The sequence below is a fragment of the Ursus arctos genome, unplaced genomic scaffold (genome assembly GCF_023065955.2).
Source record: "Ursus arctos isolate Adak ecotype North America unplaced genomic scaffold, UrsArc2.0 scaffold_7, whole genome shotgun sequence".
Taxonomy (NCBI): domain Eukaryota; kingdom Metazoa; phylum Chordata; class Mammalia; order Carnivora; family Ursidae; genus Ursus; species Ursus arctos.
Window position 1 is genome coordinate 65,250,418 of NW_026623089.1, and position 144,179 is coordinate 65,394,596.

Below are 144,179 nucleotides of genomic sequence, written 5' to 3' on the forward strand. Positions count from 1 at the left end.
CCTGTGGCCCCAAAGCTCCTACCGGGGCGAGATTAGTATAGATATTGCCTTCCAAGCAGCTTTGGCGTTATCTTTGCCAAGGAAGGGGTGGCTCAAGTGTGCTTGGAGTCTGACCTTATGGCTTGAAGGTAAAACAGAGCATGCTGGTATAACCACAATAAATGAAGTGAAGAAAGGAGCCCTGGCTTCCATTCTCAGCTGTAATTACATTGGAAACAATAGAGAGTTTTTATAATGAGCCTGTGTCATTTCTGGACCTTGTGATACTTAGGCCTGGCGAGAAACCTGTTGGTCAGGAAAAGCAACTCTGCTACTAATAGTTTATTGGATCGAACTCCTTTGTCCCCAAATTCCAGTTCTCTCACCTGAACTGAGCACCCCTCTTGAAATGTTTTATGGTGAATCCACTTAACAATCTAAGGGTCATCTAGGCAGAGGGGGCCCTAAATAATTTATTTCTCTAACAAACATTTACTTAGCACTTGCTAAGTTCCATATCTCGCCTAAGCACTTTACATGCACTAGTTCCTTAAGCCTCAATAGAGAACTATTGGGGGAGGAGGCTGAAAAGATGGTGGAGTAGAAGGACCCTAAGCTTGCCTCGTCCCACAGATACAACTAGATAACACTCACGTCAGAATAAATAACCTGAAAAATGACCTGAAGACTGGCAGAACAAACTCCACAGCTAAAGGTAGAGAAGAGACCACATCAAAGAACGTAGGAGGGGCAAAGACACAGTTTGGAAGTGAAACAGACCATGGCCATCTGCAGCAGGAGAGAGCTGGGGTTTCAGAAAAGGGCAAGAAACAGACTATCACACTGGGGAGCCTACACGGGTTAGACAAATCCCCATAACATTCAGCTTTGAAAGCAGGAGGGGATGAATTTCCTGAGTTCTTATGACCAGCTGGGCTTAAAGCCTGGAATTTTAAAATCCAGTGTGCTTGGCTCTGGGAGAGCTCAGAGGGTGTTAGGAAGATGAGTTCCCACCTTAAAGAGACAGCAGACAGCCAGTGGAGATATAGCCTGGAAGCAGCAGTTTGAAAAATGCCAGAGATAGATGGAAAGGAGCATTATTTACTCATCTCAGAGCATGACCTGGAGAGGCAGAGATCATGGGGAGACCCCTTCAGGAACAAAGGAGCCAGCATGCACCATTTTCCTTCCCCACCCCTCAGCATAAACACACAGCCCACCAGCAGGAACCAGCACCATGCCAAAACTCACTAAATAACTTGCTTATACCAAGCCCTGCTCCCTGTGCTTCCATGGATCCGCCCTTTCCAGTCATGCTTACCTCAGTCCCTGCGCTGCAGGGCCCCTCCCTCAGAAGACCAGCCTTGTGTCTCCTGACCCATGCCTTCTGTGGAGCCTCAGTTTTGGCAGCAGTGGCAGCAGTCTCATTTCATAAGCAGACCAGCACACACCTTGTTAAAAAGTGCCCCACCCAGCCGGGGACCAAACACTCCTACAACAGGCAAAAAGAACCTTGGCAGACAATTGTACTATAGGAAAGAGAGGCCAGGCCCCAGCAGAAAGGCACACACCACACACATAAGAGACACTCCCTGAAGTGCTAGGCCCTAGGGAACAGGGGACACCACCCTGAGGACACTACAGTACCTCTTCTTCGTAAGGCTATTACCTTCAAGACCAAGAGACATGGCTGACTTTCCTAACACACAGAAACAGATGCAGAGAGTTAGACAAAATGAGGAGACAGAGGAATGCATCCCAAATGAAAGAACAGGACCAAATCATAGCAAGAGACCTAAGTGAAACAGACATAGGTAATATGCCTGATAGAAAATTTAAGGAAATGATTATAAAGATACTTACTGGACTTGAGAAAAGACTGGAGGATATCAGTGAAACCCTTAGCAAAAGATACAAAAGAACCGATCAGAGATGAAAAACACAATAAAATGAAATTTAAAATACACTTGATGGAATAAATAGCAGACTAGAAGAGGAAGGGGAATGAATTAATGACCTGAAAGACAGGGTAATGGAAAGTAACCAAGCTGAGCAATGAGAGGGGAAAAAATTATGCAAGCTGAGAATAGTCTTAAGGACTTCCACTGAAGTTATGCTCCATCAAGCATAATAACATTCGCATTATAGGAACCCCAAAAGAAGGAGACAAAAGGGAGCAGAAAATACTTGAAGAAATAATAGCTGAAAACTTCCCTAATCTGGGGAAAGAAACAGCTATCCCGATCAGGAGGCACAGAGATTCCCCAACAAAATCAACCCAAGGAAGTATACAGCAAGACACACAGTAATTAAGATGGCAAAAAGTAGTGATAAAGAAAAAAATTTAAAAACAGCAAGCAAGAGAAAAAAGACAGTTACATAGAAAGGAAACCCCATAAGGCCATCAGCAGATTTTCAGCAGAAACTTTGCAGGCCAGAAGGAAGTAGCATGATATATTCAAAGTGCTGAAAGGGAAAAATCTGTAGCTAAAAATACTGTATCTAGTAAGGCTACCATTCAGAATAGAAGGAGAAATAAAGAGTTTCTCAGATACACAAAAACTAAAGGAGTTCATGACCGCTAAACCAGCCCTACAAGAAATATTAAAATGGGGGCTCTTTGACTAGAAAGGAAAGACCATAAGGAAGGGTATGAAAAGTAAAATGCACAAAAGCAATAAAAATAAATATTTCTGAGAAACCAGTCAAGGTATTCATAAAATAAAAGGATATAAAATATGACGGCATATATGTCAAAGATGGGGGGTGAAGAGTAAAGAATGGGCTCAAACTTAAGCCACCATCAACTTAATACAGACTGCTATATGCAGAAGATGTTATATACAAATCTAATTGCAACCACAATCAAAAACCAGTCATAGATACGCAAAGAATAAAGAGAAAGGAATCTAAGTATATCACTAAAGAAAGCTAGCAAACCATGAAAGAAAGCAAGAGAACAAAGGATCAGAGAAAAACTACAAAAAAAACTATAAAGCAAGTCTTAAAAATGGCAAAAAACAACAACAACAAACAAACACCCACAAAACATATCTATCGATAATTACTTTGAATGTAAGTAACTGAATGCTCCAATCAAAAGACACAGGGTGACAGAATGGATTAAAAAAAAAAAAAAAAAACAAGACCCATCTATATGCTGCTTACAAGAGACTCATTTCAGACACCTGCAGATTGAAGGTGAGAAGAGAGAAACATGCAAATGGATGTCAAAAGAAAGCCAGGGTAACAATGCTTATATCAGACTAAATAGACTTTAAAACAAAGAAGGGTACTATATAATAATAAAGGGGACGACCCAACAAGAAGATATAACAATTGTAAATGTTTATGCACCCAATACGGGAGTACCCAAACACACAAAACAGTTAATAACAAACTTAAAGGAACTATTCAATTGTAATATAATAATAGTAGGGGACTTTAGCACGCCACTTCCACCCATGGACAGTTCTAAACAGAAAATCATCAAGGAACAATGGCTTCGAGTGACACATTGTACCAGATGGATTTAATAGATACAGTCAAAACAGTCCATCCTAAAACAGCAGAGTATATATTCTTTTCAAGTATACATGGAACATTCTCCAGAATAGATCACATATTAGACAATAAAACAAGTCTCAACAAATTCAAAAAGAATGAAGTCAAATTATGCATCTTTTCTGACCACAATGCTATCAAAGTAGAAATCAACTACAAGAAAAATACTGAAAAGACCACAAATACGTGGAGGTTAAATAATATACTACTAAGCAATGAATGGGTCGGCCAAGAAACCAAAGAAGAAATAAAAAATTACATGGAGATGAATGAAAATACAATGGTCCAAAATCTTTGGAATACAGCAAAAGCAGTTCTGAGAGAGAAGTTTATAGCAATACAGGCCTGCCTCAAGAAGCAAGAAAAAAATCTCAAATAAACAACCTACTCTTACATCTAAAGGCACTAGGAAAAAAAAAAAAGAAAAACAAGCCCAAAACCAGCAGAAGGAAGGCAATAATAAAGAGTAGAGCAGAAATAAGTGATGTAGAAACTTAAAAAAACATAGAACAGGTCAATGAAACCAGGAGCTAGTCCTCTGAAAAGATCAACAAAATTGATCAACCTCTAGCCAGACTCATCAAAAAAGAGAGAGGCAGAGGACCCAAATAAACGAAATCACAAATGAAAGAGGAGAAGTTAACAACCAACACCACAGAAACACAAACGATTGTAAGAGAACGTTACGAAAAAGTACATGCCCACAAATTGGACAACCTAGAAGAAATGGATAAATTCCTAGAAACATATAAGCTACCAAAATCAAAGCACAAAGAAATAGAAAATTTGCACAGACTGACTGCCAGCAAATAAATTGAACGAGTAATCAAAGAACTCCCAACAAACCGGATACTACCTCTCTACACTCTCTGTATATTATCTTATTAGACCTTCACAGCAGAACTGCGAGGGAGCACGATTATCCCCACTGAAGCAGATTAAGTAAATTGCACCGGATGCACTCTGTTAGTGGATGGTGGGATCAAGATTAAAATTGAAGTCTTTATGATTCCCAAACTCTCTGATTTCTGTACTACCCCAAACTGGCTCTATAAGATTTTCTTGAGTACCGTCTTCATGCTCTTTTACTGCTCCATGCTGCCACGTGAGAGTATAGACAGGTAGAAAGCTGTCTTTTCTCCAGTTTTGTAGCCACGGATGTAGCTCTTCTCTCAAATGCTGTAGGTGGGAGCATAAGTTAGCACAACCTTTTTGGAGAGCAACTTGGCAACGTCTATCCAAATTTTAAATATGTATATTTTTGACCCAGCGATTATACTAGAATTCCAGGAATTTCTTCTACAGTTAAAATTTCAAAAGTGTACAATGGTATCTTTGCTTAAAAAATATTTCAGTATTTTCTTTAATAGCAAAAGAACTGGGAAAAAACAAAAGTCTAAGAGGAAGAGACTGTTAAAATAAATATTGGAACATTATAGCAAAATACCCTGCATCTGTTGAAAACAACATGAGTTATCTCTCTATGCCAACAGGAAAAATGTCTGACTTATATGGATAAGTGGAGACAAAACAATAATATATACGGATTAATTCTCATTTGTGAAAGAAAAGCATACATATGTATATATGTGTGTGTGTATATATTATATATAATATATATATTATAATTATATTATGTATAAATTATTGGAAAGGTTTCCCAACAAAGTGTTGTAAGTGGGCAATTTCAGAAGAGCCTTTTATTTAATAACATTTGACTATTAACTTAATTTTTACAATAAGTACAAATTATTTATATAAATCAAATTTTTGAAAATACACTGCTACAGCTCTGTACTTGAATGCAATGCCCCGATTAAACCTGATCTCTGAAAATGTCTTACGGTTCCAATGTGAAAAATAGGTTGTATTAAATTCACTCCGTTGGCTGCTAACTGTAACAGTAGCTCTTGGTCAGGCTGGATATTGCTGCGAAGGACAGGCTTTGGTGGATCAACACAGCCTCGGATCAGCCACGGAAGAGCTCGCCCGACTGTCCTCCGGATCAGCTACGCCTGGCTCGTATTTGCTCCTTGGGCATTTTGAGGACAGCCCCAGGGCTGCCAAAAGCACTTTGAACTTGACATTAAAAGGAACGCTAAAACCTATATCCGTTTCAGAACCGCCAAAACCTCTGCCAGGCCCTCCAGAGTGATAACTCCATGAAAGAGGAAGTGGTGGCATTAGGGAGGTGGCAACAAGATGAGCAGGAACTGTCTACTGCAGGCGGTGAGAAAACTGGCGTGGAGGGGGTATACATACGCTATGTGTATAGCCCCACACTAGGATGTTTAAATACAGTATTGAAGAATTATAGACGGGTTAGTGGGGCCCAATTTTGGAGGGATGTGAAAACAAGCCAGGCAAGTGGAACCCGCTCCTGATACTGAACAGAGCGATGTGATGAAAGTGGCTTATTCTGGGTGTGGTGTGCAGAATGGATGGGGGGTGGGGAGAGGAGCCTGAAAGAAGCTATTGGTTTTGAAAACGAGACACTGACCCCAGAGTTGAAAAGGTTTTGACTCTGGTCTCATCATGATCAGCTGTGTCCTCCCCCACCAAGGTCCCAGTTAGCCCTTACTCTTGTCGGGGTCTCATCACTTCACATCAGACGGCTGTACCACTTCCCCACTCTCTACCCTTGATATCAAAACATCTTCCTCATCACATTCCAATGCTCTCAGATTAATTATGGCTTTAATCTTGAAAAGAACGTTCCAAGGATCATCATCCCTGAATTAAACTGCAGCTTCTTATCTGGGTGTAGAGGGGATACCAGGGCAGGGTCAAAATGGCATTAACCACCACTGTGCGTTTGGGCAGCCTCGGGTCTGGCCCATCTTAGAGGAACGAGGAAGTGAGTAGCCTGAGTTGGAGCTGACGATGGGTGCCTCTGGGTCCGCTCAGGGAATTTTGACTACCTCTTAACTTTTTCAGTGTTGAACTGGATCCAGCAGACATCTGCCATGACAGCAAAGTTCAATGAGCTGAAAGATAAGGAAAGCAGGAATCCGAAGAACAATTGTGAGTGGTGACACAAGGGCTGGGCTGGGTATGGGGCCCAGAAGGGAGGTTGAGAAGAACAGAAGAGAAACCTCTTGGGACAACCTCCAAGAAGAGAAAGGCAGACACACGGGCTGCGTAAGGACCAGCAGGTCCAGAGCCCAGGGGTGCTGGTTTCCCTGCAAGTGCCCAGGTCCCCACACCCCAGACCTCCCCAGTCAGGAACTCTGGCAGATAAACTCTGCACGAGACAGTACTTCAGCTACACGATAAGAAAGTGAGACCTTTCAAATGTCCCAGTTTGCACACTAATAATTTATCTTCATATGTCACAGAGGAGGGCATTTCTCAGCCCTGCTCTGGGGCTCCACCATAAACACCATTTCTAGCTCTGCCAGGGCCCTTGGGTTCAGTGACTCACTGGGCAGACTTAGGACTCCGCACAGTCGTCCTCGTGGCTGTGATCTGTTACAGCAAAAGGACACAAGCACAAGCATCAAAGGGGAAAAGCTTGTGGGGCAAAGTCCAGAGGAAACCAGGCGCAAGCTTCCAAGGGTCCGTTCCCAGGAGACACACAGGATTCACTCCCCCGTGTGAAATGCTGCCAACCACAGGAGCTCATGAGACACTCATTGCTTAGGGTTTCGCTATCGGGGGCTGATCATGTAAGCAGCCTCTAGCTGGCAAGTACCCCTATTCCAGACACCCAGAAGGAAAGCAAGTGTTTAGCATAGACCATGGTGTTTGTACAAACAGCCTAGGTACAGTGAGCCACCGGCGAGTTCTGGGAATGGTGGGACGCTCCTAAAATCCAAGTTCCAGAGACCCAAGGAAAGCAGTTGAGGGCTGCCATGTGAACCTTGCTGCACACTAGCCAAAACAATTAGGCAAGAGGAAGAAATTACAGCTAAAAAAAGCAACATAGGAATAACAAAATTACTATCATTTTCAGACAATATGATTGTTTACATGGAAAGAATAAGAAAATCAACAAAAATATTATCAAAATAAAAACTGTACTAAGAACAAGTGGTTTATAACCCATCCCAGTTTCATTCTGCAGAAGGCCCAGCAGGGGAAGCAGAAAGTAGTATAACTTTGAATCAAGTTAGAAGATTTCATTATTATACAGGCCTGGGCATTCTCATTACCTAGCTGAGTTGGAGTTTGACAATCAAAAGTCACCCAAGGACCTTTGATTCTCTAAGAAAAACTAGAGAAGCCAAGGGGCTTGTGCATGGGCATTGGCAGAAGTGAACTGCACAAGGCCAAAGAGGCCATGTCTCAGCCACAGCCTCACCTGCACCATCCTCCCGACACCTGTGAAGAGCTCTAGGCTTCATGTGGTTGTGTGTTCCTGAATATTTGCAAAGAGGAGCTATCTTAACTGAGATCCAGCAGGACCGCCGTCTCTTTTCACTCTGGCTTGGAGCAGGTGCCCTTCACGGCCAGCCATGGGATTGGCAGTAAGATATTCCTGGGAGCCAGCCCACAGCAGGACACTAACAGCAACTGGTTATATGCAGAAGTGACTGCAAACCACTAAACCCTAACTGAATGAGTCCCCAGCTCTCGTCAGGGTCCCCAAAATACACTTTTCAAGCCTCGCAACATGAGTAAACAATGTTTAAAGGGGTCTAAAATGTATTTTCAAATACAGGAAGAGAACCCAGACAACCCAACAAAATGCAAAATGTTTCTTAAAAGCTTATTAAAGCTTACGGGGCGCCTGGGTGGCTCAGTCGTTAAGCGTCTGCCTTTGGCTCAGGGCGTGATCCTGGCGTTCTGAGATCAAGCCCCACATCAGGCTCCTCCGCTGGGAGCCTGCTTCTTCCTCTCCCACTCCCCCTGCTTGTGTTCCCTCTCGCTGGCTGTCTCTATCTCTGTCAAATAAATAAATAAAACCTTTAAAAAAATAAAATAAAATAAAAGCTTATTAAAGCTTAAATATGCCATTATAACTGCCACTGAAAGATGTTTTGAAATGTAAGTACAGATTTCCTTTCTGGATATATATGAAAGGGGCTTTCTTTTCTCACCTTTAAATTTATCTGTTTAAAAACTGAGAGAAAATTCATATGTAAGTTCTATTAAAATATGAAACAAAAGTGACAAATAGAAGCAAAGAAACAAATAGAAATTGTTCTGATATCAAGAAGAAAATTGTAACCAAAAGAAATTTCAGACCATGCCAAAAGCAATAATTCATTAAATAGCAGAAAATAGATTTCTAGTTGAAGTAATGAATTATGATGAATAGACTTGTATTGTCTGATAATTCAATCAGTTAAGAGAAGTGAATCCTATAATTCATCAGGAAAACTAATTTTTTTGCTGATTCGACAGAAAAAAAAAGCATCAGCATAACATAAAATTCCTAAGAAACCAGTACCACTGGAAGGACCTCCATGACAAATTAGTTAATGAGTTCTGTCAAAGTAAAGAATACTTAACATCAGTCACTAGCATAAGAAAACTTGAACTGACCAGTAATAGACAAAGAATTTATCCCATGGGGGCGCCTGGGTGGCACAGCGGTTAATCGTCTGCCTTCGGCTCAGGGCGTGATCCCGGCATTACGGGATCGAGTCCCACATCAGGCTCTTCCGCTATGAGCCTGCTTCTTCCTCTCCCACTCCCCCTGCTTGTGTTTCCTCTCTCGCTGGCTGTCTTTCTCTGTCAAATAAATAAAATCTTTAAAAAAAAAAAAAAAGAATTTATCCCATGAAAAAATATTAAAGGGAAGAAGGGGAAAGCTAATTTCTAATGATTAAAACTGCCACTCAGTGTCTCTTAAAAACTATAAGAATGCAGTAATAATAATATGAAATTATTAACTCAATATTCTTCAACATACACTAACCACAGCCAGTTAGAATATGTATTAAAGAAAAGAGTAATTTACAATAGAAAAAAGAAAAAACTACTTAGAAATAAAGTCAATAAGAACCAATATGTAGGACACATTAAAAGTATCCTGAGCAAATAAAAAGGCTCCTCATACTCTTGGATTGGGAAATAACGCAATGTCATTTCTCCCTAACTTACTATATAAATAAATAGCCTATAAAGAGACAATCCAAATAAAACACCACCAAGATTATTTAACTAGATAACCTGATCCTAAAGATTATATATAGAAATAAGCAAGCAAAGCAGTCAGGACATTTCTAAAAAAGAAGGGTAATAATGGGATAGCCCAGGCAAATACTGACATATTATGATTAATAACTGCAATAGTGTGGTACTGATGAAAAGTAGACAGGCAGATAAATGAGACAGAACTTAAAGTCCATAAATAAACCCAAGCGCAAATAAAAATCTAGTGTATGGAAAGGACAGCCCATCAAATCAGTGCAGAAAATATGATGTTGGAGCAACTGGATAACCACCTATGGGGAAAATGAAGTTGAATTCATACTTCACATCTTACACCAGGGTAAATGTAGTATGGATTTAAATTTTTAATGTAAAAATTCAATCATGGAAGAGTTAGAAGACTCCACGGACTAATTTTTTAAATCATCTCGGCATAAAGAACACCTTTTTAACTACAAAACAAAATAAAAGCCATTAAAGAAAAGATTGATCCATTGAACTACATATGAAGGTTTCAGGGTCTGCATGGCAATACGTTCTGCAACTCACATCACTAACAAAGAGCTCATCTAGAAATAGGTCCTTTTCAATAAAAACATAACCCAATAGAAAAGACTAAGAGATATAGGTAGAGGTGGGGAGGGGCCGGGGAATGCCTCCAAAATGCAAATGGATTTTAAACATGAAAAGATGTTCAAATCCACTTATTACAAGAAGAATGCAAGTTAAAATTTCAATGGGACACCATTGTTTTCCATTTAGAAAATTGCAAATGTCAGGGGCGCCTGGGTAGCTCAGTTGGTTAAGCATCTGCTTTCTGCTCAGGTCATGATCTCCGGGTCCTGGGGTCCAGCCGGGCATTGGGCTCCCTGCTCAGCCGGGAATCAGCTTCTCTCTCTCTCTCTCCTTCTGCCCCTCCTCCCTGCTAGTTCTCTCTCTCTCTCTCAAATAAATATATAAAATCTTTTCAAAAATTGCACTTGTCAAAAAAATTGATGACATATTATGGCAGCAAGTGTGTGGAAAAAGGGGTACTTACAGATGATTGGTGGCCATGTCAACTGGTCCCTCAATGGAAGGAAATCGAGCCGTACGCATCAAAACTACCAAAGTTCATATGTTTGACTCAACAATTCTACCTTTGGGAATTTAACCTGCATTATACTCGTATGTGTATTATAACGGGAACTTTGAAAACAACCTAAAGGATCATCAGTAGGGAATCATGAACTAAATCACGGTCATATACGCAACGAGATACTACGCAGTCACAGAAGGAGTGAGGAACTTTCTTATGGACCGATGGAGCACGATCTCCTGGACATATTTTTAGATCGGTAAAAGAAACAAAGTACAAAATAATATCAAAGTGTACTAGAATTTGTTTTAGAAATGAAGAAAAATCTATTCCTTAATATAGAGAGACTATCTCTGGAAAGAGGAACAAGAAATGTTGGGAGAGCTGGTGAGGCAGGAATGGCAGAGGTCCTATTCATGCATTCTTCATCTCTCTTATTCTTCAACTCTGTGAGCGTATTACCTACTCAGTAAATAAATGTTAAATAAAAGTTAAGTAATTAAGAAACAAGCACGACTCCTCCTGGAGAGAAGAGGGAGGTAGTTGAGACCTTACCTACACAGAGAAGCAAGGGACAGCTTGGAGGTGATGGAACTAGAGAAACTAGTGGCAGGTATCACTCACGTAGCCAAAGAGAGGGACCACCATGGGACAAAAGAGGGGAAGGGTCCACCTGTTCTGCAACCCCTGATGATTCCAAAGGCCACTGATAAGAGCTTGAGACAAAAGGTTTGAGGTTTTTTTATAATTATTACTATTGGGACATAAAGTCTGGTATTTATCTGTCAGACCTGATGGGACCTGCAGAAAAATGGTACTTGGTACTGATACTCGAGAACTCCCTTTTCATCCCCCATCATCTGGCGTCAAATTTTTTCAGCAGTGTTATTTCCCATTCACTTGCTCCCTTCATGAAGGCTTTATCACAGATCGGAGCTAGCCTTTCCACTCTGCTGGGTCCTCAGGAGAACTAGCCCTAGACTGAGCTTCAGGGCAGAAAATGGGGCTGCACCCATGTTCTCTGTGGTACCTCACATACTGCCTGGCACACACGTGTTATACCTAAAATGTTCAGTGAACAAGAAAGTAATAACTTCAAACACATTTCATGTTTCACTCTCCCGCCTTGAACTTGCCTTGCCCTTCATCTGTGTTCTTTATACCCATGCCCTCATTCCCAGCTGCCTTCGCCCACACACATCACTTACCAGCGGTTCTGTCATCGCGATGTAGGCAGCACCAGCATCCTCATCACCTCCGCCACTTTTTACGGAGCCCTCCGTTGGTGTCAGTGATCTTACCACTGGGTTCCTGGGAGGACTGAATGACTCTGAGACTATCTCTAGCGACAGCACGTCCGCTGTGTTAGCAAAGAGACACAGGGAAGAGCAGGGATCCAGTCGACATGGGACCACCACTGGCTTAGGGTGGGTGACTTCATCCTAAACCAGCCCCAGCTCCTGCCTCAACAGGATTAGGTCAGAATTTTGTCTGCACGTTGCAGGCACAACTAGCCAGGGAGAGGCTCTGCCGAGGCACACCTGTCCTTCCACTCAGTAGGTTGTAAGTACATCTTCCTGGAGGAGGAAGTGTTGCTTAAAGTGTCAGCTGCTGGCTGCTGGAATCAGAACCATCTGGGGTGCTTCTGGAAAATGGAGAGTCTCAGGCTGACCCCAAACCTGCTGGAGCAGAGGTCTGTGGGTGGAATCCCTGAATCTCTACCTTAAACACCCCCCAAGGAATTCTAAGGTAGACAGCTAGGAAACACCCCAAAATACATGGATCTAAGAACTCCATACCTTCTGCTTTTTTATTTTGTGACTTTTTTGATGTGAAATAACTTCAAACTTTAGAGAAGTAATTCAGGAACAGTACAAAGAGCTACCTTATACCCTTTATTCAGCAACTACTCACATTCTGCTACATTTCCACTCTCTCTCTCTCTGTGTATGTATACATATGTGTATATATATAATTATTTTCTGAACAACGTGAAAGGAAGGTGCAGAGACAATATTCCCTTTTATCCCTACGTATTTCAGCATTTTTATCCTAAGAACAAAGATATTATCTTACATAACAACAGTATAATTCTCAAATTCTGGACATTTAAATTATCTATTCTACAGTTTATGTACCAACTTCTTCAATTGTCCGACGATGTCCTTTACAGCCATTCTCCCTGACCCAGGTTCCAGCCTAGCTACACGTGGCGTTGAGACCCCTCGTCCCTGTACCCTGGAACTTTCCCCAGACTCTCTCCGCTCTCCTCACGGGGACCCCCGCCTTTGGGTCTGTCTGCTGTCTGTCCTCTCGCGTGCAGGGCCCCTGCACCTCTGCGGGCAGATGGACGCACAGAAGAGGACAGCCGGGGGACGACGAGGCCCTGCCCCTCGGGACATCCGGCAGTGGCGGTCACGGCTGCGCTCCCCGGTCGCTTATCCGGGCTCCAGGTGGCCGAGGGTGGGGACTCGCGGAGCACGCGGACCCGAGCGCCGGGAGACAGCGGGGGCAGCCGCGCGGCTCAGCTCACTTACACCACGCACTTCCACGGGAGTGGGGCTCCCCCAAGGGAGCCGGCCAATTTCCTTCTCACGAATAATTCAGCCTCCCAGCCTCCAGCTCACGATTTGGAGGAAAGGCCATTTTCAGCGCAGCTTGAAACAGCTGACGTTGCTCACCGCGCCTCCCCCACCCCCTCCCGCCCGCACCCCTGCTCTGCATCCCGGCCCCGCCTGCGACGCTCTCCCTCTTTCCACTTTGCCCTCCCACCCCTGCCATTACTGTTTTTCTCATCTTCCTACATCAAGACCAAAGCATTTGGATTCGCTTCTTAAAAATGCTTTCCCTGAACTTTGAGTGGGGCTTACAGATGGGGAGGGTCCGCGGACTTGGAGCCAGGATCAAGTTCCAGCTGCTAGTTACCGTGCCTGACGTTTCCTCCACACTGGAGTGCAAGCACGACCTGGCAAAGTATCAGATAATGCAGCACCCCTCAGGAAGCCTCTAAAGGGGGGGGGGGCACCTCGCAGGGGATCACATATGCCTGTAGGCAGAGTTCTAGGAAGCCAAGGAAACTCAGGCTTCAGCCACAACCTGGGAAGGGTTAACACAGTTGTGTTTCTGGAAAGTTCTGCAAAGTAAGATTATTTGTATTTTTTTCTTGAAAAAGGCCACTGGAATTTTATAAGCTACCACCCTATGAAACTGTGTATATGCAATAGATAGATATAAATAGGTACGGGGTTGCATAGATAGGATATATAAGGAGTATACTCCAATGAGTTATTTTAAGGAGAATCAAAATTTAAATTAAAACTATTTACATTTAGGTTTATTTTTAAACTGAGGGGTAAGGAACTATTGAGCTGATGGAAACATGACTATTAAAAAATTGCCTTGGGGGGCACCTGGGTGGCTCAGTCTTTATCCGTCTGCCTTAGGCTCAGGTCGTGATCCCAGGGTCCTGGGATCGAGCCCCATATCGGGCACCTCTTTGGGAGCCGGCTTCTTCCTCTCCCACTTCCCCTGCTTGTGTTCCCTCTCTCGCTGGCTGTCTCTCTCTCTCTCTGTCAAATAAATAAATAAAATCTTAAAAAAAAATAAAAATAACTTGCCTTGGAAAAGAAAGAAAAAAAAAAACAAAAAAACAAAAAAACCTCACCCTGAATTTTTTGAGCGAAACTGCAGACCAAAAAAAAAATTCCTAGACTTTTCTTTTTGTTTTGTTTTGTTTTGTTGCAACATTACTGGATTCTTCCTGGTTTTCTAATCCAAAAATCACTTCTCTGGCTTTCTCTTTACCAGAGAGTATAAACCCATACAGTCAATGTGGTACAGAAATCTGCAGCCTTTTGCTGAAGGAGAAGACAGAGCCTGGTGTCTGGCTGAAAAATACTGTATACACAGAGAATGCCTCTTATCCTTTTTTGGATGTTCCAATCATGAAATAAATGCTATTGAAGTCAACTGTTTTCCTACCTAAAATCATGTTCATTTTGTCCTTTTTTTCCGATATGGAGCCTCATTCTAGAAAATAAAGGCCATTTTTCATCTTGCTAGTTATTCCATTTCAAATATTCTCTTACTAAATAAATAATCAAGTGTTAATAAAGGTGTTTTCCAACATTTCTGTAAGAATTCAAAGAAAAACTTTGTTAATCACCATATCTTTTCTCAGAAGTGTCCATGGGATGTAACAAGATATTCTCATTGCTCCTCTGTCTACACAGAGCTTGTGTCTGCTAGGCCAGGTAGTGAAACCAGCGAGGTGGTAGGAACCCAGGCAAGAAAAGACTCTAAGAGGTTACACAGAAAGGACTCCCCATCCTGGGGAACACTTAGAGCCATGCTGTGCGTCTCCAGAATCTCAAAGCTTGACATAACCCCAAGCCATATAGGGCCTTTCCAGACGAGAACTGAATCGGTTATTCCTGTACAAACACACACTCTTGGCGTTCCAGGGCCAATGATCTGTGAGGTGACAAGAAGACATTCGGGTGACTTCTGAGAAAGTTATCACTTACTCTGCTTCTACAGAAAGGGCTAAAACCTGAGGTACCAAAGGCAGCTATCATTGAGCCAAGCACAATGCTAAGTGCTCCTTATACATTCTGCCACTTCACCCCCAAAAATAAAATCCTGGAGGATTATTATTTAAAAAAAGCATTTTTAACAGAACAGAACAAGTGTTGGTGAGGACATGGAGAGACTGGAACACTTATGCACTTCTGATAGGAATGTAAAATGGTGCGGTCGCTGTGGAAAACAGTATCAAGATTTCTCAAAAAATTAAAAATAGAATTACCATATGACCTAAGAATTCCACTCCTGGGTGCACACCCAAATGAACTGAAAGCAGGGCTTAAACAGATATTTGTACCCTCGTGTTCACTGCAGCATGATTCACTCTAACCAAAAGGTGGAAACAACCTAAGTGTCCACTGATGGCAGAATGGACAAGCAAAACACGTACGGACATGGCATATTGTTAGGCCTTGAACGGAAGGAAATTCTGACACAGGCTACAAACATGGATGAACCTTGAGGGCACTATACTAAGCGAAACAAGTCAGTCACAAAAACACAAATACTGTAAAATTCCACTCGTAGGAGGTACCCAGAGCGGTCAAATCCACAGAGACAGAAAGTAGAACAGTAGTTTCCAGGGCCTGGGTGGGGAGGAGGAATGGCGAGTCGTTGTTTAATGGGGAGAAGGTGTCAGTTTTGCAAGATGAAAAGAGTTCTGGAGATGGATGGTGGTGATATGAATGGATTTGTCAGTCCTCTTGAAAATAATTAGTATGGTAAATTTTATGTATATTTCCCACAATAACAATGAAATCCCACAGGTGAAGTGCTCTAATTTTGCTGATATAACAACTGAAGCACAGAGACCAACTGCAAGGAAGAGGCGGAACCAGGGTGCTCTGTGGGCAGATAGACTGCAAGGTCTGGGACTTAGACACCAGCATCCACCACTGGCCATCGCCTGCTGACCATCGACCACCGGCCATCTACTCCCTGCCATCTACCAGAGACCATCTACTGGTGGGGGGAAAAAAGCCAGAAAACCAGAAGTAAAAATAGTAAAAACATCCACCCTTGCTCTGGGCATCCAGGGATCCCAAGTGGCTAAAAGAGTTGGCATGGCTTTCCCCCTGTAGCTAATTACAATCAGAGACTAACCCTCCATCCCAAACCAGTTGTAAAGTGGCCACAAATTAGTAGCTGTCTTGCTCTATAACATGAAATGGAACTTGAACCCAGAACTTACAAGACCAGAGGAAATTCTAAGGATTCCCTGATTTCCCAGACTTCAGCGCCATCCCTGTGCCAACAGACAGCTGCCATCCCCGTCACTCCCAACGTGGCCCTTCCACCCAGCGCATCTGTGCCAGGCCCCTCGAGAGTCATGAAAGGTGTCACGGGAGCAAACAACCAAAGGAGACAGAATGGTCCCAAAGCAACAGAAACACGATCTTTTCATCCCGGGTGAAACAGAGTCAACCCCAGGCTATCTGCAACTTGGTCATTTTCATAAGGTCACTGGGCACTTGATGACTTCTATTTACCTGGACTGAGCGACAGTCCACACACACCTTGGCGGTGTCAGGGGTTGAGATCCCTGAGCTACCCGCACCCTCACAACAGCCGTGCTTCTGTCTCTCCACGTTCTGGATACGAGCTCCACCGCTCTCGCTTCTGAAGGAGGAAGGGGCTGGGGAGCCACATGTCTGTCAAGATGACCCCCTACTCAGGGTCACAGCACAAAGACAGCTAGTTTAAACCGTGGTCTTTAAAATCAAATGAAAGAGAGAAGCAGTCAAGCAGTGAACGCCGAAAAGTAAACATTACGAAACCTTCAAAACCAGAAGCCCAGAGGCGCATTTTCTTTGGGGATAGGCCCGCTATTTGTTCTTCTTTTCAAGGGTGTAATGTTTATTTAACTGGAAAAGACAGCTTGACTTAATTGAGTGTGTGTGTGTGTGTGTGTGTGTGTGTGCACGCGCGCACACATGGGAGGGAGGAAGAAAGAGGAGCTTCCATAGCTAGGCAGATTTCTCTGCTCTCTGTGGCAGAAACAGGCCACACTCGAAGGTCAATGACTGAACATGGGCCTGATCTGGGTTTCAAGAAAAAAGAAGGAAGGGTAGATATAACCATTGTTAAGTGCCTACTCTGACTGGGCAGATCTCGACCAAACATTTAGGCTTTAAACACTTCATGCAACAACCCACAGTAAGTAGCACATTTTATTGTAGCCCAGTACACACACACACACGCACACACACACATTTACACACATATATTTCATAAGAACAATGCTTGCCCTCACTACATGGGAGGAACTCTGATGTTCTCTATCCCATCTTTTATGTTGAATTTTTAATGGCGGTCGAACATACCATAACAAAGCGCACAATCTCAAACATAGAGCTTGACGGATTTTGGGGGGCTCCTAATTTTTTTTTTTTACAAATAGGTTTATAGAGATACAACTTACATACCACAAAATTCACCCAATTCAGGTGTATGGCTTGACAGTTCTTAGTCTATCTCCAGAGTTGTACAGACATAGCCATCATCTAGTTTTGGCACTTTTAGCATTTTCATCAGCCCAGAGAAAAATCAATATCTATTCTATTTTGTTTATTTATTTTTTTAACGCTAGTCACAGCCCATCAAATTTATTTCACCGGAGGGTCACAACGGCAGATGAAAAAACACGGGTCAGAGGTTTTACTAAAATCTCTCACTTACTCGTCACAAGAGTCCTGAAAGACAGGCTCGGCTCTGCCCACGCAGCTGGAGGAGCAAGAGGCAAAGTGTCACAGTGACCCCAAGCTTATAGCCCTCAGAAGCGATCGAGGCTGGTCAGGAGAGCAAGCCAGCCCCACACAGAACCCCCCATTGTGGGGAGATGCCGAGCTTGGTGACTCATTGCACAAAACACATCACAATCAGAACTGTTGCCAGACAAACTGAATTCGAACCTCATTAATGCAGAACTCAGCATTGACATTCATAACCTGGGTGGAGCCGGGGTGACATGTACCCTAGCGGGATTGAGCAGATGAGTTTGAGAAGCAAGCTAATAACGTAAGAAAACCTTCAGGGATATTGCTGCCTCAGACTCTTTCGACATGGAGCGTGTTTCAGAGGCTGCAAACCATAAAAACTGTGTATCTTTTTTTATAGCATTAAACTGTTATCAGTAAAACTGAGAGCAATTTCCATCAGACATACATCAAAAAAATTCTACAGAATAATTGTTATACAGAATGTTGCGATTAAAAGCAGATGAAAGTTTCCATCTTCTCTCTTAGCCCAACTCCTCAACCAGGGGGAGGAGGTGGGGGGGGTATGTAGATGTCTGTGTGTTTGTATGCATGCGTGTGTATGCACATTTGCGTGTATGTGGAGTGTTTGTGAATATGTGTGTGCTTGTGTGTGTGAATATGTGTGTGTTGGGGGAAGGGAGGGCTCAGTTCTCACCTCCACCCTAAATGATCTAGAGGCCGTGAATGGGAAGCAACAGGCAGACATTCCAGCCCAACGTGCCACGAATTATGTGGCTCCAGATGCCACATATGCGCTTGATGGCTGCAGGACGGGCTCAGTCAAACACTGAAGGAAAAGAAAACCCAGGGGGCCCGGGTTCTGGGTCTCGGACAAACTGAGTCATCCTGAGGTGACTGGATCCTTGAGGGATTGAGGCTGAGGGCTGGGGGGGCAAAAGCAGGATTCAGGGACTGGAGAAGGTGCTGGCAAGCCTTCCGCTGTACACACCAGTGCAGTCGAATAAGCATAGCTTATTTACCGACCGGCTGGTGTGATGGGTAGTGAAAGAGTGAAGGTCACTGGGGAAGGAAAGCATATAAAAATTTCACCTTCCTGTCTAGCCCCAGCCTCTTTCTAGACACCTGTAAGTGACTAAACCAGGCTCCCCCCCTTCAAGATCCCAGTTTCCTGTTCCATAAGTAGAGTTTATTCATCCATTCAACAAGCATTTCTTGAGCACCTTGTAAGTGCCACCAATTGGGATAGAGAGCACGGAGCTGTTTCATTTTTCCCTAGAAATTCTGCTGGTCTGAAGTCGAGGACGGTGTCTAAGATATTCAAGTATAAACATCACCAGTGTGGATACTGGGGAAGAACCTTGTTCAGTCAATGCCAAAAAGCTATGCATGGAGCCTGCAAACCCTACCCCAACCTGAACACATCCGCACCTTGAGCTTGGATAAGCTCGCCTGTGCTCCACCTCCCCACAGAACGCAGGGTCCCCAGAGAACACAGGGTCCCCACAGAACGCAGGGTCCCCACAGAACGCAGGGTCCCCACAGCACACAGGGCCCCCACAGAACGCAGAGTCCCCACAGCACGCAGGGTCCCCACAGCACACAGGGCCCCCACAGAATGCAGGGTCCCCACAGCACGCAGCATCCCCAGAGAACGCAGGGCCCCCACAGAACGCAGGGTCCCCACAGCACGCAGGGTCCCCACAGCACACAGGGTCCCCAGATAACGCAGGGTCCCCACAGCACGCAGGGCCCCCACAGAACACAGGGCCCCCACAGAACGCAGGGTCCCCAGAGAAGACCAGAAGCGTGATGAGAGCAAAGCCGTGGCGGCAGCCTCTGACCGGAGCGGGGCTGAGCGACTCACCAGCGTTCAGTTTGGCTTTATCACACACTTGTGCTAGGATGGGCTTGACATCTGTTTCATGACCTGCTCCGTAGCAAGAGAGTTCCTGCTGCAAAATGCAGGGCAGGGTTAAAGAGCACAGCCTGATCCCATAAAACAGAACAGAGCTGGCCTTGGTAGGTTTGGGCCTCCCCTCCCCTGGAACACGGGACACTGACACTGACAAGCAGTACAGGGCAGGGGCGGGGGGACCCCGAGTCCTCAGTCCCCTCAGATCCAGGTGCCTGCGCTGCCAGATCTCCCTGGGATATGGGTTCCTTTGAACTTTTCAAAGGTATGGAAGAAAGCCTGGCTTTTTATGAGCTCTGCCGCAGGCGGAGGAAATGGCTGTGTGCAGAGATGGAAGCCAATTAGAGGCGAAGGTCCGCAAGCTGCTCTCCGGCAGAACTTGCTGCAGCCCGTCTCCGGGCCCCGCGGCCAGGGCTCCAGTGTCCTGCTCCTGAGGGCTGAGGGGTACATGGGGGGGCTCCTGGACGTAGGCAGGGGGCCATTCCAAACTGCCTTCCTCTGGACTGAGTCCACCTTTGACCCCTCGCACGCTGAATTCTGGAAGACAGTGGCTTGGCCCGGATCCTCCATTCATTAGGTGTTGTGAGAAATGCCTGAGTAAAGCCAACGTCAATTCTGCCGGTGGGAGGAAATGGCAGTTCTTTTTTTCTCATCTTCCCTGGTGCCCCTAGGGCCACAGAGCTCTCCCGCAGAGATATTCTGCCTCAGATGAATGCCTTACGGGCCACATCCCACAAAGTGGCTGACCCCACCTGGGACTAAGGGGTTTGCAGGGACACAGGACTTTCAGGGTTAAGTCATTCTCCCCACAGGGCTTTTACCCCTCCACTAGGAGACCCAGAGTTTCAAATGCAAACAAAGGAAACCTGTCCCTGAGGACAGAGCGCATGGAGACCAGCCTTCTAGTTGCAGAACACGCCCCAGCCTCATCTGAGATTCAGAAGACAGGATGCATGGAGACTTCCACATGGGCCCCAAATCAAACCACCTGGGTCAACCCAGATCTGAAGGGCTCCCCAAGCCAAGCTGAGCCTGGACGCTTAGAAGCCTGACCTCCTCTGACCCAGCTGGGGCTGTGCCCCTCACTGCTACCACCACCACCACCAGGCCCCCAGTCCCTAGAGCAGCCCTGCTCACACCTACCCAGGCACCCAAGTGTGGGGAGGATGGATGCCCCCCACGGTGATGTTCACAGGGCACTGCCAGTTCTGTGCATTGGGCCATAAAGAAAGATCTTCTGGGGCTTTATTTTTGCTGACATCCCATCTCCTTGGCAGGGTGGATGGAGTAAGGGTGGGTATGCTGAGAGGCTTGTTGTTCATTTTGCTTTCCAAGTGACTGAGACCCAACGAGGTTTGTAGAATGCACCTAAAAAGTGAAGGGAAGTAGGACAGGGTGTATTTACACTGGCCTCCTTCAGAACCCTCTGCTCGTTCATCCCCTCCCCCCTCGACTCTGGCCCTGGGGGGTCGAGCAGGAGGCTCCGGCACCATGGCCCCAGGCACAGGGAGTGAAGAGCTACGGCAGAAGGTGGAGCTGAAGGCAGAGATCGAGGAGGCGGTGGGGCAAGGAGGAAGAAAAGATCCTGCGAATGGGCGGGGGAGGGCTTCAGAATTGCCTCAGCGTTCACCAAGTGACGATACCTAACATCCCCCTAAATGCCTCCATGGCTAAGATCTCTGTTAGCCACACGGCGACTCTTCCAGCAGCCCCACAAGGTCAGGTTGGGTTCTCCATGTCTACATGGCAAGAAACCGTGACTAAGGGAGGTTAAGCCGCTTGCACAAGGTAACATAGCTAAGAAACCTCATCACCGGTGTGCCCGACTGCAAAGCTCTAAGCAGCTATAATATACAGCTTTCTATCTCGCACGCTCCTATTTGCAGAAGTGCACAGCGCACCTCCACGCCAAGGACGGTTTCTATCTTCCCAACGCCAAGATCCACGGGTCCTGTTCTTAGGACTCAGGAGAAGCCCTTGCGGGCCACAAAGCCCCGCCTGGGGCTCGGAAACGGCCGCGGAGCTCCCCCTGCTGGCCCCTCCGAGAGCACACACGGGACGTTGGGATGGCAACGGGAGCCCAGCAAGGACGCTTCACAAAGAAACGAGACCGCGGCGGCCATGCTGGAGGCCGCTTGGAGTCTGTCCTTCCGGAGCCCAGGGGGGGAGGGGGGGGAGCAATGCACAACGGCCGTTCCCAGAGGAGGAAGGAGAGAGTTGTCCCTAAAATGCAAATGATCTTTCAGCTCGAGAAATCTCGAAGGCGGGTAGCTTGTAGTCACATGGCCTGAATTCAAAATACAAAGAAAACACAAAAAAAGGAAGCTGATGCTTGACTAAAAGTAAAAACAATACGAAAAGCCATACAGAGACATACAGCAAATGTTAACGTGCTTGAGCCCTTCCTGCATGCCGAGCACTGTTCTAAGAGCTTCACGGGTATGATCTCATTTACTCTTAACAGCCGTATTGAGATAATATTATTTTCATTAATTAATTTGTTAACCAATTTTTATTATTTTGTTCATTTTTATTAATTATTTTTATCAGCTGTGGAAAATGGGGCACAGAGATGTAAAGTCATTTGTACGAGGTCACACAGCCAGAAAGCAGCAGAGCCAGGGTAGATACATAAAGCAAAAGACATGCTTAAGGAACAAAGAATTCTGCCCTCCTGTGTGTGTGCAATAATAGTATTTCCAGGTACTCCTCTGTCTAGTGCTCCTTCTTCTTATATCCCTGGTAACTAGCAAACAAACAAACAACAAAGCATTTGTGAGTCCCAACGTTAAGGTGGTTCACGTCTGGCCACAGGAAAGAGGGAGCCCCACACTCTTCCCTCCTGGAGGCGGACATTCTGCCCCTGCACCGTGAAAACATTCCCGTACTCCCTGAGCTGAGCAGCCGGCAGAGACAAAGAGGGCAAGCTGGGGAAGCCGAGGCTCGGCCAACTGCCTTACAGTAAATTACTTCTCGTGGTTTGTTAGAGGAATTTGGCATTCCAGGGGAGAGAAGCAAGCAAACTGGCCGAGGTGCAGAGAGACATGAGTCTTAGTCCTCAGTTCTTAGGAGACGCTTACAGGTCATACTTCCCACTCTGCTTTCCGCTACTAGATGACGGAGATGATGAGATGACCTTGTGCCTACTCGCTTAACAGGAGAAGGGAGCGAGTTGGGGGTGGGGGGGTGACGTTGATTACAGCTCACCTTGTGCGACTCTTGGTTCTCTCATTATATATAAAGCCTGCTGGAGCACAGAACTGAAGAGACTAAAGAGAAATAACGGGGCACCTGGTGTCAATGGCTGGGTGTTCTTGCTTTACAAAGGGGCGCTAGAGACACCCGGAGCGCCAGAGCTCCACCCGAGCTAGAGGGAGGAGTTGATGGACTGGTGTGGAAGGGGGAGGATGGCCGCGGGGAATAAGTTCAGACCTTAAAACTGAAAACATCCTGGGGATCTTGGCAGGGTTTTAGCAACTCCATCTGCCTTTAGATGAAGGACTTACAGCTGACCTTCCGACAGTGTCCCCCAGCCTTGTGCAAGGACAGAGCTAAGCTTTTGGCAGCACGCTGGAGCACAGATGTGCCAGGGACGTTCTGTTAACAAAGCACAAAGGGTAGGAGGAAGGAACAAACCATTCTTGTTCAGAGAGAGCTCCATTGTGTTTATCCAACAGGACAGAAGACTCCCTCCTCACCACTACTGTCAAAGGCAGATCCCTCCCAAGACCAGAATCGGAGTTCCACCCCTGGAGCAGGGATCCTGAGGTTTCACGTCAGGGAGCAAAGCCGGCGGCAGCTCCAGCAAAAACCCAAGTGCTCCGATCTCGCAGCTAGGCGGAGGGCAGGCCAATATCCCACCCACTCAAGAATCACTTCTTTCCACTTGTCTGAGCAGAGTGGGAAGGAGGGCCTCCGGAAACCAGCTGGAAGGGAGTTGGCTGGGGCTCCACTGTCACTGATTTATGAAGGCCTTTCAGGGCCAGAATGACACCATCCACCCTCAACCTACCTCCTGCTAATTTGTATTCTCAGAGCTTTAAATCACGGTGACAGCCCTGCAGGCACTTTGACCAGTCGAGGGCTTCCGGGGCCCTGCGGGCTGGCACGCTGTTCCCTGCCCCCATAGCGGGCCTTGCACTGCTCGCTACACCCCAACCTGCTCCAAACCACACTCCCAGCTCCTGCTGCTCTCCAGCTCTCTGCTCACTCGGATAATCAGCAGAGCAGTGACTTTCTTTTCACTGAGAAGCTCCTTCAACTGAAAAAAATTACCAAAGTTAAAAAAAAAAAAAGTATTGACATTATGACTCATCCTGACCTGGTATTATCGCTAAGCTTCAAAGCAAACACCTGCTACCATCAACAAAATAAATGCTGAGTTACTAAGGTACCTAAGTTCGTTTTCTAAACAGATTTCACCACACCACGGAAATCTTGCTAGGTTAAAGGAGTTTTCCAATTGCCCAAAGCATCTGAGTGCTCATAATTTCCACCCCACTTTTAGAGGCTAGACCAAACCTTTGAAGTCTACTGCCTCTTGAAAAAAAAATTAATAATAATAATAATAATAAAAACCACAGCACGCTACAAAGCCTTATTATTTTTGAGGGCACCACACTAGCTTGCTCTACCATATGGTAGCCAAGGTCAAAGGCACAAGAAACAAAGCAGGTAGAAGCAGAAAGTAGGCAGGAAATGAAAACCAGGCTAGCTAGAAACTGGAGAAAGGCTTTGGGAAGCAATATGACAAGGAAAAGAGAAAGTCGAGGATGATTTTGTCTCTGAGATCGGCGCTGCATTCTACCGCTGAAGGTAAGGTAAGCCATTCATTCAGTGGTCAGACAGCCAGTAAGCATTTATTATGCTCCCACTCCATGCCTGTCATTGTGTTGGAATTGGAAGTCATCTCTGAGTTTATCCAGGCTCTTCCAGAGAAAGAAATCCACCCTTATAAAGCTGAATCACGCAGATTGCCTCTGTGCCCTTTCCTGGACAGCTTCTTAGGGACAGACGGACTCTGTTTCTGGCACGTGGCGGCCCGGGATAGACTGCCATCTGCTGAGTCACCTCAAGGGCAAAACTCAGGAGCCTGTGATCTTGGCTGGCTCACCCTCCTACTTGCTCTTCGTCCAGTGGGCTTTCACATCACTGTTCTCCCCCATACTCCAAACAGGAAGTGAGGGTTGTGATTTACTTCAAAGGATGGGGGTGGGGGAGGGTGCCTAAGACTGCCAGAAAGTGAAGGTGTAAAACACATTGTGCGAGGAGCAGTATTATAAATATTGCGGCGCTTGGTTGCCCCCAGCGGAGTTCGACTTTGAGTTTTGTTCTAATATGATCAAAGCAGTAGTAGGGGGAGGGCACATGGCAAAAAAAAAAAAAAAGGAGGGGTCTGATTAGGAGTATTTGAATGTGTATTCTAGCTGGGGTAAAACACATGGGAATCATTGACAAGCCCAAAGTTCTAGCAAGTCTGTGAACTAGTGGAATTAGTGAGACACATCATACCAAGAATAATGAAATGACCAGCTGCAGGTGACATGGGAACTTCCGACAAAGCAGAGGTCTGAGTGAGCAGGAGCAGGCTTGGCCTTCTCACTGCGGGGACTGTGCCAACTTTGGGGAGGAAAAGCAATGGGAAAAATCACCACAGTCCGTAGACCCTGTGAGCCAAGACATGAAGGAGCAGGACTAACAGGTTTCTGAGGACAATAGGACTAACCCCGTAGACAGGAAAGTTCACTTAAGAGAGAGATGGCAGATCAGGTCAGATAAAGTTATCAATAATATAGGTATATTAGAGATCCATGAGGCGAAATCAAGATACTGGAATAACTATTTTACAGAGATTAATCTGATATCAAAATATAGAAAGGATAGGAGCATAGAAAGAAGAAAGGCAGAGAAAGGTTCTAGGAAGCCCCTAATGTCACCCGGACCCAAAGTTCTGAGGATCTGGAGACAGGAAGGAGCTGGTAATGCAAGAGACACTTGACATCAGAGGAGGCAAGATTCAGTGTCTGGGTGACTGTAGAAGACAGGAGGAGAAGTAAACATGATGTAGAGATTTGGAGCCTCTGTATTTCCAACTGACATCATAGGAGTTTCCATCAAAGCTCCCCTAGCTGCCACTATTGTTGGCACCCAAATTCTGCCTTCAAATCAGAGCCCGATCTTACAAGTGGACTGAACTCTGAGGCAGAGTTTGGGGGCCACTGGGTGTCTCTGGTGGCTGTTCTCATTGGAATAATTGTCAAGTGTTCTAACGGAGACAAAAAATAAATAGGACTTAAAGTAGACATTGATTTCTCTCTCCTGTTAGAGTTCGCACGTGTGAGAGCCCAAAACTTATATGGCAGCCTCATGAGTCTAAGACAAGGAAGGTTCTTCCCTTCCAGTCACTCTATTATCCTTATAGTGTTGTCCTTGCTGGTGTTCTCCCAGCTGGCTTGCTCCACTTCCTCCATGGTCTACGCAACAGGTTGGACGAAGGGGTAGAAGGAAATCATACTCCTTTCCCTTTAAGGATATGACCTAGAAGTTGCACAGCCCTTTAGCCAGAACTTAGAGTGTCCACACCCAGGCACAAATGAAATCTAAATGAAAATGAAATGAAAATCTAAAAGAAATGGAGTCTTGATCCTGGAGAACTCAGGTGAAAATCCTATTAATGTAAAAGAAAAAATGAATGGATATTGGGAAATTTGCCTACAGTTACTCTTATGGAAGTATTTCACCTAAAGCAATAAATCACACCTTGTTTGAGCAGTGTGGAAAGAATGGCCCAAGAAAACGATGGTACCATTAACAGAAACAAGAGGAATGAGGAGAAAAACCAGCAAGGGAAGTAAGATGATTAATTCATTTTGGAAAGTTTAATGAACACCCCAAGAAGCATTGGCTTGGGGCCACCGAGAGACCTGGCACTGTAGCTCGGGGAGAGGACAGGGTTAGAAACCTAGGTGACAGCCATGACGGCAGAGACCAGGAATGCCTTCCAAAGAGACTGAGAGGATGTGCCTTATTCGGGACTATTCAGTGGGCTTCAATCACAGTACTGGATGTTCCTAGACAGCCTTCAAAAAGAAACTCTAGTCCTACTCTCCACTCAGATTCCTTGTTCCAAATGGCACTGCGCTTAACCTTGGGAAGAAAAAGTGTTCCTTTTTTTCTATTGAGTCTGTATTTGAACGCTTGATGGACGACTCCTCCTTATTAAACAAGCCAGGACCTTCTTGATGCCAGTGCCTCTTAGCCTGTGTGTGCACATTGGTGGGAGAGAGGGAGCAAAGACAAGAAGGGAAGTGTTGAGAATTTCCAAGACACCTACTGTAAACACAACCCGCCTTTTTTTCTAGTCGTCATTAGCATTTCTAAGCATCCTGAATTTTTCATCCTCTGTTGTTTAGCCATCCATTTTTAAAGTGTTTGCATCAATAAGCAGGATCAGGGGTCAAGTGGACTGGGTGCCAGCACCTTCCTGGTGGCAGAGAAGGATCTCTGGTCAGCGGGCATGAAGGTGGCTCCGGAATATAAAGTGGGTCCCCTCTTCCAAGCTACTTGGCAAAATTCTAACTAAACTGGGGAGCCAGCAGTCCAACCATCTAGAAGATAGATGTAAATGTCAAGGGCTGAAGGAATGTGCACAACACGTGGCAAAAGAGAGAGAAAGAGTGAGAGAGACAATTCCAACCGACAAATCTGTGGCCGTCTCTCAAAATCACAACTGCAAGATCACCATTTTGTCTGATGACATTCTGAGCATCAAAAGCTCAAGTTTTACATTGATTTATATTATATTTCTGTCCTGGAGCAAGATCAAGCATGTCATATAGGGTGTTTAGATTCATCTGGGGTGCAGGGCAAGCCAATAGTAAAATGAAGTCAAGGCAGTGCTTAAATGGTTTGGGTTTCTTGCCAGCCAGCTAGGGATAGGTAGCAGATAAGCAAGGCAATGCCCATTTTTAATAGCTTTGTGAACTAATGAGGCAAAAAGACTAAAGAGGCACCTGATGTCTTTGCCTCCAGCACAGAAGGAAACTAATATTTACTGAGTGCGTATTACATGTTAGACACTTTACATATGCTGTCTCATTTATCATCCCAACAATCCGAAGAGGTGGATTTTGTTATTCCTACCCCACAGGCCGGACACCCAAAGCTCTGAGAGGTTAAGTAACTTGCCCAAGGGCACACAGCTAATAAGTTGTATGGCCAGGATATGAGCCCAAGTCAGTCTTTATTTATAGATAGTACATAAAAGGGAGCAAATTAATCATAAAGGGAATACACCAGATTTCTTTTATTAGAAAGTGTTGCGTAAAATCTTGAAAGTAAGGTGTTTCTACAAAATGCAATGTCAATAGATTAGAGAGATTAAAAGATCAATATTTAAACTAAATGCAAATGGACTACGTAAGAATACAAATTGTATGTGGTACCACATTCGCTTATTAAAAGAAACATGAAGGCTTCCAGAATAACTTAAGATTAGAAGTCTGAAAATATCAAAGGTCAGTGAAATTTTAAAGCACCTGGAACCCTCATCCACTGCTTGGTTGGAGTATAATTGGGGATTTTTTTGGAAACCGTTTAATATCATCAACTAAAGCGAAGCGTACGCCTGTGCTCAGACCCACAACTTCGCTCCTAGGTAAATACCCACGACAGAATACGTGCGTGTGCCCTCCAAATACCCGAGCATTTCTAGCTCGTGTATTTGCTATAGCCAACAACTGGAAATAACCCAAATGTCTGTTCATAACAGATGGATATTTCCTGGTTTTAAGGCCTTCCATGGGTCCCTGTTGTCTTACTGATCCAATCTCATTCGCCATTCCTATTAATTTAAAAGCTCACAGTTCCAAACAGGCAAGGAAACCTCACTGCACTGGGTCCCCACCGGGTGAGATAGGAAACCGTATGAACATGTTGGTGTTTCCGGACCCAAGGGCGGCCTGGGTCAGAGAATGAGGGAATGAGGACAAGACTTGGGAGACAGAATTAATTACCCTGGGAAGGTTTGTGTGTGTTTACGTTTCAAAGGGTAATAAAAGCTGGATCCATTCATTCTGTTCCAAACGGCTCTAACAATCCAGACCGCCACTGCTGCGATTTAAAGAAGAAAGAAGTCAATTCACAAAAGGGCTCGTAAACATGTAAGAATGTACAAGCTCGCCAACACTCAAAAAAAGAAAGAAAAATGCAACCAAACCCACTACCATGTTTTATCAATTTAGCAAAGAGCCTTTAAATTTTTTAATATCAAGTGTTGGAAAGGTAGAGGTAAGTTTTCTCACAAGCTGGGGACAGAAGGTACTTTGAGAATAAGTTATTAAATGTCTTAACTCACACACACCCTTTGTCCCCTTTTAGAATTATCTAAAGGAAGAAACAGTGGGTGTGTGATAATCACAACCCTAAGGGCCTCATCACAGGGTGATTTTTGATAGAAATGCCTAATAGTCCAATAGTAGAAAGTTGGTTAAATACATTATGGTATATCCACCCATTTTGAAAGGCTGTAGGAAAATATTTAATGACACGAAAACTGTTCACATTATTAAATGAAGAACAAACTATAAATGTTATAAGTATAACATTTAGCAAATGTTATACAACTTATAGCAAAGTATAAGAGTATATATGTATATACACATTTATAGAAAAACACTTGAAGTCTGTCTACCAAATCGATGATAATATGAAATATTTAAATTTCCTTTCTTCTGCTTATCTTTATATTCTAAGTTTTCTAAAATGAATTCTCATTACTGCTAGATTAAGAAAAACAATAAACATTATTATATTTAGTCATCTAAAGGAGTCAGCTGGGAACTAAATGCAGCCTAGCGGTTCCCGGGCAGGACCACTGTCTCACCTACAGCTGCCCCCACCCACTGCCCCAGGGCCAAGAGCCAACCCTTCCTCCTCCTGCCCACTGGGCTTCTCAAGTCCTGAAACCCAAGGGTGGAAGGCGGCAAGAAGGGAAAGAGCTTCCAATTCTCCTGGGGGCTGGGGGGCGTGATCCCACCAATATCTGCTGATCCCCCAATGCTCTCTCAACATACTGGTCGGGTTTCACAGTATTAGCAGGTCAGTTCACTATGGGTTTCACAGTTGTAAGTAAGCTGGCATCCACCTTACCACAATACATGACATTGTTTCTACAAGAGTACATTCCAGGTTCCAAACAACTGACTTATTAGCAACTTTAGGCTCCTAACATACCTGAAAATAATTTACTGCTTTCAGTGACCCGGCATTGTTCAATCACAGCCAGAAATGAGGATGCCTCCAAGAACAGCTGCTCTGAAAGATCTTGTGGCCAATGGCTGCTTCTTGCTATGGCCCTCAGCAGGACCCTGTGATAGAAACCCAGAGCCTATAAAGAAGATCCATGGCTGCATTACAACCGAGTCAATGAGTGTTCACTGACCCTTCAGCCCTCTGAGACTAGCAGACATACCGGCCCACTTACTCTGCCCTAACTACCTCCTTGTCAGAGACACTCATGCAACAATGAAACCACGTGACCCCATTGGGGCTGTTGTCTCAGGAGGCTCTGTGCATCGACTAGCAAAGCCATCCTAAAGTCAGCACCATAACTAGGAGCAGAGGGAACCTAGTTTGAGCTAAACTATGATATCGACTGCCACTTATTCTTGCAGAGTTGCAGTATTTACCTCCAATTACTGCATCTCTGAAACCACACTTCCACCTCTCGCAAGTGGCTCTTGCACGACCACTCACCCACATAAAAACAAAGAAGTTTTTCTTTTCTCCCCAAAGGAGGTAAATATGGAAATGAGGTGGACAGTAGTGTGAAAGTGAAAAGGATAGGCGACAAGAGGTCTGTGCAATGGTCTCTGCCCACTGCAAGTGTTTGGCATGACCTTGTAAAGCGGTCACTTAGATTTTATTTTTCCCAGGAACTGTCAGTTGACTGGTCAGTTCTTAGGATCTTAATTTCCTTAATTGCCTGATCATGAATAAGCCTATACTCACCTATTATCATACTAAGAAAACTCCATTTTCTCAATAGAGGGAATGGAAGGGAGTTATTATTTAGCGCCTGAAGAAGGAATTCCTGAAGCCTCCTTTAAGTGTTAACATGTCTCCTACACCTGGTTTAGAATGGCTTTTTGAGATGACAGCCCAGGTTAAATCAGGGCCCTCAAACAGTCCTCTAGACTAGGGGACCAGCAAACTATGATCCAAGGGCCTTTTTATAAATAAAGTTTTATTGAAACACAAACACCCTCACTTGTTATCTATTGTCTATAGTTGTTTTTGTGCTACAAAGACAGAGTTGAGTAGTTGCAATAGAGGCCATGTGGCCTGCAAAGTCTAAAATAGTTACTATCTGGCCCTTTGCAGAAAAAGTTTGCCCACCCCTGGTCTAGATAGTAGAGAGGAGCTGGAGCCCATCCCGTTGCCCAGACATAGCCCCCAGTAGATACATGAATACCCACATCATGAAAGCTGTCCACTGCTTTTCAAAGAGAGGGGCAGAAAGATTGGGGGGTAGGGAGTTTAGGGGAGAAACTAGGGAGAGAGAGGTAAAGACAATTTAAGACCTACAAAAAAGAGAAGACATCTCAAAAATATATAAATTCATAAGAATATACAATTAAATGTACAAAATTTTGATCCCGATGTAAAGCTTTAGCTAGTGTCTAAGTCAGAGTACATCTGTTATAGCCAGCAGGCAAAATAAAAATTATAATAAGAATATAAACCACCTTGGATTTCTGGAGTGACTTTCTTCTAGCAAGTTCAAAGCACTTCCTTTTCATCTTTCATCTGGCTTCATAACATTTGTGAGAATTGCTGTTAGCCTCACTTAACAGATGAGGAAATAGATTAAGCTGGAACAAAACTGGATTTAAGGTCTCTTAACTTCAGATGACCATGTAACTTCTTGTCCAATAAGCCTTTTTGTGAGTGAGTGGGGGTGTGATTAATAATGACATTCAGACAACAGGTGTGAACCAGAACTGTCCTAGACACGCATTAATTCTCACTTTATTTTTTAATTTTTATTTATTTATTTTTGTGAGAGAGAGGGAGAGTGTGCACAGGTACACAAGCAGGGGGTAGGGGCAGAGGGAGAAGCTGACTCCCTGCTGAGCAGGGAGGCCTATATGGGGCTCAGTCCCAGGACCCTGGGATCATGACCCAAGCTGAAGGCAAATCCTTAACCAACTGAGCCACCCAGCCACCCTACTTCTCACTTTAAGAACTGTATTCTAGAGAGAAACTGGTTTCTCTTGGTCAGTCACATTACTGAAAACAAAGATAAAGAGAGAAATGTTTCTCTTGGTTTCAGCTCAGGCTGTGATCTCAGGGTTATGAGATCGAGTCCCGCGTCAAGCTCCACACTCAGCACAGAATCTACTTGAGATCCTCCCTCCTGCTCCCTCTACCCCCCACCCCACTTGTGCTCTCTCGCTATAAGATAAATAAATAAATCTTTAAAAATAATAATAATAAAACAAAGAGGTATAGCTAATAAGCCAAGAGCAGAGATAAAGAGAACTCTAAGAAGTACTGAATTAATTCAAAAGAAGGCAAAAAAAAAAAAAAAAAAAAAAAAAGGAAAGAAGAAATAAAGGATAGATGGAACAAATAGGTAAAAATTCAAGACAATAAGTTGAATACGACTGCATCAGGAATTACATTAAAGAAGTGGTCTAAACACTCCAATTAAAAGGCAAAGACTGTCAGGTAGATTTTTTTAACAAAGCAAGTCATAATCTATACTGTCTACCAAAAAAAAACCACTTTAAATATAAAGGTATAAATAGGTTAAATATAAAAGTAAAATCCTGGGGAAATACATGGTATATAGACAGCACAAATTTTAAAAGCTCGAGAGGTCCTGTCTAGAGCAGATGGAATAGACTTCAGGACAAAGAATATTATCAGGAATAAATATGAATGTGAGAGGGGAGGGGGAGGAAGAATTGGAAAAAGATGGTCAAAAGAAACAAAATTCCAGTTATAAGACACATAAGCCTTAGGGATATAATGTACACCATGGTAACCATAGTTAACCCTGCTCTATGATATAAAGGAAAGTTGTTAAGAGAGTATATCCTGAAAGTACTGGTACCTGAAAGTATCACAAGGAGACAGTTTTTTCCTTTCTTGTTATTGTATCTATATGAGATGATGAATGTTAACTAAACCTGTCATAGTAATCATTTTATAATATATGTACATTAAACAATCATGCTATATGCCTTAAATGTATACAGTGATGTATGTCAATTATTTCTCAGTAAAACTGGAAAAAAAAAGAAGATAAATGTTACATTATTTTAAGTACGTCAGTTCTTCAAGAAGATATAACAAGGCCAAATATGTGTGCCTCTAATAACAGAGCTTCAAAACACAGAAAGCAAAAGCTGATAGAAAGGAAAAATAAACAAATGCAAAATTATAGTGGGAGATTCCAACATTTTTCTCTTAGTAATTGATAGAACAAGGCGATAGAAAATCAGCAGAGATATAGATTTCAACACTGTCAAACAGCTTGCCCTAACTGACACAGAACACTCTACCTAAAAATAGCAGAACACACATTCTTTTCAAGTGCACATGGGACACTGACCAAGATAGACAACATTCTGGCCTATAAAACAAATCTCAATAAATTTAAAAGGATTGAATTCATACAAAGCATATTTTTCTGACCGCAATAGAATCAAACTAAAAATCAACAGAGAAAAAAATTGATAATAGTCAATGTTGTCTAGAGTGTAGAAAAATAGCATTCTCATACATTGCTAACAAGAGTAGAAATTAGCATAACCCTTCTGAACATTAATTTGGCCCCATGTTCCAAGAACCCACAGTGTGCATCCTTTTAATCCACCTGTTCTATTTTTAGGAATTATGCTAAGGAAATAACCACAGATGTGGATAAAGACCTAACTACCAGAAGGTCCAACACAGTAGTACTGTTAACAGCAAAAAAATGTGTGTAGAGGAGGGACGAGATATCTTAAATGTCCAAGAATAGTAGATTAAATAAATTTTGATTTTGATGTAGGCATATCGTAGACTATGTAGTAATTTAAAATATTTTTATAGAAAAATACTAGCATGGGAAAATGTCCACCATAAAATATTAAAAAGAGAAAAAAGTAAGTAGAGGGGCACCTGAGTGGCTCAGTCAGTTAAGCATCTACCTTGGCTCGGGTCCTGATCTCAGGGTACTGGGACTGAGCCCCAGGGCTCCCCGCTCAGCAGGGAGTCTGCCTTCCCTCTCCCACTCGTGCATGTGCATGCTTGCATGCATTCTGTCTCTCTCTTCTCTCAAATAAATAAAAATCTTAAAATTTTTTTCAAATAAAAAAAGAAAAATGTAAGTAATTATGAAACAATACATAATATCCCAATTGTGTGTGTGTGCGTGTGTGTGTGTTTCTGTATGTAAAAAACTAAAGGACGTGCATCATAATGTTAACCTCGGTTATCTCTGATCACAGAATAATTGACAATTATAACTTTCTTCTTTGTGCTTTTTTTTTTAAGATTTTATTTATTTATTTGACAGAGAGAAAGACAGCCAGCGAGAGAGGGAACACAAGCAGGGGAGTGGGAGAGGAAGAAGCAGGCTCTCAGCGTAGGAGCCTGATGTGGGGCTCGATCCTGGAACGCCGGGATCACGCCCTGAGCTGAAGGCAGACGCTTAACGACTGCACCACCCAGGCGCCCCCTGCGCTTCTTTCTAAAATCCAAATTCTCTGGAACTAATATGTATTGCTTTCAGAATCAGGAAAATGAGTTTTATATAAGAAACATTTTCTATTACACCAGTTTGCAATACACAACTTGTTTAAACTGAAGTCTACTGCTACATTACGCGGAAATGCAGAGGTTTTGTTTCTTTTTTGTTTGACTTAAACAAGTAATTGTCCCAAAATCTGCTAATAATAACATCTGGGGTAGAAGTGGGTAGGACGTTAGAGAGGGGAAAAAGAGAAGAGAGGTGCCAACAGTGCAAAGTGGGGGGGTGGGGGAGGTGTTTGAATGCCAGTTAAAGCCACTGAGCAAAGACACACACACACACACACACACACACACACACACACACGCATGGGGGGGATGGGGGATGGGGGAGGCAGGAGACAGAGAGATGGAGACAAAGAGACAGAGAGAGAAGCAGAGAGAACAAAAAGAGCACTTTGGTGAGCAGGTCTGAGTAAGCCCTTCCTCTTATGTGTTCATACCTCCCTCCAGCAGAATTACCTTGTGGCATTGTGGGACTAGCCGGGCCCTGCCTCAGACATTCACCACACTTAACACTATCAGCAGAGTCTCTCCTTTCAGTTAAAGAAGTACGTTCTAGGGGCGCCTGGGTGGCACAGCGGTTAATCGTCTGCCTTCGGCTCAGGGCGTGATCCTGGCATTACGGGATCAAGTCCCACATCAGGCTCTTCCGCTATGAGGCTGCTTCTTCTTCTCCCACTCCCCCTGCTTGTGTTCCCTCTCTCGCTGGCTGTCTCTCTCTGTCGAATAAATAAATAAAATCTTTAAAAAAAAAAAAAGTACTTTCTAGATGGAGGATTCTCTTTGTCCCTTTTAAAAATGGGAAGCACGCTTGGACCAGTGAGTTGATGAGCCCTCTGTACTTCAATGCAAATTAATTACATCAACATATTTGGGTGTTCTGTAGAAAAGCACTAAATTATGAAAAAAAAGGGGGGATATCAGGATTCCTGGGCCTGAGAGAATCTATAGGAAGCTTACAATTCCCCTAGAAGTAGTTAACTTATGAGAAAGCTAGCTTAGAGGTATGAGGATTAGCCGATTTATGAGAAAAGGGGCAAACGGGAGAGACATGGCCAGGAGGATGGAGACTCTGACAGGGCTGTGGTAGCTTGCAAATATTTCCACAAAATCTTTGAGACTCCTCCTTTCAAAAGGTGGGGCTTAATCACCCACCTCTTGGGTGTGGGCAGGATGTAGTTACTTGCTTCCAAAGAACAGAATCAGGCAAAAGTGGCGGTGCAGGATTTCAGAGAGCAGGTGTCCTTCCTGCCCCCTCCCCTCTGTCTTTCTCTTTCCCTCTTCCTCATACTGCACCTGCTCACTCACTCTGTCCGCTTGCTCTGACAACACCAGCTGCCATGTCCTAAGGACGCTCAAGCAGTCCTCCGAGAGGCCCATGTGGCGAGTCAACAGCCATGTGGATGAGACTTTTTGGAAGCAGTTCTCCCACCCAGTCGAGCCTTCAGATGACTGCAGCCCTGGCCAACAAGCAGACCTTGTGGGAGAACGTGAGCCAGAACCACCCCATAGGCCAGATTCCCAACCCTTGGAAACTATGTGAGATCATATTTGTTGTTTCAAACTGCTACATTCTGGGGTAAATTTTTGCACAGCTGGATAACTAAATACGAGTGAAGGAAGAGAAAAAACATGAAGACTGCGTAGGGACAGATCTATATGCTTTTAGCTTAATTTCAGACTCACTTCCTCCCGCAATCTCCCACACACACACACCCTGCAACATCTTTGCCTGTGCTTAGGGCAGAGGCTGAAGGGAAAAAGAAATACAGTGATCTGATACGGGGAGGCTTGGGGAATGTGTCTCATAATACAACCGCTAGCCCCACCTGTTGGAAATATGAGCCAGGGTCCTAACAGTTAAAGCTGGGGGAGGGGTCTTTTATTTATTCAACAAATGTGTCCTGAGCACATGGTACCTGGCATTGTGCTATCTACTGGAGACACAGGAAGGAGGAATATAGACACAGGGCCTGCCTTCGTGGTATTTACAGAATAGCATGTGAAAATTCCAGTCTCCTCCCGTGTCTAGTCCCAAATGTACAACGACCCAAAGATGAGATAATGTTACAGATTTCAGGACAGAAGTCTCAACTGCCAGTGCTGCTTGGTTCAAATAGCAGTAGAAAGGCAAGCATGTTTTATTTTCTAGGTCAGAAGTCAATCACAGTGTCTTTTTGGAGACAGAGACACTTCTAAGGACTTAGTAGGAGAAAACTCACAGAAAAACCCAGCATCCAGCCTGCTGGTTACCTCTCTTCCCACCACAGCATCCAAAGCACACACAGCCCCACCCATTCATCTCCTGGATCTGAGACATTCTCCCCAGCCCTGCTCAGGTCTACACACCTATCATTGTGTATTTCAGTTCAAGGTGCTAGTAAGGAGTAAAGATGAAGCTGAACCTGAATGCTGGTGGGGAATCCAGCCAGCACATGACTGCCCACCCCAGCACAGGAAGCCAAGGCTGTTCCTTCTGCTGTCAGTCCCAGATGCAGCGTCAAGACAAGGCTTCAGTCTTAGCCAACAAATCCTGAGCAGCCCCTCAAAATGACCACTTGGGTTCTCACTTTCTCTTACTGGATCTGACCTCCCTGGTTCCAAATTCTGGCTCCATCACCCTGTTTCCTTCACTCCCTCTCTCCAACTTCTTCCCTGTTTCTTCTTCACAATTCGCCCCTCCCTACCGGCCCCCCCTCTTTTGCACCTTGGCTTCCCAGCACTGCATGTGTGAACTGTGCTGGTGCCTGGGTTTGCAGCGTCTCTAGTTATGGTGGTTGGTAATTCCCCACCAGGGAGCCACATGCCCCAGAGGAAGAAGGGCCACCAGGATTCCAGAGAAAATCTCAAGATATCCTGAGAGCCCAGGAGTTGAGCACACTGAAATGGAAGGTAGACTTACCTGTGAACACTGAACTCATCACCCGTGCCAGGACTTTTCACATCAGTGTCTGGTTTGAGCCCAGTTAGCATTGTTGTCAAGTTTACATACCGCAAACAACTGCCTCACTGATGCTTTGTAGGATAACAACAGAGGAGGAGAACATTCATTGTTGCTCCAATAGGAGAATTTCTCTTTATTTCTTAGTAGTGGCAGCCACTGAGAGATACAGGGAGGGAATTCTCTGATACATCTGTTACTTCCCCAAAATCTTCAGCATTCTGGAGACAGTCATCCCACTTATGCGCAACCAGAGGATATCATCTAACGTGCTAGAAGTAACTGCAGTAGTCATGTAGGGACTTCTGCTATTACCCCTTATGCTACCACAGAGCTTCCCAAGGACAAGCTCCCTTGTTCTAACAGCCACGTCACCTTCACAAATACTACAGTCTGTATCCCTCTACCCTTGTTCTTCAAGCTTCAAAAACTGCGTTAGGACCAGCTTCTATAGCCAGTGCATTTAGCTCATCAAAATGATTCGTGAAGCCCATTGATTCCTGATAGTTCAGATTTTATGAAGGGGAGTCAGCAGATAATTGTGCTAGGGTAGTGCAGGGTAAGAGCCAAACTCCTAAGTAAATTGGAAATTGGTGAGAATGTAGGGCTCCCTAAGCCCCATTTGTGAATAGGCAGAAACCAAGACCCAGCGCTTTGGGACAATGCTGTCCTCCTGTCCAAGCCCTGGGGCTTCCTTACAAGCAAGAGACTTCTCCACGGTGAAAATCCTGCCTGATCAACCTTACTCAGACAAGTCAAGAAGCAAGACCCAGGAAATGGGAGCAGAAACTAAATGCTTTTCTACACTAAAGAGCATTGTTAAAGTTTTAGTATATCCATTCCAAAACCAGAAAAAAATGTAGTGATTATTGATGCGGTAATGTTGATGTGGGCTTCGAGCTGATGGCCAAAAATTCTTGAGATGTCATTGGTGCAAAAAGGTGGTTTTATTAAAGTGCAGGGACGGGACCCATGGGCAGAAAAGGCTGCCCTGGGATTGTGAGGAGCAACTGATTATACGCTACGAAGTTGGGGGAGGTAAAGACCAGGGAAGTTTCCAAAAGGACTTTCATATGCTAAAGAAGACTCCCAGGATCCTGGAGGCCTAGCTATTGTCAAGCTAAAATTGTCTTCCCCTCTAGCGAAGCATTAACAGTAAGACAGTTGGGAGTTTTCCTGGAGGAATGTTACACTCTCCCTGCCTCAAGTATCTGTCAATGGGCTGCAAGTTGCAAGGAAATTTAATTTTATCTATGTTTCCTTCTGCCTTTGTTCCCCCACATAAATTATCAGTTCTGTGCCCAGCATTACTGGGTGCTGGGTCTGCCAAAACAGCACCTGGGGGTTCTGCCCTTAAGAAACTGGCTGTCTGCTCTTGATAAACAATCCAGGACTACAAAAACCTACAGGAGCCCTCAGAAGGGTGATGGCGACCACCTGCTCTGTACACCCGATGACTCTGAAGGATGAGTAGGAGTTTGCCAGGAACCAGAAAGGGGGAAAACCATGGAGAGGTCAACAGGTGTAGCGTGTTTAGGGGATTTTGGAGTGGGATGACCAGAATATAATGGAATATAATAAGGTTGGAAAGGAAAGGGCCAGATTATGAAAGCTTTTATGTGCCCTACTCAGAAGTTTATGGTTTACCCTTTTTCAATAGTCTGGCATTTATTCTGACCATGAAATAAAAATCTTAACTGGAGCCTTGGTTCTAAGCTTCATCAGATCTCTTGAGGATGAAAAGTGTCTTTCTTGTTTCTTTTCTTTCCCCTTCCTTTTCTTTTTTTTAACCTTTAGTGAATGCTTGAACCACCATAATTTCTTGTTCTCTTTTATCCTGACATGAAGTTGCTTAACAATGGAATAATTCAGATCTTTATTTCTCAATATTGCCCTTTCGAAGGTTTTTAGGTTTCTAAAAATCTGAATACTTTGGTTATTGTTATTCAGAGAAAGCCTGAGGGCACTCCAAGCACAGCCTAGAGGTCAGCTTCCGGAGGACAAAAGAGGCTTGTTAGATCTAATCATGGGCTCCCCACCAAGAGCCCTGGGAGCAAGATAAAAATGCAGAGTCAGAAACGGAGCTGAATTCTATGTTCACAAGAGGAGTGAGCTCTCACAGGATATACACAAAGTTTCCACAAACTATCTCCCACAACGCTGAGTATAGACCCACTCAATAAATAATGCAATGCTTAATCATCTCCCTCTCCCTCTTTCTACTTGTTCTAGATGGCTTTAAATACCAGCAATACCAGAAGACTCCAAATTTTATTTCCCTGACTCTGAGCGCTCTGGACTCATACATCTACTTGCCTACTCAACATCTCCACTCTCACTTAACAAATCTTGATCCCTCAGGAGGCAGACTGTATTTTCTGGAGATGGGAACCACAATATCCCCCATCCCATATGCACTTTTACAACGTGATGCTGACACATCCCATTGAAGGCTGAGGCCCATATCCCCTCCCCTTGAAACTAGACTGATCTTTGTGACTCCCTCAAGCAACAGAGAACAGCAGAAATGAGGCTATGAGACTTCCTAGGCTAGGGCATAAAACTGTCACGCACTTCACCTTGCTTTTGGAAGACTCACTCTTAGAGCCCAGCCACCATGCTGTGAGGAAGCCCCCAGCCACATGGAGCAGTGAAGTGTGGGAGTTCTGGGCAACAGTCCCAGCCGAGGGCCCGGCCAATAGGTAGCATCAACAGCTGCATGGGATTGACGAACCTCAGATAGTGCCAACCAGCAGCTGGGTGCCCCAACTGATACCACCTGCACCTACCAAGCCCCCACTGAGCTCTGTCCATGTTGCAGATTTGTAAGAATTAATGATGGTTGAGGTTTCAAGCCCTAGGCTTGGGGTGGTTTGTTACTAGGCAATAGATACAGTTATTGCAACACCCCCAAACCTACTTCTCCTGCCATCTTCCCTTTCTTAGATAGTAGAACCACTATCTACCCCATTGCTCAGGCCAAAAACCCAGATTTATTTCTCATTTATTTCTCACATTTTCTCATCAGTAGACCCAGGTGATTCTGCTTTCAAAATATATCCAGAACCCATCCACTTCCCATTACTTCACTGTCCCCCATCCAAGTCTCCATCATCTCTCGGGGTTGTTGCAACAACTCCCCAGCTAGTCCCCCTGCTTCCAGGCTTCGCCCCTCCATGGCCTAGTCTCCACACAGCCTTTAGCAGGCTCAGAGCCTCCTGTGACTAATTCACTCAGAATAAAAGCCAATCTCCTCTCGATGGCCTACCCTTACCCTTTGCTGACTCATTAAAGCATGGTTCCCCCAGTCCCTCCTGCTGCTGTCCCCAAATGTCCAGCACACTCCCACCTCAGGTCTTTACCCTTGCTTATATCTCCTCCTGGAGGGCTCTCCCCCCATATCCGTAGGTTTGCACCTTCCCTCCCTCTTCAGATCTCTGCTCAAACACCTCCTTATCAAAGAAACCCATGATCACTCTACAAGAAAATGGCACTGCCACCTCCCCTGCCCCTCCCCAGCACACTGGACCACCATCTATTCTTCCGTGGTACATACCACTCCTGACATATGACATATTTATTTGTTCACATTCTGTCTCCTCCCACAAGCAAGTCTGCTTCCTGAGGGCAGGAACTTTGTTTTGTTTACTGCTGCATTCCCAGGAACCGCAGCAGAACCTGGATGAATCAGATGAAAGAGTGAATCAGATGAATGAATGAATCAGATGAATGAAGTTGGGGACTATACGTGAGGTTCAGTGGGGTCGGGTCCGGAGCCGACGACCGAGAAAGAATTTTTGAGACATCTTTGGTGCAAAATGGTGGTTTATTAAAGCACGGGGACAGGACCCGTGGGCAGAAAGAGCTGCTGCTGCGGGGTTGTGAGGAATGGCCTATTTTATACCCTCAAATGGGGAGGGGGCTAGGGATAGCATAAGTCTCTAAGGAATTTTGGAAGCAAGGTCTCCAGGACCTTGAGGGGGCTAGCTGCTGTTGGGAAAGGGTCCTTTATTACTGTCTAATAAAACCTGAGTCATGAGACCCTTCAGATGTATATCAGCGGGCCATATGCTTGGGGGATGATTGCCAACACGTATCTGGGGGGGGGGGGGTAGAGATAAAGGAAATTTCCAAAGGAATTTGTATACGTTAAAGTAGACTTACAGGATCTTGGTGGAGGGGAGGGGGTCAAGCTAGGACTGCCTTTTGCCCTTAGAAAAGTATTAACATCGAGGCAGCTGAGTTCCTAGAGGAATGTCACCATGCCTGTTTCAAGGACTCGTCAATGGGCTGAAGGTAGTAAGGACTTTGTCCTTTAGGGCCACCAGGAGTGCCTGAGGAATGTCACATACATCCCATGGGTGGGGGGGCGGCACACAAAACTTCTGCTTTGTCCTCAGCTTGCCTTTCGTTCCCTCATCAGGATGAATGAATGAATGATTTTGAAACTAGCACCAAAAGACACTATCATAAACACAGAGGCGAATGAATCAGAAGAGCCCCACCTTTGTTTCTGCTAATTTGTTTCCCTTCGCATAGATTAAAAAAAAAAAAAAAAGCACAACACCACAACACAATTTGACTTCGTTAAAAGAAAATCGAACAAGCTAACCACAAGGCAAATACCAAGGGATCTTTCTCACTGCTGGACACACTCCGCTATTTAGAAAATACCCTGCATCTTCTGCCTCTAGGCTTCCTGACATTCTCTGAAGTGTCGGATCTAAACAGTAAACATCGAAATGAACTATTTCACTGAACTTTTATAAATACAGCCTTTGTCGAAGTTGCCTTCATATTAAAGTCACCTTGACTTTCTGCTGCTCTAGAAACCACTTCCTTTGTTATGTGCAGACAATGTGTGATTTTATCTGTGTTAAGAAAGAAAAGCCACAACTTGCAATGAGACCTTATTGCAGGTCATTACTATTTTGGCGAATAGAAAACTTCTTAAATTACATGAGCAAATCACACACCTTATATAAAAATTAGAAAACATAAATAAAAAAGAAAAGAAAAATAATTCAAAATCCTACCACCCAGCGATCCTAATTATTACCATTTTGATAACCTCCTTTTACCATATACATATTTTTATACATATACCTACTTATACTTTTCTTATTAAAATGGAACCATATCAAAACTGCTGGAAGTCTGCTTGACATCTACTTTTTTCCTTAACATACAAGGAGATTTCACAGACAAGTAGAGCCTTCACAAGTTCTTAAAGGGGGCTTTCACTTTTCCCGTACGAAACTTAGTATGTTTCAGGAAAACACACCAAGACAGGGGATTAGGGCATCTGTTTCCTGGTCCCCAGTCAGCAGAACATTAGATGATAGGACATCTGGTAAGACACTATAATTGCCAGAACTTCAGTTCCCTTTTTTGTTCAAAGGGGACAAATGGCTACTACAGGTAGGCACAAATTATCTCTGTGGCTTCTCCCTTTGGGTGCTAAAATGTTAAGAAAGAAGTGGCAGAGTATTTCAAGGTGTGACATCTCCCTGCCACCCCTGGCTTACTAGAGACATTCTAGAAACTGCTGAAGCCTCGGGAACTGCTGAGATTCCTGCTACATTTGTTAAAAAGCTGGGTGATTTACATGCTGATTGGGCGTTCTTGCAGAAAATGCATTCATTCGCTCACTCATTCATTCATTCTCTCACTCAGCAAATACACATCAAATAGCCATCCTGTGCCAAGTGCTGGGGAGAACACGGTTAGAGAGATGCCTGATACCCACCCTCAAGGAACTCAGTATAGTGGTAGCAGATAGGCAAAAAATGAGAAATTATAACACAGCCTGGTGATGGCTGTAGAATATGTGATGGGCCTCTGGCAAGTCATGGCGGGGCTGCCAGCTTTGACTGGGGAGTCCCCAGAAAGCTCCATGAAAGAAGTGACACTCTGAATCTTAAAGAAAGAACAGGCTATCAGAGCATACTGATGAGGGAGGAAGGTGGGAGAAGAGGAAAGAACTTTGAGGAAGAGAAAACCACATGTGCAGAAACCCACAGCATGTCTAGAAATTACCAGTCATTCTGAAGCCCCAGAGGAAGGAGTGTGGAGTGTGTCCAGCGGCAGATGCGACACACAGTGGGACAGTGAGCCTGAGAGAGGGACACCAGCTTTAAAGTCACAAAAACTCACTGGGGCCTTAGACCCACTACATCTCATCTCTGAGATATTCCTTAACTCCAAAACACCAAGAATAAAACTCACTCCTTATGGGGTTCTTCTAAAGATTGGAAAGAATATGAAAAGCGCCTGCCACACAAAAGACCCTCAATATGTTGATGTTCTTGTCATTGTTACTAACAGTAAGTTGGGGTCAGATTATGACATGCTAATGAGTTTTTGATCCCACAGGCAATAGGGGTCATGGGAAGATTTTTAAACAGGAAGTTACATAATTAGATTTGCGTTTGACAGAGATCTCTGCAGACCAGTGGTACTTGACCTGGGAACCCCTGAAACTCTGTTTAGGATAGTCTGTGTAATTGTATATGTGGGCTTCCCTGGAGGGAGGGTCCTGGGTCCTTTTTAGAGCTTTAGGGTCTGTGGCCCCGTAAAGGTCAAGAACCATTGCCAAATGGAAGAACGTTGGTGAGGTAAGCAGGCAGGGGAATGAAAATACTCAAGGTGACCAATGGAGAAGACCACATGGTAAGTAAAGACTGAGGCCTCCCGCCAACATTGGTGTGAGTGCACCATCTTGGAAGTGGGTCTCCCGGCCCCAGCCAAGTTCTTGACTCTATCCTCAAGTCAAACCTGGGGTGCCTGGCTGGCTCAGTGGGTTAAGTGTCTGCCTTTAGCTCAGGTCATGATCCCAGGGTCCTGGGATCAAGCCCCACATCAGGCTCCCTGCTCAGTGGGGAGTCTGCTTCTCTCTCCCTCTGCCCCTCCCCCTGCTTGTGTTCTCTCTCCCTCTCTCTCTCGCAAATAAATAAATAAAATTAAAAAGAAAGAAAGAAAGAAACCCCAAACCAGAAGCACCCAGTTAAATTGCTGCAGATTCTTGGCCCACAGAAACCGTGTATAATAAATGTTCATTGTTTTAAGACACTGAGTTTTGGGGTAATTTGTAACAGAGCAAGAATTTACTGATCCCTCTAATGTATTCCAACTCTGTTCCTGGGTATCACTGCCTCTGGCTCATTTGAAAATCAAGTTTTCATGACATTTCCACACACGGGCCCAGGCTAATGATCTTCAGGGCCTGGCTCTTAGCCACCACCCCACACCAGCACTTTGCTACATCGTAATATAACTTTCGCATAGTGCGCTACAATTAACCAAATGCGCTTACCCACCTGATCACACTTCATCCTCACAGGAACCTTGGGGTAGGGGACTCTTACTTTTGCATGTATCCATTGTGTGTTAAAGAAACTGAGGCTCAGAGGCACTGAAGCGATTTGTCTAACGTCACACAAGTTGTAAGTGGTAGCTGGGACCCTTCGCGCATTTGATCGCTGAGCCCATCATAACAAAGCAGCGCAACCTGAATGCCTTCCAATGGTAGGCAGTTGCTCTCCCGCGGCCCTGGAGGCTGTAAGTGCAAAAGCGAGGCGTCGGCACAACTGGTTCCTTCTGGAGGCTCTGAGAGAGGATCTGAGCCATGCGCCGTGCCCAAGCTTCCGCTGAGGCTGGCAATCTTGCACGTTCCTGGGCTGAGAGCTGCATCGCTGCCACCACTGCCTCCATCCTCACATGGCCTTCTCTGCCCCCAGGTCCCTCTCCTCTTCTTATGAGGACACCAGTCATATTGGATGAAGAGCCCACTCTACTGGCCTGATCTTAACGCCTCCTTAATTACATCCACAAAGACCATCTTTTCAAATAAGGTCACCTTCACAGGTACCAACATATCTTCGGGGGGATGGGGGGTGGGTACAATTAGCCCACACCACTGTCATAAGTTACATTCTTGCCTAGTAGACAATCCAGAGAGAACCATCGGACTGGGCCTAAAAACTAGCAATTTGGGGGATTGTCCTTGCCTCTGCAATCTGGCTTTGCTAGAGCCCAGCATCCTGGAGAGTACATCAAAGTACCCACAAGGGGGCACCACTTGACCAGGAAAGTAACAAAAATACCTGCGGTCTTAAATTCCTTACTGAATTTGTTTCTTCACTTTATTTCTTCAATTGATATCTTCAAACTGGATAGCCCAGAGAGATTCAAGGATTTCCTGATTTTCCAACAATGATTTCTGAGCAGCTTTAAAATTCATTGTTCCCATTGTGGAGCCCTGGAGCCAGAGCTGCTGGGACTGGTAGATTCTTGGGGAAGAGAGAATTCATTCCTTGGAGTCCTTACCACAAGGAGCTAAATTATGGGGTCAAGCAGAGGAAAAGAAAGAAAGCAAACAGATTGTGCTTTAAGAAGGAAATCAACCATCTCAACAGAGGACTGAGGGCAAGTCCTTGAGTCAAGATCCTCCTTAAGAAAGGTAAGAGAAGGCAGGAGAGATGGTGAGACCCAGGGAAGAGGAGGGGGCATTGCAAAGCCACCCTTCCCCACCAGCTTTTGGAGGCAGCTCTTGCTTGCTAAATGTTGACTTCCCCGAGACAGAAAGCTCTGGCTGACTGGAGGAATGACGGATGACTCCTGCATGGGAAGGAAGGGGCTCACAAAAAATATATAGAGCTGAAAATGTAGCCCATAGTATATCTCTTACCCATCCCTGTTTCTGAGGGGGTTAGGTGTCAGAGAAAGATCTGTGAGCACATGTCTTCACTACTCAGATGTAAAAGATCCTGCCATTCCCCACATCTAACGTTCCACTCAGGCTCTGCTTCTCTCCATTGCATTTTCCACAAGCAGCTGGAGCCTGGGTCCTTCAGCAATACGACCCCCTGCAGCCCACAGCAGGCCTTCTCCGAAGGTGGGGACCTGCTGCATTAGAAACACCTGTGGTGCTTGTTAAACAACATGGATTCCTGGACTCCGGCCCAGACTCATGAATCAGACCCTCTAGAGATGGGATCCAGAAATCTGTGTTTCTCACAGGTCCCCAGGTGTTCGCACGTGCTCTGCAGTGTAAGAATCTGCAGGAGTCATCTGAAACTAATGATGTGCTATATGCGGGCTAATTGAATTAGAAAAATAAAAAATAAAAGAATCTGCAAGAGTCTGCTCTTCGTTTCTGAGAAGACACCAGGCTCTATACCAACGCGAGGCATAATCGTTATATGTTTATGATTTTTGGGGGGCATTTGGATGATGAAAAGTGTTAAGGGTTGAATTGTGTTTCCCTCTCAAAATTCATACATTGAACTCCTAAACCCCCAGGATCTCAGAAAATGACTTCATTTGGAAACAGGGTTGTTGCAGGTGTCATTAGTTAAGAAGTCATTAACCAATATGACTGGGGTCCTTACGAAAAGGGGACATTTGAACACAGGCGTACACACAGGGAGAACGCCCTCTCGAGATGAAGGCAGAGGTCACGATGATGCTTGTAGGAAGGGCAGAGATGGCCAGCAAGCCAGCAAACCGGCAACCCGGCTTCCAGCAGAAGCCAGGAGGAGGCTTGGCACGGATGATCCTTCACAGCCCTCGGAAAGGAACCACGCCTGCTGATCCCTCCGTGGTGGGCTTCTAGCCTGCGGGACTGGGAGGCCACGCACTGTCGTTGTCTAAGCCCCGCAGCCTGGTATTTGTTTCAGCAGCCCTGGCAAACGAACCAAGGTGGCTTCACTGCACACCTGCTGGCCGAGTCTACACCACTTCAGGGGAAGGGTGGGATGTTCTGAAACCACTCAGACCTAAAAGTCTGGCTGCTGTAGAGTCACAGCGAGCACTCAGGAAGCCCAGGAAGCCTCCTCTTAGGTCTCATCAGTCTTCCAGTAAGAGGCACAGTCCACATGGCTGATGGACGGAAATGGTATTGACTACTCTTCGGGCCTAGAGAAAGAGCTGGTGGCTAACACAAACCTAGGACATTCAAATGGGGAGAAGGATGGGCTGTCAGATGTCTGCAGACGGAGGAAAGGGTGGCTGTTCTTTGCAGTGGGAACATCCCCACCCAATCTCATAGGACATAGTATATTTTCTCACGTGACGCCAGTAATCCTCTACAAAGGTTCTTAAAAGTCAGCCCAGAGGAGGGTGCCGGGGTGGCTCAGTCGGTTAAGGTCTGACTCTTGGTTTCCACTCAGGTCATGATCTCAGGGTCCTGGGGTCAGGCCTGTGTCGGGCTCCACAGTTAGCTCAGAGTGTGCTTGAGGATTCTCTCTCTGCTCCTCCTGCTGCTGGTGCTGTCTCGAAGAAAGAAAAAGAGAGAAAGAGAGAAAGAAAGAAAGAAAGAAAGGGAGAAAGGAAGAAAGGAAGGAGAAAGGAAGGAAGAAAAAAGAAAAGAAAAGAAAAGAAAAGAAAAGAAAAGAAAAGAAAAGAAAAGAAAAAGAAAGAAAAAAAAGAAAGAAAAGAAAGAAAAGTCAGCCCAGAGGGAATTTCAAAGACCTTGAAAAAAGTTTTGGGGTGATATAAAGTTTCTATATCATGATTGTGTTGTTACATGACTATGTAAAGTTTGTCAAAAATAATTTGTATGGAATTACACACTTAAAATTGTTGAAATTTATTGTATATAAATTATACCTCAATAAAGTTGATTACAGTAAAAAATCAGCCCATAACAGAAAATTCTGACTAAATGTATTTGGTGATTGGGAGGAAAATCCAAAAACAAAAACCAAAACCCACTCATTTTGCAAACAATCTTTTTAACAAGAAACCAGACTGAAAATAGGCCATTTGATTTAAAACACGGTTTAGAAAAATAGAAAAATTTAAAAAAGATAATTCTATGGTACTTTTACCAGAAAGTGGCAAGAAAACACATGTATTCTCGTATGTTCAGTCCGATGGTTAAGCTGATCTCCAAAATATGATTAAAAGAAAAGAGGAACCAGAAAATCCTCTTTACTAAAATGCAGAACAAAAATTCAAAGGACTCATAAAAAATCCCTGAGTATAAATGTTGTTAAATGCAGAAATAAGCAGAGAAGCATTCCCATTAGAACTAAGAAGATGTGTTGGTAACTTTCAAATTAAAAGATGAAGGTGAGGAATTACCATGTCACTGAACTAAGAAACGTATCTACCACTCTCGCCTCCGCACTGCATGCTGTTCCGTGGAACATTTCCAGCATATTCTTGTTGGACAAACAGAAGTCTGCTTGCCTTTAGAAATAGATTCAAAGAGTTAAGTTCAGGATTGGAGAATTGGATGTGACCTTCAGGGTTTTGCTGTAGCTTAGTATGCTTAATTTATAGAGGCATGCAGGGAATTTTCGCTCCGAGAAACAGCTGCCCACTCCAGTCTCCAGACTTCCTTAGCGTCATAGTGCAGTAAAGAACCCTGGCTTGGAGCCATCCTTGACTGTGAAAGGAGGCTGAGGAAGGCCACCTTGTCAGGTGAGAGTCAAGGGAAGTTACAGAAAGCACCCAGAACAGGGCATGACCCCAAGGGCACTATTGTCCTTAGGTTCCCTTACATTGAACGGTATGATGCGTTGTGAAGTCACACTTCCGTCTCAGAGGTTTTCATACTGCATTTTTTTTTCCTGTTACACATTATAGATGAAAAGGAAAGGTGTCTCGTTCAGTGTGGTTTTAGAGAAAAATCCCAGCATGGATACACACTTGCACTGAGAACTGGGGCAAACTATGTAATACACCTAGACCTTTGTTTCCTCATCTATAAGATGGGATAATACCTACCTCATGAGTCTGGGGTAAGGAATAGCTTGTACATATTACATGTAAAGCACTTAGCACTATACCTAGAATTTATTAAGTACTCAATAAATTATACTAGTATTAGATAATACTTTTAAATGGTTTTATTACAGCCTTTGACAATTACATGGTGGAATTCAGAAATCAGCTTTTAGGGGCGCCTGGGTGGCACAGCTGCCTTCGGCTCAGGGCGTGATCCCGGCGTTATGGGATCGAGCCCCACATCAGGCTCCTCTGCTATGAGCCTGCTTCTTCCTCTCCCACTCCCCCTGCTTGTGTTCCCTCTCTCGCTGGCTGTCTCTATCTGTGTTAAATAAATAAATAAAATCTTTAAAAAAAAAAAAAAGAAATCAGCTTTTAAATTTCAAAAATCAACGAGTATAAAATTAAGTTCATTACACTAAATTAAATCCATATTAAATAGAGAGCTGCTGAGTTTTATTTCCATCACTTGCTCATTCAACAACTATTTAATTATTGAGGGTGGATATGCCAAATACTATGTTAGACATGAGGATAGAGCAGAGAGTAAGACAGATAGAACCCCTTCTCTTACAGAACTTACCATCTAGTAGGGGAGCAGACACCATACTAATAAATCATGTATGTGTTAGGTGTTGGTAAATGCTCTGAGGGGGCACCCAAGGTAGGGAGTGTACAAAATGCTGGGGAGGGAGGGGAGGAGAGGGATCACTATTTTGTATCTGAAAGGTATAAAACATAAGCAGAGAACATAAAGACCATGAGGGCACAGACCATGTAGACATCTGGGACAAGAGCAATCCAGCAGAGGAAAGAGCACACACAAAGGTCCTGAGGCCAACATCGTCTTGATGTGTTCAAAACATGAGAAGGCCTATGTGATCAGAGCCAAGAGAATGGGGGGCGGGGGGTGTGTGGAATGAGGGAAGTCAGAGGGGAGGCAGACCACAGAAGATCTTTCAAGCCAGGGTGAGTAAATGAGATGCAGGGTTTGGAGCAGAGGGGCACGATGGAACTTATATTCCCCTCCCCTCCTCTGTCCACCCACCTACCTGCCCTCAACACTGGTTGCTTTATAGGGGTATTGTTCTTTTGGGGTTTGTTTTTGTGTACTTACATTTAATAGGGTCACTCTGGCAGCTGTGTTGAGAAGAGACTGCCAGGAGACAAGGACAGAAGCAGGAAGGCCTGTTAGGGGCATAATACAGAGAGAGGTAAGACAGGCTTAGACCAAAAGGGAGCAGCACAGGGGTGAAGTGGCTATGTTCTGGATGTTTCAAAGGTGGAGGACTTACTGATGGACCAAATGTCAGCCTGAGTGGCAGCGAGGAGTCGAGGAGGACTCCAAGATTTTCTCCTGCACAAACCACCACTCACTGAGATAGGGAGTGCAGAAGGCACAGGTTTAGTTGAGGAATTTGGATGTTTGCTTTTTATTCTTAGTATGAAGAAGCCTAATAGGTGTTCAAATGAAGATATGAAATAAACAACTGTATGTAGAAGTGGAGGCAAGAGAGAGCTGTAGGAAGCATTATCTTTAGCGGGTATTTAAAGCCTCACGACTGGATGAAATCCACTGAGGAGGAAGTGAATGTGGATAAAGAGATCCACAGACTGAGCTCTGGGGCTGGTGACAGGAGGAGGAGGAGGAAGGACTCCCTGAGCTGGGGAGATGGAAGGGGGAGGCTGAAAGGTAGCTAGAGTCCTCTGGGCACAGTAAGGAGAGGAGGGAGCTGAGCACAGAGAGAGCACCGGAGATTCCCAAAAGGTTCCCTTCAAGTCCTCACCTGCTGGTCAGTGCAGGAATGTGCGGAAAGTACCCAAGGCTGGGTAAAGAATCCCCTCTAATTTCTACATCAACCCCCAGCACACACACAAAATCCAGAAGAATCCCTAATCCTTATACATTATATATACAATTAAACAAAGAAAACTTCTCAATGTCTGGCATCCAATCAAAAATTACCTTGCATGTAAAATAGGAAAATACCACTCACAACAGGAGAAAAGCCTATCTATGGAAACTGCCTCAGAAATTCCTCAGATGGGGGCACCTGGGTGGCTCAGTCCTTAAGTGTCTGCCTCAGGCTCAGGGCGTGATCCCGGAGTCCTGGGATCAAGCCCCACATCAGGCTCCTCCTCTTCTTCTTCCTCTCCCACTCCCGCTGCTTGTGTTCCCTCTCTCACTGGCTGTCTCTCTCTGTGTCAAATAAATAAAATCTTAAAAATAAATAAATAAATAATAAATAAATAAATAAATAAATAAATAAAAGAAATTCCTCAGATGATAAAATTAGTAGAAAATAACATTAAAACCCTTATTACCATATATTCTAAATGTTCAGGAAGCTAAAGGAGAGAATGAGAATAAGTACCAAACATGATATATGTATATGCAAATTGAACTTCTAGAAATGAAATTAAATGTCTGAAAGGGAAAATATAATGGATGGGATTAAGAGATTAAATATTGCAAAAAAGATTAGTGAATTTAAAGATATGACAATAGAAATTATCTAAAATGACACACGGGAAGAAAAAAAGATTGGCAAAAATGAACAGAGCATCAGTTAGGCAAATTCAAGTGGCCTGATATTTCTGTGATGTAGTCACCAGAGGAAAGGAGAGGGAGGGGCAGAAAATATATTTGAAGAAATAATGGCTAAAAAACAATCCAAATCTGATAAAAGCAATAAATTCACAGACCAAAGAAGTTTAATGGAACATGAGGACAAGAACCATGAAGAAAACCATACCAAGGCACATCACAATACATCATAACTGAAATCCGTAGAGCAGTAATAAAGATAAAATATTTTTATTTTTATTTTTTTTAAAGATTTTGTTTATTTATTTGACAGAGAGATCTATGAGGAGGATCTATGACAGAGGAGATCGCTCTCTCCCCAGAGAGAGAGGGAACACAGCAGGGGGAGTGGGAGAGGAAGAAGCAGGCTCATAGCGGAGGAGCCTGATGTGGGGCTTGATCCCAGAATGCCGGGATCACGCCCTGAGCCAAAGACAGACGCTTAACGACTGAGCCACCCAGGCGCCCCAGATAAAATATTTTTAAAAGGGAGATGTTAAAAGAAAAAAACACTGTACAAAGGAATGAAGAATGGCCATAGACTTCTCATCAGGAACAATATAAACCAGAAAACATTGTATTAGAAGAAAAAAAAAACTGCTCAGTTAGAAATCTAAACAAGAAAAATACCATTCAAAAACAGAAATGAAATAAGGACTTTTTTTAGATATATGAAAGCAGAAAGAACTCATCCCCAGCAGACCTGCTCTTCAAGATCTGCTAAGGGAATTACTTCCGGCAAAAAGGAAATGATAGCACATGTAATTTGAATCTACATAAGGGACAGAGGCATCCTAGACATGGTAAGTATGTGGGTAAATATAAAATACTTGTTTAAATCTATTTAAAAGAGAATTTTCTGGAAAATATGGTGTATATATATATGTATATATATGTATGTATATATACAGGGGAATATTATTCATCCTAGAAAAGGAAGGAAATCCTGACATAGGCTACAACACAGATGAACCCTAAGAGCATTATGCTAAGGGAAATCAGCCAGTCACAAAAGAACAGATACTGTATGAGTCCATTCATATTGAGGTGCCTAGAGTATCAAAATCATAGGGAGAGAAAATAGGATGGTGGTTGCAAGAGCTGGGAGGAGGGGGGAACAGGGATTTGCTGTTTAATGGAGACAGTTTCAGGGTGCGAGATGAGTTCTGGACATGGATGGTCAGAAAACAAAGCGAATGTGCTTAATGCCACTGAACGCACACATAAGATGGTTGAGATGGTAAATTTCATGTTATGCATATTTTACCACAATTTTATAAAGAGAAGTGGCTGCTTAAAACAAAAATAACAAGGGTGTGGGGTGAACAACAAATGTAGAAGTAGGACTTCCACAGCACAGTTAATGGGGAGGATGCAGGTAAAGCATTGTGAGGTTCTTACACTCTACATAAAATGGCACAGCACATACAGGTGGACCACGTGAGAAGTAAAAACCTATACCATAAACCCTAAAACCACCACTAAAATAACCTTACAGGATGTTATTCCTAATTAGCAACAAAGAAGATAGAATGGAATTACAGAAAATGTCTCTATGCACTGAAAAGGCCCAAGCAGAGACATCCCAGTAGCAGTAAGCAGAGGTATACACCTACACCAAAAACTATCATGTGTGAACTTCAGATATGCACAATTATGTCAATTACACCCCAAGGAAGCTGTTTGAAATCGAAGCAGAATAAGCTTCCTGGACAGGTATAAGTTCTGTGGTAGTCATCACATCTTTCCAAATACATCCTCTTCTCTTTTCCTCCTGGGACATCACAGTATTGCACTCCCTGTTCTCTTTGAAATCAGGTGTGGGCACATCACTTGCTTTGGCCCACAAAATACAAACGGAAGTGATTCTACCCACTCCTGATGGGATCATCCTGAGCTAATGCACCATTGATGCTGGCTTCCTCTCCTGCCCAAGTGATGGTGGGAGTGTGTGTTTCCATGGGACTTGGGTCAGCCTGGTCTACGAGTGCTCACATGGAGCCAGCAGGAGCAGGGCAGGCGGTCTGAGTGAGAGATGAACTTCACTGTGTCAGTCACAGACATGTTGGGAGATCTTTGTCACTGCAGCTAATTTAGCCCATCCTGACCAAATATTCCCTAACAACAGATGTGTCCGACTACAGAGGTGGTAGTTTTGGATGGCCCCGGAAAGCAAATGGGTCTAGTGGCCTCTGAAGTCTCTTCCCACCTGAAGAGTTATATGTCACAGGGGTCACCGGTCTGGGTGTTTAACTTTCAAGCCTTTACCTACCTGGGCAGAACTTGGTTCCTTCTCAAGGTAATGCCCAGATATTTCTGAGTCCTCAAGGACCCAGACACAAGTTGGCTCATGTTCCTCAACTTTAGCCACCAAGTAAAGTCACCATGCCTCACAGACTGTGACCAGTGCTCTCCACCAAGTCTAGCTCTGCCAAGGATGCCATAGCTTTCATTCCCAATGCCACTGCTTTCTGGAACACCAAGGTCGTGCTGGATTCTCATTCCTAGGCCTTTTTAAGGCTCCCCACCCCAAGGGGACTGGATCACTCTGTTCTGGGTCCAACCCTATGCCTAGGAGTCTAAAAGGCCCCTCAGTCATTGTCCAACTGTGCCCACTGGTCCCTACAGTATTCCACTGTCCCACCCCATGTGGTTCTCTGCCAGTCCTGGGGAACAGGAATCCTTGTGAGGCTGGCAGCCCCCTGAGGTTCCTAATTGGTCATTAAATGTGAAACACTGCCAGAGAGCAAGAAGGAAAGTACCAGGTACCATGGGGCGCCTGGGTGGCTCAGTCGTTAAGCGTCTGCCTTCGGCTCAGGTCATAATCCCAGAGTTCTGGGATCTCTAGGATTGAGTCCCGCATCAAGCCCCGCATCAGGCTCCCTGCTCAGTGCTTCTCCCTCTCCCACTCCCCTTGTTTGTGTTCCCTCTCTTGCTTCCTGTCAAATAAATAAATAAATCTTAAAAAAAAAAAAAAAAAAAAGGAAAGTACCAGCTACTTGCAGGACCCATCAACCTAAGGAGGAGTGGGTTGGAAGAAATCCTTCTCCCCTCATTTCCTGTAGACAAATCTCCAATGCGCGTAGGCTTTTGGAAACCTACTTTTACTCTATCACAAACCTCCCCTAAAGAGAAAGGAGAAAATAACTGGAGAAAACACTAATTTTGCAATAAGCTTTCCTTTCACACCATCAACAGCACCTCAGAATCAAAGCGGTCTCTGAGAGTTTCCAGGATAAATTAATTTTCTCTCAAAGATCCAGTGACTAGGATGTGAGGACTATTTCACACTATTATTAAAAAAAACTTAGCTCCTTCAAATCTCAGCTCAAGTATTTCCTTTTCCAGTTGTGATATCTGGCTTTTTATTTGCAAACTAAATGGTTTCTTTGGGTAGTTTTTCCAAAACAAAGAGTTTTCCCCAAAGGTATATGTAAGTCTTCATGGTCTACAGAATAGAAAACTGTTCTCAGCTTTGAAATAGCAGCTTAATTTTTATTTCTATCACTCTGTCCAGGTTTCAGAGATCTTGAGGTCCAGTTTCAGTCAATAACCCAGCAATCACTGTAACCCAGTGATTCCTTTCTTATCCACAGAAGTTTCTGGCAGGAAGAAAACAGAGCTAAAGAATGGGATCCCTGTCTTTCTTCTGAGATAATTTCAATCAGATTAGCCTGCTATACTCAGTAGTGTAAATTAAAACATGCAGAAAACCAAATAAGAAAGCAACAAAGTATCTCAGCTATTGAACAAGAAACATACAAAATCATCCTAGGAAATTACAGTTATCACAATATTTCAGCATGGGGCCTTCTCTCTCTTCCTAATTTGCTATTAGGATCAGAAAGAATAAAATATAGAGCCAAATGGCTATTGGGGAAGAGGGGCAGGCCTCAGTCAAGTCTGATGCCAATTTATGTGGAGGATGGAGCCAAATGGACTAGGAAAAAATGTATTTACTAGCATTTCCCCATAGTCCAAGTTACTTAGGAACTTAGCCAAGGCATATTTTTAGTATCCTACTGTATCTTTTGAATAAAGTTGGGTCTTACAAGTCAGGATGTGGCCCTGATCATGCTCAGATGGAGCAAACTCCTAACCAAAATTCTCTTCCTAATAAATGTTTCTCTCTGCATTTCCAGCAGAAGGGGATTCTGAATTCAGTTTTGCGCCTTAAATCAAAATACCCAGTCAACCACTCCTAACCTTAGTTGAGGACCAAGAGATGCTTCCTGCCTGTAAGCTAGATTCCCCCACAGTGGGATGCAGAGGGGCCAATGTCTATGGTCTTCTGGGCGCACCTTAAGCTTCTGATAGTTTCCTCCAGACACCAGCTGAGCCCTACAGGCAGCGGCCTGGCAGGTTTGAGCGAAAGCTCAGTTTCACCGCGGGTAAGCCAGCTCCCTTGCCCACGGGGCTGATCTCAAGCTGGACACCTGGGTCTACTGCCACCTAGTTACACATTAACCACGTTCCCAGATTGATCATGAAGGTAGTCTCTGTGGAAGGAAGGCTTTTCCTGCCTGAGAGCTGCTAATGACGACAAAGTCTTTCCTGAGGAGCGCCGATCAGGCAGGACTGTCTTCCCACTGCAGGCACTTGGCCACCTCTATCCAAGAGCTAGACCCCGCCGTCCCCAACGCTCGGTCACCCCCAAGCCTACGGATCGCAGGCCCCTCCCCACCCCTGCGACCCGACCTTGGCCAGCCGCACCCCTCCGTCCGCGCCCCGCCCTCCCCGAGCCGCGAGTCCAGCCCCCGCCCCCCTGCCCGGCGCCACCAGCCCCCCGGCCTGGCCTCCCCGCGCCTAGCGCCCGCCGCGGGCTGCGTGCGCACGCGCGACCACGACGGGGGCCGGGCCTCGCGCCCCCTTTCCTCCTCCTCCTCCTCCTGGTCCTCGTCCGGGCCCGGCGCGGGGCGGGTGGGGGGTGGGAGGCGGAGGCCGTGCGCCTGCGCGGAGCCGGGAGTCCGGCAGGGCCGCAGCCGCGGGGTGGCCGGCGGTTGCCGTGGGGACCGCGGGCCCCTCCTTCCTCCGGTCCCCTGCCCCAAGCCGTTCCCACCGAGACGCGGAGGACGACCCCACCCTCCGTCCCGCCGGCCCGGCCCGAGCTGCAGCCGGTGACCGGGCGAGAGGCGGTGCCGCTCCCAAGATGTCGCAGACGGCCATGTCCGAAACCTACGGTACGAGGCCGGCCGGGCGAGGCGGGCGGGGGCGCGCGGGGCGGCGGCGGGGGCCGGATGGCGGGGGCGCGGGGGCGCGGGCCCGCCTGTGTGTAGCATTTACGTGATCTGCTTTTTCAAGTTTCCTCTTGCTTTTTCTCCGCGCTCGCATCCGTAGGCTTTTCCCTTTCTTAGTCCAGTTTCAGTAGCTCAGGGTTTGGGAAGCCAGTTCAAGACTTTGCTCTCCGATGTCGTCCCCAGCGAGGGATGTGAAGGACTTAGGGCGACGCCTGCATTTCAGTGTGTTCCTCGAACATTCCAGCTTGACCTTTCCTGGTTTGGAATTCCTTTCTTTGCCCTGGCGTTACAATGAGAAGTAATCGATAGACTAATCCATATCTTCCTTCGGAGACCTCTCGCCTTATTTATTTCTCTGTTTCTCAGTCTCTCGGGCTTTTAGTCCTTTCTGGGTTGCATTACGGCTATTTATAAATGTGCCTTTTAAAACCACAAACACCCTGGAAACAGAGCCCTATCTGTTTAATCCTTGCTTCCCCTAAAACAGCTACCCCTGGAGGGGCCTCCACAAATAATTTTTGAGTAATGGAAAGCCTTCCCATATACTGTGTTTTTGTTTTGTTTTGTTTTAGCCCTGCTTGGTAAAAATAAATAATATCCTACACGTCTCCTTTGCATCAGGCTTGAGGAGATGTTTACCAGTCTCTGATCATTTGTTCAGATGTGTGCATTCTCAGATTAAGACTTTGGGAGTTTTACAATCCCAGGGAGAGGTTCAAGTTCAAAAGTATGTACCTGAACTCAGATCACTTGTGCTGGCATGCTTGCTGCTTGTTCAACAAATAAGTATGGAATGGATGATGGAGCCAGCAACGTGCTAGGAGGCGCTGTCCACACTGCAGGCAACACAACAGGCGTGGTTCTGGTCTCATGGAGCATGCAGTCAGTGGGGGATACAGAGTTAATGCCATCATGACACTAACGAACGAGTAGTTAAAACTCCAGGCAGGAGTTCTAAAGGATTGTGCTCTAGGAAAGGATGTTAGAAGGAAACCTGACCCAGACTGGGGAGCCCAGGAGGTAGTAACCAGTCAGCATGGCAGAACAGCAGATGTCCAGGTCCAGACAGCCACAGAGAGAAATGGAGCTTCGGTAAGGGGAGGCTAAACAGTGGGCCAAAGGTGAGGGTGAGGTGCAGAGGGCCTTCGGAAGGTTTCCACCTTTCTCCTAAGAGGGGTGAGGTCACAGTGCCTTTGCTTCACTTTCAGCCCCTCCTGTGACTTGTGCTTGCCTTGTTCTTGGTGCCACGTGGGGCATTATATCTATTCCTAGAAGGCTTAGGAAATCCTCCAGAAGTCGATGGCATTTTACGTGTTGTCAGAGCTGCAAATGGTCCAGTGCATCCATGTGGTCTGGTTCTCCCTATAGAGAACCACAGTCAGAGATTTTGTAAAGAAAATACATTTCTCTAGCAATTTTTGGCTGTGCTTTTGCTTTTCTTTATTTTCAAGTGCTCCTTACCCGACACTTTTTTTCTTTAACCCAGATAAGGAGCTTTAGGGAGGGGTGGAAAGTCTAAATAAGAAAACCAAATGGGGATTATGAATTAGTAAGAAAGGACTGGAAGAGTGTGGGAGGTAAAGCTTTTTCATTTGTCTTATATGAAATAACTTCACTTTAAACACAGTTAATTGAACTTTTGAGCATCACAGATTAACTGATTAAATGATGATCAAAAGACTTTAACCAACAGGATTCTTATGATACCTCCCAAATACATTTTTACTTTTTTACTTGCAATTTCATCTTTTCCTCTAATAGAGGTAATTAGAGGAAACTAATGGAATAGAAAATTAGTTTTAGAAACAGCAAATGTGGCAGTTGAGATTGTGAACCTAAAATAAGAATCAGCCAAAAGTCCTAAGCTGTCACCTTCATTTATCATTGACATATTTGCACAGCATTGTTCCCCCAAAAGTAAACCAATCATTTGCCTCTTAGGTAGATAGCTGGCAAAGAAATGTGTGCCTAACCTTTAAACTCCTTTGTGCTCTACGGTCATTTTCTCTTCCAGAAAAGAAGGCTCTGTTTAGCTCGACAGGGATAGGATGAAAAATAAAGAAGCAGTGTTTACAAAGTACCATTAATGAACTGTATCTACCTGTTTTTTAGCATATTAAGACAATATTTCACCTTCCATAGACTGAGTAGTATTCAACTTTTTGCTGCCCTGAAACTATATAACCACATACTCTATATAATATTGAATACTGTATATAATATTGTAATACAAAATTGAAATCTTAGGTTTCAGATTGAAACCCTGGATCTGAATAGTTCTAAACTGAAACAGTGTTTCCCAAATTATTGTTAGATTCACAGCATTCTTAAAGCCTTGGCCAGTTAGTATGGCTTAGAACTTCCTGAGGAACTCCAGCCATCTAAGACTTGGGAAGTCAGAAATTGGCCCTAAGTAATTCCTGACACCAAGACTTGTGAGCTAGAACAAACAAGTTGGATAGGTAGTACCAAGCAATGATGGTCAGAAAGGAACTACAAAATGTAAGTGGTGCCAAAAATGCTAGGGGAAAAAAAGTAAGGACTAAAGCAGTCTACCACTGAGGAAAAATCTAAGATAAATCTCTGCACTTTGGAGTTTATACTTTCTACAGTGAACACAATTTGTGAAACAGGAACACAAATGGTGAGTCTTGTGCTGATTTTTATTACAATATAGTCTTAATATTTTTATTTTGAAAACAGTATTATAGTATTTACCACATAATTTGGAGAATTATCAAGAGATTTTCTTTTAAAAATATATCATTATTGACTGTTGTGGGTTGAATTGTATCCCCCAAAAGATATGTTCAGGTCCTAACCCCAGGTACTTGTGAATATGACCTTATTTGGAAATAGGTGTAATGTAATCAGTTTAAGATGAGGGCCTGTTGGGTTAGGGTAGGCCCTAATCCAATGACTGGTATTCTTGTAAGATGAGAGAAATTTGGGCATAGACACATGCAGAGAGAATGTGATACAAAGACGCAGGCTGTGATTGGAGGAATACATCTACAAGCCAAGGATAACCAAGGATGGCTGGCTACCACCGGAAGCTAGAAGAGGCAAGGAAGTTTCCTTTCCTAGAGCCTTCTGGGAAAGCATGGCCCTCCTGACACCTGGTTTCGGACTTCCAGCCTCTAGAACTGTTAGACAATAAATTTCTCTAGATTTAAGCCATCCAGTCTGTGGTATTTGTTATGGCAGCCCTAGGAAACTAATACATAGGCTTTCGTAGTTAGAATAGAACTCATGGAGAAATTGGGGCTTAATAGTTGAGGAGGATATTTTAGGCAAAGGAAATAATATCTCTAAAGTTATGTGGTACCAATAAAGTATAAAATAACTTACTGTTAGAGAAATCACCAAGATAGCCATTACATTAATTTCATAAACGACAGGGCGTGTAAACAAGGTCAACAAAGGAAGCATATAGGGGCGCCTGGGTGGCACAGCGGTTAAGCGTCTGCCTTCGGCTCAGGGCGTGATCCCGGCGTTCTGGGATCGAGCCCCACATCAGGCTCCTCCGCTATGAGCCTGCTTCTTCCTCTCCCACTCCCCCTGCTTGTGCTCCCTCTCTCGCTGGCTGCCTCTCTCTCTGTCAAATAAATAAATAAATAAAATCTTGAAAACAAAAAACAAAGGAAGCATATAACATCAGGATACAGGACATTTCTCTAAATTGAATGCACTTATTATGTTTAATGTTCGTATTTTTCTTTTTCTCATTTGCTGCAAATGGGTGAGTTTGGGGAACACTACACCAGTGGGTTTCTAACTGGTGTGCCCCTGAGTCCTCTGGTGTGTGGAGACATAGGTTCTGATGGAGTAGATGTGAGGCGGATGGAGGTTCCACACCTGATCAGCTCCCAGGCAGGTGCTGTTGGTCCAGGGCCCGATTACCAAGACCCTATGCTATATGATGGCTCCAATATCATAGACCTTTGAAAATACTGTTCTTTAGAAAAGCAAAACTTAATGGTAATTTTCACAGTCACTTTAACTATATAGCATATCAGTTCTTGCCTGTGAATGTCTTGCTCCTAAATCTTTATTTCCAGTCATATCATTCACTCAGGCTTAAAAGCTTAGATTCAGCTCCCTACCTAACCATTCCATTTGGATGGTCTGTGCAATCCGAACACAATGTGTCCCAAACCCAACTAATTACCCACACCTGCTCCCCAACCTTCTGTTTGTCCCACGTACCCATTTACCCAAGAGAAAGTGAAAACCCATTTTTAATTCTTCATCATCCTATCTCCTGAGTCCAGTCAGTTTCTGTCTTTTAAACTGATCCCTTAACATAGTTCAGGTTACCGTTTACCCTAGAAGAGGCAAGGGAAGGTGAAGTTGGGGCCAGGTGAGTGGATTATAAGGCAAGAAGCCCCATCGTCCCGAGGTTCTTCGCTACAGGGACTTGAGCAGCCGAGCTGGTTGTTGGCCTCTTGCGGCCTGGCAGCCGTGGAGCTGCCGTGAAGCAGCGTCTGTGGCTCGCGTGCAGGAACAGACGCGAGCTCCTCGGGCAGGGATGAGCTCGGTGGTTTCTGGCAGTGGTATGTCGGAAGGGCTCTACGCAAAATTTATTTGGGGACCCAGACTACTGGTAACATATGCCACAGCTTCGTAGGGATATCATAGTGACGTAAGTAAATGGTATTTCCAAAGCTGTTTGTGCTCCTTGAGAAATGACTCTGTGTAAGCATAAATGTGAACTTTATTTCTGACAATAATCGTGGTAATATCTCTTCTGTTAAGGACCGTGTCACCCACATTTTTTGAAAAGTATCTTGCACTTTGGGCCCTTTGTATGGAATTAGCCATGGTAGGATTCTTTTGCAAGGTTCAGTACTGTAGTCGTCACTTTATCATATGTAACCAGGCCACTGGTTGATGTTCTTTGCTCTGAATATTTCTTTGGAATGAGAAGAAAGCTGATGTTTCTTGAATTTCTTCTCAAGACTGTTGGAATGGATTTTTTCCCCATTCCTGAGAATACCGTTAGGATACATGCCAGTCGAAATAGTTTGAGGGAAAACCTATGAATCCTGTGTTCCGAAGTGCTTGTCTCTGCCACTGCTTCCTCTATCAGTATGATCTTGATAATGGACTAAGTTCTGTAAGTTTGAAGAATACTTTTTTGCTTCTTTGTAGCTGTGAATATAATTTAAAAGCTAAAATGACATGCAAGATATTGCTACTTAAAGGATGGACAAAGCAGGGTAAATGTAAAGAATGGCGTACTATAGCACCGTAATACATAAATCAAACACTGTATAACTGCAAGTGCTCTTCCTCTGTAACCCTCCTGTAAGCTTTCCAAACCAAAATAAGTTTATGGTGAGAGATTTGACCAATAGCAATACATCCCTAGCGTAATGATGGCTGTGATGCCTGGAGAAAGAATGCTTTGTGGCTCTGCCATAGCCAAGGGCACCCCTACACTACTCAAAAGGGCAAACTCTTGTATGACAATACTTAGTGATGTCAGTTTTTTGATTCTTTCTATTTCTCTTATGTGCTGTGTCTTTGGCATTTAAGTCTTAAAAGCAGCTAACAATATTTAGATATGGGGGCAGGATACACTATTCATAACGTGCTAATAAATTATGAATGATGTATTTTGGAGGGAGGTTTGTAATTTTTCAAATATGAATTTTTAATCATGTGGGAAAAATTGGGAACTTTAAAGCAAAGCATCTCTTTCTCCTGTGTTATAATTTAAAATATTGTTATATGTAGTGTGCTCCCTTAGTTACAGTACTGTTTCTCTTGTTCATTTGCATACACCTGTTATTACAGGAGCCCTCATCGAATAAACACTACATCTTTGCACTGCCTTTGGGGACTTTGCATATCTTTTTTTTTTTTTTTTTAAGATTTATTTTTAACTAATCTCTACACTCAGTGTTGGGCCTTGAACCCACAATCCCAAGATCAAGAGTCGCACGCTCTACTGACTGAGCCAGTCAGGCACCCCAGGGACTTTGCGTATCTGTTTTATAATTTGATCAAATCTCAGTTGTGACAAAGAAAAGTTTTCTCTCAAGATGAGACCATAAGTTCTTTGAAAGCAGGGGGCTGCTGAGGTGACTTTCTGTCCCTGGTGCTGTGAACGGCTCCTAGACACAGCCGTCAGGGACTGCTGAAAGCACGTTTGATGTGATTCCATTTGAGAGGTAGCGTTTTTCCTCTCAGGTACAGAATAGGAAACAAAAGCCAGGTTAACAGAAAAACCGACTTTAAGACATAGTTTTCTTTTATGGTAGAAGTCAAACAAATTTTACATTGTGTGTAATATAAATGCAACTCTTAATTAAAACCTCTTCCACAGGGGCACCTGGGTGGCTCAGTCGGTTGAGCATCTGCCTTCAGTTCAGGTCATGGTCTCAGGGTCCTGGGATCAAGCTCCACATCGGGCTTCCTGCCCAGCAGGGAGTCTGCTTCTTCCTCTCCCTCTGCCCCTCCCCCGGCTCATTCTCTCTCTCTCTCTCTCTCAAATAAATAAAATCTTAAAAAAAGAACAGCCCTCTTCCACCTACCACATTTGCTTGAACTAAAGAGGTCACACAGTGCATCCTTTAAGAAATAGATGCCCTTCTGAGACTTGGAATCTGGAAGCAGTTCCAGTGCACGGGAGCAGAGAGCTATGGCGGTACTTCCCCGGCTTTCTGGAGCGGCAGGGCTGGAAAGCTGCCGTCCTGTTGAATGAACCTAAGGAGAGAACATGTTGATCAGGTGGAAGCTGGTCAACGGTGGAGGTGGATGTGGACGAGCTCTGGAGGCTTTGGTGTATCCATCAAGCACCTTGGGGGGAGACTGGCCCTCTGCTCAGGAGCCAGGGGGCTCTTAGGGGCACAGAACCCTACTGTGGTGGCAGATGTAGCAGATGATCTGAATCTGTGGTCACTAAACATTCAAATGCCTGGCATTTGGTGGTTACCAAGTAAATAGTGGTTGAATGAACTCCCCTCGTCTAAATCCCTGCTTACTTAAAACCTTCTGATTATAAATTGATTCTATATGAGCAAAAAATGAAAGACTTTAAAATTATGCTTAACAAAATTTCTGTTTAATAAATAATCAGTGATTAGCTCTTTGGTCATTTTATTGGGCAGAATGCTTCCTACTGCAAGTGATGGAAAACCCAACTCAAAATGCTGTCGGTAATATGAAAAACGTTTTGTTTTGTTTTGTTTTCAAGTAACTATAGATGAGGAGGTTGCAGGATTGGCTGATTCCAGAGCCCGGCTGTGTTGGCAAGGACCTAAGTGCTTCCCATGTCTCCCCCCTGGCCAGCCCTGTGAGCCTCATCCCCCTCGGTTGTAAAATGACGACTCTTTGTAATCTGGTGTGCTTTCGTGTTACATCCATGGACAAAAGGAGTTCCTTCCTGCACTTACGGAGTAAAAGTCCTTCCTCTCCATCTGGTGGGGCCACGTTGGGTCAAGTCCCTGCCCCCAGACCAATTATGTGGCCAGGGTAGCACTTCGCACTGTGTAGCTTCAGCTGGTATTTATTTCTACTCTAGTCCCTGGCTCCGAATGACCATAATTGGCTTAAAATAACCAAAGCCTGTCTCCAGTTTTGGGGTCACGTTCACCTGTTACTTTGGGTCCTTGGGGGAGTAGCTGTTAGGCAGATAACATCTACTACAACAGCCTCTACCACGGTCTCCAAAAAATGTAAGCTACAGTTTACTTTGAGCTGTTTGTTCCAGGTAATGATCTTCCTGAAAATGGCGGACTCAAATGTTCCTTCCCGCCCGTCCTCCGCCAGTGAGGAAGTAGTCAGAGAAAGCAGCCCAGTGGTAGAGAGAGCATGGGCCTCCGTCCACACTGGCTATACGCACACACGTTAGAGTCCCTTGTCTTCTTAGAAAAATTGACGTTTCTCTTGTCATTTTGCAAATACGGTACACTTGCACTTGTTCTTAGTTCTCATTGTCTTTGTGAATGCACTAAAAATACTTGGTGTTTTGAACACTAACGTTCCTCTGCAGAGTCACTGTGACCATGATAATACTTTGGGGGCAAACAGAAGTTGGCTATTTGGTGCCCATAGCTGTTTTTCCACTTTTCATATATTAGCACCTTGAGTAATTTTGTCATAAATATGTACATAATGTAGGATACTATACCTTTATAAGAATGAAGTCCATATTTTGGATTATGTTTTTATATTCAGTTCTGTAGAGACATTTGTTAAGTCGAGACATTGGTAAAACTTTTGGTAAAATCGATATTAAAGTGTTTTTTGTTATTATGTAAACAAGTTCCTTTAAATGTTTACAACTATAAAAGCATTGTGAGTTGAGTATTTTCTCTGGTATGTATTATATAATAATAAAGTTAATTTTCCCTATTACTTTTTCCCAAGAACAGTGTTATTTCTAGCTATTGCGTGACTAAACAAGCCTTCTGAGTATATACTGGTTGAAGATTCTTCTGGTATTAACCTGTTGTTCTGTTTCCATGGTTAACTGAGGGGTAGGAAGTAGCAGGGACCAAAGCTTGTACCTCCCAAACTAATGTGGAAGACCTTTAACATTTGTAAGCGATGCTTTCACAGATCTGCATAATCTCTCTATGTAATTTCTCAATCTATATAATTGCAATCTATGTAATTGTGAATCTATGTAATTCTCTGTGTAATTTCTCAGTCTATGTAATTGCAAGTACTGTTGTAGTATTTAAGGCTTTCTTCAAAGTAACTATTCAGAAAGACAGTATTTTGTGTATGTATCCTCAAATAAAAAATTAACTGTTCAACTTTTCTCTTCTGATTACACTAGTTGGAGTGTTCTCTGAAACATTTCACAAACCACCTATCCTTCTTAATATAATTTTATCCTCATGTATCAAAAGCCGATGGAACTTCTACTCTTTAAAGTATCCAAACTTGTTTCCTGCTTAAGGGTAATTGTTCTTATTAGGTTTCTTTGTTTCTGTGTACTGCTCTGGCCACTGACTTCCTTTTCTGGACAGTTTTCTACTTTGGAAGAATTGCTTCTTTTTTTATATGTCATTATATCCTGTAGACAACAACTAGGAACTTGCAGTTTCGATGCTGGGTGGCTGAGCGGGCTCACTCACCTGCGGACTTGCGTCCACACACCCGGCCCGCAGCAGGTTTGATCCCGATGAGCTCCTCAGCAGAAGCACAGATTATGCCACAGACCTAGAGCAGCCCTCGGAGTCTGTGCTGCACGTGTGAGATCCGTGAAGTCACAGTTCCTCTCTGCTGGCGTTTAAGTCAGGCTCAGACCCGCAGAGTGCCAGAGTTAGGCTTTGTCATCTTTCCCAGCTCCCTTTCCTGATTTTACGTGCCCTCCACAGGTCTGCGTGTTCTGCGGCTGCCCAAGCTTCCTCCCTCTCCTAAACCAACACTTCACCAGGCTTTTGCAGCTGAACTCCTCTGACCAGTGCACCAGAACATTTTTTTCTTTGAAGTGCATGCCATCTTCTGTTCTGTGCTCTGCTAGCTCCTTCTCTTTGCTGTTACTTGATGACCTTGGGGTTATTGCGTATTCTACAAGGTCACCTGGCGTCTCCCGCTCCTCGCTGCTCCTGGGAGCCTGCCGTGTCCCTGCAGAAGGGTCGGTCAGCTGCTTAGTGTCCGGTTCCTAACTTCGTCTCTAGGCACCTTCTCTTCTACCCCCACTCGAGTTACTCACTTCCCTGGCTGCTCACATGTCCCATTCTGCTCACTCCCACCCAGTCTTCACTGGAGCTCCAGCCTCCTGGACACCCCCACCCCTTCTGTCAGGTGAGGAGCTGTTCCCTCCCCAGAGAGGACACCATCGACCTCTCCTTCGCCTCTTCCTTCTTCGTCCTTCAGCTGTACGTGCTTTGCAGATCCCCAGCCCTGGCTTCCCAACCTGCCTTGCCTGCTGCTGTAGAGACAGAGCTCTCTTTAGGTCAGGTTCACTATGGATTTGTGGTCTGCTTCCAAGGGCACTCAGTAGTACTGAGCGATCCTCTCTCTTATCCTGGCCATCTTGCCCTTTCTTTCCACCTGCTATTTTAAACGTTCACTAATCTGTTCAAGCCCGTTTTCTCTTGTCTGGTAGGTGACAGGGAAGGAGAACAGTCTTGCTGAGGAAACCACATCTCCAACCTGTGAAGTCACTTTCCTCCATGCTCATCCTCGAGCCTTCTCTTGTACTCTCAGAGGCAAGGAGGTCTCTCTTCGTGCCTGAGGCTAATCCCTGCCTTCCACTTTGGCTCTCATCCCTTGAGTTTTCAGACTTGCACCACCAGCCATCCTTTGTTTGGCTCCTGGTAACTTCCAGTTTGTGTGTCTTGCACTCTGCAGTGCCCCTGAACACCCCATCTCTTCTTCCCATCACAGCCAAGTTTCTCGTAAGGGTTGTCAGTACTTTTCATCTGCAACACCCTGCTGCTTAAATCTTAGCCGACTGATTTTGCCACGACCTTCGGCGAGGCTGAATTCATGTGCGGTCCTGGGGCTCAGACCCAGTGGACACTTGGCACCTCTGTCTTATTCAGCCTCTCCCTTAGGAGGACTGCTTCCCAAATCTCCACCATGTTGGCTCACAGGTATTTTAAGTTTCATCTCTCTGGATCTGTACACGTTACTTTGCCATAAATGGATTCCTCCTCAGAACCTTCAGTATTATCTCCCTTGTTGGTGTCACACACCAGCTGGTTCCCTAAGCCAGAAACCACAGAATCCTCTCAGAGGACTCCACCGTCCCAGCATGATAAATTTCTTCTGCCAGGAAGTGAAACGTGGACCGAATCCTGTGGTCAAGGCCACCCACCTTTGCCTCCTTTCTGACCTTCGGAAATCTTAAAAGCCAAACCATTGTTCATGGGAGAAACTAGGAAGGCAGAGGCCATCTTGTCTACTCACTATGACTTAATTTTCTGGAAGATTCAAGGTCATGATTGGCAATCAATTGCTGAACAAGTGTGCTGTGCTGTTAGAGTCACTTTTCTGGCGCGTTTCCTGGTCAGTGGTTGCCTTTGCTGTCAGCACTTGACTGCCATCGTGCCTGTAGCTCACAGTCCTGCAGGGTATATGCTTCTGATCGCCTGTGGTCTGTGAAGTTAGTTTCCTTGAAATGAATCTAAAGACAAGTCGGTAAGTTCCAAATGAACGAGCTTTCTCCCGTAGCCTTGGTCCTTTGGCTCTGTGTTAGCTGTTTCAGCCGGCTCGGAGGTCGTTTGTTCCTGATCTGTATTTTGTCTGAGTTCCTGAATGGCTGACTTTTTTTTTTCCTCTTTGCTTTCATTTATTGTACCTTGTTTAAGAAATCTTTCCTTTCCCCTTCAGATGATGAATGAATTTCCCTGTCTTTCAAAATTGTGCCTTTTACATTTGCATTAATTTACCTGAAAACAATATTTGTGGATGTTTTCAGGTAGGGGTCCGATTTCACATTTATTCCCCACATGGATACCCAGATGTCCAGGTATCATTTATCAAATTGTCTATTTTCTTCTCCCAGGCATTTGTGATACCTGCTCAGTCATAAATACAGAGGCTTATTTCTGGATTTCTACTCCATGGTCAGTATATCCATCTTTGTCCGAATGGTTGAGTTTTAAATGGACACCCATTTCTATTTATTTTATACCTTTTCTATTATCTCATTTAAATTTCTCTTGGAAAATTAAAAGCCCATTAGTAGCACATATTCATTTTAGATTTTCTATTTTGGGATATGGTCTTTCCCCCACCTTCAGGTATCATTTATGCTGAGGAAACCCTCATCAGGTAAATGTCATTATCACAGATTGGATTCAAAAAACCTCCTTGTGATTTTGAGCCTTAAAATTAACACCCATTGTAATAAAACCACATCAAATCTGAGTTAAGTAGACATAATTATTTAACTAGTTCATATTAGGTTATCTTCTTATATAACCTAACTGGGCAGTTTTCCTTCCTTAATTATTCTGTAATATGGCTATTTACCTGCTCCTGTTAAATCCTTTTGTAGCTGTGAAGCACCGTACATTTGACGTATAGAACATATACTCTGTATTTGATGTGTATGTCATTCAACTTCAAGCAAGGAAAGAGAAGAAGAAAGTAAAGCCCCACAGATTATAAAAACAAAATAAATCAGTAAAATCAATGCAAATTCTACTGGACCCACAGAGATGGGGGCATGAGGCCAGCAAACCTCAGCTACTCCCTCCCTGAGGAGAGAACATCGGGCTATACTCCTGACCCCTGGGTTGAAGGTGAGGGCATGGGGCCCCCTGTCTCCTGGTGCTCAGCTACAGGGAGGTGTGTGAATTCCGGATCCCCTCGGAAACAGGAGGGCCATCAACGGAAACTCCTCATACAGTTGGAGTCTTCTCACCTACACGGAATAATTCATTACCCCTTGCGGTGCTTGGTTCTATCTGTGTTAGCCAAACACAGATCTCTCCACACCAAAAATAGCACACTGGACAGCTTGGCTCCTTACCTGCCCCCTTCCTTCTGCCCATTTCCTGCCTGAAGCACATCCTTTGGTAATTCTTCCAGTTCAGGATTGTGCATAGTAAACTTACATTGTTTGATACTATCACCTAGTCTTCTATTTTTTATAAAGCTCTTTATTTTGAGATAGTTATAGATTCACTTACAGTTTTAAGAAGAAATACAGAGCTCTCATCTACCCTCTCCCTGTTTTCCCCAGTGATAACATCATGCAAAACTCCCCTAAGACACCACCACCAGGATATCGTTGTTGCCACAGCTGCAGAGACATCATTTCTGTCACCACCACGATCTCCTATTGCCCTTTTATAGGCACACACTTCCTTCCTGCCCCCACCCCCTCTGTAGGCCCTGGCAACTAGTAATCCGTTCTTTATTTCTATAATCTTGTCGTTTCAACAGTGTTTTTAAGTGGGATCCTGCATCGCATAATCTTTCGGGGCTGTTTCTCTGGAGAGTCGTCCAGGTTACTGCATATACCAACAGTTCATTGCTTCTTCCTGCTCAGGAGGGTCCCTTGGTGTGAGTGTACCAGAGTTCGTTCACCTGTTGAAGAGCATCTGGGTTGTTTCCAGTTTGGGGCTATTGTGAATAAAGCTACTATAAACGTTGGTGGTACAGGGTTTGTGTGAACATAAATCTTAATTTTTCTGGGATAAATGCCTAGGAGTGTAATTGCTGAGTCAGATGCTAGTTGCATGTTTAGTGTTTTAAGAAACTGAACGAATTTCCAAAAGCGTAGTTCCACCAGCAGTGTGTGGGTGATAGGATTTCTGAGCGTCCTTGCCATCCTTTGGTGTTGTCACTGGTCTTTATTTGAGCCATTCTGGTAGTTGTATAGTGATACCTCATTATGGTTTAATTTGCATTTCCCTGATTAATTGGGTAATAATGCTCAACATATTTTCACACGCTTACTTGCCATTTGCCTATCTTTTTCAGCCAATGTCTCTCCACGTGATGACCATTTTCCAGTTGGATTGTTTGAGTTTATACTGTGGAGTTTTGAGGGTTTTTTTGAATGTGTAAAATCTAGATACTAGTCCTTTGTTGGATATGTATTTTTTCAGTCTTCCACTCTGTAGCTTATCTTTTCATTCTCCTAACAAAATTTTCCTTTTTTTTCAAGATTTATTTATTTATTTGAGAGAGAGGGTATGTGCGTGAGTGCACAAGCAGGAGGTGCAGAGGGAGAGGGAGAGAGAATCTCAAACAGACAGCACCAGGCGCGGAGCCTGATGTGGGGCTTGATCTCATGACCCCAAGATCACGACCTGAGCCAAAATCAGGAGTCAGATGCCCAACCAACTGTGCCACCCAGGTGCCCCCAAAATTTTCTACAAAGCAGAAGTTTTCAATTTTGATGAAGTCCAGTTTATCAGTTTTTCTTTCTCTGGCTTATTTTTTGGAGTCAAGCCTAAGAACTCTGCTTTTCCATAGATCCTCAAGAGTTTCCCCTAATTTTCCCCAGAATTTTATAGTATGATGTTTTACCTTTAAGTCTGTGATCTAAATTGAGTTAATTTTGCGTAAGGTATGAGACTTAAGTGTCATTTTTTCCCTTTATGGATGTCCAGTTGCTTTAGCACCATTTGTTGAGAAGGCTAATAACTTTCTGGCATTGAATTGTTTTTGCAGTTTTATTCTTTTAAAAGATTGTATTTATTTATTTGAGAGAGTGAGGGAGAGAGGTCACAAACAGAGGGGAATGATAGAGGTAGAGGAAGAAGCAGACTCCCTGCTGAACAGGGCGCCCAACACGGGGATCAATCCCAGGACGCTGAGATCGTGATCTGAGCCAAAGGCAGACGCTTCACCGACTGAGCCGCCCAGGTGCCTGTTTTTGCAGTTTTAAAATCTGTTGGATGACTAGTGTAGGTCTACTCCTGGATTCTCTGTTCTCTTCCATTGATCTGTGTCTCCAAGTGTCGGTATCATATAGACATGATTACCGTAGCTACGAAGTCTTCAAATCAGGTAAAGTGATTCCTTAGCTGTTCTAGTTCTTTTGTCTTTCCGTATAAACTTTAGAATAAGCTTGTCTATACTCAAAAAGCTTTGCCAGAATTATAATAGAAACTTTATAAACATGTGTCAACTTGGGGAGAATTGACATATTTACTGTGTCCAGTCTTCTAATCCAGGAACACAGAATATCTCTCCCTTTATTGAGATCCCCCCCATCAGCATTGTGTACTTATTAGCATAGAAGTCCTTTATATGTTTTGTTAGACTAACACCTAAGTAAATTGTTTTAAGGATTTTATTTATTTATTTGAGAGAGAGAGAGAGAGAGTGTGTGCACCAGCAGGGGAAGGGACAAAGGGAGAGGGAGAAGTAGGCTCCCAGCTGAGCAGTCAGCCCCACACAGGACTCGATCCCAGGATCCCAGGACTGTGACCCAAGCCGAAGGCAGAGGCTTCACTGACTGAACCACCCAGGTGCCCCCCAAGTATATTTTTTGAGTGATTGTGAGTGGCATTATATTTTTAATTTTGATGCCCACATGTTTATTGTTAGTATTAGGAATACAGTTGATTTTTATATTTTGTAATCTTGACCTTGATGAATTGATTATGGGTTGTAGATTTTTTGGTTTGTTTTGTTTTTTGAGATTCCTTGAATTGTATTTGTACACAATCATATCACCCACCAGTATGAGCAGTTTTATTTCTTCCTTTTCAATCTGTGTGCCTTTGTTTCCCTTTCATGTCTCATTGCACTGGCTGGAACTTCCTGTGTGGTATTGAAAAATAGTGGTGAGAGCCCACATCCTTACTGTGTCCCTGATCTTAGAGGGAAAGTAGTCTTTCATCGTTAAGTATAAGGTTAGCTGTAGATTTTTTAAATGCTCTATATCAAGTTAAAGTTCCTCTCTGTTCTTTTTTTTTTTTTTGAGAGTTTTATCACAAGCACGTTGACTCTTGTGAAATGCTTTTTCTGCAGCAATTGATGTGCTCATCTGACTTTTCTTTTTAGCCTATTAATACTGACATTGATTTTGCAATATTGAACTAGCCTTTCATCCCTGAAATAAAGCCAACTTGGTCATAGTGTATAATTGTATTTATAAATATAAACATTTAGTGGATTGTATTTGCTAGTATTTTATTAAGTACTCAGAGATATTGTTCTGTAGTTGTTTTGTTTCAATACTGTCTTCTGGTTTTTGGTGTCCATGTAATAATAAATATATGTAAATAAAATTTTAAATATTTTTATGTTATGTAATATGCAATTATGTAACAATATGTATTAATATATACTTATATTAATATATTACTTTTATGTAGTATATGAAACAACATATCTTTAATATGTTAAATACATAACATTAAAATATTTAAATAAAAAAGTCAGGTAATAATAAATATCAGTTTCCTAAAATGACTTGGGAAGGGTTCCCTCTTCTATTTTCTCAAAGAGGTTGTATAGAATTGTGTTCTTTTTAAAATATTTGATATAATTCTCTAGTGATACCATCTTGGCCTGTATATTTCTTTTTTGTGAGTTTTAAAATTATAAATTCAATTTCATTAATCACTATAGGGTTATTTAAATTTTGTCTATTTTGTGTTGGGTGAATTGTGGTACTTTGTGTTTTCAGAGAATTGGTCCATCTCATCTAAGTTGTTGAATTAATGTGTGTGGAGTTTTTCATGTTATTCCTTTTTTATCTTTTTGATGTCTGCAGGGTCTGTAGTGATATGTGCTGTTTACTTCCTGAAATCGACTATTTGTGTCTTCTCTGCTTTTCTTTGTCAGTCTTAGTTACATAAATGGATTGAAGGTGGCCCTGTATATTGGCCCCTGTGTTGTTTTCTTCTTCACAGCAAGCTGAGACATTAGTTCAAAGTCTGCCAGCACTAAACTAAAATTCTTACACACTCCATTGCTTAAAATACAGCCCAAATAAGCATATTTTTAGCCATTTAGAGACTTCCTGCTTTGCGTACCCTGTGAAATGACACTCACCATCTGCTAACCTTTGATAAACAAACTCAGGGGCTATAAAAAACGTCAGGCTGCTGGCTGCCCGCCAGGCTGGTGAGTGACATCATGTGGGCACATAAATCCCCTCTGCAGACCCTTCTCCCCCGGAAGTGCCCGTGCCCTGTCCCCCTTCTGGGCACCGTGTCTGGAAGCTCTCCTGCCCTGAGGGATGTCCCCTCCAGTGCAGCCTGTCAAAGTGCTGCCCAAAGAAAGGGGCTTGTGCCATCTCACGGTCACGTCTTTTTCCTGGATTGGCCCCTAATTCCTTGAACTCATCACAGTTTTGCTAGAAGTTTATCAACGTTATTGATCTCTTCAAGGAGCCAGCTTTTGTTTCATTGATTTTCTCTTTTGTTCTTCTATTTTCAGTTTCATTGATTTCTGCTCTTTATTATTTCCGTCTTTCTGCTTGCTTTAAGTTTATTGTACTCTTCTTTTTCTAGGTTCTTGAGGTAGGAATGTAGATAATTGATTGAGACGTTCTTTTTTCCTAATGTATGCATTTAGTGCTCAGAATTTTCCTCTCAGCCATGCTTTAGTTGTATCCCACAAATTTTGATAGGTTGTATTTTCTTTTCCATTCAGCCCAATATATTTGTTTGATTTCCCATGAGGCTTTTTTAAATCATAGATTATTTAGGGGGGCCTGGGTGGCTCAGTCAGTTCAGCATCTGCCTTTGGCTCAGGTCAAGATTCCAGAGTGCTGGGATCGAGCCCCACATCATTGGGCTCCCTGCTCAGCGGGGAGTCTGCTTCTCCCTCTCCCTCTGCCCCCCTCCCAGCTCATGCTCGCTCCTCTCCCTCTCTCTCAAATAAATAAAATCTTAAAAAAAAAAAAAAAAAGTCCTAGATTATTTGGAAGTATGTTGGTTAGTATTCAGGTATTTGGAGATTTTCCTGTTGTCTTCATGTTACTTATTTCTAGTTTGATTACATTGTGGTTGGAGAACACATTCTATGTGATTTCAGTTCTTTTAAACTTGCTGGGGTTGGTTTTATGACCCAGGATATAGTCTAACTTAATAATATGTCTCATGGGTCCTTGAAAAGAACGTGTTCTGCTCTTGTTGGGTGGAGTATTCTGTAAATGCAGCCAGAGCGCGTTGGTTTACTGTGTGTTTGTTCTTCTCTGTGCTTGCTGACTTTTTGTCTGGTTCTCTCAGGTGTAGAGAGAGGGGTATTGAGGTCTCCAACCATAATTGTGGATTTGTCTGTTTCTCCTGTGAGTTCTGTCAGTTTTTGCTTGACAGATACTTCATAGCTCTATATTTGGTGCATACACATTTAGGATTCCTGTGTCATTCTTTGTTTTGATATATAATTGACATAACGTTACATTAGTTTCAGGGGTGGATTCCTATGTCTTACGGGTAGATTTATTCCTTTATCATCATGTAATAACCCTTTTGGTCTGAGGCATTTTTGCTTGCTATGAAGTCTGTTTTATCTGATGATGATAATCATAATGCTTTCCTTTGCCGAATGTTTGCATGATACAGCTTCTTCCATCCTTTCACTCTCAGCCTGCCTGTATCATAATCGAAGTGAGTTTGTTGTTGACAGCATATAGTCGTGTCATGTTTTTTTCATCTAATCTTCCAGTTTTTGTCTAATTGGTATATCTACACAGTTTCCATTTATTGTAATTATCAGTATATTAGGACTTATTTTTGCCAGTTTTTATTCTGTTGTTTTTCATTTCTCTCTTTTTCCAGTGTTCCTGTGGTTTACGTGAACATTTTTAGGAATTCTGTTCAATTTATATATAATATTTTTGAGTATATCTCTTTGTATAGGTTTTTTAAGGGTTGCTCTGCGTGTTTCATTATATATACATACCACAGTCTACTGGTGTCATCATTTTCTCCATTTGAGGAGCATATAAAAACCTTACCTTCTTTTACATCTCTTTACTGTGTCCCACCTTTGATATAATTGTCTTAAATGTTTCCTCTACTCATATTTAGAATCACGTAAGACAGTGTTATCCTTTTTTGCTTTAACAGCCAGATATAATTTAGAAAGCTCAATAGGAGAAAAAGAAGAGCCTATTGTGTTTATCCTTCTTTTAAAGTTTTTATTTCAGTAAGCTTTGCACCCCACATGGGGCTCAAACTCATGACCCCGAGATCAAGAGTTGCCCGCTTTTCTGACAGAGCCAGTCAGGCGCCCCTTGTTTATACATGTTTTTGTTTGCCAAGTTCTTCCTTCCTGATGTTCCAAGGCTCCTTTTATCATTTACTTTCTATTTAGAGAACTTCTTTACTTCTTTTAACCATGCCTTTAGGATCGGTCTGTTGCTGACAAATTCTGTAGAGTCTCCCCCACCCCTCCCAGCCCCAAAGAATGTCTTGATTCTCCCTTCATTCCAGAAGGTCATTTTCACTAGATATAAGATTCTGGATAGAGAGTTCTCTGTCAGCCCTTCAAAAATGTGCCACTTCCTTCTGGCCCCTGTGGTTTTTGATGAAAAATCTGCTGTCATTGGATTATTTTTTTCTCTGTAGGCAAGCTGTCATTTTCTCTGGCTGCTTGCAAGATTTTTTCTTTGTCTTTAGTGTTCAGGAGTTTAGTTATGATGTATATTGGCATGGATTTATTTGGATTCATCTCAGCTTTTTGAATCTGGATTTATGTCTCTTGACAAATTTAGAAAGTTTTCAGCCATTGTTTCTTTGAATACTTTTGCAACCTTTTTCTCTTTTTCCTCTTCTTTCCTGATTCCAGTGACGCAAATATCAGCTTTTTTTTTTTTTTTTATAGAATCAAAGGTCCATGAGGCTCTACTCATATATTTTCAGTCTGTTTTCTCTTTGTTGTTTAGATTGGATGTTTTCTGACCTCGGGTTCACTGAGTGTTCCCCTGTCCCTTCCATTTTGCTGTTGAGCTCATCCCCTGAGCTCTATATTTGTTATTGTATTTTTCAACTGTAAAATTACATTTGGTTCTTTATACCTTTTATTTCTTTGATACGACTTTCTCTTTGCTAAAGATTTGTTTTTCATTTGTTTCAAGCATGTTTGTGTTGTTGAAATATTTTTATATTTAAAAATCTTTTAAAAGATTTTTTAAGTTGCTTTGTAATTTTTGTCGTGCATTTCTGACACTTCTGTTGTCTTGGCATTGGAATCTATAGGTTATCTTTTCTCTTTCAGTTTGAGGCCTTCCTGGTTCTCAGTATGATGAGTGATTTCACTTGAAACCTGGACATTTTTATATTATGTTATGAGACTTCAGATCTTTATTTAAATCTTTCATTTAACTGGTTTCCACTCTTGGGCACAGCCTTGTTGCCGCCAGGTGGCGGTAGAGTGCGTATTCCATGCTTGGCTCCCACTGACATATAGGTGGAGGGAGTGCTCCTTGTTCCTGCTCGGTGGGGCTGAGTGCTCCAGTGTCCTGCATCTCCCACATCACCACCAACCACCGTGGTCTCTGCTGACACCAGGGTGAGGGCTGGGGGCGGCTCATAACCAGCTAGCAGGGATGAGCATCTCAGCTCCATGCTTGGTCTTCTCTGACACCACCCTGCTGTAATGAGGTTCTGCGGCCTCACTGGGGGACGTCTAGGCCCCCCACTCAGTCTTTGCTGGCATGGGTGGGGGTGGGGTCACAGATTTTCCTGTGCTGTCTGGCTGCAGTAGAGCCATTGATGTGTAGAAGTTTTCTCACTTGCTAGGCTGCCCTTACCTGGGTCTATGGCTAGACAGAGCAGCTTTCTGTTGGTGCTTTTTAAAATCTGCACCCATTGCCATTTCCAGATTGCCAGCTTGTTCAGCTCCAAGTCTGGGGTATGTTCTTCTGTTTCACGGTGATGATGATGTGTTTAACTGTGGACTTACTCTTATTTATCCTTCTCATGGTTCATAGTTATTTTTGATCTGACAGTCCCTTTAATTTTAATTCTGTTGAAATTCTTAGTCGTGGTTTCTTTGAATATTGGCTCTATACCACATTCTCTATTTTTCCATTCCCAAACACCTGTTAGACCTATACTGGACCTTTTCCTTCAATCCTCCATGTTTCTTAAACCCACACAGTTTCCTCTCCTCTCAACTCTTTGTTCTGCCTTCTGGTAATTTTCTTCAGTCTCTATTCCTGTTCATAAATTTTCTCCTCATTTTTATTGATTCCTCTTTAACCCATCCATTCACTCTTTAATTTTAAAAACTACAATTTTTATTTCTGGACACATTCTAGAAATCTACTTATTCTTTCATATTATTCTTATAAATTCAGTTCCTTTTTTATGGTATTCGTCATCTTGAATGTCTACTCAAGATAACGAATGTTGACCCATGAACAACACAGGCTTGAACTGCACAGGTCCACTTCTACATGAATTTTTTTTTTACAGTACAGTAATGTAAATGTATTTTCTCTTCATTATTTTTTTAAAGAATTTATGTATTTATTTGACAGAGAGAGAGGCAGCGAGAGAGGGAACACATGCAAGGGGAGTGGGAGAGGGAGAAGCAGGCTTCCCGCCGAGCAGGGAGCCCGATGCGGGGCTCGATCCCACGACCCCGGGATCATGACCTGAGCCAAAGGCAGACGCTTAACGGCTGTGCCACCCAGGCACCCCTTCATTATTATTTTCTTAGTAGCATTTTCTTTTTTCTAGCTTGCTTTATTGTGAGAATACAGTATATAATACATGTAGCATAGAAAATATGTGTTAATCTGTTATTTATGTTATCATAAATAAAATCCAGTCAACAGTGGACTATTAGTAGTGAAGTATTTGGGAAGTTGAAAGTCATATGTGGGTTTTTCAACTGCACAACATGGGATGGGGGAGAGGAGTAGTGTTAGTGCCCCAATCCCTGTGTTGCTCAAGGATCAACTGTACTTTATTAGATTCTTTTTTTTTAAATCAAATTCTTGTGTAATCTAGATGTCTGCAGATGGCAGACTCACTTGTGATGGATTGGTTCCTTGAATGTTTTGTGACTTTAGATTGTGAGCTCATTTTCAAGGAGCTATAAATGTGAGAATCCTGTTTCTTGGACTGAGGATGTGTCCTTCCAAAGTAATTCTTCCAGGAATCCTAATCATGTCACTTTCATTTTTATTGTTGCTCATTTCTTGATTTGGAGGTTTATTGTCCACATGTTTATTTAAATTTGAATTTCAAACCCACCTGTCCTACCAGCCCATGATTAATCTTCAAAGGAAAATGTTCTTCCCGTTCATTTAGAGGCCAGGCAGAGTGAAAGACGGCTCCTCATCCCCTTGAGCTAGTGAATAGATTTTTTTCCTCCAGTCTAACTCAAATTTAGCTCTCTACTCCCTCCTTCACATGGGCACAAGCTCTTATGCTCTGTCCCACACACGTCTTAAACTCAATACTGACACATCTGGACCCCTACTGCTTTTTTCTGTTTCTTCTCTTTTCCAAGCATCTAGAATTTTCCTTCCTTTCCTAAAAGCTCAGCTATGCTTTTTTTTTTTTTTTTTTTTTAGAAAACATGGTATGTTTTATCCAGAATTTCTAGGAGTTTGGCCAAAAGGGTTTTCAAACAAAAAGGTTTTCTACTAAAGTATGAATACTTACCTGTTTGAGCTACAAGATGTAGAGTATGAAGTTTGTTGGAGGGGCGCCTGGGTGGCTCAGTCGATTAAGCGTCTTGACTCTTGGTTTTGGCTCAGGTATGATCCTCAGGGTCATAAGATTGAGCCCCACGTCGGGCTCCACACTCAGTGCGGAATATGCTTGAGATTCTGTCTCTCCCTCTCCCTCTCCCTCTGCCCCTGCCCCTTCTCGTGAGCTCGCTGTCTCTCAAATAAATATATAAATATTTTTTAGAAAGAAAGAAAATCGCAAGGAAGAAAAAATACATTTACAGTACTGTACTGTAAAAAAATCCACATGTAAGTGGAACCATGTAGTCATTCAAGGGTCAACTATACGATGTATTGGGCTTTATATTTTAAATAGAAGAAGATATTGAACAAGACAGAAATTCGAGTGTTTTCATTTTCACCTGGCAATCTTAACCTTTGATTTCTTAGGTTATGAAGACTCTTCAATGAATATGATTAGATTTAGCATGTTTTATTTTGTGTGAGTGTGTAGTGAAATTATATAAGATTTGCCATTTTCCCCCTTTTTAAGTCTACAGTTCATTTGCATTAAGTACATTCACATTGTTGACAACCACTGCCACAGGCTGTCTCCAGAACTTTTCCATCTTTCCACACTGGTACGCATGTCCATTAAACATCCCTCATTCCCCTCCTCCCCAGCCACTGGCAGCCAGGGTTCTACTTTCTGTCTCTGAGTCGGACTACTGTAGGCACATTACGTAGATGGAATCTACAGCGTTCCTGCTTTTGCGCCTGGATTGTTTCCCTTCGCATAATGTGTTTGAGGGTCATCCGTGTTGTAACGTGTGGCGGGATTTCCTCATTTTCAAGGCTGAGTAATATTCCAGTGTATGTTTACACCATATTTTGTTTATCCATTTATCTATAAATGGGTTGCTTTTTTTGGGCTGCTGTGAACACGAATGTGGCATGCTTTAAAAACATGCAGTGAGAAGCATAAAACTTGTTATTTTTAAATGGTGACCAATTTATCCTGTACGTTCATTGCCTGTAACCATGAGAAAATCGTGAGAGGCTAAATAGGCTCCATCTTTGAGTGATGATGGATATAGTTCTGAAGAAACAGGGCTAGGTTAAGTGTCCGCAAAGAAATAGGCTGTTTGGACTTACCTGGGGGAGAGAAGGAGCCAGGGCTGGGAGAGCTTGGTCTGGGTTTGGAAAAGGTGTGTGGAGGTAACGCCAGAGGTGGAGGTGCAAACCAGGGAACCAGCGATACAGAACAGGGCCTTCAGGACCTCCGAAAATGAGTCCAGCAGCAGGGGGTTCACCATGGTGGCTTCTGATCAAGGTGGGAGGGGCGGGGGAAGGAGTGGCTCCTCTGCAGCTCCTCGTCTCAGCAGAACTAAAGTTCTTTGGTAACAGAAAAAGCAAAATTGGTCATTAAGGCAGCGTGGGGCTACTGATGCTACATCATGCTAATTTAATTAACAGATTCTACTGTAAAGTCTTCCTTTCCATTTTATGGAAAATAATATTCCAAATTAAATATATTACTCTGTGTAAAGAAGAAATGAAGAATTCTTTCTATACGGAATGAGAGAAATTTCCCACTTCAAATACTAACCGAGACTTGGCTTAAGTGTCCTTCCCACAAGTTCTGTTCCCTTCTATAAGGGAATAGAAGCAAGACCACAAAAATCTGCAAGGGTGGGGGAAACAGACCTGTTTTTAAAAAGACGAAGGGAGTGGACTTCTCAAAGCCTAGACGTTTCCCAGGGTTTTTCTTTTGTACAGAAAACACTTGAAATTTCTAGACTATTCTGGTCATTGCTTATGCATATTTCTTTGAATAGTGACTAGCAAAGGGATAAATTTTATACATTACAAGAATAGTCTTCAGACTTCCAACATCAAAAGAAATTGTCCCAAGAGCAGTGTTTAGAAAACCAGTGAATTGGCATGTAAGCCAAATATCAAAAAGGTAAAAAGGTAAGTTGACATGTTTTTCGTTGTTTTCACAGAATAGTTGCCTCTTTTTTCTGTTATATTAACAAGTAAAATTTTATTAACTTTTTTTGATCATAGTCTAAGAATAAATTTGTAGCACATATTATAAAGTTACTTTTCATGGCCTCTTTTTGTTTTGCAGATTTTTTGTTTAAGTTCTTGGTTATTGGAAATGCAGGAACTGGCAAGTCTTGCTTGCTTCATCAGTTTATAGAAAAAAAATGTAAGTGACATCACATGGTCAGTGTTTCATGCGTGTCTTCCCCTGAGAGTGCTCTCTTGCTCAGACTTGTTTATGGTAAAACTTCTGAATATTATTTCAGGAAAAAAGTTATAGTTTAAAAGTATGTTAAAATAACACTAAAAGTTTATGTTATATTAAACTTCTAGCAGTATGACTGAGTTTTTATTAAGTTATTTCAGTTTTATGGTGCTTCATTGTTCAATATGTTATCGTACCCTACATTTTCCAAATACTCCAGTACATTCCAGGTACTGAAATACAACATGGTGAGGCAGAAGGCTGCAGAAGACTTTCCTGTCCTGACAGGGAGCCGCCCAGGAAGCCCAAGTGGTACATTGTAGATAAAACAGTCCTGTTGAGTCCTCGGTGGCCTTGTACTGTAGTGAAGGCAGTTATTGTCATCAGTTCTGTTTTGCGGGTTCAAGAAGCAGGTTTAGAGCAGTTGGGTGTGTGCCCTGGGGATGCTCCCCTAGAGTTGGTTAGACTCAAGTCCAGGTCTTGTGACCACAGACCCATCTTTTTGCCATTGACTTGCACCGTTTTGGGAAGGGGAGTTGAATGTTTTATTCCAAAGTGTTGTAAAAGACTTGTAAGTTTGAAAGACCCTTAAAATAAACAGTGCTTTTATAATCATGGAAAGAATTGTGGAGGATGACCTGTTCCATGGCCATCAGGTGGAGGCACAAACACAGAATCACTGTCATTTATTGCACTGAATCCTAAGCATGTGCGCCTAAGTGCTGGTGGGTGAGACGGGGAAACTGACAGCAGAGGGAGTCCTTGGCAAGGAGCTCTGAAGAATAAAACTGTAGAAATGTATTCTCCTACTTCCGTTGTCATCACCCAGGAGCTTGTTGAGACCTCTGTCTAGAGACAGAGAGCCAGCGTGGGTTAGTCACAGAGCCAGTCCTCACGGAATGTAACAAGTATTCACTCACCGGGGGTGGGGGGCCCAGGTCTCTTCACAAGTTGCCAAGACTGCATTGTAGCATCTCCAGAAAAAAATGCCCCAAGGGTGTTGGGCCCAGAACCTACTGTTTATCTTTGTGGCCTCTCTCTGTGGCAAGCTCTCCCTTGACAGTCCTCCCCTAACTCCTCACCACAGAGACGAGTATGTGTGTTGTGTTAGTCTGCATGGCCTACAGCATGATGGGAAAGCCTTCACTGTATTTGTCTTGTGGCCATGCTGTCATCAGGACACCCTTGGACTTCAGCTCACCCCTTGAAGCTTTTACTTTGACGCTTCTTGGCAGCTTGAATTCTAGAATGTCCTCTCTAGTTCCACATCATCTGAGACAGGCTGGTGTGGTCAGTATTCACCTGTCATCCACCCCAACCCCCACCCCTGGCCCCAGGAAACCACACACCATCAAGTGGCATTCGTGATTTCTAGCACACTTAGACTCTGCTACAGTTATCAAGTGTCAGTCAGTCATGGGTTGTGTGGCCATAATATTAGGTGACAGCTTGGCGCTTCATCACCACAGAAGTGTTTTTTTCACAGACAGTTCATTCCAGGTGGGTTTAGCGAGCTACTTATTTTGCCTGCCTCCCAATACAGGTAGTATTGACATCTCCAACAAATTCATTCCGAAGTACTGCCACATAATCCTCAGATTCATGGAAACTCAGCAGCTAGAATATGCTCAGAATTTTTGTTTGGTTTTGCTTTATTTTGTTTCTCTTTTCCTCTTTTTCCCTCAATCTTTGGTGTCCATTAACGTTTCTTTTGGAGGCTACAGTGCTTTTCCTTCCCTTTTATTTCTTTGGAGTATTTATCCATTCAAATAGTGGAAACAGTCACCACCTCATTACTCACTGAGTAGCAGATCTGTCACGGGGCTCTGAGCCCTTCAGGCCAGCACCCAGGTGTTTCATGCAGTCCGCATGGGTGGTGCCCTCACCGCGGACAGGTAGATAGGCCTCCCAAGCCTAGCTTTTATAATGAATGGTTTGCTTTAGGGGTTTTGTGGAAGAGCCTTATCGTCTCTTTCAGAATAGGAGCCGTGCGTGTATTCTGTTTAAAACAGTTAAGTGTTTCGTATCAACTGACTATTGAGAAATGAAAGGCTACAGTAAATTACATTTCCATTGATTTTAACCCTTGATTTTGCTTGTTTAAATCTGTCAGTCTCTGTCTTTAATGTTCTAAAATTAAATATCTTGTTCTTTTTCTTTTTCAGTCAAAGACGACTCAAATCATACAATAGGAGTGGAATTTGGCTCAAAGATAATAAATGTTGGTGGTAAATATGTAAAGTTACAGATATGGGATACAGCAGGCCAAGAACGATTCAGGTAGCTTTCTCTCTAATTTAATAAAAATAATTGAAAATTGGATTTGAACTAACCAATTATAGTCTCTTCATAAAAAAGTCTCCTCCTCCTCTGCACAGATTTCAGAAACTTCACCTCTGGAAGCTTTAAGACAAGCTGAAAGTCACGTTTCCTTCATGCAGCATTCATTTCCTAAGAATGCATTAGACTCTTGAGTGAATGCGCTCCAGCGTGGCGCTAATTTCTTCTTTGGGACTAGTGAGTACACGAGGAGGACGTGGCATTGCGTGTTCCACAGCATCTTTTAGATTACAGTTAAGGCAAAGCAATAGCACAGCAGTTTTTCTTTCTCACTTTAAAGGAGAATTTTAAAAACCTCTTTTGGCATTTTTTGTTTTGTTTTACACTAATTAGAGCATGTTCTGATGGTTGATACATATTCCACCAAATATTCTCTCCCGCGCATTTTTATTACACCACAGTCATAGTTGGTGTTTGGAATGATGACCCTAGATCACTGCAGACGAGGTGACATGTTTAATATTCTGTAACCACTAAAGCAAGAAAGTGGATTAATATTTTAGTTGTGGTTTTGAACAGATACACAAAGTCAAGATAGAACAGATATGCACAGTTTTAAATTTTAGTTAAAACTCTCACTTGTAGCATTAAAGTCAGGTGTGTATTATATTTGAAATGTTCAATAATTGTTTGCTTCACAAAATTTTAATCACAATCATTCTTCTGGAACCACTGATTAAACATTGTGGATTAAATCCAGACTATGTTTCTTCCCCCCAAACCCTCACTAAAGTGACTCTAGAACAACTGAAATGGCATTAACTCACAGAGAGAGTACATAATGGTGATGAAGAGATTTCAAAAAAAAAAAAAATGTTAGCGATAAGGAGTGGATGGGGACTGACTGAAAGCCGAGGGAGCTGTGTCTTAAGTGCCTATAATGGGGGAAGGCCAGCGAGCTGGAGGCCAGTTCTTCCTGCTGAATCCCGGCAAAGGGACTGGAAGGTCAGGATGTGGAAGCATCGGGTTCTGCCGAAGTGTTTATATATGCATGTGTATGTACTCACGTGAGGAGTTCAGCCTCTGAGTTGAAACAGGGTCAAGACACAAAGTTGTAAGGGCAGCAGAGGGCAGGGATGAGGGAAGGACTGAAAAGAGGGAAAACAGTGCAAGTCTGTGGCCCCTAGCCCCCTCCCCTGCCTTTTCCCTGGTTGCTGGCAGCCAGGTGTATATGTGCTCTCAGGCAGGAAAACAGTTTTTCTCTACAGAAAATGAATAGCCCCAAAAGAAAGGCCTAAATATACTAACGTGTTGCCCTCCCCAATAAAACACTCCAATCTCTGTAATTTTCTACCAAAGAAATGGGATTCCAGATGTATTGGGCCCACGTCACACCAAATACAAATGAATGGAGGGAACAATCCCAACTAGTGTATATCATGTGAAATTTCAGAGGACAAGGATGAAGTGAAGATACAAAAAGATCCCAAGAAGAAAAACCAGTCACATCGAAGAACTAGCAAGAGGAATTTCATTCTACGATTCAGCAGCAACTTTGAGAAGCTAGAAGATAGTGAAGACTTGCCCTCCTAATTCAGCATGGAAATTTCTTTCCAACCTAAATACTAAACTTAGCCAAACTATCAATCAAGTGTGAGAATAAAGTCTGAAGGCCTTTAGATATTCAAGAATAGGGGAAACAGAGATTATCTTTTCACGGATTCTTTCTTAGAAATTTCAGGAGGATATACTTCATCAATACAAGGAAGTAAACCCTGAAAGAGGAAGGTGAAGTCCAGCCAACAAGGGACCCAGCCAGGGAGATGAGCCAGGACAGGTGTCACAGGGCGGCCATCAGGCGAGGGTGCTGCCCGACAGGAGAAGGAGGGGATGCCGGGAAGGGGCTGGAGGCGTATGAGTGAGCTAGATTCTTATCAAAGCAGGGAAGCAGTAAGCCCTGAAATTTGTAAGTCAAATAGTTTCATAAGCATTTTATAGAAATACGGAAGCAAATACCAGAAAAACAAAGCTAAGATCCATGAAAGTAGGGGCATTTGTATTTTTTGTTGTTGCTGCTTCTCCAGAGCCCAGGGTAGAATCTTGCACACAAATATTCAACATGTATTCTGCTAAGGACTTCATTTAGGGAAAAAAAACAAATCCCAAGGCCTTGGGAATGGGGCTCCCAGGGAAGAGTGAGGCAGGAGACTACAGACTTTAACCTTGGACCTGTTAGCAGTATTTACTTTTCACACTAGGTGCCTGTATTACTCTGGTTTAAATTACTTTTGAGAAAATACCTCAAAAAAGTATTTTTCTAAGCATTTAACTTAAATTGTATACTTGAACAATTTGTTAGACACCATACATCAAGATATAGTGTTTTGTTTTGTTTTTAAGATTTTATTTATTCATTTGACAGAGATAGAGACAGCCAGCGAGAGGGGGAAGACAAGCAGGGGGAGTGGGAGAGGAAGAAGCAGGCTCCCAGCGGAGGAGCCCGATGTGGGGCTCGATCCCAGAATGCGAGAATCACGCCCTGAGCCGAAGGCAGACGCTTAACGACTGAGCCACCCAGGCGCCCCAAGATACAGTGTTTTAAAATGAATGACTCAGCAGTAGATGTAATTTAGTTTCTCTTGAGAACTCTTACATACCTCTTTCTCTAGAAACCTGCTAGTTTCTAGAAACTAAAATAGAAAAAGAGTTGCCTCTTCATGTACGTGGAAAAGAGGCCTCCCACCGTTTGGAGAGGCTACCCCAGGAAGAACTAATGATCCGGTCCTTCTCACATGGCGCCTGTCTGCCATTTCTTAAAGCATGTGCCCGTCTGCAGACCAGTCTAAAGGTAGAAAGGGGAAACTTCGGGCTACCTAGCTGCCTTTGGAGTTTAGGGGCTAAAAATACATTTAAAAATAGCTGCCCTTTTCAAAGTATCAAAGTCATAATGAGTCCTTTTGTTTATTTTTGATAAGGTCCCCACTTCTCTTTTTGCCTGAAGGGAGGCAGTGTTCTGTAGTTTCTATTTTCTGACATTAAAGGGTGGGGGGCAAGGTTTTCCATACCAGTTCTCCAATTCTCCAACACCAACTCTGTGGCCAACAATTCAACTCCATTCTGATTCTCTGGAGCTAGCGTCAGACCCCAGAGGCTAAGGGCGCCATCCCACAGACCTGCTCCCACTGTGGGCAGGTTCATACCCCAGTCACAGGTTCCCGTGACCCATGTCCCAGGGTCAATAATCTGTTAGAGTGACTCTCAGAACTTAGAAAAGCACTGTATTTATTGTCGCCAGTTTATTACAAAGGATACAATGCAGGAACAGCCAGATGGCAGAGATGTACTGGGCATTGGGTATAGGAATTGAGTGCTGAGCTCCCATGCCCTCTGTGGGTGCACTACCCTCCCAGCACTTCCAAGTGCTCATGAACTCAGGAGCTCTCTGAACTCCATCATTTAGGGCTTCTTATGGAGGGTTCAGTAGGTAAACAGGACTGATTAAACCATTGCCCCTTGGAGACTGACCTCAATCTCTAGCCCCTGAGCACAGGGAGCCTTGTAGATCTTGGTGAGGAATTTGCTTGCTCAGAAAAATGGACTGAGGGACACAAGTGGCAGTGGGGCATGCAAGGTAGTGGGGACACCAGCCATAGGTGACTGCATAGGTGACCCCAGGCAGAGACTTGGTGATTTGGATTATGATGGTACCGGTGAAGTGCGTGGCGGGACATGCACGGTACAGGATACGTTCGGTCAGTCAGACGGAACCTGACCGGTGGGTCCAGGAGGGACATAGGCAAAAAGAGGAGGCGAGGATAAACGCGGAGCTTTGTGGCTGTATAAACAGAGGGGTGGTGGTGCCCTCCCCCACCCCAAACCAGGATGGACCTGCAGGCTGGGAACCAAGGTGTTCTACCTTGCAAATGTGAAGTGTGACATGTCCAGTAGGCAGTCATATGGAGATGTTGGGGCGACAGCTGGATCTTACAGAGGTAGTCTGAGCTGAAAGTGACCTTGGAGTCAAGGTGTGAGTAGAAGAGAACCCAGGTCTGAGCCCCAGCACTGAGGAACTCCGCTACAAACAGGGCAGGCTCAGAAGAATGACCCAGAGCTGGAGGAGGAGAGCTGGCCGGTGAGAGAGGACGAGGTGGTGGCTGCAGAGGTGGAGCGAGGCAAGGTGGAGGGATGAGGGCCAAGAAATGCCGCTGGACTCAGAGCTGTGGAGTAGGGGACACAGATACTGGAGACGAGGTGAAGAGAGGGAAACAGCTGGCAAAGACGACTCTCTGGAGGAAGCTGGGTGCAGAGAAGAGATCTGAAAGGATCGTGCTACATATCTTCTTATTTTTTAAGATGGGAGGTACCAGAGCACATTTTATGTTGCTAATGGGGGAAAATCTAAGAAAGAGGGAGAAACTGATAATACACGGGAGAAAGTGTTACTGAAACTAACCCGCAGGACCGTGAGAATGGCGAAGACGTTGGGAGGCGCTCGGTGGAGATAGATAAGATAGGTAAAACCATGTTTCCTGGTTAGTAAGTGAGGAGGGCCAAAAGGTAAGTGCCAGGGGGTGGCTGTGGGTTCCTGGTTGGAAGATGAGCGTATTTGCATCCGAGGACTTTCCTTTTCCCTGGGAAAGAGTAGGGGGCAGCTCTACAGGGGCGTGGGGAAGGCCTGGAACCCCCAGAGGAGGCCGAGTAGGATTACTGAGCGCTTAGCGCCCGTCTAGCTCTCTTAAGCGCTTTGCCTTTTCTTTGTGAAGTTCAAAGATAATCTTAAGTTCTGTGGGAGAGCTTCATCTACCTGTTAGAAAATGTATTTGTCTCAGCCCAGCGTCCCCACCTCCCCAGCATTTCTGTGACATGATTTCAGACAGAAGAGCCCCTCATACGTACGTTCAGACGTCTGAATCATTTCTCTCTTAGTAACGTCTGTCCCCATGGTGAGGCTTACCAAGAAAAATGGGTGACGGTGCTCAGGAGTAAAGGATCTTGACTGGCTAGAAGTAAAGCAGTATAATTTTTCCAGGTCTGTGACGAGAAGCTATTACAGAGGTGCTGCGGGAGCTCTCCTCGTCTATGACATCACCAGGTAATGGGAACTCCCCCGCGAGGAGGCAGCTTGGGGCTCTGCTCCCCAGTCTGGTCTTCCCAGGGCGCACCTATGTAGTGTGTGTTTTGTGTGTCAGGGCAGGCAGTGTGGCTGGGAATCTGGAATCCCCTCAGCCCTTTCATTTGGGGTCTTAGAGGTGTTTGAGCCAACCCCTACCACTACTTAACCGGTAAGGAAATCTGTCCATGAGGTTTTAGATACAGAAAGCATCCCTAGTGTTTCATTGTGTTTTTTAGCATAATACTTTGACACATTCCTCAAGGGTCACAGAGTGAAAGTTTACATATGGTAAATTGATGTAATTGACATTGATGAAAGTCGAGGGCACAGGCTGTGAGTGCACTGTCCTGTGTGTAGCTATCACCCACATATCACGAATTAAATTAAAGGTTTGCCCCATCTCAGGTACTCAGCAGCCACACATGGCCGGTGGTTTCTGTATTTGTATGGGTTATAGAACATTCTTGTCCTTGCAAAGTCCTATCGGTGCTGATCTCAGTGTTTGCTGGCACCACCTTAAAAATGTCATCTGTACCCTGTCATTTGGTGGCTCTCCGGGTAGGAACTTGCACAGCTGAGAGGGTGTCACTCTGTTGCTGTGACACACACCCAGTCTGCATGTTCAGGATGAGGCACACTGGCGAGGAAGTGGGCAGCTCCTGGCCCAGCCCGACTGCACTTGCTCAGGTGGTGAAAGGCTCAGCTTTGCTCCTGTGCAAAGTCATCAGGCTGTCTAAGTGTGCCGGCAGAACAGACGTATCCCCAAGTGTATCAGAGCAGAAACGGCAGATCTGAGTTGGTCCTGGAGTTAGACAGACCTGGCCAAGCCCTGCCTCTGCCTCTGGCTGCTTGTGTGACTTTGGGCAACTTAATTAAACTCCCTGGGTTCAGGTTTCTCATGAAAAAGGGAGATAGAGCCTATGTCACAGAGTCCTTATAGAGAATATGAGAAAGTCCCACCATATAGCACAGACATGGTAAATGGCAGCAGTTAGCTGGTAGATCTTGCTTACCCATTTTGCACATAATTGAGCTAGGAGTTAAGAGCTCAGTAAGTATTTGTGAAGTGAACAAAGGAACGTCTGTGTCCTTTTGCACCTTGGTTGGGCAAAAACAAACAGCAAAATATCTGATTTGCGGTTTCATTTTTTTGGAAACAAAACAATCAAACCCTGTGGTATGGTGTGTGATTGGGCATTCAAGCTACCTGCATCACCTGAAAGGTTGTCGACATTACCCTGACGTGTGCAAAAGCTGCGTGTGAGTAGTGTGAATGACTGGAAAGAGTTGCTAGTTTTATAAAATACATGTGCTATTTTCACAATCTTATATTACGCAGCCGAGAAACCTACAATGCGCTTACTAATTGGTTAACAGATGCCAGAATGCTAGCGAGTCAGAACATTGTGATCATCCTCTGCGGGAACAAGAAGGACCTGGATGCCGATCGCGAAGTTACTTTCTTAGAAGCTTCCAGATTTGCTCAAGAAAATGGCAAGTGACCTTTTACCTACTACTGCTTTTCACATGGGCAAATTTGGGGGTAATAACATTGCTTTGGATATATATCTATTGGAATTTTAAGATTAAATGGTATTTAAGAAATGCGAAATTTCCTAGAGTTTTTAGTAAAGTTAGGCTTACTTAGCATATTTTCACTGTATTGCATTCTGCCTACAAAAGTTATTATGATAAAAGCAAATGTGCTAATATTCTGTAATGACTTTTTGGTCTAAGGACAGGCCTTGGTCTAAAGCAAAGGTTGGAATAATTTTTAAAGGCCCTAATTGCATGATGTTCTGTCCTTTTTCCTAATGTAATTTGGAGCTAAGTTGGTAAAACATTAGCTCTAAATAGAAGGGGAAAGCAGTGGAAGAAATACTGGGCTTTTTGGTTTTATTTTACTTCATTGAATTTAAGTCATTTGGTTATATGCCTTTGAAAATTCTCTGAATTTCCATATAGAAAACCAGAGAATGACACATAAAACTAATGGTTGCTTATAGATGAAGAATTCAGGCTTTTTAAAGGACTTTAATTGTTAGAACCAGTCCAGAACTAAAATATCCTAGTATCAACTTTCAGTTGGACTCTAGGACTACCAAATTACATTCTTACAAAGTGACTGGTTTTATGCTAAGAAAATAAGCACGTGAGAAGAACATAAGGTATCATGAGTTTGTAAAAGAAGCCATTTAGAGATACAGAAGCAAAGAGAACCAGGCTTTCCACTGGGTTAGTAACCGCTCTGGTGGATAAGAAAAGTATGAATCCATAGAGGACCTCTTCACCGTCAGAATGACAAGCTGGAGTGTAGTTCCCGCAAAGGAGAACCTTGTCAATGGTATCTATGGTGACATGAGGAGTATTTGGAGAATATTCGTCTCGTGTCGACAGCCCGGCCGCTTCGGGCAGCCTGCCTCCTCACCAGGCCCCGGTGCTGGGGCGGCATCTTTAGCAGACGAGCTCCAGCAGGAGGTACCCGTCGCTGTTGAGAAAGGCTTAGAATTCTTCCAACGTTTAAAAAACTATATTGACGTGTATTGATTCTGTATTTGCAGAAATATGTGGTTTTCAAGTAACAAGTTCCATTTTGCCTGCTATTCGAAGAGAATACTCAGCAGGCTGTCGGTACCTCAGTTGTGATGCCTTCTAAACATAGCTTCGCATTTTGTTTGCTGTCACTTTTAGAGCTGATGTTTTTGGAAACAAGTGCACTAACGGGGGAGAATGTGGAAGAGGCCTTTGTACAGTGTGCGAGAAAAATACTTAACAAAATTGAATCAGGTAAAAGGCTTTCCGTTAATAAACTTTTCTTCAGCATATTTTACTGTCTAGCTCAATAGTACCACTTTTTAATTTTCCGAGAGTGAGTTAGTCAAAGAGCATTCTCCCTACACCTGCTAACCTCAAATTGCCACTTACGGTTTTGAAGGTCTTGTCCACGTGGCTGAGGCGAAGGCCCAGCCCTTCTTCGTAGTGGCTTCCTTGCACCACTGGTGTAGGATGGGCCATCAGGGTTTCAGCGAGTGTTTGCTTCTAGAACCATGGCTTTTGTGGATCCACTGCTTAGAGGAGGAAGAGTGGATCTTTGTCCACTCTCTGTGAACAGCTTGCTAGCCCTGCTGGGCCAGTGGTCCCATGACATGACGGGGACTGCCGTGTGAGATTAAGGAAGTTATAGATACATGCGTGACGTCGATACTTGCAGCTTGCACATCGTGGAGAATTTATTTCTGAAGCTAACTGGCTGTGCCTCGGTGGTAACCTGTCTCACGTTTGCATTTGTTGCTTCAGTAAAAATAAATTTAAAATAACCCTAATTTAGGCAGCTGACAAAATACTATGTCATTTACTAAAGTTGAGTTTTATTTAAATATTACCAAAATTACATGTGGACATTCACTTTTTAATTGATTCACTCAAATATCTGAATGTCTATTCTTTGTCAGGTGCTGGGATACAAAAATGATTTAATCATAACCCTTGCCTTCAAGAAACTCTTTCATGGGAGCCATCAAAAAATAATTATCATACAGTGTGGTGGATATAATAATTGAGGGGTGCATAGGATCCTGGGTTTGCACAGAGAAGGGGAACCTACCCAACCAGGTCCTGGAGGTAGTGTCAGGGGGGGTTCCAAGAGGAGGTGACAGCCAGGCTCAGCCTTTCAGAATGTGAGGAAGAGTGAATGGGTTAAGGGAGTGGGGAGAAGGGTAGTCCAGCAGAGGGGACAGCATCCTTTGGAAGTACCGGGAAAGTAAAAATCGCTAGAACAGAGAGACTGCGGTGGGGATGGCAGGTGAGAAGCTTGGAGAGAGGCAGCAGCCAGGCTAGTGATTCTCCTCAAGGATCTGGAACTTGGTCTTGTGGGTTACTGAGTCTCAGCCCTGGCTGTACACTGGAGTCACCTGGGATGCGTGGAAATTCAGATCCCAGGCCCCACCTCTTGAGATGCTGATTAATTGGGCTGAAGTGTGGTCTAGGCATCAGCCTTTCTAAAAGCCCTTGTTAAGTGGTTGATTCTAGTGTTCATCCAAGATTGAGAACCACTGCTGTAGAGGACGGAAGCTATTCGAGAATAGTAAGCAGTGAGCGATATGGTCAGGTTGGGACTTGAGGTAAATCAGGTATGTAGGTGGCCACGTTGAGGACAGATTGAGAGAACAGGACTGGAGACCAGGATGGCAATTAAGGCATTTTTGAGTAGTCCAAGTAAAAGATGACTGATTAAATCTTTAAGGAGGATGTGGAAGTAGAGACGAAGAGATTCATCTCTATGAATCTAAGAAATACTTTGGTAGTAGTATCATATGACTCATATGCGAAATAGTAGGCAGGGCGGTTGATTTGGGGGCAGGGAGTGGTGAGGAGGTGGGGTCAGGAAGGCACGAGGAGCCAAGGGTAACTAGATATCACATTTGGGTAACTCGCTAAAGAGATGTCATTAAACCAGAGGATAAGCGGGTTCAGGGGAATGTAGATGATTCTGTTCTGGATGTGTTCCCTTTGCAGTACCACTGGCACAAGCCCGTGGGATTATCTCATAAGCTCTGGGGAGAAGCCTGGGCTGCAGGTATACATTTGGAAGCCATCGGTACATAGAGTAGTTGAAACTATGAAAGGAATGTGATCGTCTGAGAGCAGTTGAGAGTGAGAAAGCAGTGATCAAAAGCAGAATTTGGAGACTGATAGATGGTGAAGAGGAACCTAGAAAAGAGAAAGAAGGAAATGGTCAGAGATGGATGGAAAGAACCAGGGGAAAGTGGATATCATTTCAGCCAAAATGATAAAGGAGTCAAAGACTTATTCGCTATCAAATGCAATAGAGCACAGTCTCCTAAGCTAAAAAATACCCTCTGGCGCGGGTGTAGGAAGTCATTGGGCATCTTTATCAAGAACAGCTCCAGTAGTAGTATGAAAATAGAAGACAGCAGTTGAGGAACAAAGAGGAGGTGAGAAAGAGTGAGTGTTGACTTCTCTCTTGGAAAGTACTGGTATAGTAGGTACAGAGGGTTAACTTAAACAGGGTTTGGTGATGGAAGAAATGTTAGCTTGTGTGAGCGCTGAGAGAGAAAACAAGGCAGAAGGGAAAGGAGAGGAGGGTGGAGAGGAGATGACAGAGAGAGTGGGCTGCTGGGTGAGATGCAGGGAGAGAAGCAAACTCTCTGCTGCGGGTGGAGCCTGATGCGGGGCTCGATCTCACCACCCTGAGATCATGACCTGGGCTGAAATCAAGAGTAGGGCACTTAACCAAATGAGCCACCCGGGCGTCCCTCCTCCTCTTTTTTTTTTACACTAAAGTTCGCATACTGTAAATGCTGCACCTTGCTTTTCGTACTGACTGGACCTATGGATCATAACAAATCAGCATATAGAGACTCCGTCTATAGGTATGCTAATGCACATAATACATGTTGTCTGTCTTGCCATAATTCACCCAGTCTACTTTGGACATTTGGAGTATTGCCAACATTTTGCTGTCACAAGTAATACTGTGGTAAATAACCTTTTACATATCATTTCCCATGTGTGGAGTGTATGTATAGGATGAGTTCCCAGAAGTGGAATTGCTAGGTGACAGAACATAAGCATTTGGAATTTAGGTAGAGGCTGTCAAATTCTCCTAGCACGGTTGTAGCAATTTATAATCCCACTATAATGAATGAAGGTGCTTATTTCACTGACGCCATGCCCACGGGGTGTGTTATCATACTTGGGTTCTTACCAGTCTGGTAAGTAGGAAATGGTCTCTTTGTAGCTTAATTTTAAATTAATTTATCTTTGTATACATAATATATTCATATGATTCCAAATTCAAAAAATAAAAAGCGGATACAGTGAAAGTCTCCCTCCATTACAACCCCTCTCCTGTCCCCAAGCCCTAAAACTCCTTCTTGAAGTCAACTAGTATTCTTACTTTTTAAAAAGATTTTATTTATTTGCTTGATAGAGAGAGAGAACAGAGCAGGAGGGAGGGGCAGAGAGAGAGGCAGGCTCCCCACTGAGCAGGGAGCCCGCCATGAGGCTCAATCCTAGGACCTTGGGATTATGACCTGAGCCAAAGGCAGACATTTAACTGACTGAGCCACCCAGGCGCCCCTATTCTGACTTCTTTATGTCTCTTTCCAAAGATGTTTTTATGCTCATAGAAGAAAACGTATGTATATATTTTTTCCTTATTATTCAAAACAACTGTTTATACACAGTGTTCTGCACTTTGCTTTTTTCACTTAATATATTTTTGAGATCACAGAAACATAAAAGCTTTTTTAAAAGAAGACTTGCTTGGTCCTCAGGTGAACTGGACCCAGAAAGAATGGGCTCTGGTATTCAGTATGGGGATGCTGCCTTGAGACAGCTGCGGTCACCACGTCGTGCACAGGCCCCAAGCGCTCAGGAATGTGGTTGTTAGAAGCAGCACAAGAGTATACAGGTAGGTGCTGTCATCGCAGTGTCGTTGCTGGCCCTCTTACCTTACATTCTGTGCACTACTCGGGAGTTCTACACCTGCTTAACTGTAAAGCTTGTCATTGCTTTTTGCAGCTACGTTATGAAACCCAGAGGTGATTGTATAATTAAAAGTTAGATACTTTCAACAACAGTGGAATACACATTCTGAGCTATAAAGCACAGCTTAACAAATTTAAAAGAATAGAAATCATACAGTGTCTTCTCTTAAACTATGATGGAATTAAACTGGTAATCAGTAACAGGATAACTGGAAAACCCAAAATCTGTGGAGGTTAAACAACACACTTCTAAGTAACTCATGGATCAAAGAAGAAATTGCAAGAGGAATTTAAAAACATTTTGAACTAAATGAAATTCAAAACACAACTTACCAAATATGGGGGGATGCCGTGTAAGCCACACTTAGAGGGAAATTTATAGCATTGAATGCATACTTAGAAAAGAAGAAAGATCTAAAATCAGTCATCTAAGTGTCCACCATAGGAAACTAGGAAAAGAATAGCAAATTAATTCCAAAGTAAGCAGAAGAAATAAGAAGAATTACAGCAGAAATTAATGAAATTAAAACCAGAGAGTCGGTAGAGAAAAATCAACAAAATCAACAAATTCAAAGCTGATTCTTTGAAAAGATCAATAAAATCAATAAGCCTGTAACCAGGCTAATTAAGAAAAGGGGGGACATAAATTACTAATATCAGAAATGAAAGAGGGGACATCACTACAGATCCTATGGACATTAAAAGGATAATAAAGGAACACTATGAATAATTCTATGCCCACAAATTTGGGCATAGATGAAACAGACCAATTCCTTAAAGGACATGATTTGCCAAAATTCAAGAAAAAATAGACAATTTGAATAGGTCTACATCTATTAAAGAAATTGAACCAATAATTAATAATCTTCCAAAACAAAGTACCCAGCCCGGATGGGTTCTCTGGTGAATTCTACCAGACATTTAAGGAAGAAATGATGCCATTTCTCTGCAATCTTTTTCATAAAAGAGAGCAGCAGAGGGAATACTTCCTGCCTTATTCTGCGGGGCCAAAATTACCCTAATTTCCAAAACCAGACAAAGACATTAAAAGAAAATTACAAACCAATATCCTTCATGAATATAGATGCAAAAATCCTCAGTAAAATATTAGCAAATCAAATCAGCCATGTACAAAAAGTATACTTCTTAAGTGGGATTTATCCCAGGGATGCAAGGCTGGTTCAACATTCCAAAATCAGTTAACGTAATCCATCACGTCAGTGGGCTAAAGAAGAAAAATCATATGATCCTATCAAGAGAAAAATCATTTGACAAAATCTAACACCCATTCAATTCATGGTGAAAATTCTCAGTCAACTAGAAATAGAGAGGAATTTCCTCAGCTTGGTAAAGAATATCTACAGAAAACTACCACTAACATCATCAAACTTGAAGCTTTCCCGCTATTAAAATAGCAAGGCGAGGATATCCCCTCTCACTCCTTTTCGACATCATACTGGGGGGTCTAGCTAATGTAGGAAGATTAGAAAAGGAAGTAAAAGGTACACAGATAGGGAAGGAAGAAATTAACCGTCTTTGTTCACAGATGACATGGTCATCTATAATGTAGAAAGTCTAAAAGAATCCACAGACTCCTCCCTAAGCAATTATGCAGCAAGGTTATATGGCAGGGTGCAGGGTTATTATACAGAGTCGGCCACGGTTCTGTAAACCACCGATGAACAAATGGAGGTTGAGATTGAAAACAATGCTGCTGACATCAGCATTCAAAAAAAAGAAAACACTTAGGTATAATTCTGACAAAATGTGTCCAAGACCTCTATGAGGAAGACCAGACTGATCTAGAGTTTATATGCAGTGGCGAAAGACCCAGAATAGCCAGCCCAGGATTGAAGGAGAAGAACAAAGTTGGAGGACTGTGGCTACTGGGCTTCAGGACACTCTCCAGCTACAGTGGTCAAGACAGTTTGGTATTGATGAAAGAACAAACAGATCAGCGGAACAGAGGAGAGAGCCCAGAAGTACACCTGCATAGATAGTCAACTGAACACCTGGCCATCCACATGCAAAAAAAAAAAAAAAGTGACATATACTTTACACCCTTCACAAAAATTAACTCGAAATGGATCATAGACCCAAATGTAAAACATAAAACTATAAAACTCCTACAAGATAACATAAAAAAAACCTAGAGGACCTTGAGTATGACAATGACTTTTTAGATACAACACCAAAGGCACGATCCATGAAAGACATAATTGATAAGCTGGACTCCATTACAAAACTTCTGCTCAAGGAAAGACAACAAGAGGTAGAAAAGACAAGCCACAGACTGGGAGAAAATATTTCTTAAAGACATCTAATAAAGGATTGTTATCCAGATAGACAAAGAACCACTTAACAATAAGAAAACAACCCAATTTAAAAATGGGCCAAAGACTGTAACAGACACCTCACCAAAGCAGCATACTGTAGATGGCAGTAAGGATATGAAAAGATACTACGCAGCATATTTTGTCAGGGAAATGCAAATTAAAACAACGAGATACCACTACAACATACTTATTATGGCCACAGTACAGACACAACACCGAACGCTAGCAAGAATATGGAGCAGTTGAACTGTCATCCGTTGCTGCTGGGAATGCAGAATGGTACGGCTACTTTGGAAGACAGCGTGGCAGCTCTTAGAAAGTAAACATACTCTGTAAATATGATCCAGCAGTCTCACTCCCTTGGTATTTACCCAAAGGAGGTGAAAACACAAAAATCTGGGGTGCCTGGCTAGCACAACTGGTAGAAGACGTGACTCTTACTCTCAGGGTCATGCGTTCAAGCCCCACGTTGAGCATGGAACCTACCTAAAAAGAGAAAAGAAAATAAGAAAACACAAAAATCTGGACATGGATGTTTATAGCAGCTTTATTCATAATTACCAAAACTTGGAAACAATTAAGATGGCCTTCAGCAAATGGATAACTAAGCCGTGTACTTCCAGGCCATGAACTATTACTCAGTGCTAAAAAAGAAATGAGCTGTCAAGCCATGAGAAAGCGGAGAGGAGCTTTCAGTGCGTATTACTAAGTGAATGATGCCAGTCTGAAGAAAAGGCTACACACTGATTCCAACACTGTGACATTCTGGAAAAGGCCAAACTGTGACAAAAGTAACAGCATCAGTGGTTGTCAGGGGTTGGGGATGGGAGGGATGAATAGGCAGAGCATGGACAATATTTGGGGCAGCGAAAATCCTCTGTATAAATACCATAGCAATGGATACAGGTCATTAGATACGTGTCCAAACCCGTACAATGTACAGCATCCGGAGTGAACCGCAGTGTAAGTAGTGGACTTCGGGTGATGACGATGGTGTGTCAGCGTAGCTTCATCAGTCGTAACAGATGGACCTCTCTGGTCCGGGATGTCGGTAATGGGGGAAGCTCTGCATGTGTGAGGGCAGGGGGGCGTGTGGGAAATCGATGGACTTTTCCCTCACTGGTGCTGTGAACCTAAAACTGCTCAAAATAAATAAAATCTTAATAAGGAAAAAGTCCTAAAGCAACCACTAAAATAACATGCCAGAGAGTGTTGGCTAATAAGCCAACATAGAAATTTAAAGGGAATAAACGCATAATCAAGAAGAAGGGAGAAGGAGGAAAGGAGTAAAGAAGAGATCAGATAGGAAATGGTGGATTAAACTCTACCAATTAAGAACGATGTTCTGCTTGAAAGAGTTTAAACTTTGTAAGAAATCCTTAGGCTCTTGGGCAGAAAGAAAGGAAGAGGGTAGGTAATGGGAGTAATTGGGATAGAGATTTTTCTGCCTTTGTATCCATAAGGAGACTTTTGGGTAAATTGAAGTCTAAATGTGTCTGTTGCTAAAATAGAAGGCTTATTTATAGAATCTGCAAATGGAGATTTTAGCTTTCTAAAGCGTCCTTTTTTCCCATTTACCACAGTGGGCTTTTTTATGTACCTACCACATTATCTAACAGGTGTGGGTAAGTTTAAGTCAAGTTGGAAGATACGTTCCCTAAATCCCTATGGGACTTTGTGTTTGTACGTTTATAGTTATGCGTATTTCTGAATTGTTCTTAATATTTTTTAGGTGTTCATACAGTGGTATGTTGGACACAATTGTCGGACCTTGAAGAAGTTTTTTACCACCATCTTTTTCTACTTGATACAGAAGTAGATAATTGTGCGAAGAAAAATAACGTGGGGCGTTGTGCAAGCTCATAGATGTGGCACAGCGAATCATACAGTAGTAAATCTCATTAAATGGACAGTGCCATTAGGTGTATATGTGTATGTAAGCATTTTCTGTTCCACATTTCCCTTTCACTTTCGGTTTCAGTCCTGTGTGCTGTATATATACTCTTGCTCAGTGCGTCTCCACAGCATGGTATCTGATGTAGGATAGGATAGAATGTCGCTCTAAATGCAGTCTAAAATTTTATTTTTTTTTAATCATATGAACTGAAACCTGTTAGTGGTGAGGTGTGCTTCGATCGTCGTGTCGGGTATTTTGCACACTTGGTTATATCTAAGACTCTGGCATTGCTGGCCAGCGCCGCGCCTCCTTCCGTCGGCCACAGTCCACGAAGTGGACTTGTAAGTGTTGATGTAATCCACCCGTGAGACGCTACATCAGTAGTTACTCACGTATGGAAATCAAATGAAAAATGGAGTTTTTCCATGAACTTGACACTGTCCAGCACTCTGTTGGTTTTAAAGTATCTTCTCCAGACCGATTCAGGAAGCGTAGCCTGAGTACCTGCTGTGTTTCAGGCACTGATCAGCGCTAAGGATGCTGGTACCTTCACCCAAACTTACTAGGAAGCAGATTCTGCTTCCAGCTGTTCGTAAATGTGGCAGACGGTGTAATTTGGGGCTGCTCACCTGTTTCTGGTTTGCTGCTCTATCTGGTCTCCCTGCTGGAAAACGTTGTGTGTTACGTGCTTGTCCTGGGATTTAGTGTATGATGTCACTGCCTCTTTTTTAAATCCTTTATTGTTTTGTGTTCATTTTAAGGAAACCCACTAAATCAAGTTAATATTAAAGGAATACCACTCATTGAGAAATTTCTGTATAGCTTTCGCTGAATACTTAAATGCCTTACTACAGTTATCAAATTGACATGTTTTTAATTCACCTAAGGTATATTGAAGTATAGTATATATTGTATTACAAAGACGTGTTCTAATATTTTAAAATGTCAGTGCAAAAAACATACAGTAGAACTTTTCTTTAAAGCTGAAATACAGTATTATTTAAGGCAAAAAGGTTAAAAAGCATTCTTCACCTTCTATATGTTCTTTCACTGTGACTTTTAGCTGCAGACTGATTGGTCGATGTCATTGCCTTTCAGTTAGGAGCCGCCCACTGCTTTGTTGTTTGATTTAATCAACAGAGCACAGTGGCACCACAGACTCTGGAAAGTGACCTGGATGAAAAGATCAGTATGTATCTGTCTTAGGTATTTTAATTTTGCTTTTTTAATGCCATGGATATTTTAGTTTGAAAAGTCAGAATATGAAGCAAATTCTCAGACTGAACTACTTCTTAGACCTCTCTGGAAGAACATTCGATTCAGTGTCTCATCTATGATCGTTTTGCAGGCTGCTCACTTTTGAACAGCTTTTTGCATGGGACAGGAGCATGTCTGTTCTACCACATCGGTTTATTCAAAAGCAAGAATTTTTAAAATAAGATGTTAAATTGGTTTATAAATGAGCCTATTCATTAAACCACAGGTACTGCATATAATTCCATATCCTTTGACCAATAAAAGTTGCTGGAGAACCAAACCATGGTGGTTCTTAATAAAGGCCTTCGGGAGAAATGAAGAAGGAAGATAATTTAGTGTTGGTCAGTCGAGTATTTTCCAACACCCTCAACCAGTTCTCTGATTCGGCAGAGATCCTAGCGGGGCGGCCGATTCCATTCCTGTATCATCCCCCTGGAGATAGCATCGGATCCCACAGGTGCCAGGCGTAGTCTGCCCTGTCCTTCAGCACACATGCACACTTCAGGCGCCAGTAGCAAGCAGGTTACCTGTGCTTCTGACCAGCCAGCTAGAAATCTGAGGTTCCCGAGACCCCTTGCTGGGGTTTGATGCATTTGCTGGAATGGCTCACAGAACTGAGAAAAACCATTTACCTGCTAGAAATGCTGATTTATTGCAAAGGATACAGATGAACAGCCAGATGAAAAGATATACAAGTCCCGGGCTGGAAGGGCCCTGAGCACGGGAGCTCCTGTCCCCCTGGAGTTTGGGGTGCACCGTCCTCCTAGCACTAGGATGTGTTCTCGTTTACCAGCCTGGAAACTCAGCAAATCGTGTTCAAGAGCTCAGTCTCCAGCCCTCCCCCCACCCTTCCCAAGTTGCGGTAGTGGAGCTGAAAGTTCCAGCCCTGCTAATGATTTGGTCTTTCTGGTGACCAGTCCGGTCCTGGGACTCATGGGGCCCCCACCCTGAGTCACCTCATTAGCATAAACCCCAGTGTGCTCAGAGGGAGGGGATGCTTTGTGACGAACAGAACACACCCCATCACAGGAAATTTCAAGGGTTTTAGGAGCTCTGTGCCAAGAATCGGGGACAAAAACCAAATATATGTTATTATTCATAATCTAGTAAATGTTATATATACATTTCCCACAACTTACCAGGTTTTCAGGACACTCTTAATTCACATTTCTAGAAAAGTATTTTTTCAGTCTTCCTAGAAAAATATTCTAAACTCCATTTAGACTTGAAACTATTCTTTTACAAGTCCAGCATTTAATGAAAATAAGAACGTCGCGGTTTGGGGATCTAATGGTTTTATTAAAAACCTGTTTTTTGTGACTTTTTTTTTTTTTTTAAAGATTTTATTTATTTATTTGACAGAGATAGAGACAGCCAGCAAGAGAGGGAACACAAGCAGGGGGAGTGGGAGAGGAAGAAGCAGGCTCCTAGCGGAGGAGCCTGATGTGGGGCTCGATCCCATAACGCAGGGATCACGCCCTGAGCCGAAGGCAGGCGCTTAACCGCTGTGCCACCCAGGCGCCCCAAAAAAACCTGTTTTTTGTGACTTATGAAATTTTATGGAACGTGGATTCCTAGCACGTCAGTATTATTCGGATGATGATGAATCTGACGTTAAAATTAGAAACTTGGGGTGCCTGGATGGCTCAGCAGGCCATGACCCCGGGGTCCTGGGATCAAGCCCCGCATCAGGCTCCCTGCTCAGCGTGCTCTCTCTCTGTCAAATAAATCAAATCTTTTAAAAAATAAAAAATAAAATTAGAAATTTAAGTCATTAGCAATTCATACTGCAACAAGTAGATGGTTCTTCATTTTCTGTCAGATTTATCTTTTTTTTTTTTTGAGTGGAGATTTAGAGGGACTTTAAAACCCCTGTGAATTTTTAATCATTTTTTTATGTGCCAGTTGTAAAGTGAGTCTCTTTCCTAATCATCCTGCCTGTTCACGTACACAGAATTGGAGTTTGTCCCAGTTGTTGCTTGGTTACGTCCCAATTGTATTAAATTCTTCAAGGAGTTGTTTTTAGACTTCTGGAGGGATTTCTTGGAGAACACCCGGCAGAGTCAGGAAGACCCGCGGCTGAGGAAGTGTCAGCCAGCACCCCCCCAGATTAGAAAATACTGCTTACTGTGAGAAGACAAGAGTGCGAACAGGGAATCTGTGCGTCCGTCTGCTCCACCGTTGCCCGGTTCTTCAGTGCTGTCGCATTAGGAAACATCAAGGCATCTGTCATAGCACCCCAAGCTAGTTCGGTATGCATCTCTGAAAAGAACTTGTTTTTAATTTTGTATGGTCACCATACCATTGAGAACTTCTTAAAAGATACTGATACAAAGCCAGGATGGTTATGTTTTCTCTTACCTTGCAATTATATGAAGGTTTCTGGCATGTATTGAAAAAGCAAAATGCACGTCTTTCATACGGTATTTTCAGAGCACGTGGCTAATTGTACCAGCAGTGCTGTCCCCGGCCCCGGGGACCCTGCACCTGCAGCAGGAACAACACCAGGCTGCCTGCACAGCATCAAGTAAAATGCTCATTTCTGTATTTTGGTGGGGCCCTCAAATCATTTGACATCGAATTGTTTTGTAATATGAGTAATTCAGAGTAAGTCTCCCACATTATTCCCTTTTCCAGAAAATTCACTATTAGTTTCCATGGCCGTATAGGTACATCACATACCCCACTGTATATATTATGCCGATTTCCGGGGAGAATGGTGCTCTTATATGCCACTCCTGTTTCTCTGAATGCCCCCTGCTTTCCCATTGCTTCTGTACCTTTGCATGGACTGTGTGTGTTCCTCACTTGCAATGCACCCCACCGGCTCTCCGAGTCTGTCAGGCTGCGGCCCTGCTGTCCTGTAGGGTGCGCTGTAGAACTTCTGTGCTGGGAGCCTCTCTAAGCCCCTTCCCGCTCCTGGCCGTGTGCAGACACACACTGCTCTTGTCATTCTCTGTCCTAACCCCGCTTTTGATATGGATCATGTTTATATGTTATTCTTGTTTGTCTTCTCTCCTGGGCTAAGACCTCACGAGGACAGGGCTGCCTTTTGTGCGTCCCATGCCCGGCACATAAGAGTGCTTGTGGAAAGGACAGATAATGAATCAGTTCTGTCCCCACGGCTTTCTAAAGTACTTGGATATCCAGTCTATCCACTGCAAGATCCCTTTTTGCAAAATCCCCGAAAGGTAGTCATACGATCCTTCTAAATCCCTTTCTGTCTGGGAGAGAGGTTCGTAACTCCTAGAGCCCCTTTTCAGATGACATCACCAGGATGGTGAAGGAGAAGAGCCCAGCCTCTCCCCCCACAACGATCAACTTGGACGACATTAGACAGCAATCCACAAAATCAGCTCCAGGAGAGCTGAGGAGTCCGCTTGAGAACTGCAACACAGTGGGACAAAAAAACTGAGAAGAACCACACAAAAGGAAGAAAAAACAGCTTTGTTTTGCCTGTGTTCTCACATCCTTTTAGGCCGGCACTGCTCACCACTGTTAGAACTCCCCAGCTAGGAAGAGTTCTGACCGGGGAAGGGAGAGTGGAGGGAACGACCAGTCTCCCTAGCTTTTTGGGGCACCACACAAAGGATCCACTTCAGTTTTACCCCACCCAGAGGCCGGCAACGCTGAGACCTATGGAGGTGGCTAAGAACAAGGAAGAGGGTCAAGGGCTATCAGTAGCAGCCACTCTGCAAGAGCAACCATGGCTGCCAGTGACCTGCTCTGCGGAGGACCCCAGCAGCTTTCACCCCTGCAGAAATGAACAGCCAGCACACCCACGTGGACCCCTGCAGATTTCATTCTCTTTTTTTGCCCCAGTGCCAGATGCCTGAGTCCCTCTCTGCTCCCTCCCAGAGCCCAGGATCTGCAGCTACACGAGTGCAAGATGCCAGCCTGGAGTCCTCCACCCCACCTCCAGTGCCACGTGTACACTTGCCCCTAGCCCCTCCAGCTGTGCACTCAAAGGCCACCAGCCTGACTAACACTGGTCAATCCTGCAGCTAGAGAAGTGCACACCAACAGCCAGGGTCCCCCGGCCGCTTGCTTCTGGGCCTGCAGTTGGCCCAAACCCTTGTTGCTGACTTTGCCCCCAGCCTCTGCCACTACACAGACACCTGCAGCTGGCCTCCACAGCCAAGTATGGCACACCACTAGCCTGGCCACCACTGCTGCCTGCCCTGGTCCCTAGCTACTGGACCTGAAGGCATCACTGAGGATCCCAACAGCCCTTGAAGCCACTGAGGAATCCCCCGCCACAGTGCTTGGATCATACAGTTGATGCTGTGGACCTCAGTGGCGTGAACTAATGCAGCATCAGACCTGGAGCTGCCACACCCCCTGCACTTAGCACCCCGCACTACGAGTCTTGGGGAGAGAGCACACTCCAGCACCCCCATTCACAGGTGACGGTCTTTCCTAACTGAAGCTAGTCTTTCTTCAAATGCACATACACCTACACGAGGTGACAGGGATCACAAAGAATTGGGGAACACAGCACCACCAAAGGAACACTGTAAACTTCCAGTAGCCGACCCCCAAAGGAATGGAGATACATGAATTGCCTGATGAAGAATCCAAAACAGATGTTCTGAAAGATGCCCAGGGAACTACAAGAAAACACAGTTTAAAATTATCAGAAAAACGCAAGAACAAATGAGTTCAACAAAGAGAAAACATAAAGAACCAAACAAATTTTGGAGCTGAAGAATGCAAGTAATAAACCGCAGAATTCAGTAGAGAGCTTCAACAGCAGACCGGACTCAACAGAAGGAAGAATCCATGAGCTTGAAGGCTGATAGTGTGAAATTACCCAGTCAGAGAAGGAAAGAAAAATGAAAAGGAATGAAGAAAGCCTATGGAACTTACAGGACACCATTAAGAAACAATCTGCCCATGGCTTTGGAGTCTCTGAAGGAGAAGGGAGAAGGGGGAGAACGCCTTATTTTAAAGAAGTAATGGCGAGGGTGCCTGGGTGGCTCAGTCGGTTAAGTGGCTGCTTTTGGCTCAGGTAGTGATCTTGGGGTCCTGGGATCGAGTTCCAAGTCAGGCTCCCTCCTCAGCCGAAAGTCTGCTTCTCCCTCTGCCCCTCCCCCCTCAAGTTTGCACTCTCTGTGTCTCTCTCTCAAAAAAAGTCTTAAGAAAATTTTTTTTTTTTTAAAGTAGTGGCTGAGAACTTCCCATACCAGGTGAGACACTTGGACATCCAAGTTTTTGAAGCTGATGAGTCACACCAAAATTTCAGTCCAAAACTCTTTCTCCAAGACACATTATAATAAGTGTCTGAAATTGTATGTCCTCGTGCAGCCTACTACCTTTCCAAAATTTGGGTAACAAACAGAGTTATCCACTTATTTTACATTCTGGGGGTAAGAGCTTTGACGTTTAGGCAGCGGGTTTTTTTGTTTGGATTTGTATTTCTTGGGAATTCTGTCTGCACTCTTGGTTGGCCTCGTGGCACCTTGCAGTACAGCCTGGGGGCAAGCAGGTGCTCAAGGTGTGCGCTCCTTCTTCGTGACCTGCTGCTGTTAAGAATGGAGCTTTGGGCTCGAGGGCTGTGAGAAGCAGTTGAGAATTACTGATAAGCCTCTGCTTTTAGACCTAGGCATGCTCAGCTGTCTATTATATGATGGGTCATAAATGCTTGGGGGTGAAACGTGTCAAATCTCTCCATTTTGTTAATTACATACTGTTACAGTTGACAAGTCCCCATGTTGGAGAAGCCAGAGCTGTAATTAGATCTTGAAAACTTGGACCCTGCTGCCTTTTCAAAGGGGAAGAGGAGTTGCAAATAGTTTTCCTATTCTAAGATTAAATGATTTCACCTGAAACTTGAACTTTGTATCTATTTAAGTTGTTTATACAGGTTTTTACCTGATTTTCAGGCTTTTACCCTGAGCTATGAAAACTATACTTTTGCATTTGGAGAAATCCAGTGCTGAGTGCTCCTTTGGTAGTTCACTGTGTCTCTGATCAAAGTACAGCACAGGGTATACATTCCAAGACCCCAGTGGGTGCCTGAAACTGCAGACAGTACTGAGTGCTACATATACTGTTTTCTCTTACATATACAGAGCTACGATGAAGTTTAATTTGTAGATTAGGCACAGTAGGAGAATATCCAAATTGCCAGCATTACCACCCTTGTGCTTTGGGGCTCTTATTAAGTAAAATAGGGGTTACCCCCGAACACAAGCACCGCAATACCACAACAGCCAACCTGATAACCAGGTTGGCTGGGTGACGCATGGTGGGTAGCAGGCACGACATGGATATGCTGGACAAGAGGATGATTCGCCTCTTGGATGGGACAGAGTGGACTGGCACAAGATTTCATGGTGCAGCTTAGAAGAGCACACAATTTAAAACTTAAGAATTATTTCTGAAATTTTACATTTAATAATTATGGACCAGAGTTAACCACAGGTGACTGAAACCAGAGACAGCTGTCAGCTGAGTGGGGAGGTGGGGGTGCAACCACTGATTCCTTAAAATACAGTTTATTAGTGAAATTACTAAAAACTTTTCATTTAACAAGCTCATTTTTAATACTGTCAATTAAAATGTCTATACTAAAACCTTCAAAGGGCTTTGCATTTTTTACAGCTTAAAAGTATTCTCACGTTTAACATCTGATTCATCTTTCAGAACAGCCCTTTGCAGTGGGATAGAGCAGATATTAGCCCCATCTCACACGTGAGGGCCCAAAATACAGGGGGTAGGAGCTGGCTACCCCTAGGAAGTGAACAGGAGGCCCTGGGTGCTGGCTGGGGACCCCACTGCATGGCAGACAAGGCACTGGGATTTCTATGGGCTGAAATCCTTCTTTCTCTCAAAATTTACTGTGAAAATTTCAAACACACATGTATTGGAGTTTTTAAAACTATAAACAGTTCTTATTTTAACTAGTGAGAGTAGTTTTTATTTTAAAAATAATCTTTAGTGCTAAATTACTAGAGATGGGGAATATGTTGATTTTGTCACTGTAAAACCATGTTTTGATTTCTAAAAAAGCCTTGCAAGTTTGAGAACTTGCTTTTTGTCCCTGCCTTCAGTAGGTTGAAAATACTACCAGTTAAAAGTGCGTGACTGAAAATGCGTGCTAGCTGGTTTTCAGAATGCTTTGCCACCATCTTCTTGTCGTTGGCTTTTAAACCCGCCCAGAACTGAAGTTGTGTTAAATAGTAAGGGAAAGGTGAGAACGTGCCTGTGAGGCTCGTGCTGATGGCTGTCAGCCCCTCATGGGGAGCTTGTCCTTCACCGTACACCCTGAGGTTTGCATCCCTCACGGCCACGGTGCATGTTACTTACAGTGGCCGCATTCCTGTTGACCCAGGCTAGTCCTGGCCTGTGCTGCTTCTCACCTCGATTTATTTAACTTCGTTCTTGAGCAAGAGTAAAAGAAAAATTGCTTTATTTACTCAGGAATTTTTTTAACTTACTCTCAAACTATCAGATTATTCTACTATGGCCTTCTTCTCTCCTATTTATTTCCACTAATTTTGGCTTTATGCCAATAAAATGCTAGACTGTTGCTTCAGACTTTTAACAAATGTAGTTACATTTCAGGCCCCACGTAGTGGCCTTAACTTTAGGCCAAGTCTGGTGTGTGTTCCTAGGGTTGACACCATGTTTTCCCTGCGCGTCAGGTCTGTTCTTTCACTGGATGGTGCCATACAGCAGGGTACCCCCCTGGGGGGAAAGTAGAAGTCTAGTTCAATGGATGTCGTAGAAAGTATAGAAGGCAACTAGGAGGGGTGAGTGTCGGGAATCATCCACAAGTGAGCATGGGACAAAGGACCCTGGAGCTAAGCCAGGGTGCGGTGCCCTGCCTGAGAAGGAGGTGGCCATTCGAGGGGGCTCTGGGCAGGAAGCAAGCATTTGGTTCTGATTTCCCAACATTCCTCTCAATAACCAGAAAGCAGCATAGAGACAAAGGAACTCCCCAGTTCTGAAATCCTAAAGCCATAAGAACGTGAAAAGAGACACTGATGTCATCATCACAGGTGTTAGTCAACACCTGGGCCATAAAAACAATAAAAGATAAATTAATGGTAAAGTCAGTGTTCACAAGTAGTCACTCTTACCTGGATCAGACTATCTTTCATGGTCAACAAAACCAGTGTTCTGCATTTAAATTGAAACCATACACACGGCAAGATTCCTGCCACAGGCAACCCCATGAATATGTGAGCAGCTGGCAACGGTGAGCAGAGAGCAATCATGCTTCCACTTGGGTTTTGTCTGTGCTTCAAGACGGTTCTGCACTCAGCGTCCTTCATCCCTACCCTGTAAGTCTAGCTCATGGTTAGAGGCAGACAGCGTGGTTGGGCCACAGTCTGCCCACTAGACCACACTGCTGTGGACTCTCTTGGTCAGGACACCTGCACACATGGGTATATCAGGAAACGCTTAGGAGTGGAACTGCCAAGTCAAAGATGTGTTCCTTTTTAAAATTCATAAAGCCCAATTGCCCTCCAGTGCCCTTGTGCCAATTGACTCCCCCTAATAGAGCAAGGGGTCCAAACTTGTATTCGCACTTAAAAAAAAAACAAAACCATAAGGTTTATATTTTATCTTTATTAACCTAGAAAAGGTTAGTCTTTTTTAGTGAAAATTCAGGATTTGTATGTTCCTATTCAAAACTCTCAGTGTATACTTCCTAACAGTAGCCAGAGACCGCTGTTAGTGGAGCAGAAGTGTACCTTCTCCATGACCACTGCGGCGCTGTGGAAAAGCTAAAATTTAATAAGGACAGTCTTCAAGGGGAGGACATATATTTGAAGAGGGATATTTAGTTTGTGTTTTCTCGAGGATTGTTTTTTAAATAACATTCTTATGTTTCAAAAATCAAAGCAGTATGAAAGATACACACTGGCTCCCCCTACCCCCCGGCCCCTCACACTCCACTCCTTCCCTCGCCTCTATAGGTAACCACTGGTACTTCGTGTGTCCCTCCAGTTTCTTGACGTAGAGAGATACTTTTTATTACTCCTCCCTTTCTTAAACAAAAGGTAACGTATTACATACTGTCGTTTTTCCATCTATACTCTATCTTGGAGCTCTTTGCCTATCTCAGTACTCTGAGAACTTTCTTCACGCTAAAGGCTACATAGTGTTCTGTTGTGTGCATAGACCGTGTTACCTTTTTTTTTCACTGTTTAAAATTTGAGTGTCGTTGACACACAGTGTTATATTAGTTTCAGGTGTACAACATAATGATTCAGTGAGCTTACACATTATGCTGTGTTCACAAGTGCAGCCACCCCCCGTCCTGACACACTGCCGTTGCAATATCACTGACTATATTCCTTACGCTGTGCCCTTTATTCCCACGACTTGTTCGTTCCACAACTGGAAGTCTGTATCTCCTGCTCCCCTTCACCCATCTTATCCAAACCCCTCTGACATGGTTTAGTAATCTTTTTTTTTTTTTTAATGTTCAGTTAGCCACTGTATCATTAGTATTTGATGTAGTGCTCAGCGATTCATTAGTTACGTATAACACCCAGTGCTCATTACAACACGTGCCCTCCCTACTATGCATCACCCTGTTACTCCCTCCCCCCACGCTCCTCCCCTCCAAGACCCTCGGTTCATTTCCCGGGGTCCATAGTCTCTCATGGTTCATCTCCCTCTCTGATTTCTCCCCCTGACCACGTTTTCTTTAACCAGCTCCTTACTGATAAATAATTGGGTCACATCCAATTCTCTGGTTCATTTGAGGCAAATCCGAAATATTTAATTAATGACAGCATTGTTAATTTTTCAGTCTTCACCTACATTCTCCTTCTCTCATGTATCAGAAAAAGTAATAGCATTCCTTCTAGTTTAACCCCTTTCCTATATATAGGCAAGAATCATTTAGAAAATTTGATGGAAGGGGAGAAAATCCAGCAAGAAATGTGCAAGAAATTTTTGATGAAAACTACTGAAATAAATATAAGAAGACCAACTTAAATGGAGACACACTGTATTTGGGGATAGAAAGACTCAGTATTATTAAGATATGAGTCCTCCAAAATTAGCAAATTCAATGCATTTAATAAAACTCCCAAATGGAATTTTAATAGAATTTGTAAGTTCATTCCAATGTTCATATATATACATATACATATATTTATTTATTTTATACGTATATAAATTATATTTGAGGAAAGAAAATTGCCAAGAAAGCAAAGAACAAGATGGGCATAGAGAGACTTGCAAATACTAAAGTACACTGCAAAATTAAATTAAAATAGTGCTATGAGCTCAGATATAGACAAACTGATCCATAGAAGACTGGCATCTAAAAACCTCATGAATCTATGGCAATTCATGAAAACATACAATGTGACATCTTACATCACTGGGGGCTCCTCACTGGATAGTGTTAAGTCTATTTACTACTCATTTTTTTAAAAAATAATATTTATTTATTTATTTATTTATTTGACAGCAAGAGAGACAGCAAGAGCGGCAGAGAGAGAAGCAGGCTTCTGCTGAGCAACGAGCCTGATGTGAGACTCGATCTCAGGGTCCTGAGATCGTTACCCGAGCCGAAGGCAGACATTTAACTGACTGAGCCACCCAGGCGTCCCTATTTACTACTCATTTTTAATTGGGAGGAAGAAAAATTCAATTTCTACTTCATATTCACCAAAAAATTAATTCCAGTTGGATTAAAAAACTGAAAGCAAAAGGCAAGGTTTTGTGTGATTTTTTTTAAGGCACTGGGAGAATATACAGAATTTTTTCAATGATCAAAGGGTGAATCTTCCTAAAAGTGACACAAAATCCCCCATCTGTAGAGAAGAGGTTTAAGGTTTGACTCTGCAGATTAATATTTCCTATAAGACAAAGGAAAGCATGAAGTTCAGCAATGGGCTATGACAGCACATTTGCCACACATTTAGCAGAAGATTGATGCCAGATGTATAGAGATCCTAACAAGCTAGACGGACCGGGATGCACTTAAAAAAAAAAAAAAAAAAAGGTAGTGCGTTTTTCTAATTTTCCAAAGTATTTTTAAAAGATTGGCAAAGTACACAAACGGGATATTCATCAAAGAAATAGGTGATTAACAGACACGAAAAAGATACTAACCTCTATTATCAAGTAAAACGCAAATTAAGATAACCGCATTTTATTCCTGATATTGGTAATGTGTGACTTTTCTTTTGGTCGGTCTTGCTACAGGTTTATCAATTTTGTTCTTTTTGAAGAACAAGCTATTCGTTTCCTTTTTGTTTTCAAATTCATCGATTTCTCCCCTTTCTCTCAGTCTACTAGATGTGGGTTTATCTTGCTCGCCCTTTTCCAGTTTCTTAAGATGGAAGCTTAGGTTATCGATCTGAGAACTTCTTTCCTAATATTAGCACTCAAAGCTATAAATTTCCTTCTAAGCACTGTTAGCTGTGCCCACAAATTTTAACATCTTGTAATTTCATTTTTCTTCCTTTTAAAATATTTTCATTGCTCTTGAGACTTCCTTGGGGGATTATGTATGAGTTTATTGTTTGATTTCCAACTGATGTGAGATTTTCCTGTTATATTTCTGTTTCTGTTGAATTTCCAATTTAATTCCATTATAGTCAGAAATATACTTTGTATAATTTCAATTATTTTGCATTCGTTAATGTTTCTTTTATAAACAGGATATGGTCTATCTTGATGAATTCCATGTGCACTTGACAAATATGTTTTTCAGTTGTTGGGTAAAGTGTTGTATAAATGCCAGTTATTTAATTAATGATATCGTTTAGCTCTTCCCTATCTTCACTGATTTTCCGTCTACTAGTTCTATGTTACTGATAGTGTTGAAGTCTCCAGCTGTAGTTGTAAATTTGTCTAATTTTCCTTTCAATCGTCAGATTTTCCTGCATATATTTTGCCCAGGTGTGATCTTCTTTATAATTTCAGCCTTTTTCTGAAAGATCAACTTAGTCTGCGCACCCTAGCCACTCTGTTTCCTGTCATAGTCCTGCTTTCCCTGGGCATACAGAGAATCCTTGCTCTTCTTGTATGTTGTAATTTTGTAGGGATGATCCTTGCCACACTTCTAGAAGTTCACCAGGCTTTAGGAACACTCACCATGTTCATGACAGCACTATTAGGACAGAAGCTCATATTTTCTGAAGCCCTGTTGTTAGGTTCTAAGGGAAAACTCGCTTCTCTGGGTCTCCTCTATTCTCAATACTATAGCTCTACTTCACTTCTGACACCAGATGTGTGGGTTTTCCACACATCACGCAATTCTGTGACAGCAGCAGGTGTCCTGCAATTTAACTCAATTCTGACAGTATCTGCCTGGAGATAGCATGAGACCCCACAGGTTAAGGATTCAGTCCCACAAGACTGCCTTCCTTCCCCACTTCAGATGGCAGTCACAAGTCCAGATTCTTACCTGTGCTTCTGTCTGACCAGCTATAAATTGGAGGTTCCATGACCCTCCTTGGGTCTATTAAATTCCTAGAGTGTCAATATCACTATTCATCACAGAAATACAACTCAAAACCACAATGAGATATTATCTTACACCTGTCGGGATGGCTAGCATCAAAAAAGACAAGAAATAACAAGTGTTGGTGAGGATGTGAAGAAAAAGGAACTCTCATACGCCGTAGGTGGAAATGTAAATTGGTGCAACCACTGTGAAAAACAATGTGGAGGTTCCTCAAAAATTTAAAAATAGAACTACCATATGATCCAGTAATTCCAGTTCTGGGCATTTACACAAAAGACATGAAAACACTAATTCAAAAATATATATGCACCTTTATGTTTATTGCAGCATTATTTACAATAACCAAGATGTGGAAGCAGCAACCCAAGTTTCCATCGATAGATGAACAGATAAAGAAGATGTGGTGTATACACACAACGGAATACTATTCAGCCATTAAAAAGATAAGATCCTGCCATTGGACCCAGAGGGCATTATACTAAGTGAAGTAAATCAGAGAAAGACAAATACCATATTGTTTCACTTATATGTGGAATATAACACCCAACGAAACCAACAAAAAGCAGAACAGTCCCATAAATACAGAGAACAGACTGGTGGTTGTCAGAGGAGAAGGGGTGGGAGGGTGCACAACCTGGGGGAACGGGAGTGGGAGGACACAGCCTTCCAGTTATGGGATGAAGAAGTCACAGGAAAGAAAGGTACAACATAGGGAATATAGTCAGTGATAATGTAGTGGTGTTGTATGGTGAGAGCTGGGAGCAACGCTTGTGCGCACAGCCTAATGGACAGACTTGTCGAATCACTACGTTGTACACCCGAAACTAATGTAATGTGTCCCAACTGTACTTCAATTTAGAAAAAAGACTTCCAGGGAAGATGGCAGCGTAGGGGGAGTCTAGGCCCACCTCATCCCATGGATACAACTAGATAACACTCACATCACTGTAAATAACCCAGAAAAACAATCTGAAGTCTGGCAGAAGAAACTCCACAACGAAGGTAGAGAAGCAGCCAGTCAAAGAGGGTCAGAAGTGCAGAGACTCAGGAACTGTTTGTGGGAGGGAGGGACACCACAGTCACGGAGAGAGGAGAGAGACAGACCCTCACACCAAGGAGCCCACACAGGGAAGACGAATCCCCATAACATTTGGCTTTGAAAACCAAAGGGGCCAAATTTCATGAGTTCTTACAAAAAGCAAGACTTAAAACATGGAATTTTTAAAAAACCAGCAGGCTCAGCTCTGGGAGAACATGTGGGTGAGGGGAAACTGAGTCCCCACCCTTAAAAAGACAGCACAACAAAGAGCCCATGTAGAGTGCAAGCAGCAGCTTGAAAACCGCCTGGGGCATATGGGAGGGAGAGTTATTTACTCATCTCAGAGAGCACGTTCCTGTCAGGAGGGACAGAAATCACTGGGGAACTCCTCCAGGAACAAAGGACCTGGCAGGCACCATTTCCCTCCCCCACCCCCTCCTCAGTGTAAACACACAGCCACCTGTGGGACTCACTAACTTGCTAGCACTGCTGTCCCCAAACCCCATACCGCGCCCCCCCCCCCACACCCTGTACTTCTCCTAATCCACCCCTCTGGATAGCCCGCCTCAATCCAGGCACAGCAGGGAGGCAAAGCTTGCTAGCATCACATCTCTACCCCAACACCTCCATGCTGAATGTTGGTGGATCTGCCCTCTCCAGCATGCTCCTGACCAGAGCCCATTAGGCAAGCAGCCCCCACATTGGCCAGCACCACTCCGCAATGACTTCTGCCCCAGAGAGAGGGAAAGATAATCACACAAACTAGTCAGACAGAGGCCCCAGCAGTGGGCTGGAAGCAGACAACTGGTCTGCCTTCAAGCCCCCCCCCCCCCCCAACCAAAGCTTCCCAGGGGACAACACAGGGAAAGTGCCCCACAGTTTGGTGCAACTACGTGTCTGGCAAACGCCTGGTCTGACTCAACTCAAGCCCAAGGTGGCCCCAGACTGGCCTATGAACACCACAGGGACCAAACACTGAGCACAACAGACAAAGAGAGCCATTGCAGATGATTGGACTGAGGAAAAAGTGGCTCAGCCACAACAGCGGGACACACCACACACACAGAAGACACCCCTGAAGCAACAGTTCTGGGGAACAGGGGACTCTGCGCCACAGGACACTACAGGACCGCTTCATAAGGACGTTACTTTCAAGTGCAGGAGATGAAGCAGTCTTCCCTGACACACAGCAACAGATGCAGAGAATTAGATAAAATGAGGAGACAGAAGACTATGTCCCAAATGAAAAAACAGGACAAAATCATAGCAAGAGACTTAAGCAAAATGGAGATAATATGCCTGATAAAGAATTCAAAGTAATTAGGGGGGCCTGGGTGGCTCAGTCGTTAAGTGTCTGCCTTCAGCTCAGGTCATGATCCTGGGGTCCTGAGATCAAGCCCCGTGCCGGGCTACCTGCTTAGCGGGAAGCCTGCTTCTCCCTCTCCCTCTGCTTGTGTTCCCTCTCTCACTGTGTCTGTCTCTCTGTCAAATAAATAAAATCTTTTTTAAAAAAGAATTTAAAGTAATGATCATAAAGATACTACTGGACTTGAGAAAAGAGTGGAGGACCTCAGTGCAACCCTTAACAGTGAGATAAAAAAGAACCAATCAGAGATGAAGAACACAATAAATGAAATTAAAAATACACTAGATGGAATACATAGTTTATTAGGTGGCAGAAGAATGAATCAGTGACCTGGAGGACAGAGCAATGGAAAGTGGTAAAGCTGAGCAACTGAGAGAGAAAAAATTATGCAGAATGAGAATAGACTTAGGGACTCCATCAAGCATAATGACATTCACATTACAGGGATTCCAGGAGAAGAGAAAGAAAAGGGGGCAGAAAATTTATTTGAAGAAATAATAGCTGAAAACTTCCCAAATCTGGGGAAGGAAAGAGAACCCTAGATCCAGGGGGCACAGAGACCCTCCAACAGAACCAGCCCAAAGAGGTCCACGCCAAGACAGAGATTACGATGGTGAAAAGAAGTGATAAATAGAGAATTTAAAAGCAGTAAGAGAGGGGCGCCTGGGTGGCTCAGTCAGTTAAGTGTCCAACTCTTGATTTTGGTTCGGGTCATGATCTCAGGGTCGTGGGACTGAGCCCCAAGTTGGGATCCACACGCACCACGCAGTCTGTTTGAGATTCTCTCCTTCCCCTTCTACCCCTCTCCCACTCTTTCTCTCTCCCTCCCTCTAAAATAAGTAAGTAAATAAAATCTTTTAAAGCAGCAAGAGAGGACAGTTATATACAAGGCAAACCCCATAAAGGTGTCAGCTGATTTTTTCAGCAGAAACTCTGCAGGCCAGAAAAGAGTGGCATGATATATTCAAAGTGCTAAAAGGAAAAAATGTGCAGCCAAGAATACTCTATCCGCAAGGCTATCGTTCAGAATAGAAGGAGAGAGAAAGAGTTTCCCAAACAAAATTTAAGGGAATTCATGACCACCAAACCAGCCCTACAAGAAATGTTAAAGGAGACTCTTTGAGTGGAAGGGAAAAACCATAACAAGAGTAAGGAAAGTAGGCAGCAGAAAAGTAAAAATAAGTATATCTGTAAAAATCAGTCAAGGGACTCACAAAATAAAAGGATATAAAGTATGACACCATATACCTAAAATATGCAGATGACAGGAGTAAAGAATGGGTTTAAACTTAGGCAATCATCCATTCAGCATAGACTGCTCTGTGCGGAAAACGTTATGTGCAAAGCCAAAGCTAACCACAAAACAGAAACCAGTAACAGATACGCAAAAAATCCAGAGAATGGAATCTAAGTGCCATTAAAGAAAGCCAGCTAATCATGAGAGAAGAGAGCACGAGAAGAAAGGAACACTGGTGGTCACCAGAGGGGAGGTGGGTGGGGGATGGGTGAAATAGGTGAAGGGGATTAAGACTATGCTTGTCTTGATGAGTACTGAGTGACAGGATAGTATCGAATTGTCGAATCACCGCACTATACAGCTGAAACTAATAACACTGTTAACTGTACTGGAATTAAAATTTTAAAAAACCTTAAAAAAGAAAGAACTGTAGATAGAGTTCCAGGCACTGTCTAGACATGGAAGACAGAGGGAGCGGGGGAGCAGGGAAAGGAGGGCGCGTGCCCTCTCAGAGCTGGGCCCGGTGTTTACGAACAGGAGCTCCATTCTACAGTGGAGGCTGTGTCCGGGCAATTCACTTTCCCCTCTGAGCTCACTTCCCTCTTGTTAAATGAGGAGCTGGGTTGTATGACCTCTACGCCCTAACGTTCTGATTCTAGCACCGTAAGAATGAAGTTCACTTCAAAGTCAGCAAAAGAGCTGTAGCAACGTACATGCTTTTCACACATCAGGGTGCAAACACGATGTCATCCAAAGGAAAATAAAGATGACATGTTTTAAAGAAATGTTTTAAATAGTAAAATAAGCTGCTTGAGCGGCTCCCAGAAATCAGGAAGGCGGTTTACTTCCTGGGGCACTGCTTTATCAGCAGAGGCTATAACTCGGGAAGCGCCAGACGAAGAGACGCTGAGGGCGAGGTCTGGGGGAGTGCCCACGCTCTCCGGGCCGCCACTTCCCGCATTTCCTTCTGTTCACCGTCCCAGAAGCACTCCAAACCCTGCCCTTGTGAGTTCCTGCGGAGCTTCATTACACAGGCACGACTGAATACGTCATTGGTTCCTGATGTCCAGCACCCTCCCCTCCCCAGAGGTCAGGGTGGGTTCTGGAAGTTTCTCCAAGCGCAGCAGTCCCTCCAGCCCCCATCCTTGGGCGTTTCCCAAAGTCGCTTCACCACAAATCCAGGTGTGGTTGACAGGGGTTTGTGAGAATAACAAGGCACACCTTTCACCTTTAAGGCTCTGGAACTGTTTCAGGACCTGAGGACAGAAGACCAACTATTATCATTGTTGCTCTTTCTCTGCCCCCCATGTTCCAAGTCTCCTCTTGGGTCTGAAGTGCATCCTTTGGCTCTTCCTTTATTTATTTATTTATTTATTTATTTATTTATTTATTTATTTATTTTTAAGATTTTATTTATTTATTTGACAGAGATAGAGACAGCCAGCGAGAGAGGGAACACAAGCAGGGGGAGTGGGAGAGGAAGAAGCAGGCTCCCAGCGGAGGAGCCTGATGTGGGGCTCGATCCCACAACGTCGGGATCACGCCCTGAGCCGAAGGCAGACGCTTAACCGCTGTGCCACCCAGGCGCCCCTGGCTCTTCCTTTAAAGCAGGTCTGCCAGCTACCAATTCTCTTAGCTCTCCTTCATGGGAGAATGTCTTTATTTTTACCTTCATTCCTGAGAGAGATTGCACTGGATCTAGAACTCCGAGTTGACCGTTGTTCTCAGCACTTTAGGAAATGGGTCACTTTTTCTGGCCTCCACAGCTTCTGATGAGGAAATGGACTGTCATTTGAATTATCCCCTCTAGGCAATGTCTGATTTTCTCTGGCTGCTTTCAAGATGTCTTAGCTTTCAACAGTCTATGATGTGTCTGGGCTTGGATTTCTTTGGGTTGAGCCTGTTTCCCGTTCACTCGGCTTCCTTGGGAGGCTGTCGGCCATCATTTCTGCACGTTTCTCCAGCACTATGCTTCCTCTTCTCATTCCGTGACTCCGAGGATGACCCTGGGGCTTTTATTCTTTTCTCTGTTGTTCAGATTAGATGATTTGTATTGATCTAGACCTTTCTCTTGTCATCTTCATCCTGCTACTAAGTCTATTCAGTGAGGTTTTAAAATTTTCCGTTGGGTATTTTTCAATTCCAGTATTTTCATTTGGTTCTTCTAGTATCTATGTCTTTACTGATAATTTCTATATTTTTTATTTTTTTTAAAAAGATTTTATTTACTTGAGAGAAAGAGAGTGAGAGAGGGAGAGTGAGAATGCGCATGAGCCAGGGGAGGGACAAAGCAGCAGACTCCCCGCTGAGCAGGGAGCCCGATGCAGGGCTCAATTCCAGGACCCTGAGATCATGACCCGCGCCAAAGACAGACGCTTAACCACCTGAGCCACCTAGGTGCCCGATAATTTCTACTTTAAATGCTTACTTCAAGTGTTTGTGCTTAGTCATTGGAATATTTTAATCATGGCTTCCTGAAAGTCTTTGATGGTATATATTATCTTTTTTTTTTCTATTAGAGTTATTTTCATGGCTTTTCATATGCTGGGTAATTTGGGATCATATCCTGTGCATTTTGAATGTTACATGAGGAGATGCAAGCAAATCCGATGGAGAATGTTGGTATCTTTGTTTTAGCAAGTAAGTTAGATTCAGGCCACAGGTTCTGTGAGCTTTGATTCTAACATCAGTGCAGCTTTCAAAGCCTTTACAATGCTGTTTGGATCTGTCACCATCTCGTGATCGGTGTGAGACCTGGGGAGGGATCTACCTATCAGCAGAGTCTCAAATATGTTTGGTATGCTAATTAGGGTCAGTTTCACAGGTGAGCAGTGTGAACCAGGTGAGCAGGTCAGGGGTGAGCCAGAGCTCATAAACAACTTCCTGGAGTCCCTACTCTCTCTCTCCAGTACGTACTTCCTGGGCCCTCCAGCCCAACCTTCCAGCCCACTCCAGTCACTGCACCCCAGCCCCACCCCCTTGGTGCCAAGCTCTACCAAATGGAAAGGAAATTCCCTCCGACTCTCGGCTCCTGCAGCCAAGGGATCAGCTGGGCCTCCAGCATGAAAAATGAAGGAGGACAGCAAAGAAAGGGCATCGCCCCCACTCTCTCTGAGCCCTAGCACTTCTGTTTTTGTCCTGAAAGCCTGGCTTCCCTGGGATCTCGGCACCGCTGTGCTCACTGCTGCAGGTGGGGCAGTGTTGCATTCTGGCTGGCAGACACCAGAGGAAGACAAAAATGGTAAACTCACCACTTCCGTTGTACTTCGATTTCTGGTGTTCTCCCCAGCCTGCTTGGTGCTATTTACTTCTTCGAGTCTTCCAGTGGCTGTGCCTTCTGTCCAGGTATTATTGCTGTGTTCAGTGAGAACAAAAGGAAGGTGTTTGTTAACTCCACTTGGAACACAAACCTTCCGCACGATATTAAAAGCTACAGAACATGTAGGGTATTATTACGGACTCGTGCGCCCCCCAAAAAACATACATGTAACTCCATCGGTAAGTGTTTAAAGAAAAGGTCTGCAAATATACATACCCAGCTTAACACTGGTCTCCTCTATGAAGGGGTGCAGAACTTTGGTGAGGGGGTGGTCCTGAAAGAACCTTCACTTTTTACTCTATCCTTTTTAAAATTATTTTAATTATGCACTCTTGCTTTTGTAATTTTCAAAATAGGGAGGTGTGAGGGTAAAAACTAGGAAAAATTTATAGTTCCAAACAGTGTATGTACAGAAAGAATTGTTCCTGGGTATAACAGATCCTGTTAAACATTTGTCTGATGAAAAATTCATTTAGGAGTCAATCACGATCATACATTTTCTTCAACCATTGATGTACTAATCAGAATTATTTCCCACAAAACAGAAATTTTTATTCACATTTTCCCAAGTAATTGCAATATTAAATATAAGCTAAAAGCAATACATAGTTCTTAGAAAATATAACCCAAAATTCTCATTGCCTGAGCTTTGTGATTGTAGGTGCCCAGACTTTGTTCCTCCAGAATGTTAAAGTGAAGTCCATCCTCAAAATAAACATACAATGACGTAGGGAGACTATGCTTAAATACAGCTTTGCTAATTATAAAAGAAATCCAAAAACAGGCTTCTAACGTCTTCATGCAAGTGTCCTGACTTTCAAAATGGAAATAAGTATTAAAGAAGCAACTTATTTCCATCTCACACTAGTAGGCTTGAAGCGAGCAAATCTGGGCCAATAATCTAGGCATAGCTCCTTGCATAGAATTTGGTATTAAGCATTTACTTACACTGAGTAACTCCCTATTCATTCTGTTGTACAAAAATCCATTTCAAATGCAAACATTTTGAAATGATCAGGTCACATTTTTAGGGTCCCTTTTTAAATATTACATAACTTATCCCCAGACTATAGTAAGGACCTTATGAATCAGGCATTAGCATTTTAATATCAAACCAAATACAGAATCAAGATAAACATTAGTACCATTTTTAATCTAGTCCAGGGTAAAACTATCCACGAAACTATTTTTTTACTGAAGCAGTCAACAAGGAAAGTTGCTTTGACTTCTAACATACGCTTTGCCTCTCTCCCTCTTTGCGAATAATACTTTTGAACATTTTAAATACCAAATACTATAACATTCCATTTTTAAATTTTATGCTCAGGACAGCATTTCAAGTTAAAGGGAGGAGGGGAATCCCTACAGATTTTTTTTAACCCAGCCAATAGCACAGACTTCTGTTTTAGAGGGTGATTTCTAACAACTCACAGCCGCCTTTCATGCATTTTAGCTGAGTCGGAGTGACCTCGCATACACACCTTTCAAGGTATTAGCAATTTTTATTTAATGAAACAATGACAAAGCAATTACATATGAAGTGCCATAAATATGTGACTACATCGTGAGCAAGTAAGATAACCTACACCCTATTATATGTTTAGTAAACTTTAAAAAATGTATATGTGTGTTTAGAAATGTTATAGCAGTGGAGGAATACATCTATATACATATATATAAAACCAGAAGTACCAAGTATTTTGATACGTCCTAAATAAGAGCAGCCTTTTAGGTTTTAAAAGAAAGAAAAAGAATAGATTCCTATTTACTTCTCATTCGCCTTGGTCCAGCAGAGTGCTAGGTGCTATTCAATATTCTATCACTGCTTTTAATAAAAGTAACACAGAAAACATGTTTATGGCAAACTTTTAATTTTAAAACCAAATTTAAAAGAGAGAGTCTGATGTAGCAATTATTTTCTTCTAAGTGTCACTGGATTCTCAGTTTCAAACTTTTCAACATGAAAGGTAATTTTAAACTCTCTTCCTGTCTTCCATCTTGTCCCACGAATTAGGAACATGGTTACAAATTCATTTGTTTCTAGAGTGAGAAGGAACAAGTAAGACCATCAAATTGTTACCACTTAAAACATGTCGTGGGCTCAAAGGGTAATTTTCGCCCCTGAAAAGAAAAGACACCCTAACCAACTAATGACTTGGGCATGGGAAGGGCACTCACAATTAATTCAGACTGATTTATTCATTGTTCATGCACATTAAAAGTACTTTAAAAAGCGTGTTCATTTGTCCTCTACTTAAAAAGGGGGGGATTGGTCAATATTGCTTTCTAGGTTTTATCTCTATCTGGAGTTTTCAGTAGTAAGCACATTAAAGACGAGTCTGTTCTCTAGAGGAGAGAGTCTGGCTTGGTCAAAGCCTGGAGGAAGTTGGGTTTCTGAGGCAGCCGTCAGTCTGGGGCCTGAGCTCCTCCCGAGGCTAGCTTCCCTACTAAGATTGTCGGGTGCAACAGGAACGCCTGAGCTTCATGGCTAAAACCAAACATGCAAGAAGTGGTTAGAAAGGAAAAGTTTTTACAATCAGCTACGCCATCACAATGTCACATTAATTTGATCTTTAGGTACCTGCAGTGTTTAAGGACTTTGATAATAATTACAGCAACATTCACCAGAATTATTAGCAACATTGTCTGGACCAACATACAGAACTTCCTGTTAAATATACATCTCAATGATTAGGAGAGCCCTCTATGTAAAAGAATTCACTTCGAAACAATGCAAATATTTAAAAAGTATTTTTTTTTAAAGTTCATGATTCGTAAGTGAGTCTTCAAAGCTCAATACAGTTGTAAGATGACACTGTGTAAAGACTTTATGTGGAATAAAACATATTTGTGTTCTAAAAATTGACCATAGGGGCGCCTGGCTGGCTCAGTCAGTAGAGCCTGCGACTCTTGCTCAGGGTCATGAGTTCAAGCCCCATGTTGGGTATGGAGCCTACTTAAAAAAAAAAAAAAAATTAAAAATTGACCATAATACTTCAAAGATACACAGTAAAAATATCAAGGAAATGTTCAAGCTCACATCTAACGGCAAATTTTATTCGCCCGTCTCCAGGTGCCAACCTGGCCTAGGCAAAGACCTTTTTTCTCTCTTACAGAGAGTTTAGCATTCCCCCTTCCTGTAGATTCCTCCATCTGCTGGATGGAAACCGGTGTTTCTTAAAACCATTTTTCTACCCCAAGAGCAAGTGTCCCAGGGAAAGGGCACTTCGCTTACACACTCACATCTGTGCCTGGACACACACTACTGTTCTCCCACTGTTGAGTTCTCCGTAACACCTACCGGCTAGGAATCCGGGAGTACCGTGTTTCAGCTGAAGTCTGAGTACTATACAGCATCAAGGCTTTGCTATGAATGAGTCTGCAGAGGGGAAAGTGTAGGAAGGAGGGCTGGGCCACATCTCTAATTGGAATCTTAATATTTGTCCCTGGCCCCAGTGAGCAAGACAATCTCAACATAATTAAATGAAATTTCACACTGTAAGTTCTAAATGTCATTGCCAACTATTATAGAAGAGGCAAAAGTCCACAGCGCGTATGTGCCAAAAGGCCACACTGCAGCAAGAAACTGATTCCCCGTATGTGCTTAAAAAAAAAAAAAAAAAAGTTGCAATAATAATAAAGTGTCAAAAGAAACTTCGGCACTAAAGACACGGCACTGGCACTTCATTCATTGGAATGCATTTGATCTATTAACCTATGAAATAATAAGTGCCTCGATGACAATTTAAAGAAAAAAGAGGACCCCCACCCAACGCAGAGAATTCTTAAATATCACAGTCTATGTGACGTGGTGCTGAAACTGAAACACAAGTAAGTTTAATTGTTCAGGAACTACCGAGGTTGTGGTTTCACTACACAAGGCGTCAATATTAGTGTTGAAACTCAGTTGACAAGCTATTCTTTTGCAAAGAAAACTCCACATAAGGAAAATGGGTCTTAAGCTGCAAGTTGGAATGATCTTACTGGCTATGGAATCTGTGAAGTTATTAGAACAGGATGAACATAGGCTCCAGCTAAACTGACAAAAATACTGAGCGTTAAGCATCTGTAGCCATTTAAAGGCATTCGGTGTCAGTGTCTGAAAAGATTAAGATGCTTTAAAACAAAACCCTTATAAGAATATCAAATATTTAGGGAATTAGCTTCATAAATAACCAAATGTCTATGGCTTCAACTGTCGCCCTACCGCTGAGGTATGTGACCAGGATCCATCGAAATAGAGCGGTCTTTAGGAAATTCCCTACGAGAAACCTTGCGTAATCCGTCGGTTTCTTAAACCTGTGTCTGTTTTCTTTCAGTGGTTTTTCTTTTGTTCCGTTTCTTCTTTCTTTCGTCTATGCTTTTTCGAAGAGGCTGTCCCAGCAACCGTTTCTGCCTTTAAGCCCGTGCTGAGTAGCATCTCATATACTCTGTCATCCATGGGTTCTCAGAGGGGGAAGGCTTGATCCTTCTGTTTTTCTCCACCTCTACGGAGTGAGCGCGCTGCCTCTGAGCGATCAGTTTCCTTTTTTCCACCTGTCTTCTGTTCTTGGCTCGTAATGCTGATTCATGAATCTAAGTTATTCAAAAATAAAGAATTATTATTTCCGAGGTAAATAATAACTTACGTGGCTTTTGTAATAATTTTCAAGAATATCCGCAATGAAGCTCCGTGCAGAGCACGTGAAGCAGGGCAGAGGCAAGCCTGGCCCCGTCGTGCTCAGTCCTGAGTAAGACAGTGCCTCTAGAACAGCCCTTCCTTCCACTGTCAGCGACCAGAAACATCCACTGCACTGAATCGTAGATAGAAATGGTAAGCAACCAGTTTGCAACGTGCCTCTAGAAATTTCCTCTGGAAAATTACTGAAAAAGCTTAGCATTAAGCCTGGATAAGTATTCCATTAAAGGACTTTAAATGTTTTAAAGCAATATACCAAAAAAAAAAAAAAAATCTCAAGGGATTTTGACCACTTAAATGTTTCATACTACAGATAAACTCTGTTAAGCTTAATCCCACAGACTCGCCAGAATCCTTTGTTAAACCACAGCTTCATTGTGTCAAATATCACTCCAAAAACACCATCTGCCAGGGCTCGTTCAGAAGTCTATTCAGTAAAAATCTGATTATGGTATTTCATCAGCATTCAAACCGTTTGTACTTTCTGCTTCTTTTCATTCATTCTTTGCTTTAGGCTGTAGTAGCCGTGTGAACAACATACACAACTGCTCTGGGGCTCCACACACGAAGACCTCGTCAGAAACGTTCTCAGGACCAAGGAAGACGACAACTCAGGCTCCAAGAAACAAGGGGCACCCGGTATGGATGAGCAGGGGAAAACATAACCATCCAAATTTAACGCCAAGAGCAAAGGGAGGCTACAGAAGATGCCAAGAGCTATAGGAGAAGTCGTCTAACAAAAGAAAACAAAGGAGTCAAGGAACACCAGTTATCAAAGCCAAAGGAACTGGAAACCTCTCAAACGGCCCGACGCAAATCTAGATGGGCTGCCGCCAGCCCTGGTCATGCTCCTTCTCTTCTGACCTACTGGACTCCTGGAACCTGAAAACCCTGATCCCAGCCACTTCTTCGCCCGGCTCCGAACTGGTTAAACCTTCCAGATACCAGCCAACTCCCAGCAAAACCCCTCGATCTCTGGGAAGCTAACACCCAGACTCCTGTTTGCCAATCAGATGCCCGGGTCTGGGCCTCCCTTGCAGCCCCTGGCATCCCCGAGACCTACCATGACCCCAGAGCATCGCAGTGAACACAGGACACGTTCACAGGAACACAGCCCAACGGCCATCCCCCAGGAAGGCAGCGAAGCCGGCACGCGGGAACTCACCTCATGCACCGGGGCGGAAGCGCAGACGTTGTGAGTTTTCTGGCTCCCCGTCGCCGTCTGCCTCTCTCCCCACCCGTAAAGGGCAAACGGATGCTTGTTCTCTTTTATCTTACTTGATGATCTTTGAGGACTTTTGACTGTTTTCCTAGTTCCTCTCGCAAATAAGGCACTTGGTTGCTGTCGAGGTTCAGTACTGCTAGGCACCTTGTCAGTCTCTTTTGTTCGGATCTGTTGTTCAGGTTTTTCTTTTATCTCTTTCACTGGCAGTGCTTTAAAAAAAAAAAAAGGGAGAGGAAACAAAAGGAGAATGCTTTAAAATCATTCCTTTAAATATGTGGGTTGTAAAATTCATAATGCTTAATTCAGTAACTTTTTCACTTATAGCTCAATTCACAATTTCCTGGAAAGTAGAAATACAGAAACAAGTTAGTATCATACTTTTCGGTCTATCCTGTTTTAAAATCAACAACAAATACACCAATATTGAACCAAGCGTATTCAAAAGCAACAACTGTTATGCACATTCTTTTTTAAAAAAGATTTACTTACTTATTTATTTTAGAGGGAGGAGGAGGGGCAGAGAGAGAGAGAATCCCAAGCAGGCTCCACGCTTGGCACAGAGCCCGACACAGGGCTCGATCTCACAACCCTGAGATTATGATGTGAGCTGAAATCAAGGCTCGGGCACTCAACCCACTGAGCCACCCAGATGCCCGTTATTCATATTCTGAGATTAAGCATCTCAATTAAATAGTAAAAGCTAGAAAGCACCACAGCCTAACAGCTTTCTCCACAACCCCAAGGTAGGTTCAATCGTCAATGTCTTGCTTCAGAGAAAGATCTGGATTTGTGGTAATCACTCAGCAGCTGCAAAAGATTAGTTTTTAAGTTACTCAACTGGAGTTCCAGGATTCCATTTCTTTCAGAGGCACCATGAATATGGAGAGCTCCCTATGGCTCTTACCTGCTCCTTGTAAGAGCGAGCTGGCAACCTCAATTTGAAAGGTCCTGGGTCACAATAGGGAATGGTTTCCATAGTTACTCACCCAGGCGCCCAGCTCCACTTTCCCAGGACGAAGAGCTAGAGAGGAGAGCTCCCCCAACACTTGCGATAGAAAAGACTGCATGAATCAGAACCCACAGTCTACATGGTCCTAAATTCTGGCAGCAGAGCTGGAGAAACTCTGAAGGAAAATGGGGCTGACCTACCTGAGGTCAACATCGGACATTAAGGATACACTCTAACACATACCCACTTCCCTAACATTTTATGATTTTCATTATTTTTTATAAACATTTTATCTTTTATAAAAGTTACACTGTTAGTTTAAACCCTTTGCGAGTTCGTGTTTTGTTTCAGCCTAAATTTATATTTTTTGTTTGTATTGACATAAAATTGGTATATAGGTGTACCACGTGATAATTTGATACTTGCATACACTACAGAGTGATCACCCGTGTAAGCCTCGTTACTGCCCATCACATGCGACTGAGCCCCTTCACGCTACCTGCCCTCCCCCATCTCCCTCCCCGCTCTGGTAACCACTGATCTGTTCTCTGTATCTATGAGTTTGTTTTTGTTTTGTTTGTTGATTTGTCTTGTTTTTTAGATTCTACATATAGGTGACATCATATGGTATTTGTCTTTCTTCATCTAACTTATTTCACTTAGTAGGAAACCCTTTAGAAACATCCATGTTGTTGCAAATGGAAGATTTCCTACTATTTGGGGGCTACTCTGAGTAATATTCCAGCGTGTGCGTGCGTGCGTGCGTGTGCGTGTGCGTGCGTGTGCGTGTGTGTGCGCGCCTTACGTTCTTTGTCCATTCATCCATCAGTGGCCACTTAGGTTGTTTCTCTGTCTTGGCTATTGTAACTCAGGCTGTGACAAACACAGGGGTTTCAAATTCGTGTTTTTGTATTCTTCAGATAAATACCCAGAAGTGGAATTGCTGGATCACATGGTTAGTTCTATTCTTACTTTTTTGTGAGGAATCTCCGTATTGTTTTCTGCAGTGGCTGTACCAACTTATATTCCTACCAAGTGTATGAGGGCTCCCTTTTCTCCACATCCTTGCAATACCTGTTATTTCTGATCTTTTTGGTAACAGCAGTTCTAACAGGTGTAAGGTAATATCTAATTGTGGTTTTGATTTGCATTTCCCTGATAATTACTGATGTTTAACATCTTTTCATACGCCTATTGGCCATCTGTATATTTTCTTTGGAAAAATGTCTATTCAGATCTTCTGCCCATTTTTTAATTTGGGTTGTTTGGGGTTTTGTTGTTGTTGAGTTGTGGGAGTTCTGTATATATTTTGGATATTTAACCCCTTATGGGCTATGTCATTCGCAAATATCTTCTCCCATTCAATAGGTTGCCTTTTTGTTTTGTTGCTGGTTTCCCTCACTGTGCAGAAGGTTTTCAGCTTGTTTAGTCCCATTTGTTTATTCTTGCTTTTGTTTCCCTTGCCTTTGGAATCAGGTCCCAAAAACACATTGCTAAGACTGATGTCAAGGAGCTTACTGCCTGTGTTTTCTTCTAGGAATTTTATGGTTTCAGGCCTTTAATCTACTTGAGTTAATTTTTATGTCTGGTGTAAGCCTATGATTTAATTTCATTCTTTTGAATAAGAGCTCCTTATGCATCTGGGCTCCATTTCACTTACTCCAGCTGTTTAAGGATCTTTAAGGTCTGAAGGACACCCCTTGCTTTCGATGCTCCAGAATTTGTCTCTAGGTGCTGATTTTATAGACTGCTATTCCAAAACCTCATCACTTCTTTAGGACATACTCTTGCCCCTATTTTTAGCTGTGATTCTTTTTCTTGCTTCTGTCCATGTTCCCTTTAGAATGAGCCCCTGAAGAGGAAGTCCAGATCCTGTGGCAAGTGTAAGAAGCCTCCGTAGATCACTGTCATTTCTGTCCTCAGTGATGACCTTGACTCTACCAGACTGTTGCATTTATTACTACATATGTTAAGAAAGAGCTAATGCGCTGACCCTGGAGTTTAGTGCTCTGTACCACTGTGCCATATCTTTAATCACAGCACCTGAGCTGTTTGTGGATAAGGTGGGATGCCAATCTTCCATTTTACCATGAGAACCTAAATCCATTCATTGCTCAAACATTTCTGAGTGATGTGGCCACACCTTGTTCTCTTCTCTTTGCTGGCTATAGGAAGAGGGGGAAAGGAGCCCATCAAGACCAAGACAAAGGGAAAGAGAAGAGGGGGACGAAGGCTTGTGCAGTCACAATACTGAGAAAGAGAGGGAAAATAACCCAAATCATTCTCATTGATTCATTTCCCTTCCTTCTCTTCCTCTCCCACTCTGTATGTGTCTAACCCAGGTCTTCAGAGAAGCCCTACCCAGAGAAGGTAATAATGATTTTGTTTAAAGGATAAGCTAGCCAGGAAGAAAATAGAACAGAGAATCTCAGCAAGAGGGAATGTCATGTTCAAAGGCCCAAAGAGAAGAGGGAATATAAATAGTTCAAAATGACAGTACACAGAGAGTCTATGGATGAAGGCATGGAGCAGGGAGCAGGGGTGAAATAAAGACTTTCTATGCCAAACTCAGGAGTTTTATTTTATCCTGAAAATGATGAAGAATCACTAAAGGATTTTAAGCTGGAAAATGACATGGCCCTATTTACATTTTAGGAATAAGGCCTCTAACTACCAATGTGAAGGATGAGTTAGAGAGGTGAGGACAGAAAGGCCAGCTAGCCAACAATGGTAGTCTGGGGGTGGTGTGGGAAGTGGGGGGAGGAGGGTACCAACAGTCATGGTAGAGGCCGAGAGGCAAAGAAGGGCCAGAAGGGGGCCCACCGAGGCTGGCAGGTGCTCTGACGCCCTGGGCACTTGTGAACTACACGCTGGTCAGAACAGCAGGGAGGTGGTGCCAAAGCCTCTCCAGAGCGGACAGCCCAGCAACACTGGGTTCGACTGACAGGTGAACACGGGCACAACACAGCACTGGGGACAAACAGGAGGCGACAGCTCCCACAGGTGTTTGGAGTGGATGGTCACGCTATCCTCTGATAAAAGGCCCACCGAAGGGTAAGGAAAGGATACTCGCCAAGCAGGCAGCAGCTGGACACTTAATCGGGGGTCCAGGAAAGAAGGTGGTGGTGAGCAGGTGGGAGCTGAGGTTTGGATGTAGAACAGATCGCCCAAGGAGCAACGCAGTCAGAGAAGGGAAGAGTGGAGTCAGGCCCCTGGGCCCATTACTTAAGGAGCAGCCAGGCACAGGAAGGAGCGCCCAAAGGGGGAGAAAGAATTGCTAGAAAAGTAGAAAAACTAACCAGGTGAGCAATGAAGGGAAGAGCTTTGGTAAAGGAGATAGCAATTAACCATGTCAAATATGACCTGGCGGGGGGGTGGTCAGTAAGACGAGGAGGGAGGAGGAAGAGACTTGGCATTTGGCAACCAAGCTGTCCCACGGCTGACAGAGGGGAACGTGGGGTCGGGGAACCGACCCCGGCGGGCTACGGAGTGAACAGAGTAGAGACCTCAGTTCTGGTAACAGTGGACTACGGGCCCAACCCTCCCACCCACGGATAAACAGACTGCTGTTAAAAACCCAGCGTGTCCACAGGCACCCAACACAAAAAACTAAACTCTTCTCTGGAGACCTGAGGCCTCAAATTATCCCCGCAAAGAATTTTTCAAACATAATTATGAATGTACTAAAAATAATGAGCAGGCACGCAAGGAGAGAAGACAGTAAGGAAGGGCCAACAGGAGCAACAGGCTTGACATGAGGGAATTATCATGGACAGACTATAAAATAACGGCATTCACGCTCCACAGTACTTCCAGAAAAAGACAAACTCAAGGACATCTGCAGCAGCAGAAGACAAAGATGGAAAACACAGAAGAGACAGAACTTAGCACTATAATACTACTATTTATAAAACTCTTGAAGTAGTGCCTGGTATAGGATAAGTGCCTGTAAGTCTAGGGTTCGAAATCCCATTCAAAGGAATGAAGCTTAGAATAAAGACTTCAGACAAACCAAACCAGTGCTCACGACCGTTAGAGTGGAGGATTAGAGCACCGCCTTTCTCAGTACCTGACAGAACATCCCAACGAAAATAAACTCGGTCTTGTTTCAGGACTGTGCTATCCAATACAAAAGCCCAACCATATGTGGCTATTAAATATAAGCTTAAATTAATGAAAATAAAGGCAAACATTCAGTTCCTCAGATAGGCTAGTCAGAGTTTAAGTGCTGAGTAACAACGTCCTGTGGCCAGTGACTCCATGCTGATGATACAAAGACGGAGCACAGCCACTGTCACAGTAAGTTTTATTGAACAGTCTGATGTTTTAAAGTATTTGAACAACAGAATTAACACATTTTACCTAATGAATACATATACAACACCGCATCCAGTAACCACAGGACATAGAATTTGTAATGATACAAATGCGTGATGTTTATAAGAACTGACATATCTAAGGCTATAAACCAAATCATAATTTATAAAACTGAAATCATATAGAATGTATCCTCTAACTGTAGTGTAATTAAACTCGATAAAATAAAAATAAACAACTTTAAAATCTCTAGTTTTGAAATTTAAAAACATTTCTAGGGGCGCCTGGGTGGCGCAGTCGTTGAGCGTCTGCCTTCGGCTCAGGGCGTGATCCTGGTGTTCTGGGATCGAGCCCCACATCAGGCTCCTCCGCTATGAGCCTGCTTCTTCCTCTCCCACTCCCCCTGCTTGTGTTCCCTCTCTCGCAGGCTGTCTCTATCTCTGTCGAATAAATAAATAAAATCTTAAAAAAAAAAAAAATTTCTAAATCATGCACAGATCAAAAACCAACCATATGGTTACACAAAAGTGGGAACGTACTCAATGTCACATTTACGAATGATTAAAATGGTAAACTGTGTTAGGTATATTTTACTACAATTTTTAACAATTAAAAAAAAAGTAGTGGTGATGGAAGGCGTGCCTTCCTTAACCCTGATCTAATTAGAAATGCTCCTAGGGGCGCCTGGGTGACTCAGTCGATTAAGCATCCTCCTCTTGATTTTGGCTCAGGTCATGATCTCAGGGTGGGGAGACAGAGCCCCACATCAGGCTCAGAGCTCAGTGCAGAGTCCGCCTGAGATTCTCTCTCTCCCTCTGCCCCTCCTGCACGTGCTTACGCTCTCTCGCTCTCACTCTCTCAATAAATACATAAATATCTTTAAAAAGATTTCTTCACCAAGCATAATATTTGTAAATTTCTGGTATTTGGGTTTTCACCTTTAAAAGATTTTATTTATTTAGAGAGTGTGAGCAGGGGGAGGAGTAGATGGAGAGAGAGAATCTCAAGCAGACTCTGTGTTGATCAAGGGGCCCGACATGGGGCTCGATCCCACCACCCTGGGATCATAACCTGAGCTTAAATCAAGATATAGATGCTTAAGTGACTGAACCACCCAGCTGCCCCTAGTCTTTTTTTTAAAAAGATAAATGTTTCCTTATGTTTGTACGATACATAAATGTTAAGCTTTATTAATTTTTCATGTATTTTAAAAATCATAATAATTTTGCTTAAGTAAATAAAATACTATATAGCAAAACTTGGGCCTTTCCCCTGCAGGGAGTTAGGATTCATCATACTCAACTGATGGTGTGGCTAAAGCAGTATCAGGTGGAAATTTATAGCCTTAAATCAATATATACAAAAAGAAAGGCAGGGGGGAATAAAATCAATGATAAGCATCCATCTCTCTCTCTCTCAAATAAATAAAATCTTCAAAAAAAGAAAATTAGAATAAGGGGGAAAAGATCATGGATTAATAAAAACATATAATAAAGAAAATCCACATAGCCAAGAGTTAGTTTAGGAAAAAAACTGATAGAATTCACAAGTGTCTGGCAAGACTGATCAAGAAAGAAAGAAAGAAGTAAAAAATAAACATAAGTAAAAATACAGCAAATGGAATTTAGGTTAAATATGCACCAATGACATGTGCACATAGCCCCTTTGTCCCAAAGCCCACTAGAGTGAAGGAAGAAAAGGCATAACCCACAGGACAAAAAGCAAAGGAGGCGATGACATCAGGTGTTGATAAAATTTTGGAAGCTGGAAAATAGATGAAGATGTAGAAGTGACCTCACAGAATCGAGTAGGATGAATCCTAACTCCCTGCAGAGGAAAGCCCCACAGGACACAAACTGAACCCCAAAAGGAATTGGAAAATGAAGCAGAAGGTCCAGCGTTAATCAGTGCCCCAGCCCACATGCTCTTCTGACAACATAATATGAACGTGCCTATTGATAATTGGGCTGCTAGATGCTTCTTCCCCACGAACCTGGGCAGACTTTTGTAAGCAAGGAATGGAGTGAGAGAGGTGCTACATGGCTCCTGGTGATAAGTCATAAAGGGCAATCCAGCATCTGCCCACATGCGCTTGGAGGCCAGCCAGCATGTTATGCAGAAGGTCAGGCGCATGAAGATGTCACATGAGAGTGTCCTAGCAGACAGCCCCCAGCCCTGGCACATTCCAGCAGAGGCTGCAGACAGCACGGAGTGGAAACAAGGCACACCCCTGTGCCCAGGCCAAACTCCAACCCACAGAAACCATGAGCAATAATCAATGAGTATTGGAATCTTAAGCTACTAGTTTTCAGGGTAATTCTGTTATGTAGCTGTAGATGTTCTTGCATAGTCTTTCCTCTAGTCCCTAAGCCAGGTGATGGCCCCTCTCCCAGTCCAGAAGGCATACGGGTTACTCTCCAGAGAGAGAACCAGAAGGGGTATGGACTTGAAATACCAGGCACAGGAAAAGTAAGGGGTTACACCTTCCTGAAAATAGGTTTATGTGGTAAAGAACAAGACCCTGCTCCCTTTCTGAACTCTGTTCCCAGAATGCTGACAGCCAGGCTTGTACCCTTCCAGGCAGGAGATTGGAGACGTGCTGTCTGGGGCAGTGAACACAAGAAAAATGGGCATATACTATGCTTGAAGTCCCTCAGAGAAACAGCTCATCCTCACCCAATTAGTCAACAAGCACCCCCACACACAGAGCTCCTGAAAAGCTCTTCAAGCCTCACTCTTACATATGAGCAGATAGGCTAAGGCTAAGAGCAAAACGTGAATACATCCTCTAAAAAGAAAAAGACCAAAATATACAGAAAAGACTAGGAAATACAAGAGAGCTCTCAAACGATATTTATGGCTTTTTTTTTTTTTTTGAGTTAAAAGAAATCCAAGAAGAACAGGTTGTTATTTTTTCATTTTTTATTTTTAAAAATAACACTTGGGACAAAAAAACATGTAATCTCTTCAAAACTTAAGACTAGGATGGTAGAATTAAAAATTTCAGTATAAAGTTTGGAAGATAAAATTGATGAGTTCTCCAAGAAAACAGAACCCAAAATTCTAGTACCAGAGAAGTTTTAAATAAAAATGTTAGAGATCTGATTCAGGAGTTACACCATCTGACTAAAAATAATCATAGAAAGAAAAAAACTGAATAGAGCACAGAAAATTACTTTAAATGGTACTAGAAAATAAAGAGGCCCGCCAAGTTGTCAGCCCGATGAATGATAAAAGACATACACATAGGGGCGCCTGGCTGGCTGAGATGGCAGAGCATGAGACTCTTGACCTCAGGGTTGTGAGTTCAAGACCCACATTGTACACGGTGTAGCACTTACCTTAAAAAAAAAAAAAAAAAAAGAGGTCACGTACGCAGGGTGTCAGAATGGCATGGTACTTCTAAAAAGCAAGACCAAAAACTAGGATTCAATATAATACTGCTTTAAAACACTGAAATTTCTAATCTAATCTAGAGTTCTCTACCTTGCAAAATATCAATCCAGCCTTTGGATAGAGTAAAGGCATTTTCAGTCATGCAAGCTCACAAAATTATTACTTCCCATGCAACATTTCTCAGGACTCACAGAGAATGTGTTACATCAAAAGGAAGGGATTAGCCACACAAAGGAACGCCTGAGATTTATAAGACATGGGTCAGATGAAGAGATAAACAAAAGGGATACTCAAGCCAACGATGAAGAGAAGCCCCAGACTGACAGCGGCGTGAGATCTAGGCAGCATAAATAACAGGAGGATGAGGGTTCAAAAAAAATGTCTCCATGGGGGCGCCTGGGTGCCACAGCGGTTAGCCTTCGGCTCAGGGCGTGATCCCGGCGTTCTGGGATCGAGCCCCACGTCGGGCTCCTCCACTATGAGCCTGCTTCTTCCTCTCCCGCTCCCCCTGCTTGTGTTCCCTCTCTCACTGGCTGTCTCTATCTCTCTCAAATAAATAAATAAAATCTTAAAAAAAAAAAAAAAAAGCCAACAGATAAGTCTAGATCAGAAGAGGGTGGCCAAAGCTGAAAAGAGTTGGAAGATGCACCCTAGGAAGCAAGGCATATGAGAAACAGGTCAGGGTTATTTTGTTTTCATTTTAAGCATATTTTTAAAAATTACACATATGTATAACTTTGCTAAAAAATAAAATTAAATTTAAAAAGAAATGTGACTATGAAAAAAGGAGTTAGTCCAGACCACTCTTCAAGGCATGCTTCAAAGCATTCCACAGGAAACACTCCCACTGCCACCCCACCACACACAAAGAACATCCTGACGCTTTTTAGCACCCAGCTCTAAATAAGAATGAGAAGCCAAGGATCATTAGATGTTTGAGAAAACTAACATGAAATACAGGTTTATAAACAAAAGAACCAAAAATGGGGAGAGAGTGGGGAACCAGACACTATGCTATAGAAATACAAGGAGAAAACAAAAAATTTCTAGTAATATCCCCAGCAAGATAATAGAAAATACTGTATGCATGAACCAAGAACAGAATACTATTTTTTAAAAAGGAATAAAAGGAGGAAGGGAGGGGGAGAGAGGAGAGAGAAAGAGGGGGGAAGAAGGCAAGTCCAGAAACAAAATTAATTAAATGTAAAAATAAATAGGATCCCACCAATTAAAAAAAAAAATATGTAGAAGAGTTGGAAGATACAGTTGAGAATATCACCCAGAAAAATAGAAGAAAAAGACAGATGAAAATAGGGGGTGGGGTGTATATTAGAAAATGAAGGGACAAATTCACGAACTCTAACATCCAGCTAAGGAGTTTAGAAAGAAAGGAACAGAAATAGAAATGAAAAGACAACTCAAGAAAGCTTACCAAAATTACAAAGCAGGAGTTTCACTGTAAGGACTCACCAAGCACATTGGAGGAAAACAGATCTAGACCAAGGAAAAATCTCAGCACACAAAGGACAAAGAGAAGACCCTAAAAGCTTCCTAAGGGTGGGGACATGTTATCAAAATCAGGAAGACATGGGACTGTAACAGCAATACCACAAGTTACAACACAACAGACCAATGTCTCCAGATTTTTTAGAGACAATACTTTCAACCTAGAATTCCATTCTCAGCCACAAACTCACCGAATCATGAAGGCAGAATAAAGCTATCTTTCGACATGCAAGATCTTAGGAAATTAATCTCTCACATACCCTTTCCCAGGAAGCTACTAGAAGACAAGCTCCAACAGGAGGGGTAAACCACGAAGGAAAATGATGGGAGGGCCACACAAGGGCTCCTACCCAAGACAGAAACCAAGGAATCTGAGGGTGGAGGCCAAAGGCCCTCCCAACATGGAACCGGGCAGGCAGCCGGCTGCGAGAGCAGCAACCAGGTCAGATGGAAGTAGGTCAGGGGCCCTGGGAGGGATGTCTTGAGATGTTGAGAGAGTGATAGTGAACTTGATGTGTTGGTTGTATTGTGAGAGAAAAAGGAGTCATGGCAAACAATATAGGCCAGCTTTGAGCAACATTTTCCGGGCCCCACAGCGTAGATGCTAACTGTAATCTAACCAGCTCTGTGCTGACCACACTGCGGGCGGTATGCGGGGGGCCGTGTGTATGGGTTAGGAGACGGGTGAAGAGAATGAAAGCCGAACAGATGATGCTAAAAAAATGGGAGAGAAAATTAAGAAGTGTCAATCCTATTAATTACAAGTAGTAATTGTTTATTAATTGTTATTTACAAGTAATAATCTCCCTGTTACTTGGAGAAATAGAAATCAGCACCACAGGAAAAACCAGAGGAGTTGGAAGTGGACCCCTAAGAACAGGCAATTGGTCTGTGTGTGGCGGGGGAGCTGCTGCATTTTCATAATAAGCCATATAGAACTATATGATTCCACGTGTACATATGGCTTCAGTAAAAGCAAGAACCAAATGTTTATGTTTTACAGAAATTCAAGAGTGCCCATCATTCTAGTATATAAAACCATCTACTGAACAACAAGGATTTTGCAATCGGGAGCCCCGGACTCAGCAAACATCCTTCCTTCTGCCTGATGCCTAAACCAGAAATACTAACAGAGAAGAAATAACTGATCTTAGCCACTGGTAGGATTCAGTGTCTCTAAGGAAACCAAAATAATCTTGAACTCAGGCAAACACAGGCATCATCCATACTACAGTGCTATCTAAAAATTGCATTTCTATACCCACAGAAATAATTGAGACCTCCTTCACAAACAACGAAGCGGAAGGGCCGAAAAGAGAAAAGCACATTCAGTCTGATAAAGTACATCTCACAACTTAGCTGGTGGATCAGTGCCACAGGAATAAACCAGAAGGCACGTTCCCCTACCCCCGCCACCTTCTGTTACTCAAATTTCTACCAGTGATCACTGACGTCAGGACTCCAGCTTCTAGATACTCAGCAATCTCTGGGAATTGACAAGGGACATGAGGATGGAGAGGCCGCTCTGCCACAGATGTTGCCCTGAGAATAACTGATGAGGACAGAATGAAAGCTAAGTAGCCTGGCTCTTCCACTCAAAGATTACATCTCCTCTCCTCGGCCTCTTGCAGAGAGGCCAGGACTGAAAACTGAAAAGGGTTAATTACCACTTACAATGCCATGAACAAACAAAAAGAAAGTCACTAATCATTTATCCTGAGTTTCCATTTCTTCCTCTACAAAATTGAGATAAAAACTATGCTCCTACCATTAAGAATTATTTTGGACGTTAAACGAGAAAATACATATGCTCAGATCAGTGATTGGAGGCATACTAAGCTATCAGTACATTTCAGTTATTCTAATGGCCGGAGCCTCTTTAAAATCGAGCGACCCGGGACGGGGATGGAGAGTGAGAGGTGTCTGGCCAACGTTAGAAAGTAGAGGGAAGAACCATTCATTACTCCAGGCTGTATTCTGCCTGAGGCATTTAATTCGACCCTGAGCACCAGCGACCATCCACCGGGCCTCTCACGCTGAGACCCCAATTCTGCAACCATCTGGCCAGGAGAGAAGGTGTAGGGCCTTGGCTGAAACAAGACACACAGCACTCGTGAGCCATTTTCCAGGGGCTGCTCCAGCCCTACACCGCGGCAGCCTTGATGAGGATGCGCGCTTTGGCTGAGTGGATGGGCAAGAAACGGAGAGGACCTAGCACTTACAAGGAATATTCTCCCACCAACCAGGAGTTACGCAACAGCCTGCGTAAACAAATTCAAAATATTCTTTAGAGACAATGCAACGAGGTCAGGGAGTTAACACAGAAAACAGCAGCCCCATTCATAAGACTGAAAGTTTGGCTCCGTGATTCTTAACCTCTCGGGGTAGGTCCTCTTTGAGAATCCGATGAAAGCTGTGCTCCTCTACGAAAAAAAATGGGCGCTTAGATGTAAATAGATGGGATTTTAGAGCTCACTAAGGCAACCAAGGCCCTCGGGTGAAGACACGGAGTTCAGCGGCACTTGAACTGAATTCGCAACTGGCTCAACCCAGAGGCACCCTCTTACGGAAATAAAGGGTGGGAGGGCAAAGGCGTGGCTGACACCAGACTTTCTGTCAAGGAAGGTGGATTCTTCATTTACCAAGAAAAAAAAAAAAAAAAAGGACGGGCTTGCCCTGAGCGCTGCGAGACCCAGAGCGGGGCAGCTCGGACGCCAGGAGCAGGCCCCCCGCGGTCCCCCTCCCGGCCCGGTACCTGGCAGAGCTGCAGCCACCTCCTCCTCCACGCTCTCCGCGTCCCGGGCCTCCTCGGCCTCCGCCGCCTCCGCGTCCCGCTCCTCCGCCGGCCCGCGCGCCCGCCGTTCCGGTCCCTCCCGCGCCGCGGGCTCCGCGGGCGGCGAGGCGGGGGCGCACTGGGGCGCGGGGCCTCCGGCGCCGGAGGATGCCGACGACGCCGAGTCGTCCGAGGCGCCGGCCGGGCCCCAGTCGTCCCAGAGCCAGGGCGCGTGCGCCTGCTCCAGCAGCCGGCGGCCCAGGCGGTAGTGCAGCAGCTCGCGGTAGCACGGCCCGTACTCGTCCCAGCGCGGCTCCCGGTAGCGCTTCATGTACTCACTCTTCACCCCGCTCCCCGGGGACATGGTGCCTCCCGCCGGCTTGAGTGCGCGCCGCTCCGTGCCGCCGCCGCCTACGGAACCGGGGACACGACACAGAGGCCCGCCCCGCCCCTCCCGCCGGCCCGCCCGGCCCGCCGCGACGTTTAAACCCGGAGCCCCGCCCGTACGGGGCGGGGCGCGGGCGGGGGCGGAGGTGAGGGGGCGGAGGGAGCGGGCGGGCGGCCCCGGGAAGGGGCGGGTCCCGGGAGGACCCGCCAGGTAGCGTCGCGTCCTGTGACCCTGTCCTGAGAACTCGGCAGGCTAGGGGGCGGGAGGTTCCAGGAGGCGGGCGGAGCCTCCAGGACCGTGGGGGACCGGGCCCCCCTCAGGGGACGGCTCGGGAGGTGGGACGCCAGAGGCTTCGGGCTACGGTGACAGGGCCGCGGGCGGCCGGGGACAGGCGGGCGCTGGAGCGAGGCAAAGCAGGGGCGGGGGGCGGGGCTAGGGGTCCTCGGGGCGCCCTCCCAGCTTACCTCCTTGGTGCGGCGTCCTGCTGGCCCCGCGTCTCCCGCCCCGTCCTCCGCGCGCTGGGCGCTGCAGCTCAGAGCGGCCTGCTCTCCCCCGCGCTTTCCTCCCGAGCAAGATGTCGCCGACGGCGGGGCGGCCCGCGTCCCTGCGGCAGCCGGCAGGCGAAGGCGCCGCCTCAGTCCCCGGGAGCAGACGCCTCCCCCGCGCGCTCCCGGTCCCGGCCCCCGCCCCGCTGCGTGAGGGCGGCTGCTTCAGTGCCAAGCGCGAGGCGCGGGGATGCAGCGCCTCTGCCAGCCCCGGGCTCCAAGGCCCACGGCCCCGGCCCTCCGGTCCGAGGCGCCCGCGCGCCCATGTCCCCAGTAGGCTCCGTCCCAGGCGCCTGCCACCGCGGGAGGCGTCAGTTAGGGGCTGGAGTTGCTGTCCTGTCCCGGGAACGGTGCGGGGGGGGGGGGGCGGCCGGCGACCCTCTGCGCTCCCCTCCTGACGCACCTGCGCTGCTCGCGTTTCCCAGAAACGAGTCCACGCGGTGGTTCTTGGCTTTCCTCCTGTGTTCACAGCACCTGTTACTCTGGTTTTAACCTCTCTTTACGTTTTAGTACAATTCCTTTCTGGCCAATACCCCAGACATTTTGTAAACTTAATTAAGACTGCCAACCCACCCTCTCAGAGACCTTTGTACGGAAAACCTTCACAGATTTAGTTGCGTTGTGCGAAAGCAGACGAAGTTGCTTTAGTCGTTACAGTTTCAAGAGTGGCCTCAGGCAGATTCTTACCCTCTGTTGAAAGGGAGCCTTAATGCGTTCTTGACAAAAAGATTTGAAAGAAGCTTTGGAAAATCAAAATAATTAGCAGTTGAAAAGCAGGACTAGGCCATGAGTTGAGTTACCCGGTCGTGGCTTCCGCACTAAGATTCCCCCGTTCACCTACCATGTTTTTTTCACCTGCTATCTTTGCTTTTGCCTTTGTGCTCTGCCCCAGCCCCTCAGCGTAGCTGAAAGAGCCAGAGGTAGATGCTGCCCAAGCGGGACAGGTCGGACTGTTAGCAGTCCAGGAGTCATTACCACTGGGCTGTTAATGGCACTTTTCTGGACGGACACTCCATGATCCCCGCTGTTGACGTTCCCACAGTGCCCTGACTTCTCCCCTCCCCAACTTTACCTTTTGTTCCTTGGGATACCCCCAGAAACTTTCTAATGCATTTCACTTTTGTTTAAGCTGTTCAGAGTTGGTTTCAGATGGTCGCAACCAGGAGAATTTTAACACAATAGTAACCTGGGAGGAATGACATGCAGTTCTATGAAACATGCAGAATACAATGTTTCAGTTGGCCTTGGCTGCATAATTAACCACCCCAAAACTTAGTGGTTTTAAAACAACAAAGATTTATTATTTCTCATAATTCTGTGGGGTCACCAGGCAGTTCCTGTGCTGGTTTCACTTGGCTGGTTTAGACTCACTTAGTTGCATTCATCCTGGAAGGCTCCTAAAGGCCTGGTTGTGGACCTGGCTGTGCACTGGCCCTGGCTTGGTCTCCTCACTGTGGCCTCATCCTCCAGGAGGCTAGACTGGCTTTTTCACCTGGACCTCTCTTGTGGGAGGACAATGACAGAAGGTGGAGGGCCCAGGAAGATTATATATATATCTCTTCTGCTGTGTGGTAAGATTCAAACCACAAGGCCAGCCCAGATTCAGAGAGAGACGTAAAGTCCACCCCTGCATGAGAGGAGCCCCAGCAAACTTACCTTGCAAACGGGCATGAGTTCTGGATGTAGAAATTTGTGATCATACTTTATAATCACACATCTACACACATACACGAAGTGTATAAGGTAATATACCATATTTTGTATGACTAAAAAATAGAATTAGGAACCACTTATTTGTTTTATTTTTACCTGTTTTGCACAATTAAGTGTATTACTTTCATTCTAATTTTTTTCAGTGTTATTATTCATCAGGGCTTATCCACTTGGAGGTGACAAAAACCAGTTCAACCAGCTTAAACAAAGGATATTGAGGGGTGCCTGGGTGGCTCAGTAGGTTAACCATCTGCCTTCAGCTGTGTCTGCCTTCAGCTCTAGTCATGATCCTGGGGTCCTGGGATCAAGAGCTCTGCATCACAGGGCTCCCTGCTCAGTACGGAGCCTGCTTTTCCCTCTGCCTCTGCCACTCCCCTTGCTTGTGCTGCCTATCTCTCCCCCCCAATCAAAAAAATAAATCTTAAAAAAAAAAAAGAAAGAAAAGAAAAAAGAAAAGAAAAGAAAAGAAAAGAAAAGAAAAGAAAAGAAAAGAAAGGATATTCAGTGACCCTGGCAGAGCTAAACCCAGGGACCCAGTCAATGTCATTGGGATTCTATTTCTTTCTGTCTTTGAGCTCTGCTTTCCTCCTGGGGCTGGCTTCTTTGTCTCCCACTGTAAATGGATTTCCTCCACATCGCTGAGGAAATACCCTTGTAGCCCCAAGCTTACGACGTCTTAGCAGAGGACCACCAGCAAGAGAGAACTTCTTGGTATTCCAGTTATAGATTCTTTAGTCGCATGCTTAGCTGTTGCTAGGTGTAGGAAGTGATATGATTGGCCAAGCCTGGGTTATAATGCCCATCCCTGTAGATGGCCATAGGGTGGCAGGCTGAGATTGACAGCCCCGTGAAAAGCACGTGGAATAAGGAGGGCGTGGCTCTTCCGGAGGAGGAGCAGTAGGCAGACAAAACAGCATGTGCCCATGTGTATGTTTGTCTTTGTGTCTAAGAACCGGATGAGAGTGTTCTAATTTGACAGCACTTGTGAGGGGGGAAACCTGGGAGGTCGTTGATCATGAGTAAGGTACAGATGTTAAGAAATTGAATACAATCATAAGCAGTATCTTTCAAATTGTATTTCTATATCAAGGGCGGTATACATTCCCTCTAAAGAATCCTCTGTTCATATGGCACTGAAAGCTGCCAGTGTAGATGGAAGTGCCTGTTTGTTCTGCAGGTAGGATTGGGACCAGTGAGCAGAGATTACAAGATGTAACTGTGGCAAACGTTGTGGACTGCGAACTGGTTTCTTAAGCAAGAAGGAAAGTTTAGGAATGTCCTGAGAAGCAGAAGAAACGGGGAGGGTGGAAAATGAGCAGGCATCGAGGAGACCCCAGAGGCCAGGCTGCAGGGTCCTGGACAGACAGGAGAGGGAAGATCTGCCCGCTTGACTTTGGTAGAGGGGAGGCTTCTGTGAGAGGCAGCCCTGGGAGAGCCTCTCCGACCGGGTGACTGGAGCCCATAGAAAGGAATGCTGAACTCCTGAAGGTTATAGGAAAATAATAGCTGTTTGCTACATAAGCATACAGATTCCGTACTAGCCCTGCTAGTGACTGTCTGGCCAGCCGCGGAACAGCAGCCTCGCAAAGGGGGAGTCCTTCAGGCTGTTCTCCACCTTCAGCAGTGCATGGCTAATTCTCTGAGCTCCCTGCTTCCAGAGCTCTTCTACCCAAAGCCTCTGGCGCTATCACTCCCTCAGCGTGCCACCCCCTTCTGGGTCAATAACCTTGTCCTGAGCCTGGGGAGGCTGTCTTCCAAAGGCTTCCTCCACCTCACTCTTCCTTTCTTCTGAGATGTTCTTTCCATGTCAAATGCTCTCCTCTCAACTCTCCTGATCCCTCCCCTCCGCCCCCTCTGCAAACACAAATGTACTCAGAAGTCCCCTGTGTGCTCTGCCCTTTTTATAACTCCACCTCCCCGTAGAGAAGCTACAAATGCTCGATAGTTCCCCAGCCTCTCTTGCAGATAGAGTGCAGTCGTGAGGCCCTGAACTCTGTTCCTCAGATAGTCAGATACCACTGTTCCCAGGCTGGGCATCACGGTTTACTGTTGCAGAGAAGCAAGGACCAGGAGGCTCTCTCTTTGGCTGAAATGCCAAGTTCAGACCTGAGTTCCTGCAGCAGCAGTGGCCACAGTGAGAAATGCTGGCATCCAGAGTTCAAGGTGTCAAGGACTCCAGCCGCCTACCTAGCACTCCTGGGCAGTGGTGGTCTCTGTTGCTCTTCTTCCTTTCAGAGCTCCAAACCTGTTTTTTTTTTTTCAGCCCTTCCAGAGATTCTGGAAGCCACCCAGGCAAGTTTTAAATAGGTATCTTTTCTTCTAAAATTAGCAGAGTTGATTTGTCTGATGAACAATTAAGCACTTT

General features: G+C 43.8%; 2 protein-coding genes across 4 annotated transcripts; one reads left to right on the forward strand and one right to left on the reverse strand.

Annotated features, from left to right (window-relative positions):
- Nucleotides 1–56,938: 56,938 nt before the first annotated feature.
- Nucleotides 56,939–111,599, forward strand: RAB4A (RAB4A, member RAS oncogene family). 3 transcript variants are annotated; one of them, XM_057308448.1, is made up of 8 exons: nucleotides 56,939–57,188; nucleotides 81,401–81,481; nucleotides 83,686–83,800; nucleotides 88,830–88,892; nucleotides 90,253–90,407; nucleotides 91,605–91,700; nucleotides 95,213–95,349; nucleotides 111,357–111,599. In XM_057308448.1, the coding sequence occupies exons 1-7, from the start codon at nucleotides 57,158–57,160 to the stop codon at nucleotides 95,326–95,328; spliced, it is 657 nt and encodes a 218-aa protein (XP_057164431.1). In that variant the 5' UTR covers nucleotides 56,939–57,157; the 3' UTR covers nucleotides 95,329–95,349; nucleotides 111,357–111,599. The 3 variants fall into 3 exon arrangements, with proteins under 3 accessions (XP_057164431.1, XP_026360009.1, XP_026360010.1); XM_026504224.4 differs by lacking the exon at nucleotides 111,357–111,599 and adding an exon at nucleotides 99,494–101,195 and having other exon boundaries at nucleotides 56,940–57,188; XM_026504225.4 differs by lacking the exons at nucleotides 56,939–57,188; nucleotides 81,401–81,481; nucleotides 111,357–111,599 and adding an exon at nucleotides 99,494–101,195 and having other exon boundaries at nucleotides 83,693–83,800; nucleotides 90,291–90,407.
- Nucleotides 111,600–121,806: 10,207 nt separating this feature from the next.
- On the reverse strand, nucleotides 121,807–140,154 carry CCSAP (centriole, cilia and spindle associated protein). The gene is made up of 4 exons (XM_026504223.4): nucleotides 140,021–140,154; nucleotides 139,151–139,579; nucleotides 126,168–126,436; nucleotides 121,807–124,899 (listed from the first exon to the last, which is right to left on the reverse strand). Exons 2-4 carry the CDS (start codon nucleotides 139,530–139,532, stop codon nucleotides 124,723–124,725), a joined length of 828 nt encoding a protein of 275 aa, XP_026360008.1. The 5' UTR covers nucleotides 139,533–139,579; nucleotides 140,021–140,154; the 3' UTR covers nucleotides 121,807–124,722.
- Between the last annotated feature and the right edge of the window lie 4,025 nt (nucleotides 140,155–144,179).

Coding starts and splice junctions, on each gene's coding strand:
- RAB4A (XM_057308448.1), top strand. CDS start 57,158: ATGTCGCAGACGGCCATGTCCGAAACCTACG. Junction 88,893..90,252: donor CTCGTCTATGACATCACCAG/GTAATGGGAACT, acceptor TATATTACGCAG/CCGAGAAACCTACAATGCGC. Junction 90,408..91,604: donor CAGATTTGCTCAAGAAAATG/GCAAGTGACCTT, acceptor TGTCACTTTTAG/AGCTGATGTTTTTGGAAACA.
- CCSAP (XM_026504223.4), bottom strand. CDS start 139,532: ATGTCCCCGGGGAGCGGGGTGAAGAGTGAGTACATGAAGCGCTACCGG. Junction 126,437..139,150: donor GGTGGCTGCAGCTCTGCCAG/GTACCGGGCCGG, acceptor TTTTTTTTAAAG/CACTGCCAGTGAAAGAGATA. Junction 124,900..126,167: donor CTTCCGCCCCGGTGCATGAG/GTGAGTTCCCGC, acceptor TGAATAACTTAG/ATTCATGAATCAGCATTACG.